This window comes from Toxotes jaculatrix, chromosome 13 (genome assembly GCF_017976425.1).
Source record: "Toxotes jaculatrix isolate fToxJac2 chromosome 13, fToxJac2.pri, whole genome shotgun sequence".
NCBI classification, from domain to species: domain Eukaryota; kingdom Metazoa; phylum Chordata; class Actinopteri; family Toxotidae; genus Toxotes; species Toxotes jaculatrix.
In genome coordinates, this window is record NC_054406.1 from 12,641,124 (window position 1) to 12,767,723 (window position 126,600).

The following is a 126,600-nucleotide window of genomic DNA, read 5'->3' on the forward strand; positions in this document are numbered from 1 at the left end:
TTTTTCTTCCATTAAAACTTAAAAAAAAATTATGCCATAATAATTTAAAGGAGATGAGTGAGGTTGCTTTAACAGATATCCAATTTTGAGCACATACAGGAAAAAAAACTCAAATAATAAGGCATCAGTCTCATAGAATATGAAGCTGTATTTATCCAAATTGAATAATTTCCTCAAGAATTCATTATGTGGATAAATATGATTTAAAATTCTGAAACCAGTATCTTCAGCTTGTGGCGTTTTAACCAAAACGAACCAATGAACAGAACTCGCAGTTACACGTCTTTCCACAAGATGGCGGCCTGTGACAGAACAGTTAACTGCCCGCTGCCAGATTTCTCAACGTCACTTCCTCCTTCTCCTTGTCCTTGGCATCCTCGCCGTTCAGGATAAACACATGGCTAAGCTGAGTAAAGAGACCAAACAGCGGCTGCAGCAGCTTTTCCAGTGCGGCCAGTTTGTCATCCGATGGGGTTTTATCCCAACCGTGCTGTACCTCGGTCAGTATCCGAAAATTAGCGGTGGGGCATACAGGAGACATGCCTAGCTAACGTTAGCCAGTTAGCTTAGCTCATTAGGGTTCTGCTACAAGCTAACATTACAGTGTTTCTTGGGGAGGAGGGACAGGGTTTAGTTGTAGTGAAACGTAGGTTTCCAGTCCCAGTTTTGCTTTATAGGCACGGAGAAATGATGGAGTGCGTGATGATGATGATGATGAATAGGCGTAAAAACAGAAGTCATATACTGTTTTTGCTTGAGTGGGATGTTTAATCGCTGCAGTAAATCCCCCTTAACTGGTGATTACATAAGATCTTCATCAAGAATAAAAGTATGTGAGAGAGGAGACAGATCTGTGATCGGTTCTGAACGATCCCCTCTATGTTGGATCCAGGATTGTGTCGCTTCCCATCTGCTTTGATCAGAAAGTGCTGAAAACTGTTGACTAAAGCACAAAAAAAGTCCCGTGCTTATGTATTTTAGTGCCACGTTTTTTAGCGGGCTGTGGTTTGGAGTAGTGTTGGGGTGGGGGGATTAAGACTTTTGCATGGCTGTGGTTTTGATAAAAAAGGGGGAAGTTGAGACTTATGCATTTCCGACCTCACAGTCAGTGGAGTTGCCGACTGAAAGTGCATCTTCTCTGACTTCAGCATATTGGAAACACCAACAATGATGTCAGATTTCCTCTCCCCATTGCTATTTTTCCCTACAGGCATTACTTAAAGGTAGATTTTTCCTGTACTGAAAATGTGTTGTTTTCGTGTTACCACCATCTGAATAAAACTTAATATTTCAGTCAGTCATAATATATAAGTCAGTCAACTATCAGACTCTACATGCAGAATATGAATGAAATAGTGTTGCAACACTTAGTCAGTAAAATGATTATTAGTACATTTTAAGAGTAGGTTAATCAAAACAATACTGCACTTCTATAGGGTTCAGTTTTTCTACTGTGAGGATGTGAATATTTTTGCTTTCTTACATTAAAGTGAACACCACTGTGTTGTCAGTTCAAGTAGAACTGGCATATTATATAATTTGTGCAGATTGGAAGTGTTAGAATCCTTTTCCGGCAATTTACATTTGCAAAGACGACAAATTGCTTCATTTAGGTTCTTCGGCTTGCCGGTTGAATCCGAAGTTCACACACAGCCCATGTACCTGTGCAAATATATTGGCAATACCCGGTTTTTGGGCTGACGATGGCCAGTTGGAAAGTTTGAACATACCGTCCGACCTTACTAGGAATTCCTCTGATCTTTCTTAAGAATGCGTTGCACCACAGTTGACTCCGTTTGTGACCTATAAGTGAAGCTAAAAAAAACTATTGGGGAAATGAATGTTTTCCTTTTTCCGTGTGTGTGAGAGTGTGTGTGAGGCTGAGGTTGAGAAAGTGAGTCAAATGTGCTGCTCACTACATTTGAGTTGTAATCTAAAGGACAGTTTCACCGCATTCCACAAAAGTGAAATCCACCGAGCTGTAACCCATGATACATTCTTTTGGATGGACTAGCCTGTTGACCGTTTTCACTTTGTTACATTTCTATGTGCTTGCCTAAAATGATAACCAGTATCCTTCAACTCTTGTTTATGGTTTTCATTTACAGGTTTCAAACGTGGAGCAGATCCCGGAATGCCTGAACCCACAGTCTTAAGGTAAGGACAGAGTGGTGTGATGATTTGTGCTTCCTGTCAAATCATGTATTTGATTTCCAAAGCAGTGTACAGAATGGTGTGAAATGCGACGCTAAGTGTAAGTTTTGCAGTTACGCGCCACACAGACAAATTTCTTTCAGTCGTGAAATAAGCGGGCAAATCGTCAACTACAGGTACAAGTCATTTTAATAACTGACAAAAAAGGGAAATCTGTTGAGACTGCACTTCCTTGGGTCTCCATATCGTATATCGGATGAGCGGTTATCCATAAAATCAAAATGACAGGAAAACAGTTAGAGATTCTTCCATTTATAGTTTCGGACTGTTTATTATTATTGTTTAGTTTACACAGGAAACGCAGTCATTCACAAGCTACTTTTCGACTTTACAGCTGGAACAGTTCCCAATGCAAAATAACAACCCAAAAAACCCCTATAAGAAATTAAAACAAATAATAACAAATATAAAATATCTCAGATATAAAGCTAGAAAAAAAAACATAGATACCCAGTTAAAGTGAGAGAGGGCAGCCTCACTAACCATGACCTTAGGCTGCTCTTGCCTAAATACATTTGCTGTGAGTATTGTAATACCGTCAACAACAGGATCAACCCGTTGCAATCCTGATAATGGTGTGAATGTCTTTCTTCTGCCTAGAACAACACTTTCTATTAATTAAGAATTTATTATAATTTATCTTCTAAATGTTTCTGACACCAGTAAATCCTTAGCAGCCATTTATTTAGACGTTTAGCCATTTGTCGTACACATGCTAAGTGAGAGGAATTAAATACTTAATGTTCTCAAACATGGATGTCACTGACAGGAAGAGATCATGATATATGATCCTATGTGGTTTAGTACCTTATCGGATGTGTCCGTGTGTGTTTAATGTACACCACATTAAACCCCTTCAGATGTGCCATTTTGTTTTCAAGGGGATTTCTTTGATTAGTGCTGGTGTATTGTTAAAGAACATAAAAAAATAATAATAAAAAAATAAAGATGACCAACTTTCCAGGACGTTGTGGGCTTTGTAACTGCGCTGTGGAATTTCAGGAGTCTGCTTGAATGTTCATTTATTTTATTCTTTACTCTAGTTTGCTATGGGGCTGAGAAACATCCCCTCCCTCTCTTGGAGACCATGTGACCCACCCGTCTGTTGGAATTCTGGGAAATGGACATTATTTTTCACTTTCCTCTCCACCAATCATACTGTCCAGCATCTGAGGAGTAAAGATCGAATGTGATCTGTGGCCATGTTGTGTATGGTTGTGTTATACAGTTAAATTATGAAGAGTGTTGGCAACAGAGATGGAAGATGCTTGGATTAACAAACAGGAATCAAGACTGTATCCCTGAAAATACGTTGTACTGACCATCAGTTAGTGTTTTGTTTATGAATATGAGACACAGATGTTTGGGTATATCATTTGTTCCATGTTTTTCCTCTTTTTATTTGTAATTTAAAATTTCTGAAAATAAATCCTCAACAAAATGTCACTCCAACGAAATCTCTGAGTTTGTTGTCAGAAAAAAAAAAAAAAAGTTGTGTTAGAAAATACGTTGCACTCCTGAAATGTGTTATCAGTGTTGGAATGAAGAAACCTGCAGATTTTTTTTTTTTTTTTAATTTATCATTTCTATGCGTGTACAGAATATTCCTTCAAGTTACTCACTGGTAGCCTTTGTTCAAAACACGGCTTATTGCATTGTAATTGTGTGAACAGAGGGATGAGTTTACACATGAAAATAAATAGTTAACAGTCATATAGGTAACATAAATGACAAAAACAGATGATACAATAATTTTTTCAATTATTAAAAAAATACTACCAACATTTCTTCTCGAGATTCTCGAAATTGTATTTTCAGTGCAAGCATCCCACAGCCATGGATTTTTCCTGGAACTAATAAATAACACTTTTCACCATAAATATGTTAAATAAGTAATGCAATAGTGGTTGATTCAAGCTTTCATACGCATGATATTAAACATACAGGCAGTAGATTGCTATAGAGCCACTGTACCTACAGTTTGTGCAGAAACAGCAGCCACTTGATTCCCCCTTAAGAAAAACAGTTCTGGGAGAGCGTTAACACCACCCAGTTTCCCTGAGATATTCTTTCATAACTTATTTAAAAAAAATCACTTTCATCTGTGTAATAATTGGTGATATGAATGAGTGGGTGCAACGATCTTGCTGGCCACATTTCTCCTGCTCTGCTCTCTTTTAGCAATTTCCACTTTGCTATCGCGAAGGAAGTGGTGGAGCTGGCGCAGGATTTGATGTGCAGTCATCTTTCTGTGGTAAGCGTCGGGGTTGTCGAGCTCCTTCAGCAGCTGCTCCTCCTGGCTGCTGTCTAGGGGCTTGACCAGCTCACGGTTCCTCATCTGTGGGGCAGAAGCCACAGTGGTAATACATATGAGTGAGCAGTGTGTGACGGATCTAGATACTTCATCTGCCACTTGCAGTTTAGCAGAGATGATGAAAAAGTCAGCCCGATCAAAAGAAATGACATACAGACAGGTTCAATGCTAACACAATGCATTAACTCATTATTTTTAGGGTTTTTTTTTATCCCTTCAGTGTTCAGCCACAAAGACAAGTATGCAGCACATTAGACCCACCTTTCCTTTGATGAGTTCCATCAGACTCCCACTGTGATGTCTGACTACTGAGAGGATTGAACTGTTGGGGTACTCCTTCTCCACATACTTTAGAAGAACCATGTAGGTGTACAGGCCTTCAGCCAGCCTGTGGAGACAAGCCTCCTGGAGAGGGGAGAGAAAATCACAGTCAGCGCTCAGATGAACCACATCACCTGTTTGTTTTACCAATGTAACAGAGTCAAAGAGGAAGAGGCCTCCTACCTTGCTGAAGTTGGACTTAGGGCATTTTGATGGAGGTGAGGGGACTTTGTAGTTGTCAAGAAATCTATACTTCATTACATTTTGGAATTCACCTTCAAACTGATGGGTGATAAAAGAAAAACGATGGAGGTCAGGAGTGTAGCTTAACATGACTCAGTAAAACTGGACACAGACATTACTCATCTAAGCAACTCAACGAATGAATGAATAAATCAATAAATAAATACCACAGTTCAGAGAAATTCCTGGAGGATGAAGCACTTACCTCTTGCTGGTGGCGTACAGTCATGCCAAGCATCAACCGCCAAACCTCAGAGTTGCTCAGCAGTTCACCCTCAGATGTCCCCTCACGTGACTCCTCGCCTGAGGTGTCACCTGCTTCACTGTTATTGAGCTCATTTTCAACTGGAGCTCCGAGAGCGCACAGCAGCATCGCTGCAGAGAGCAAGTAGGCATCTGTGCGGAGAGGAAGAGCAGGAATATCTGAACTACCAGAAAGAGGAAGAAACGCAGGAAACGTGGGTACCGCAGGCAGCAAATCACTTACTGAGTTTAGAGGGCATGTTGCGCTGCCGGGGAAGCACTTGCTGAGTTTCCACTGATGCTGAGGGCTGTCAGGGGCCAGAAGGAGTTGTTCGTCTTTGCGATGGGCCGTCATTTTATATTCTTTGGGCCGGGGGTATTGGGAAATTCCTAGGAATTAATAGGCGGGAATTAATAGTATGTGTCAAGCATCCGGTCTGGCATATATGTGTGGTTGATGGTGATTTTAAAGATGATGATGAGGAGTGTTCATCTTCAAAATGACCCACGAGAGCAGGAATTCAACCTCATGTATAAATTGCTTTTATTCCTTTTTCACTTGTTGAAAATCAAAGGATAGAAGGATATATATATTTTTATATATATATATATATATATATACACACACACATACATATACATATACGTGTCATTTTTAAATTATTGTAACAATAACAAAACACGTTTTTCACACGCACACGTCAGCAATCATATCATTCAGAAAAAAACCCTATGATATTTTCAGGGCAGCAATTTAAAGGGAAAATCCACTCAAAACCATATATTTGCATAGCAGTATCCCAACGGCGTGTGAGGGTAAAATCAGTGTAGATTGATGAGTAACGAGAAGTCAAAATTAAGGTGGATTTTTAATTTTACTAACAAATTGGGGGATTAGTTGCATGTCCCAGTCAATTTTCTGGAGTATTTCCTTAATAGTTTCTTCCCCAATATTAGTAACCCTTATTGTTAGTATTATTATTCAGATAATGACATCTTAGAAACATGTCAAACATAAATATGTAAACATATATGTATACACATGTAATTGTTGCTTATTTCTTGTCTCCTGCAATCAGTGACTTTCTTGTTGTTTCTTCACCGTGATGGTCTCTGTCATGTTCCTGTTCCAATATTAGTCATGATACTAGACTTTCCCATGTGTGAGCCTCATAGAGTTAATGAAAGAATGTTAGTTCTTTTAAAACTGTCTTCCTGAACCACGCAGCCTAGAAGATCATATCTTAATTATGAATTATGTGAATGTTAGTCAACAAATTCGATCACCAGATAATATTGGCCAGGACCATGTCAGCAGGTGGTTGGGGTTTAATGACACGACTTAAAAAATGGCTCTAATTCTTAGTGGTGTAAAGCAACTAAGTCCATTTGCTTTATTCTTCTACTTCTACTAAATTAGGATTTTTACACACACCTCATAATTAAAGATTAAAGCCGTGTTTCCCAACCAGTTTGGCTTGTGAGCTGTTTCAAAACAGCCCCCCCCCCCAAAAAAAAGAAATTATGTCAGTTACCAAGTAAAGAGGAACTTTTTTTTTCATTAAGACTCATCAAGGAGTCATGCGTCAGGGTGGAGTAAACATCATTTGGATACTGTACATGTGGAGACATAAAGTGCTGAGTTATAGGTTCAGAAGTGCTGTCTTGTGCCAAAAAATGATGAAATAATGTTGCAGGACATTTTCCTGTTATGTCTCAAGACAGCTAAACATTGATTCTGATGGCTTGATGATGATGATGATGATGATGCCAGAGAAGCTTGATTACTACAGCACATACTGAAGCAAGAGGATAACTTGGTTTGTCTGTACACTTACACTTTTAGTTTAAATGCTTAATAATTCACATTTCGAGTCAGCTTGTGATCCTTATTTACATCAAATAACATTTGCATGCATTTTTACACTGTACCCGGTGCTTTTCAAAGAGCAGTGATAAGGGCTGTGTCTAAAACTTAATCTTTAAAATCAACATTCCAGGACACTTTTTAATGGACATCTGCTTTCTAATTATTCTGACAGCATTTGAGTTTATGTTAATATAAAACTGTGTTCAGAATTTGTTGTTCTACATTTCGTTTTTGTATCTAGTATTTGTATTTGTTCAAAGGGTGACAGTGTTGGTCTTTTGCTTGAGTGGCCCTGAAATATCTCAGCAGCTTTTGAATGGATTGTCATGAAATTTTGTACATCCATAGTCCCCAGAGTATGAATAATCATAATCATAACTTCAGGCAATGCTGAGCTGCAGGTGGTTTTGCCTTCCCCACTCAGCAAAGTTGTCTACCAGGCTACTCTATTCTGTTTCCTGTTGTCAGCTGATAAACCCCACAATTGCAGAGTTTTCGGAGGACAGGCGGTATGACTCTGACTTGTAGTAGAAACCAGAAGTGCACAGGGTGAACGGGATGCAAAAGACAAAGGTCCCCTGAGAGGCCCCTGTGTTGCTTGTCACTGTCTCTGACACACAGTTCCCCAGTCTGACAAAGTGAGGCCTGCTGGTGAGGTTGTCAGTAATCCAAGTCCCGAGCGGAGTGTCCACCTGTCAAAGCTTATTACCCATCAGTAGAGGCTGAAGGCACTTGAGAAATCATAAAATTTGCAAGGTGGCCAGTAAAGTTTGGACCAGGTGTGAGATGAAGGACTGGCTCCTTATAAAGCCTGTGAGGTTTTTCATTTAGGATGTTAGATATGTGTTTTGACTTCGTTACTCCAGAATATTAAGACTTTGTCTGTAAAAGAGCAAAAATGGGATTTGACTTTTGTTTTGTGGTCTTCAGGAGTTCAACTTCTATCATTAAAAAAAAATACATATATAGATAATAAATATAAATATAAATATAAATAAAATAATATATATTCTACTGTATGTCATCATTCTGTGAAACTTGGCTGAGATGTGAACTAAAATATGACCCTAATGTGGATATGAGCTTTGTGCTTCACATTACTGAAATGCCACTAACAAAGTTTGTTTTTTCTTCTTTCTTCTCCCATTTATTATCTGACAACCCTTCAGATTGAGAATATCTTTTGAATAGAATGAAAGGGAAGAGGTGAGAATCACAGGGTTCATCTCAATCACCAGCTTCAGATACATCATTTCCATTTTCGTTAAGATATCAAAGAAAAGTCACCTTTTGCAACCATCTTTTAGAAATATTTTCACGACATTATTTCTTCTTCAACTACCTTGATTCCATTCAATTCACCATTGCAAGGTATGTCATCATTAGTGTTTCACTCCACAGACTGTGAGACTCATCTTAATCATTCCAGCATCTTTCCTTTTAATTCCCCAGCTACTATTTATATATATAACTTTCCCTCTGTTTGTCGGCAATACTCACGGGGAATCAATTTGAGAACTCCAGACTTGGGCCAAAAAAAAAAAAAAACAAAAAAAACTATCAGCTGCATACTAGCTTATGCTGGATCTGCTCTGTTGAAGATGTTGTAAGAATGGGTTTGCATTCTCTTTTAATCAAGAAGTGTTTTTGGTACTTTCAGTGGACAGTTTCAGACTTCAGAATAGCTCATGGGTGGCGTCTGAGGTGAGTGGGAAGTGCCGATCCTGGACATTCTCCTTCCCCACTGAGGAGCTCAAGACACGTTTTTCACACACAGAATTTTTTGTTAGCTTGACGTGAACGTTTTGGGCTAATGTGTTTATTCCACTTCTGAGCCTTTGGTGCACTGAGATGCACTCATGTATTTGGTTTACGTGTGATCATCATATTTGGTTTTCTTGTTTGGGAAGAACGTCTGGTGAGCTGGCTGACTCTCATTTCTGCTTTTTTCTTTTCTTTTTTTTTTTTTTGTACCACTGACAATTTATTTTCTACCATAAAAGTCCACAGTATACACTCTCCATCTGCCACAAACACTCTCTTCTATTGAAAATAACTCAATATATATTTAATATAAATAAAACATTTATTATGTCTAAGCATTGAATGAACACTTACAGTCTAAAGCAACTTTGTACAATATTGTGGCTTCTCAGTACATGGCAAAGGAATTTGTCTAAGATGTGTATGCATGTAAAGTTTGCACTTAACTTCTCTACTTTGTTACTTTGCATTTTAAAAGACAAAACATTTGCAACAGTAAGCAGCCTGGAGTGAAGCCACATTATAAATTACTGCATGTTTTTCCTCCGAGTGCTGCTCTAAAGAAACAGTTCTTTGTTTACTCCTTTCAAATTTACTACATTTTGTAGATTTAAATTTAACTTTAGTCCAACAGACGTCTTAGCCATAATGTTTTCCAAACTCTTTTGCAAACTGAAACAAACTTTTTCTTGCGTGTGAAATTGCATTAACAGAACATCGAATCACTAAACACAGCAATATAGAAGATTACTTTCAAAATTCATTCTGGACTTTGGAAGCAGTTTGATGGTGCATTTAGTAGCTGTTGAAGCTTTTGATCACATCACATGATCTTAATGAGAAGATGAAATTCCATGTAGCATTAAGATAAGATGGTTGGCCTGGTGGGTCAGCACTGTGACTCATAACAAAAAGGCCAGATATTGTCTAAATCAGCTTTAGTGACATAGTTTGGGGTCAAATTGTCATCCAGAGTGTAGGAGCTATCCTAATGCTGTGTAACAAACAATACAATGACTTTAACAAGCCAAGTGATTTTACGCTAATGGAAAAAGTAGACAGACCCGAGATGGCAACATGTGAAGGCCAGTAATCTCTTTCAAGCATCTTTACAAACATCTTTACAATGGAGGACACACTCTAAACACTCTACAGTAAGACGTACGAGTGTAAAAAAGACATCCTCAAAACGTCAGCTTAGTGAAACCTAAAATGTCAGAGGTTTTGATAAGGTTGCTCAATTTCCTCTTTCCCTCACTTTCTGCAGTAGAAAAAGTTGGTACCAGGGTCAAAGAGCTGAAGTCCAGATAGCCTCCCTGCTGAAACAATCATGACTGACATTACAACTCATATGAGTAAAAACATTACAGCGTAATAGCTCATATGTCAAAGCATTGCTTTTACCTCATTCAGTTTACTGATGGGAGGGAGGTTTAATGCTAACTACACCCTCAGAAACATTATTCAGCATATTTGTCGCAGTTCATCATCTCATCGTTGGCCTCCCTCCAGGCTTCCTCTTGCTCTACAGTTTTTGGTTGTGTTCCCCTTATGCTTCTGCTTAAGTTCTTATTACTAAAAAAAGGGAAGGAATTATATATTTTTGTGGTTTAACTCTCTACTTTTACTTCAGGGGTTTGTGTGTTTGCATGTGCATATACCTAAAGTAATCACATAGCTTCCCTTGGTTTTTTTATTCACTTGCATCACTTAAGAGATAATATTGACTTTAGTTTTCTATTGCCTGGTGAAAGGTGGCAGGAAGGAAAGGATAGGCTTCATCAAACTTGGTCTTTCCCTACAACCTTCAATCTATCTGTCGACAACCCCATCTTAATTACATCCTGGAAAAAGTCTAGTGAGCTTAGTATCTAAATTAGTTAGATCCTCTTTTTAGCTTTCATTATCAATGAAACTCAGATTCATGGGAAATCAGAATCAGTTTTGTCCTTACAAGTTTAATATAAATCTATCTTTGGATTTAGATTAAACTTGTGAAAGCTCATAACAGTGTTAGGACCCTTTCCATTCTTTCTATTTGTCAGACTAAGGCTGTGTAGAATCTCATGACTAATTTACTGACTTTGTATATGAAAAAGCAATAGATTTGTCTGTCTATGTTCATGTTTTGTGTATATGCAGTTTAAGATACAGTTGTATATGGGAAACATTAAGTCACATTGGTAAACAAAGCATCTGTGAGATGATGTAGTAGAACACACATGACATTTAGACATGTGGAGCTGGGGATCAAACTCCAAAACTACAACCAATAGCCTACCTACCCTAACAACAGAATTAGGGCCTTCTTATTCTATTAACCACATCATACAATGGGACATACACGTCATAGTGTCATTATGTCATATACAAAAACATGTAATACTAAGCTACCAGAAATTTTTTTTAATAAAATATGTGTGAAATAATCCTTGAAAACAATTATGCAAATATAATTACATATCAGTAAGGGTTCAGTGATTTTCTAGAAGTTTAGTTGAGAAACCATTTATAGTAATAACCAGATGGGAATGTCTGTTTTTGGCTAATGCAGCGACCCTGACAAAATCTGAGAAAACAAGGTACTTCACCATTTTCATGCAAAAATCATGAAATTCCCATATTACCATAAAGCAGTACTGCTCATTAATGCAATTTCAGCTGTCTAATACAACCAGAGAAATGAAAAGGATAGATACAGCAGAATAAATACTTAAATAAAAAATCTTGTTTGTTAGATCAGTCAGTTGCTTCACATTAAACAGTATGTCATGTAACTGCCCATCCCTATGCAAAAGAAATACATATTAGATAATAAATACGGTTCTTTGTGAGGCCTTTGGGGGTGTGTGAGTTAAAATAGGCTTTACCCTTAGTTCTTTATTACTTAAAATTTCCCTATAAATTTGCAAACCTCGAGTGATCGAAACCAATTTATATGCTCTCACTGTGGGACTTTTGAACTCCCTCAGGCTCGGGTTACCCACATTGCCTGGCTTGTAGTCCAGCTTTGATTAGACTTGGCCAGATGTAGAAATATCTCTTTCTCTCTCTATATATATATATAGAAGTAGCAGATGTGATAGACTGAAAGTTCATGTGCCTTTTTATGATACCTTTGGATAAATAGTACATTGGGTCTGCAGTACAAAAATGACATTGTGTAATCAACTGGAAATGTAAACATATAGATTATACACAGTATAATATATGGCTCTCAGTCATAAGTGTGAACAGATTTATTTGTATCCTGTGATTGAATGGGGTCAGGACTCTTGTGAAATGAAAATCACGTGCAATCATTCAAAAGTATTCTAGTGTAGTAGTACATTTTCACATACTGTTTTGTGCTTGAATGTTGAGCTGGAGGATTAAATCCTGAAATCTGCAGTTCAACGGGGTTGCTGCTAGATGGCAGTCACACTGCAGCCACGATGAGAGGTTTGCTCAGACTTCTCTGGCAGGGTGACATCCTGAGGCAACAGTATGGAAGGGACTGTTCAGTACAGCAATAATAAATGTCTCACATTGAACAGAAATTGCTTGAGGGCCTCTGTGGACATGGAAATGTGTGTGTGTGGACTTGTGTTTGAGCTTATGGGTACAGAGTACAAGTCTGACTTCAGTGTGCAATTTGTATGGATTACTGTGTATAATGTGAACTATTTATCTAATGGCTTTTTAATTGTCTCAGCTGGAATGTGAGCATTGGCCTGAAGTCTATTAAGAAGTTGTACTAGTTTAGTAGAAAAAGTTTTAGACTCCTTTCCACCTCCAATGCAAGCTCATATGATCTCTTACTTGCACACATAATGTTCATGCCAGTGTTTTGAAGCCGAAAGTCGACCCTATATGCAGGGTGAGTCAAACGAGACAAAAAGCTCCCTGAAGCTGTACTTAGGCACAGCAGTGCTTTGAGCTAAATGCTAAAATCAGCATGCTGACAGTGACAGTGCCAACGCGGTGATGATCAGGTGGTATAATGCTCGAAATGATTGCACCAGATGAAAAGCTAGGCTATCACAAAAATTACTATAATTCATCCAGGGGGGATATGAATGCCCCCTTCACATTTCATGGCAATCCATGCAATCACTGTTGAGATATTTTAGTCTGGACCAAAGTGGTGGACCAGTTGATCAATGGACATTGCTGTCCGTGGAGCCATGGCTTCAGCATGGCTAAAGAAGAAGTTACATAATGCCTGTCATGCACTAAGTGACAGTGCAGTTACCTAAAAGTGTGTAGAACACTTCCTCTACTGTCATATTGTGTTTAATCTCTATTTCAATATGGCAGTCCTCTCCTCAGTCTTCCCATCCCTTCTGATTCTGCTCTCAGTCTCTCATTTCCTGTCTCTTTATTGCTGCCCTGCTGATTTCTCTCCCCTTTCCCATAGCTCCTGTCATCCTTAACTCTCTCCACTCCTCCTCCTCATCCTCCCCTTCTACTTTGTGGCTTTCTCCCGGGCTGCCCTGTTCTTGCCTCCTCTCCTCTCTTCCCTTCCTCTGGCACTTCTTCTTCCATGGACGAGGAGGGTCCATATGAGACGAGAGGAATTGTATCTCGGCTCAGTTCGCCACAGGCGCTCTTCAATATTTAATCAAGAGTGCATTTGTTTGAAGAGGGCTCTGAATATGTGTGCAAGTGAGTGATAAAGAGAAATGTCTGACCACTGTGTGTGTGCGTGTGTGTGTGGATACTTTATTTGTATGCAGGAGAGAGGCAGAAAAGAAAAAAGACAGAAGTGTGTATGTTTGTGTGTGTGGTGACAGTTTTGGGATGAAAGGCTTTCTCCAGTCCTATATGGTAATTGGTTTACTATCTCTCTCTCTCTCTCCTTGCTTTGGCCCTCTCGCTCTTTCTTTCCCCATCTCCTCCTACACTCTGCTTCCTTTCTCCCTATAATCCATCCTTTTCCCTGTGCACCATCATGTAACTGTGCTGCACTGTATAGTACTGTATATGCATTACTATGTGTGGCTCATTCATTCAAAAGCTGTACTATCAGGTTTGTTTGATTTTGCTGCGTGTGCATATGTGGCTGCGTGTGCATGTATCAGCTGCTGGTCTCAGTGGTCCCTGGGGATAACAGAGCAGCATATTTCATCATCCTCCAGACTCGGCACAAGAAATCCCTACGTTCCTTTCTCTTCTTTTGCCTCTTCAGCAATTCAGTTAAACACTGAGGGTTTAACTTACGTCCTCCTTTCACTGTGAGGCGGCTGCTTGTGCTCAATGCAAAACTTGCTACCTTTTTTTCTGTAGAGTATTTGAAGTTATGAGTTGTGCGCTACATGCTAACTTCTCAGCTGTCTGTTGGGAAAACATGCTGATTATCATATGTCTTCGCAGGCTTGTCCAGTGCGACACGTGCATGAGCACTGTAGGACACTCCTTGGTAGGAATTATGATAAATTGTCCGACTTTGGTAGATCAGAGGGATCTCTGGCAGTGTTGCTCTCGACTGTAATATCTTCTCCTCACAGCTGACCGCAGCTATTTCACAATTTCTACTTCAGCATTGTCCACCAAATCTCAGAGGGCAGCGATCTGAACGACGATCTGAAAAAGGACTGATGGCCTCGGGCTCCCAGTAATTGTGTTTAGCTCTCAGTTAGCATTTTTGCAGTTTATAGCACCCATGAGGCCCCAGATGGGGTGTTTTATGCTTCTTTGTAGATCACAAACTGAAAACCTTTCACTCAAAACAAGCATTCTTTATCATTTCCACAGAGTAATAGTTAAACTAATGGACATCAGGCTGCTTTGCATTTTTGACTATATGTTTCGCAACATGTCAGGCTCTCCACACAAAGAATTCATTCAGTGGCCATGTAGGGTGTCACTCCTGTGTACAACCTCAATATTAAGACTTATAAAGATTAGCTGTGTTAAATCCCAAGTAAAACCAATACTTTTACTTGATACTAAAATTTTCAGTTTCTTACTACTAGCGATGGGGTCCTACATGACGACTCTACTTTCTGCAACAGTTTAAACAGTTTTCGTTATTTCACATGAGAGTTTTCTGTGTTTCGGTGCTTGCACAAACTTTTCTCTGTGGTTTCTGGTGGATGGAGCTCAGTAAAAAGGAAAAAGATGCATTTCTATCCACCAATCAGAATTTGTTTTTGTACGTTACCATCAAGCTCGGTGGTGTGGTGGTTAATACTGGGCTCTTGGTTTGAATCTGCTGGGGCTTTTTCCGTGTGAAGTTTGCATGTTCTCGCCGTACTGCCGTGGGTTCCCTGTGGGTACCCACAGATTAGACATGCAGATTGGGGCATAGATTGGGGACTCTAAATAGTAAGTGTGTGTAGGTGTGAATGTGAGCTTGAATGGTTGTTTGTCTCTATAAATCAGCCCTGTGTCAGCCCCGCCTCTTGCTCAAAATTCCCTGGGATTAGCTTCAGCGGCCCCCTTGAGCCTTACTTCACTGTGTTCCAATAGCTAATACAGTAACACCATATAGAAGCTGCATCTGAAATCCTGTTCTTTTCTTACTGTGAAACATTTGCTATAAATATTGATTTAATAAAAAATCTAAAGCCCAATAAACTATTGTTAGCCTTGGTTAAATGGTAAGTATCATGTCAACTGTCACGCAGCCATCTGAGTCTGGCAGCTCAAACAGAGAACAAGTCAACAGCAACAGCTTTATTGTGCTGACTGAAACAAAGTGATCACAGGCAGTTAAAGTGGCTTTTGAGAATAAAACTTTAATGCATCTTTACCTTGATCATGTAGGGACTTTCAGATTTTGTTAGTGTGACAACCTAAGTATGGAGAACAACACAGAGAGTGGAAAAGTAAGTCTTAATTGTGTGTCTGTGTTTGTCGCTGTTCTTTCCTCTCACTGGAGTCAGGACTCAGATCCCAACTTGGCTTTAATGTGCGAACGAATGAAAAGCTACGGCAAGCTTTCGTTCAAAATAAATTAAAGAGGTTTTTCTTGATATATGCGCATGTGTGTTATTCAGATGTCAAGCTGTATGTCTACTGGTCCATTACCTCGGACAGCGATGCTGTTGGTATAATCTTAGTCCCTGAAAGGGGCCAATTATCCCAGATCACAAGTCCTATCAGAAAAGCAGGCTCGACATCTGAGTTATACAACTGAACCCACTGCACTCAAGCTGAACTCTGCTTGGCTTTATGTCATCTAGAGTATCACGCTCAGATCTTCTTGGAGCTACCAAATTCAAATTAATTCTCTTTCATATCATACTCATTTGAATTCTTTAATCAAATTTAATGCATTTTTACCAACTTCCTAAGTGGGGCTGTGCCCTGTTTTCAAGACACAGACTGGATTTCTTCTCATCTCATGACTTCTTGGCCGCTCATAAAGCCGCAAAGATGGAACAGAATGAAAAAGAATGGTTTTCATTTTTGCGCTGCAACTAAAAAAAAGTGCCACAGAATTTAGTCCTTTGTATTGTAGTGACAGAGTTGCGCACATCTTCTTTTTTTTTGTCGGATTCAGATTCAAAATGAGAAAGGTTTTGTTGTTCATCAAAATGTGATGGAAAATCTGTCTTTGATACTTGAAAATGCATAAATAAATAATCTGTTGGTGATGTTCATGTTTGTTTTTTAACACAGCATATAAAAAAATATTACCAATGAGGAAAAAATTGTGACTAGTGGTATACTCACGATTGCAGAAAAACAGCTGCGTAATGTGATATGATGCAATGACTGTGCTTGGATGTCAGCAGTGCGTGTGGTGGGCCGGGCGTGTACCAAAAGTTCAAAGTTGTTGAACTATGACCTGAACTGTCCTGACATTTGTGAGTACAGTCACTTGATGCTGATCACTGCTTGAGTGAAAGATGGATGAAACGCTAATTATTTGTGCTTCTGAATTTTCAGAACTGTACAAAAACAAGTTGCCCTGACAGAACTACACACACAAAAAGATATTTATTATGATAGTGATCTACTGCTTTTGGCACTGTAGCTAAGCTGGCGTCGTTTCTTACAGAACCACAAGGAGGTCCAGAGCGGTAAATACTGTGCCGACCTCTGCCCTTGTTTTACCTCTGTAATGTGCATTGTGACATTTTACAGTTCAAAAATAAAAATTGTCAGTGCTCTCTGGTGGACAAACTATGTAATAGCACCATGTTCTTGTATTTCTAAGAAGCTAATATTGGCTGGCCAATTTATTGTTGGACTCCACATGAAAAGGAACACACTGGAGTTTGTTCAAACCTACACCATCACCAACCTGTTACGCAAACACACAGAGGAAGATTTTAAAATGATGACTCCTCGTATTAAGACAATTTTTAGAGAGTGGGAACCACAGGAGATTGACACTGTGTCTCATCTCCAACAACCCCCAGCCTGGCAGGGTTGAAGACCCTCTCATGTTTCAGCTCACCTGCCTCCTGCCTCAGGTGCAACTGGAACGTATAAGTTCCTGGCTCCACAGCATTGGCACACAATGCCAGGACAAAACACAGCTTGGAATTGGAAAAATAGGTTTCTAAAATGTACCCCCCCCCCAACACACACACGCACACACACTGTGACTGCTCTTTGTTTACCTATGGAAATTTGAGCCAGGTAATGTGGTGACGTAGCCGTACCGAGTGCCTCCTGCCTGTCTCTTTCCTCCCTTCCCCCATAGACTATTATCCTTAGTATTGTATTAAATTCACAACTTGTGGCGAATGTAAACATTAACCTGACACCGTCATGTTTGCTGCACCGGTACAGCACAGAAAATTTGGTGGTTTTAAATGTACCTCGCGCCATTCCTTTGTCAGACTGGTCAGAGAATGAAAGATGGAAGTGATGCAATGTTTCTATGCACCTGTGACCCACACGCATACACACACATCAACCTGGTAGTATTGAGGAGTAGGTCGCGCGAGCCATTGGGTGGAGCAGCAGCGTCGCGTGCTGCGGAATACATTGAGTAGGTCGTTAACGCAGCGCGCGGTTTGGTTGCAGATGCAGGTCGCTGAGTGTGAGCGCGAGGCGGGGGGAAATGGCGAACGGGCGCGGGCGGCGGTGCGCCTTGTGAGGATACAGTAGACACCGGGAGCGGAGGCAGGCGGCAGCTCGAGGACAGACGGGAGAAGGAGAAGAACCATGGAGGACTCGGAGCCCGCAGAGGACGGCTTGCTCGCGGGCTTGCGGTGGAACCGGAGCGCACGGGACCAGGCTCAGCTCAAACACAAAATCCGGGATCTGCCGGGGCTACTCAAGCACGGGCTGCACCTGCGGAAGAAGAGCGTGAGTATATCGGACCGACCGCTGACTGACTGTCCGTCCTTCCGTGTTTGATGTCTGATGAACCTTAGCAACGGTTTTATCTTTTCAGCCATCAGTTTTTCGCGACACCGCTCTGAGGCTGTTTCGTAACCCCGTCACGACTCAGGTGTTTCCATTATGTTACAAGCATTACTGTCGCAGAGGCTGTGCGTGCGTGTGTATGTGTGTGTGTGTGTGTGTGTGTGTGTGTGCGCATACTACATCCATAATAACAAGAACTGCTGTTGGACACCATACCTTCACACTCCGGTAGTCAAGGCAACACCACCCCCCAACACACAGGTTACACACGCATCTATTTACATACACCTAGTAACACACACAATCTGTAATAATACACAAAATATTTGTGCATCTACAGAATGAACGATTATTTTTTTGGATTTGTCTGTCACTTTTCAATTAATTGATAAAAAAATATTAGGAAAATGTGCATCCTAAGCTCTTCAGATGCCTTGTTTTTTTCCTGCCAATAGTCATAGTCATTTGTTATTTAAAATGATATAAAACAGAAAAGCAGCAAATCGTCACATTTGGGAACTGATGATTTTGCCTGCTAAATTACTGGAATGATAAATCAATTAGAAAAATTGTTCCTTTTTAATTCATTGTTGATTGACTAAATATAACAGCTCTGCTCTGTAGTAAATATGAAAATCTCTCTCATGTCTCATATTGCAACATTCCCAATCCTAATGGGGCAAATTTGTAGAAATCTATCTCATGGGTTTTCTGGTTCTTTTCCATGGTGATTGGTCAACTAAGCAGTAAATGTGTGTGACTCAGTGTGCCCTGATGTGGAACAAACACACCTGACAAGCCAAATAGGAGTGTCAGCTCCGCTCATCTTCATCATCGGTGGCAGCCAGGACAGAACGTGTCCCCGATTCCCTCTGTGGGGATCACAGACAGAGTGCCAAGACTTCCAGTCCGGCTGCTGCCAAATGTACTAAAAATATGCAGCATTTGTAGTGTAAAGCCACTTTGGAACAAGGAGATGAACAGTTTATGTCATGTTGCATCGTGTTACTTCAAGCAATGTTTAATGACCTGCAGATTGAGGTCACTTTGTATTCCTGTCACCTGTCTGAACACTGTGATATGAGTTAAATCCTTCCATGGAAACACGGCAGGGAAAGAAAATCCTACAACTCATTTCAAAAGAAAATATATAAATAGGACAGTCCACACAAAAATATTGTGGTGAAGCCATAGAGAGTGATGAGTGATTGGATTATGTTTCTAGCGAGTATTACAGCTGCGTCAAAATGGTCACATCAGGAGCTGGATCATGTTTAAGAAAGCAGACTGTGTCCCATTTTTTTTGTGTGTGTTATGTCTCCTTTGTTTTTGCTCATTGCCTGTGATTGAGCTTAAAGGAAGCGAAGAAGGGGATACTGACAAATTAATAAAAAAAGTTTTCATTCTCCTCTCTTCACCTAATTTAGAGCATGTGTTCTTGTGTGGGTGAGTGTGATGAGGCATGGGTAAGTAGTGTAAAGGTATGGCTGTTCTGTGCAGACTGGTTTTCTCTAGACACTGGCAGTTGGCTATGCTTCACCTGGTGCACACACACTGACACACACACACATACACAAGCGTTTTTTCACAGATACATTTTCCAAAAAGATGTTAGCAAGGAAGTACCAGAGACTCAACATGCACTAAAACACTGTCGCTGAAAAACAAATACTGACTTGATCTCGAATCACTGCACTGAAACAGCATCTGTTAGCGCTCTTCCTGCACACATCCCTTCTGCTTTCTCTGACTCTTGCAGCAACTTCAATCCTGTAAAAATGCAAAACGTCTGACATAAGCAGTTTCTCACATTACCTCACGCTTCTTTAATGATTGCCGACAGCTTATGAAATAAATAGGAATTGTTGCATTGCCCAGAGCCATGTGTCGCCTTTGGTTATAGCAGCCTCACCTTGGTGAATCCTGTCTTACATTATTCTCTGCTGTGACTTGCTCTGGTATTCAATTATTAGTCCTTGATTGGCCGCAATATGACAGGAGCGGAGAGATTTGTTTAGAAGAGCACTTGAATTAGTTTCCAACTTTTACAACATTTGAAAGGGTGCGTTGTACAGAAGGGACAACAAGGAAAGCCTGGATGGTTTTCTTCTGTCCTCGTCTCGAGAGTCAACTACAGCTCAGTCAGGTGTCAGATTTGAGATCCACTTATTGGTCTAACAAAGTCACTTGGCAGCACATTTGTGCAGAGGGCATTACGAGTTGCTTTTTTTTTAACATGCTGTCAGAGGAAAACGGGTATTACGGGTAGTATTTATTTTATGTTGTTATGTTTTTTGCAATTGTGACCCTCATGCCAGTTTTCTGCAACCGGTTTCACTGTGGACTGTTAGTTTTGGTTGGATTTTGTTGCTGATACCAAAACAGAGGAAGACCTAGTGTGTGCATCAGCGAGAGACATGAAATTTTCTTCAAAGATAATATTGCCAACAGTAATCAGAACACAGTTAACATAACAGTGTTTCTTAATGGCCCATGATGTCTTCATGTAAAATTTATTGTTATAATAATTGCAGAGGTTAATAAGTGTAGAGACTTGACCCAAACACACTGCATGTAAATGTTCAGTTTGCTGCTCAAAACACATCTTTTAGGCTTTAAAATGAGATTGTTACAATCGTAATGTAAGCTTTCAGACTTTACTGTCATGGTCTTAGAGGAAAGTTGATGGTATTCCTCCGAATATGGTTTAATTTCTGCATTATACATGCAGCAAAACAGTGGCTTGTGATGTGTTTTAATGTCTGCCAGCAGTATTTCACATCCATGGCTGCATTTTACATTGTGATAAAAAAGATGAAAAGGCAAGTGAGGGCTGTAGAGAGACTCAAACATATTCAGACTCACTGCCCATAAAAATTTACACACGCTACGACTACAACCACTGCATTTGACTAAGAGCTTTGAAAGGATTAGCACAGTAAGAAATACGCTGATTTTACCACTGAACTTTATTCACAACTTTAGTGTATATTTTATACTTTCTGGTATACGCTTCGAAAATATATACCATAATGCACAGAATTAATAACTGCTGACAATATGTGAGAGAGAACGACGGAGCAAAGCAAAAAACATACACAAGGCAAACATACATGTGGAATATACCATGAATATGCTGTGTCTGAAACGAAATATGAAGCTCGATGGGCTTTTTTTTTTTCCCTTTGTTGATGTGCCACCTTTTTCCACGTTTGAACTGATTTGATTTTTGAAATTGAGCACCCAATTCAAAGGTACATTTGTTTCCCTTTTTGGGGATACAAATGGAATACATTGGGACATTTATGCCCATAAAACTTCAGCAACCTAAAACGATCCTCATTATTATCAAGACCAGAAAGATGCTATGTAGAGAAGCCTGTCCAAACACTGCATGTCTTTTTTTTTAACTATCAACAGTCCAAATACCAAGAAGCTGGATGACTAGATAATTCCTGAAATTAGTGTGGTATCAGTAAACATAGACGCTGATCGTAGGTGTTGGGAAGCCAAAGGTCATGTGTGCTGGCAGATAGGCGTGAGTTGACAGGTGGGTTTCTTAACTGCTTCGCTCTGTGTGCGTTTGCCTGTTTGTGTTTGTGTCCAAAGAGCTGTAGCTGCTTTGATGTCTCCATTTTGACGACCTAGTATGACGGATCTGTCGAGGAGTGAACAGGAAGCTTAGTGTGAATGTGAAGCGTGTGTGTGAGTGAGTGTGTGAGGGGGCTTGCCAAGCATACCGTGCTACAGCTCTTCACTGTGCTCAGCAATCTAATCTGAGAGTAATCCATTTCTTGCAGATAATGGCCTCGCTCTCTCCTCCTCTCTCTCTCTGTATACACACTTTGAAGTCATCACACAGATAAGCGTGTCGGCATGTGCTCTCTCTTTATAGCTCTCGTTCCTCCTCTTCTCTTTCCCTCTCTTCTATCACTCTCTTCTGGCCTCTGGTGCACTGACAGCAAGGGGCTGTACACGATGTGATGGAGAATGGTGGATGGATGGATGGAGTGCGTGCTGTGGGACTCACAGGGACGTGGCCAGCGGACATCTCTCTCGTCGTGTGATACAGCATGAATGAAGCACCTCCAGTGCTAGTGTGTCTGGACTGTGTTTGCGAGAAGAGATGATGGTGGAGAAACAAAGAGCCCTCCAGAGATCTGTGCACACCAGACAGGGAGACAAAGAGATGGAGAGATAAGATACAGTGGCCGAGAGAAAAGAGAAGAAGAGGGAGCGAGACAGAGATACAACGAGTCAGAAACTATTTAGTCTGTGTGCTCCACTGGCTGGTGTGCTCTACTTAACCCCCAGTCCAAACACTGCATGTCTTCACACACAAACACAGAGAAAAGTCTCGTCTTTACTGATATCTAGGAGTACGTATAGACTGAGTGGGTGTTTTCCACAGGCAGAGACTGCTCCTGAAAATGTTTGATTGTGTATGGGGAAAAACTGCTTTTGGAATTTCTGTCAGCTCCAACGTTCTCTGTGGTCAGTATTAGGGCTACAACTAATGATTGGTTTCATACGAGAGTGGTTTTCATCATCTTCTCTAATTCTTGGTGAAAAGCACATTTCCTAAATGTTGAGCTGTTCCTTTAATGAAGAGTAGGTGGGCTGTGATAGTCACTCGTTTTGAGTAAGGCGTGTGTGCTATTGCGTAAGCTCTCTTGCATGTGTGTGTGCGTGTGTGTGTGTGACATCCCAGACAGTATCATCACTCTAATGAGGATCACACACTCTGCTCTGTATCTCTCTAATCATCCCTCTATTTCACTTTCTTGCAACTCAAAGCCACAGCCGAGCATCTCTCTCCTTCTCTGTCTTTGTCTTCACAATTACAATTAAAATGATGTCTCTCACCACCTCATCACATCGCCTTTCATATATTCATAGACTGTTGTGAATTGCTCGGCCTCCCTCTCTTCTTTTCTTCTCTCGGTTCCTAACTCATTTATATTTCTTCATCTACATCCATCTTCCATAGTTGCTTAGGTGCTTTTCATTTGCTCCATCATTTGATCTCGCTGTGTCTCCCTATTCGTCATCATCTGGTGGGTTGTAATCGTCAGCAGGCGAGAGGCGAAGGGCCGTGGTGGTTGCTAGCGCGGGCTCAGATTTCTGTGAAGGTTTCCAGAGGGAATCAAACCCACAACTGTCAGTGATCCAGCTTCACCGGCTGAGCTCACGGGCCAGTTGCACTGCTATTGCAGGAGGTTCTCATCTGTCGGTTTTTAATGTACTTTGACGAGGTGATCGTCATCCTAATACGACTCTACAGTTTGGATTTTTATCCAAACTGCACTACTATGGTGTCTTCAAAGCAGATAGCAGTATCCTCACTCTTAATACCTGGCAATGATGCTGTGGTGTTGAGACTGAGTACGAATACAGAGAACTGCTTATAAAAACTACAAACTATATTCACCCCCTTGGAGTATTATGTATTATGTTAGGCATTTAACCTAAAACCCATTTAACCTAAAATCAGTTGATATATCTTGATTACACACACGTGATGACTTGGCTGTACCATTTACATGTGTTAGTTTAAAAGGAGTGAAGTATTAATGCAAATAGTAAATTTGTGCTTTAGATTTGTTTTTAATTTAGATACATTTGTAGAGATGTTTTCATTTAACATCAGAGTTTTTTTCCTGTTAATCAGTGTCAAGATGCCTCAGTTCAAACCACAGGGATTTAGTGTCGTAAAACAAAACATGAAAGCGTTTCAGGGAGGTAAATACTTTTATAGGCACTGTAAAGTTTCCCTGTGGTGGTTCGAAGGTAACAGATGAAGCTATTTCTTAAAGCTGTTTCTAAAGTCTGTACAAAATTAATGTTGCAAGAGTGAATACTGGCCATACAGTGTATTAGCAGTGGAAATCTTATAAGACCAATACATGGTCCTCTATGTATGTACGTTTTTCTTCATCAAATACTGTTTGATAAACCACAGGGAGTCATAAAACCTGTCTAGTGAGATCTAAGTTCAGAGCAGCCAATGCACTGTATTACACTGCATTGAAATACTAAAACAGATGTCTCCATGTAATGCCATTTCCGCTTCACATCTAGCACTTACTATCATTTTCAATCTGTTTTATGATGAGTGTGTCACCACAGTGTCAACACTGTCATCTAGCTCCTCTGGCACCACAATAATCCATAAAGCTTAAGAGCTTATTTCCTGATAGGGGAAGTCGAGGTAAAGTGGATCCACCCAGGGCAAAGGCTGCAACATGATGGCATGATGGTAGTAACCATGAAGAGATTTATCATGGTCTCACTTTAATGTCGTGACAGTTTTCCTGTTGGAATGATTAATGTCATAGCACTTTGGGGCCGACAAAAGTATTTTTTATTGTTTTATTAATGTGTCATTTGGCACTGGCCTCCTATTGAAATGTGCTTCTGTGAGTATGTGTTCTGTGTTAAACCATTTAGGTCAGATAATCATCACACTCTTTACACTTTTTTCTTGATCATAAAAATGATTAGCCACATTCTTTGACTTTTGCGAAAGCACATCAGAGTAACGTAAATTACTGCACATAAAAGCACTAAATAAAACCACAAGGTGTGAATGAGCAAAGTGTGAATGAGCAGTGGTTGTTATCCGAGTTGGTTTAAACAAAACCTGACTAATGGTTTTGGAATGGTAAAACTGGTCTTTCTCATTTCAGTCTTGTTTGTTCAGTGTATTTACTGTGTGTGTGTTTCATTGTGTGTTGGCTCTGACGGCTTGTGTGTATTTTGTTTCAACAGCAATCACCTGACACTATCCCTGGACCGAGCACTGGACCTACAGTACACAAGGTAAGGAAATATGTACACACACACACACAGACACAGAGGTGATGTCATCCCTTTAGTTTTGCTGTGAGACGAAAGTGTGTTTGTTTAACCTCAATACAGGTGATATCAGTGGTGATATTACCTTGGACTTTTTCCAAGTTAGTTTCACCGCCTACACAGATATAGAGGCCTTAATTTGTTATGCAGAACTATGCTGCAGTTTGGCAAATACTTCATATACTGTACTGCACTCCAAAAACTGCCTCAGGGCTTAAATATCTCACATGACCATAATTTTCTTTCAACACTGAAAACATTAACTGAAAAAAAAAAAACTTGAAAAAAAATGAAAGAAAAGAAATCAACATATGAAGCTTACATGCTGTATATTTTTGTGCCCATGCTGTTATCCTTATGCCAAATAAAATCTTTGTGTCTGCTTGGTTTTTTTGTCCCTGAGCACTGTCATATTTTCTGTTAGTTGTGTTTCAACATTTCTTTCCTCAGCAGACATGGGTATACCTAACAGTGATGTGGTACCCAGAGCAGTATGACGCTGGTAAATACTCCTGGCCCATGAGGGGGAGGTGCCTGCTTACATAAAAAGAGCTTTAAACTTGATTCTTGCTAAGCCAGTTTAAATCCCCCAACTTCAGTGTTTGTTCCATGAGAATAGTCTTAAAAATTATTTACTAATAACTGACCGAACCCACACTCTGAAAACCTGACCAATTAATAAAGAATGGAGATCGGTTTAAATGTTGGTGACAATGAGAGTTAGTGGTAATTTTCCACCTCTTTTCTCTTGAACTTTATCAACTACTTCAAAATCAAACATGATTCTGCAACTGCATGACAGATTTATTCAGAAACCTGTTTCAATACATAAAACTTGACGTGACATTTTGCAGAACTTTTTAGGACAGCTTGAAAATTTGAAGCAAAACACGTTTCAGCTGATGTAGGGCTGTAAATCATTTGTCGTTGTTTATTCAAAGTCTCATCCAATTGTCTGTCAAGTAATTTTGTTTTATTAGCAACAACAAACATCCATAACTGAAGAAAATGCCTGTCAAGGCTCGATATGAAGTCTGAGGGCTGGTTGTGAGAGCCGGATTGAATCCAGGCTCTCTGTTTGAAGGTCATTGATGGCTTCATCTTGCTGCTCCACAAAGGATCAGTAATTCTGCTTTGTGGTCTGAAACCTCCTTTGAGCTCCAGACGCACAGGTGGAATTAAAATTGTGTGCCTGTCAAAAATTGCAGTGCACATAGACAACAGTATTCTGGTTAGGATAATAACTGACCACTACCTTAACGCGCCTTCATGTACTTTGTTGAGTTTTTCTAGTAAAGAAACATGTTGAATGGATTTCCTTCTTCCTAAAACATTTGGAAAGCTCATTTTTATTTTAAATAATTTGAAACCTTACATTTATGTTTCTATCACCTAACAGTATTCTTGATTTTTACTGGCACATTTCTGCATTTTTTTTGGCAAATTATGACACAAAATGTTGATTAGGAATAGCATAAAACCACCTGCATGTATGCTTATTGTGTCAGCTGTGAGATTCAAACAAAATGGGGACACACTCTCTGAGACGTTCCGTAGTCCTGTTGATGGTCAAAACGTAATGTGAATGGAGTCTCATCAGTCATTAAGTGGACTCTGCTTTGTACCGTGTAAAGCGGAATATGAATGGAACACAACAAGCAGCCCATGTAAACAGCTTAATTGAAATCCGGTCTTATTTACGACAGGGTCAATAGCAGGATTATTGCAGAGCATGTAGACACAGTCAATGTTTCATTCCTCAGGGGGAGAGAAATCGAGCTGTCCTTGTGAGTCGGTCAATGACAGTCGCATGTAGCCACACTAGCTCTCTGCAGTCTTATATTCATATCTCAAACAATATTGAGATAAGATTTTTGTCATTATAGTTGTATGGATTCTTTTTTTTGTGTGTTCAGGCTAAAGATTAATTTTGATGTGTTTCCTTGTGTGTGTGTGTGTCAGTCTTGTTCCCAGAGTTTTCCATGTGCTGGTCGGGCTGTGAGGAATGCCTTTCTCTCTCATGGACCATACCCAGCTAAAGACAAGATACACCTGGCCAGAATCATACGGTACACTTGTCTCTGTGTTTGTGTGTCTGGCTGTGTGTGCCGGGCTGAATCGATGTGTCCGGTGAAGCATATACACACAACTCACCAGTCATTGTTGAGCCCCTTCCTGATTGGCTGCTCAAGCTGTTTATGCAGTAACACGGACAAAGTGTGACGTAGACATTATATAGCCGAGCACAAGATGGTCCAGGAATACATGTGCTCTCCCAGCGCACACACTGTACCGTACGTACAGATGCATGCAAAACCCATGTGAACATCTGGACAAAAATAAAAATAGATGCTCTTAACTGCCATTGCACATACACCCACACACACATACACAAGTAGTTTATCCTGAGGGAAAGCAGACGGAAAATATTCAGTGTTTCAGAGGAAAAGGCTTACAGAGAACTAATGAATAATCAATGGATATTGATTAAATAAAAAAGACAAGCTTTGTGCCAGGGGAAGAAGTGTGCGTGTGTGTGCATGTGGATCATAACACTGTGTGACTGAATTTGAAAATGTTGAGAATTTGTGTGTGTGTGTGTGTATTTTAACAGGCGTAGCTATGTGGGCGTGGAGCTGGTGCAGTGGCTGTGCGAACAGTGTGTGTACGTGCGCTGTCGGACCACTGCTGTGCGTGTCTGGCAGGTGCTGCTGGAGCTGGGAGTCCTGCTGTCTGGTAAAAGCGCAACCACACACGCACTCACGTACACACAGTCACACAAATATGCCCCAGGGTTGGACTCTGCTTCAAAATTTATAGTCACCTTGCAGCGACATCAGCAAAAAACCAACACATTTCTGAAGAGACAAGCGGTGAACCTGTTCACCAGGTAGTTGCCAGCTGAACAGAGAGATGAATTCTCTGCCTCGTTCACCTCCTCAGCACATGAACCTGATTTTATTTGAGATCTTGTCTAGTAAAGATATTGACGTTACCTTTCAGAGATCAACTTTCCACACGGTAAGAATGCACTGAGAGTGGGCTTCAGTGCACAGTGTATCCAAACCCTCCTCAAACCATCTCAGAAATTATTCTGCCCTAAACATCCTCATTCATTATTTACCAGAGACCATGTTAACAAGATTTCACGACATGCTAATCCTCCTGAGAAACTTAATTTATTAATTTTAATATGAGAACACTGACAGTGCCTACATATGATACATGCTTCTCTATTCAGAGGAGCAGATGGAAAAAAAGGAAACTGTTACAGCGCTCATCTTTGTAATATTCAAAGGTGGTTTCTTTAAAACTGCTCAGATGCAGTTCATTGGTCTGCCTAATCCAAAATAACTGATACAAAGACTTCATCCAGGTGTTTTTGTGGCCACTGTTGTCTCTGCTCTTTCTCTAGAACTAAGAAGTGCTCAGTATAAACTATAAATATTCACTTTAAATAGCTTCTTTTTGTCAGCGTTTATTGTAACAACTCCCATTTACTTCCAGGTATTGACTCCCATTAATGATTTTCAATTCTGAAATTAAAAAATGCCACATTCTTCATTGGTTTGGTCAATTGCAGTGCAATATTTACACTGTGCCTATTCATTGTGAATCAGGAATAATCAATCGTACATTAAGTCTGTTCATCCCAACTACCAACAATACAATACAGACATCCTTTGCTTTTTTTTAAATTCTGTTTCTTATTCTGACTGTCACTTACTGATTATGATGCAGGATAAGAAAATTTACATAGTGTCTGATACAGAGTAAGATAGAGTAAGCTAGTTCTTGTTGCATTTTATTTTGGTGTGTTTGTTTATATGTTCGTCTTTTCTTCCTCCAGTGGACCAGCGGGTGGTGTTTTCCGACTCAAACTCTTACTACCAGTTCAGCTTTGAGGAGTGTGACTCCGCCTCCTGTGAGTTTCGCTCCAATGAGGGGGAGTGGCCAGAGGCTGTCAGGCTCCTCCTACAACTCGCCCCGTATGTCCAGTTTCGCTCTGGAGGCGGGGCCAACAGCCCGTAAGTGTCCAAAAAAATCGGATTAGTTAGTTATGATGAGATGGATGGATGGATGGATGGGTGGATGGATGAGTGGATGGATGGGCAGTAGGGCTGCTGCTTTTTCAAAAAAGTTCAATTAAAGTAAAGAACACATAATTAGTTTGAGTTAAACAAAACTTAGATTTCAGTCAGAGAACTTATGTCAAGGAAGTCACTGTTTACATCAAATGGTTATACAGTTAGTTTTGACAGAAAAGCCTCTGCTGTTTGTTGCAGAAATTTGTTCATAGTTGATGGTGAATCTGACTCAGTTGTGATGTGCGGGATGATCTCCACTGACCTGAAGTGGAAGCTCATTGCTGTGGTAAAATATCAGAGTTGAAGTGACAGGCTTCCAGTTTGGATTTGTGATTGAGGTAATCTATCTGTCTGATGATTTACTGTGAAGAGCAACTAAGTTTGATTTGGGCGAAGTGTTTGGCACTCCTGCAAGTATATTCCTGTCCTTGCAACATTCTCATACACACACACACACACAGACACACACCAATGTCTTCTTCAAATCTCAGTGAGAAAGCTAATCTCTATTCAGTGTTTTAAATCCTCAATCTGCTTATGTGAGAGAGACATTCATGTGCAGGCTCGCACACCTCCACATCCACAGAAGAAATACACTCATACACAAAAACCTACATATGATGGGATCGCTTATATGCACAAGATGGGCTCTGAAACACGCTTGCACACACTTAACACACATACACATGTAGGGTGGTGTCAGCCAGAGTTCCAGTTCCCTGCTTTGGTGCTCTTGTGTGTGGGATTCCTGCTGAGGCTGCTACTGAACTCAATCTGTCACTCAGAGGAAAAGAGAGAGTGTGAGACGGGTGGGGGCGGTGGCGGCGGCGAGGTAACGAAAAATAGAGTATATATGGAGAGTGAAGGAACAAGAGCACACGTCGACACATTCATCTGTGTGTCAACTTCAAAGGGTGTATTTACAGACACCAGGGAGAGCACGACAGCAAGGGAATTGAATGTCATACATACTAATATATATCTCATGTATCATAATGCACATACTTCTTTGGTCTCTATCAGTTACTTTATATACATTATAGTGGATGACGTGCACACTCAGAGGAACTCACAGTGCTTCTACGGGATGCCAGGGTGCAGAGGAATAGGTGGAAGAGATGGGGGTCATTGGCATTTTAGCCAGCAAGCTTGTGTTAGCACATTTCAAACAGATTTTAGTAGAGGACTTTTTTTTTTTTTTTTTTTTTTTAAATCCAAGGTTGGTTTTACCAGTCATCCTGAAAAAAAAAAAACATAACAGAATTTACATGACAAAGGGGTCTGCGTACATTTATCACGTAGTGTTTGTCTCATATGAAGGGATGTATATATACCTGCCATCCTACAAATTCATATAGATGTAATTTATACGTAAACTGTATTGACCCAAATGTTTTGTAGGTTTTTGCTTTAAACTACATCTGCAAAAGTGCAGCTGCTTTACTTTTGCAGATGAGACACAGATAAGATTTTGTATTCAACATTCTCACTCTGTCTGCCACTTTGACCCTGCTGCTGTCTGTGTCTCTCCTCGACTGTCGTGCCTTTGCTCTGCAGGCATCCTCTCAGTCTCTGTCTCTCTCTGTCTCACGCCCTCCCTTCCTGTGTCTCGTTGCCATTTTCTCGCTCTCGTTGGCGTAAAGGAGAATAGTTGTAGCTGTGAGGGAAAACACCTGATATAACTCCACCGCCTGCCTCCAAGAGACTCAGTGATGCTTTACCTAACACAGGGATCCATTAATGTTGATTCTTTTTTTTAACTGTAAAAATGAGCCAGAATTACCAGCAGGCTCATAAAGAGCAGGAATTTAAATAAAATCCATCAATTTGTAAATTTGTAAAAAATGATATCAAATAATAGCTAGGCTAATAAAATGTAGCAACGTAAATAAAATAATCCAAATCAGTACTTTCTAAAATATGCCAAATATGGTGTATCTGTTCTGATCAGATTACTTCTTATCTTATATTTGAGCTATTACAATATTTAATGAAATCCAATCAGCAGATACCTTATCTGATAGGAGCAGGTTTTTGTATCCTGGACTTATCTTTATAGTGCCAGTGCATGCATCAGACATTCTCAGCCTGCGTTACCAAGTTTGTAATTACAGAAGTACTTTATGTTAGAAGGTGCTGCACCAAGATTTTAAATGCAGCAAGATGTAACCGATGCTCACGCTCCCCATGAATTATGGCTCCCCATTTCTTCCCGCAGGTTAATCTAATGAGGCCAGCATTAAACTGATACTGATAACTTAATACGTGTAATAGAGCAACATTACCTAATTATTAAACTCCCTTCTTGTGATTGCTGCTTTAGTGAAGTTGAATGAACGACATGTTACTAATTAAATGGGTTACCTCTGTATCATGCTGTCTCATGCGTCGAAGTTGTTTTTTAGTTTGTGTCGTTCAGTTCCTGTAAACACTGCCAGTGTGTCTCACAGGGGTTTGCGCGTCTGAACAATAATATTAGCTACCAGGCACGGAGTGGTTATTGAAATTTATTAGATTAGATTGTTCGTCGTGCATTGCAGTGCTTGGCAGGAAAAGAATGTTGATTTTTGGAAATACATTAAATAAGAGTCTCATTGTTTCAAGATGGTTTCATACTTCAGCTTCATGCATCACAACACCTTGAATGAATTCAGAAAGTGTACTCGGGCAGTTGTTAATTTACCTGAGTGAGTCAACTATTAATGTTTTACAAAAAAAAAAAAAAACACGTCACTCTTCCTCGCTCTCTGTCTCCATCTGAATTCAGTTTGCTTTCCCTTTAATGAGCTAATGAGCTTTATTGGCAAGAGAGTCTGATTCTTTCTCCTCCACTTTGCCTCACATAACCATGAAGGCAAAACTTGCACATATCATGCTTTTTGGAAGAGCTGTGCAAGGAGCAGACATTAAAGTTTAACCATGAGAAGATATGACCACAATTGTTTCATGTCATGTCACGTTTAAACTGATCATAGACAAGTTAATGTTTAGATATGAATACCACCACATCTAGAGGGCTAAACTGTACGCACTGGTATCTGTACTCAGTAATCCAAAACAAATAGCCCTGCAACAAACACGCTTTAGGCTTTGTGGGGCCATGATTTAAACTGAATATTAGGCATTTTTACCTTGTAATGTGAAACAGCAGCCTTAACTACAGAGCAACAAAGACAAATCTTCTGGCAGGACCATTACTGTATATTACAGTATTATGTATGTACAGTATTTTGTCCACTGCCTGCATAACAAGAGATTATATAATTACTTTGATAATGCTTTACTGTTTAACAGTGGTAGAAAACTGAGGAAAATCTAAAAATACAACAACTTAATGCACATGCTCTGTGTACTCTCTGATGTCCCTCTTTTTGTTCCCACATTTTACTGTATACTAAACACATTACATCATCTGTATATATACTTTATTGTTTGGTGTAGCTGGAGGTAGCATTATTCAACAACAGTTGCCAGTTTTCCTTCCTTTGAAATACAGTGCTCTTTGCATATCATTGTGCTGTGAGGAGCAGAGTTGCCAGGAGCTAAAATATGACACCGTAGCTTGGGAGGAGAAAAGACGCTTGCTTTGCATGGCGCTCTGGTCCTAGATGATCTATTGTCCTGTGTAGTTAAAAAGAAAAGTACAAAAAGCCAAACAGACTCGGCAGAGTGCTACAGGAACATTTTGGCTTGAGAGTACAACCAAATCTTTTTTTTTTTTTGCATCCTCCTCCACCTCCACAAATCGCACTGTCAACACTGTGGCACAAGCTTTTAATTCCGTATTAGTTTGGCAGCATTCAGATCACAACCACATGTTCTTATGCAGTAGGCAGACAAAATTATGTGGATGAATTTCTAAGGTGAAAAATTGGTTGACATGTTCACAATAAGAATTGGGAAGGTTTTTGGATCAGGATCTATTCTGGTAAGTCACGAAACATCACAGAGCATGACTATACCTTGTGGCATTTGTCTTCGACGTCTGAAAAGGGAGGTGGTGCCAGCACCAATCACACTAATCCTCTATCAATACTGCTCCGCGCTGCTTAATGATTGGTGACACACCTCCTACTGTGCCTCTCTTCCAGCTCTGGTACATTCAGGCTCATGATGAGTCACCAAATTACCAAATGAATACTGGCTAAAAAAAAAAAACCCAAAAACTTAATGACTCTGAGAAGAATAAATTTAGCATGATGACTCAGAATAGACTTTGTAGTCTTCATGATCCACTAATGGACTCTTACTTTTGTTGAAAAACAAAAAGCATTACCAAAATCCCCAGTGTCCCTGTCCCACAAGTTTTGAGCATCAGTCATGTTATTTTAATAGAACGGGGAGGCAAGTCAGTTTCACCATAAATACTGAAAGGAGAGCACAACCACCAAACTGTTTTATTGAGACAGTAAAAATATGGTATTTTCACACTTCTTTAAGGCATCTGTTGGTCTACCTGCCTCCGTCTCTCTCTCTGTCTCTGTCAGAGCCAATAGCTGAAGTGTCAGGCTGAGGGCTATATGTTATCACCATCTCTCCCGCTTCGCCATCTATCATTCCTTTATCAGATTATAGTGCGTACGCACACACACATGCAGACACACGCTCACGTACACACACACACATACACGCTCACATACAGGGGCACATCTTCTTTCCTCTGCAACTATTACAAGTGCCACTGGGATCTGTTGATAACATCCAAATTATATGCAAATTGGTCCGTGTGTGCGCGCATGCTCGAGACAGGGAGGGAGAGATAGAATGTGTGTGTGTTTGTTCTGTATGGCGGCGGGGGGGGGGGGGGGCAGTGAGTCAGTGTGTGGGAGAGACCAATCCAAACAGTGGTTTTGTAAGAGAACATATTAGATGAGGGGCCCTCGGGTGCAGTCTGCTGCTGTTGAAGACAAACTCTGCAACCTTGTATTATTGCTGTGGGAATAAAGCTGAGTTTACCCCAAAACAACCACCTGTTTATACAGCACACACACACACACACGCACACACACACAAATACATATACATACACGTATGCATTGACAGATGCATTCTGGCTTGAAAAAAAATCCTCGACACGGGTAACACGTCTGTATACATTCAGAACACATGTGCACACAGCCTCCACATCGGCACACACACACACAGTCTCACTAACATCAATAGATGGGTGTGTCTGGGAGCTATTTTAAATGAAACCACATGAAAGAGAGCAGTTGAGCTCTGAGAGATGCTCAATACAAAGACACGAGTGCAGTGAAGAGTTAGAAAGACCGATGGGAAGAAAAAAAAACAGACGCGCAACCAAAAAATACAAGATATTCACATATATATAGTCATTTTCTGTATGTTAATCATGTTTACAGCTGCAAATCAAGATTACTTTCTCTATCAATAAACCTATATTTTTTTTCAAAGAATATATGTCAGAAAAAAACTTGTTACAAACCCAAAGTGACGTCTTTAATTTGTTTATTTCGTATGACCAACAATCCAAAACCCCAAACTATTCACTTTTAGAATAAATTAAATTAGAAGAACGCAACAAATCTTCACAGCTTGAGACACTGGAGCCAGACAGTGTTTGTCGTTTGTGGCTTGATAAATGGCCCAGGTGGATAGAGTTAATATAAGGTTGATTAATTTGACTAATGCCAATTTGGCATAATTAATTTGGTATAATTAAGATGTTTTGGCGCAGGATTCAACAAAAATGGTCTAGTTCTATCTACACTTGCATAGTCCATGTTAAATTCATGTTAGCAGTCAGATTTGCCTTACTGGAGGAACCAGTGAGCAAACATTGGGAAACCACTGCTAAATCCCTCCTGTTTGGATTTAATATGGATATAATACTGTGTACTACACATACTACACATCCAGCTCAAAAGCAAATGTGTTTGTAGACTGTAAGGCTTCTCTTGGCAAACCAGGGGGCAGTGTAGAGAGGACCAGAGCTCTTCATGAAACTTATTTTCTGTACACAGTTTTAGGTCAGAATTATGCACTTGTTATTTGCAAATAAAGCTTAGTATGTATGTGTGTCCCTGTGTTTGTGTGTGTGTCTCCAAGGTCAGAGGAGGATTCTGAAGGCAACAGGGACATTTGCAGTGAGATTCTCCAGATGAAAGCTCTCGAGAGGCTCACATCTACGGTCAGTGTGTGCATGTGAATCTGAGAATTGGCAAATATGGTTGCATGAGAACCGGTTGTTTTACTTTATCATGTATATATATTTTTGGTTGTTATGTTTTGTAATGATACCATCCACTTTTTCTCCAACAGGTACAAAGTGAGTTGGCGGCTGCTCTCGCCCGAAAGACTCGCAAAGCTTGTAAGTATACATTTGGCAAGAATGTGTGCACAAAGACAATGTTACATAATGACAGCGAAGAACTGTGAGTTTAACTCGATTCTGTTTGACGACTGGTTGTAGTATCAGAGCAGGACTCTGAGACGACGGAGACGAGCCAACAGGAGCCTCGCACGCCCAGTGAGGAGAGCAGCCCGGTAATATACACACACACACACACACACACACACACACACACACACACACACAGAAACACATACTTTTCACACCCTCCTACACTCACACATATAAAGCTTATAGTTTTGGTGTAATACCAAGTGTAACGTAGTCTTGTCTGTAGCTGTTATGGCAGGAAGATTTGGATCACCTCTCTTCATACCCAGCACGAACAAAAAGTAAAGGTCAAATGCAGAGTTATTTTTATTTCTAACCAACAGCAGCTTTGTAGAGGTGTGGTACACCTTTGAAGTGATGCTGAAATACACACAGAGTGTTAGAGTTGTTAGAGCTGGGACCAAGCTGAATATGACCAGTACTGGCCATACTGAAATACAACCACAGATCAGCTTTGGACATAAATGATGACACAGTAAATGGCTTGTTCTGACTTCCTTGCTCTCTTTTAAAGGTCACTGAGTGCAAGATGTATGTGTCGTGTGTGTGTTCGTGTGTGTGCCTCCATGAGGTGGCTGAAGACAGAAAATGGGGTCAGAACAGAGTGCAGAGGGACGCCTGCTTGCTCTCTGGTCCCATCGCTGTACAGTGGAAACCTCTTTTTCTCCATCAATTATTCATCCTCTGATTACACCAGAGAGATTAAGAGAGAGCAGGCGGGCAGAAAAAAAGAGCATCTTTTAAACACAGTTACACATACAGCACTTTAGATCAGTGGTTCACATGTTTTTGGTTCGTGACCCCTTAATTCAAAGAAGTGGCTTCTTCCGACCTCCCGTCACAGGTTGCATTTCTCTATTACTTTCAGAGTGTGACTGAAGAGTGATTTTTTTTTCCCCTTTCATATTGTAGTTGAATAATTTCAGAGCCCTGAAGTGGTGAAACTGAAATATTTTTACAAGAAAAAGTCAATGATGAGAGAAAAGTCTTTAAAAAATGAAGGCTTGCTGTTTGCTGTTTCTTTTTTTTTGTTTGTTTCCAACTCCAGTTCTCATTTTGTGACGCTGTATGTCCACCAGATTCGGCTCGATTGCATTCGTGTTGCGCTCTGCCACTGTCACAGGACCAGCTGTTCTTTAAAGACATTTATAATATTGTTTTGAGTCATTTTCTCAACATTTGTTGTGTGTTTTATGAGCTGCAGACATGTTAAAAGTATTTAGATGTGGTAACAGACCTTGTGGCTGCACTTTAATATGACAACCTTTCGTCGCCTCTTTCTTTATGATGGCTCCTTTTAAATGTCAGTATAGGCGATCTCATTGCACAGCTGTTGTCAGTAAGCCCTTATTTGTTTTTTAATTTTTTGACTTTATCGCGACCATAAAATGTTGATTTTTATCTGCAGCTCAGCAGCTTGGTAAAGACTGCTAATTAACATCGTAGGTTGTTCATGAGCCAAGATCAAATTTCATACTAGTTCTGTTGTTTGACAACAACAACAACAACAACAAAAATGGTAGATGAGAACAACTATGGTGTGAATTTGAGACAGCACGAGAAGGAGGTTTAACAGCCTAGAGTATCATTCCCTCCCTCCCTCCCTTATTTCTCTTTTTTTCTCACCAACTACAAACTGCTGTATATGTGTTAAGACTAAATTAATTTAATTGCCACTAAATATAATAATTTCTGTATATTTACAAGTGAATTTCATGCTTTAGAGACAGGCTATTCTGGCAAATATAGACGCAAGTGTGTAAAGATGGCAGAGCAGAGAAAAAAGCCACATATGCCCCAGAGTGAGGTGCTCAGGACATGAAGGTTGTGGAAGTTGCTACACGAGCTTCGCAACACAGCTGGATTCAGTGCACACTGTTTGTTGGACTGATCCTGCGATCCTTGTGGGAAATGTAGATTGTGGTGGTTACATGAGTGTAGTTTGCATATCGAGAAGGAGGGCGATAAACCACACACATTCACCTGCTACCTACATACTTTCCTTAGTGGTCGTTGATGTACAGAGTAGACCGTTTTTTTTATGGCTTCAAAAACAACACAGATGTTCTGCTAATTCAGCTCCACAGCAGATGAACTAGACTGGAGTCTGATTTAGTTTCAGTTATCCATTAGCTCACTGAAAGTTTTAGCTTCTCATGGATCTCAAGCACCAAAGACAAAAGACAAAATAAGGATACACTGGGAGAGAGAAGGAGATAGACGGAGACAGCCACACAATACAAACACACACAGCCCACACACACAGGTTTATCTTCTGTGTGTAGGACAGGAAGCTGAGAACAGGTTAACAGGAAGCAACAAGGGACATGGGACTATTTCTCTGATATAATGTCTGCTTCTGTGTGTACGTGGCTATTCCACCAGATAAGAGCCGTCACTGGGGGGGGGGGTAAACAAAATGAAGCATGGGAGTATGCCATCGTGTTCTGCGTGCATGCGTGTGTGTGTGTTACCCTCTACCCTAGAGCATGGCACCGTGGGATAGTTGAGCTCACAGGAAGGGTTACTCAGCTCTCAGCCAAATGAAATACCCCTCTCTCTCTCTCTCTTCCAAGGAAAATAAACAGACCAGGCTACCCGCCACTGGTGATAACCATCATACTGGCAGCACCCAAGGGAGTGTGCACACACACACACACAGTCATGTTTTCTGTCGTCAAGCCTGTCCGAGGACAGAGCCATTAGTTTCTCCAGTGTCCCGCAGCTCTTTTAATGAAATATAGTCTCTGTCTCTTGCTGTTTCTCTTCGCTTTCTCTGTGTGTCTTTAGGTCTTAGTGTCTGCTCCTTTGTGCGTCTCTTTTTTTTTTAAAGTTATCACTGGTATATATTCATTTTTATGCACTTTTATCTACTTCAGTTGGGCTACTAAGATGGTTAACGCATTTCGATGTCCCGACAATAGAGGGGAGGAGACAGACACACACCCCCCAAACACACACACTCTCTTCCCACACAGGCACACACTCCCGCCCACTCATACTACTAATCACACACACTCACTCTTTCTCTGCCAGATCCTCTGACACAGAGCAGTCAGACTGAGACAAAGAGAGAAGTGCAACAGATAAAGGGAATTACAGACTGTAATAGAGAGAATAAGAGAGAACAAGAATTGGAGAGGGAACAGGATAGACCCTGGATTACCATTTCTCCTCATTCTCCTCACATGGACATAAAGGGGCAACTGAAAACTTGTCATTGCATGCTTCTGGATTATGCCCACACTGATTTCACTCTCCTGTGGACAAGATCACTGAACTTTGTTGACCTCCATTCCACAAGCAGACTTTGAGTGTTTCCACCATGTCTTGGGACTGTGGCTTGAGATACGTCTTCATGCCTCCTGTGTTGCAGCTGGGCGGGGTGTGTGCGTTACGGGACGGCGGCGGCAGTGGTGGCGGAGGCGGAGGCGGAGGGATGGGGACTGTATGCGGCCGTGAAGATCTGACCAGCCGGCTGGGGCTGGAGGCCGTTCAGCGGCTGGCCAAGGACGGCTGTCGGCTGCTGCAGAACCACAACTACCGGCTGCCTGACAGGAACCAGCCTGTGAGTAGAGAGTGTGACAGTGAAACTGATGTTTTAAAATGTCATTAATATCATACAGCAGGGATGTGACACATGCTGTTGTTATGTGAATGTAATCTGCCAGGTGAGTTGTGGCTCTATGGTTTGCATGAGTAGAGAGTAATGGACGTCATCATGTGGTAAATGTTGTCATTATTGTCGTCACTTTTAAGCGCACGCACACTTCAGGTCTGAGTTACACACAGCTTGGTCTCTGGGGTCTTGTGAGTAAATTCTCATCTCGGTTTGTGCTGCTGTCCATCTAAAGGACTGACACACTTATACACACTTTTATAGCATGCCTGCTCACTTTTGTGCATCTTCTACATGAGTACATGAGGGCACATCTGCACGCTGACACGCATGCACCCACACAGACAGACACGCAGGCTACACTTATTGATGCAGACGTACAGATCTTTGCTTCGTTCAGATCACTTTAGATTAAACAGCTACCAGTTCTCTTGCTTGTCTAATGTGGTTGTTAATAATGGCTTAGTGCAATGTGATCTCATACTCTTTTTACAGTCTGTCAAGTACTGTTTGTGTGTCTGTGTGCACTTGTGTGTGCGAATCTGCTGGCTAGAGCTTATAATCATGTGTGGAAGCTTTTGTGTGTATGTTCATGCACTGCTGGCGCTGTGGCAGGCTGAGTCAGTGTGTGCACATAATGAGCAGGGTGTTAGCGAAGCGTTGTACTGTATAATCCCGCTCTACAGTACACCTGAGGGCAGGAAATGAAGCAAACGCAGTCTGATTTCACCCTACATCACAATGCGTGTGCTTGTGAAGTCTATCGCATATCTCATCAGCTTGGTGAGTTTGACTTAAGCCCAGCCTTGGGGATTTTCCAGTGTGCATATGATTTTACTTCCAATCCTTACATGCAATTAGAACTATATGAAACTACAGAGAAATATCAGTGCAGTGTTGTTAAAGCAGGGATGCAGCCGAGAGAGAAACTAGACTCCTACCTACACAATTTATAGGGAAACATGTAGCTCACTTTTAGCTTGACTAAAATCTCTCTCTCTATATATATATATTTTTCTAAGCTTTTTGATCAGTGAATTTACATTTTATTTATTCCTAAATAATTATAGTTAATGCATAAACATCTCAATTTATTCATGTTCTTTATTTCGCCTTTTTAAAAAAGCACTTGCAACATCAGCAAATTATTCTTACAGAGGCATACAGCACCAAAACTTTTTTTTTTTTGATGATTCTTCAAATACCTTAAATTAAGAGCATGATGTTTCCAAACATAAATCTGTTGGCTGGCTTGTGGGTTAATGTGTATAAAATTACACATTAGAAATTTGGTTTTCTTTGGTTTATATATAGAAATAATCGAGCTTTAAAGAGGCCTGGCACAACAAGATAAAAATGATTGATGTGACACAGAGTGAGGAAACAATGCCTTCTTTTACTTAAAATCTACTTAAAGACAGATTTGTGGGAAACACTGTGAACAATGTTGATGAAATAGTGTTAAAAGGGTAATGATGAAACGCCCAGGTTGTTCAAAGGTCCCTCAGACTGCACTCACATGTCCACTCTGTTGCTTGGGTTAAAGTAAACAGGAAGTGTGATATTTCTCAGGTCAAACAAAATAGGACCTAACATTAAATCAAGCTTCTTTTCTTTTCTTTTGTTTTTTTTTTTTTTGATAGAAGCATCAGTAGCTCATGCACACATATAGATCTATGATCTTTTCTGAAACTGTGCATGCTTTTCAGTTTATTTCAGCTCATTGTCCATCTTAGACTGCATCATGTAGCAGAAACCACTCTCTTTTTACTGGGTTGTCATGGTGATTATTTTTTCTTTTAGTTTCCTTTTTTTTCCAGGAGCACTGACAAGTGCTGACAAACCAGTGTGGGCAGTTTCCATAGTGATATAACTCATATGTGCATAGAGTGCATCTCTGCCTTCTAGACACTCCAGACTTGCATTTGTCATTTGATTCTTTTCCTTATTTGATTCAGCCATCAGAGTTTACCAGAGGTCAACCCGCACAAGGGATTATACAAAGTCACAGCGTGCATGATGACACACACATACACACAGCTTGGATTTTTTAGCATCATGTTACGTTCTAATATAGTTAGAAATTACACTATGTGTGTTTGTTTATGCATGTATAGTTGCACGTGTGTGTGTGTGTGTGTGTGTGTGTGCAGCTGACCTAAAAGCATTGTATTTTCATATTCTTATCCATTATTTCCAGGAATCAGGCTCAGAGCTATCACAACACTGATATGGCTTGGTCACTATCAGTACAGACACCAACACACAGACACACACACACACACACACACACACACTTCTACACACACAGGAACAGGAAGGGAACAGAGAGTGCTTCCTTTAGGCTTTCCATGAGGCCCACCTTTCCTCTGAACAATGTCATATTGAGTGTGTGTGTGTGAGAGAGAGAGAGAGAAAAAGAAAAAAGGACAAACAGACTCAGTGAGGGACAGATATGGAGGGGATAAATGAGCCTTGTGACGACTGATCTTGTAAGAGGTTGAATTTCGGCTCCATCCTTCCTTTCTCATTTTGTGTGCACATGTTGAACTCTTTGAATTTGTGTGTCTGTGTGCGTGAGAGTTGTGTATGCAGTTTGTGACCCTGTGAGGGGCACAGCAAGTGCATGTCCCCTGCTCTCTATTTTCTGTTTCCATATCCAAACCTCTAGGGCATAAAATCTGACCATTCGTAGAGAGAGAAAGAGAGAAACTTGGCTCGAATATGATGAAGAGAGGAAAGAGAAAAGGTGTTTCCAGAACTGTAAAGAGGAGACTGTGCGGAGGGAAGGGTGGAGAAGAAGAGGGTGGAAGTACAGATGGTTGAATTGAAGGAAGGAATAGGGAGGAATGGAAGAAGAGAGACTGACACACCTGTTAACTGTGAACAAGTATCTTTTATCATTTTCTTTTTTGTTGATAGAGAAAGTCAAATTCTGTCTCTCTAAACTTCAAAGAAATGTCCTATCCAGCTCCAACGCATATCCAGCTTGTCATAGTTGTGCGACCATTACAGAGTGTGTTACATAATTGTCAGTGTCATGTATTTGTTTTCTCAGTCACTTCCTGTATTTCTCACTTTTCCCCACACTCCTCCGTGTCTCTGGTGTTCTGTCCCGGTCTCCTGCCTTTCATCTTGCTTTCTTTTCTTGCTCCCTGTCTCTCTTTTTCGGTGTTGCATAACTTTCTGACCCCCCTCCTTTCTGCAGCGCTCGAGTGCCTACTTTGTATATTTTTCCCTTTCGTGTCTTGCATTCTTTCTCAGGCTATATTAGTGTTGTACTTGGGAACTGCTGTTTGCATTTGAATCATTGGAGATTATTTGTGTGTGTGTTTGTGTGTAAATGCATGTGCATGTGCCATAGTTACACATACGTAGTGACAGTGTTGCAAGTTTTACTTTTGATCTTGAGTGCGTGTATGTGTTATAACACTGCCTTCCTCCATTCTTGGCTCAGACTTGTTTTTCTTGGCATCCATGCAAAGAGAGCGACTGTGTTATTGGAAAGATCAACAGTTTGCCACTTTATCAGGAGCGCAACACAACATTTTACTCTCCTTTGTTTTTACAGTAGTTATAATTGGTTACATAATATGTGTTTTTCTTTTTTCACTGTGTTTCTGGGGCAATTTTCCTTTCTTAGATAGTCATTGGTGTTGAGAGATAGGAACATTCAGTAGAGATAAAGAGAGGAGACTTGCGATAAAATATCCTGGTTTGTATTTGAACCCTGAATGATGTGGTCTGATGGCACGCCCCCCTTTGAACCACTTAGCCACCAAACTTGTTATCTTGACATCACATCTGGGCCCCTGGGTGTGGTCTGTGTGCCGGCCTAAAATATAATTTATGGCGTGCTGTTTCAGATCTCTCTACATCAGCTGTCACTGCCTTATTTATCAGCTGTACACATCTTTGTGCTGCTGATCCTTGTGGACGTTTAATTTCAGCATGTTACATAATGAACTGGCACTGGTAACTACACATTGTACACAGGTGAGCTCACTTTGAAGAACTTGTAGTGTTTGTATATGGTTGAATAAGTTATTGATAAATAATATCAGAATTGAGAAGTAAACTGATCTAAAATGGCAGCATGAGGCACTGACATATTAAAATTATAAGAAGCTCCAGTCAGTTAAAGTGAGTCCTAAACAAGATATTGTGCTGCTGTGAAGTGTGAACACCCCCACTCATGTTACTTCGTGTACTCAGCCAAGATTGAGGCTCCACTAACAGGAAACAAGCCAGTGCATTTTGTTTTTTTAACCTGCAGCATGACCTACCTACAGTTAGTCATTATGAGGTGTCAAAATGAATTAAAATATTCGGTGTTGTCATTGCAAGTGTTATACCATCAGTACCATAGCCCTGATGTAGACGCGGTGAACACACAGTGAACATAGTTTTATTTATGTATCTAAAAATCAAAAAGTTTCCTCATGGTGCTTTACAGTCTGCATACAGCATACAACACCTTCAGATGCTCGATTCACATAAGGAAAACTGTCTTCCAAAAAACTCCTCAAATCACAGTTGTAAAGTACTTTAACTTTATTTTAAATGATTTTTACTTCATTTAAATATCATAGATATGGATTTGTTAATCAGAAGTTAATGAGCCCAAATGTGCTTGGCAGAATTATAAATAAAAAGATACAAAATTAAAATCTTATTGTATTTAATGAAGGATGAAAATGCATGACACGCACACAGTGTGAGACACACACACCAGTGCACCTGAGGGGAAGGATCTTGTGACCGCTGAACATCTGTATCGTACTCCTGTTGAATATGAGTCATCAGGGCATGTCCACACACACACACGCAAAGACACGCACGCACACACAGCACTTTGGGCATATTGTTTTGTCTGACCCAAGTCAGATCCCACCTGCTGTCTCTCAGGATCAGACAGCTCCTTTCATCAGACGATCACAAAGACAGAAAGAGTTTGTGTGTGCTTCTTCATGTCTACCTGTCTATTGATTTGTTTTTGTGTGTAATAAAGGTATCTGTGACTCCATTAACAGTGCTCTGTGTTAAGGCTCCACTGTGTCTGCAGTAAAAATCACGTCATGTGATCACAGTTATTGATTGGTGCACCGTTGGCACTTCGTATGAACCTTAGCACCCTTTCTCCACTTTTTTTTCCCAAGCCTCAGCTGATTTTTTTTCACTGAAATAAAACCCATTACCACTGAAATATTATTATGTATTGTGGCATCTAAATACATAGATGCCACAATACATAATATGTGTGTGTGTGTGTGTGTGTGTGTGTGTGTGTGTGTGTGTGTGTGTGTGTGTGTGTATTAAAGCAAGAAAGTGCAACAGAAAGACAGCCCTGCTCAGAGAGCTGTCTGTGTCAGTTGTGATTGCCGCTCAGTCCCTCTGGCTGCGACAGAGACTGCAGCGAGCAGCTGGAGGAGAGACGTTGCTTCTTTATCTCTCCTCCTGCTCCTGTCCTCTGCCTTTGATCTCCCGCTCTCTTCTCGTTTTTCTCTCCTTTCCTCAGGCTGTTTCTTATTGTGCTCCTTTGTCCATCTGGAGCTCTGTTCCCATTGCACTGCCACTGCAGGTGTGTGTGTGTGTCTGTGTGTGTGTGCCAGAGTCACAGATCAAGTTCATTTTTGGAGCAGGAGATCATTTCAAGTGTCAGCCCACAATCCTAGTTGTCCCCTTTTTATGGATTATACAATACCCTTTCTTTTAAAGGCAGGAAATACAATACTTCCTGCTATTTGTTCCTGCATATGTGGATTGATGTGAGGGTGTGTGCGCTACATTTACCTATGAGTAGGAGAAATGATTTAATCTTAAGTGAAAGGGTCTGGACTATAGAGCCCAACTGTTACTGGATTTCTGATAGAAAGATAATGGTATTTAATAATTTTAAAAATCTGACAATATTTGTTTTTTTTTTTTCAATAATGATCCCTTAAATTTGTTTAATAAAGAGTTCTGAAAGAGGTAGTAAGTATTGAGCAAGACATTTTACAGTTGAAAAATAAAGCTGTCAATATCTGGTGGACAAAAATGTATTGGCAGCACAGTTTGTAATTTACCTCAGATGTATCTCTGGCATTTCTGTGCTAAGTGTTAAGTTCTCATTACTTACTGGACATTATATACAATACACAGATATCAGTATATCTTTAAATAAGCTTCAGTGGGCCTATAATTTTCATCCTGGCTGATGTGTCGCCTTCCAAGAGTTTTGTCCTTGCCTCACTTTATGACATGTTGTCTCACTGAGTTTTTCCCTCTCTCTTTCTCTCTCAGGAGGCAGTGGGGAGGGTTTGTCTGAAGGAGAGAGGACGGGACGTGTTGGTGTTGCAGAGAGTGGCATCATCAGTGACGTCGCCATCGGACAGGCCCTCACCCACATCATCAGGGGGCGGGTCCAGAGAGGAGGATTGTGACAAGAGGTCAGTCCCTCCTCCTATATAATAAGAGTCTTCCAGACCAACAGTAGCAACAAAAGCATAATCATAGTACTCCTCCCTCTCTTTTTTCAGTTTTTAACTTTGGGTTCTCAGGTTGCAACCACAGACTATTGCACATACCTGCAAAACAAAACATCAGTACGGCTGTCAGCACTGCAAGCTTGCGCGTTTGTGTACGCACGCGTTTGTGTGTGTGTGTGTGTGTGTGTTTGTGTGTGTGTGTGTGTGTGTGTGTGTAAGATAATGTATGCTTTAGCTTCTGGAGCAGAGCAGGAACAAGAGAATGGCTTTTTTGTTTTCAGCTGAAAGGGAAACAAAGATGACACCAAGACTGGTTTACTTCCTTCCACAAATCAGTGTATGCATTTAGGATCATATGCATGTGTATGTGTGTGTAAGTGAATTTCCTCAAAGTGATTCCTTTATGCAATGTCTGTCTCTGTGTATTTAAGTCAGTATGTGCCAAGACCTAAGGCACAATGCAGGGAGTGTCAGTGACAGGCAGGTTAAGTGGGTGTGTGTGTGTGTGAGTGCGCGTGTGTGTGTATGTGTATGCGTGTGTATACAGTGCTCACCACGAGTAGCAATCAGTTCCCTCCGAGTGCTACTGTGGGAGCTGTCACAGAGAGAGTTTTAATCTCTGGAGCTCTTAGCTGACAGGAGCAGACGGAAAGGCAGTTTACCCCTCAGGAGAGCACCTTTCCCAGGAACACAAAGCTTAAATGAAGGCTGATTCTCCGGAAGTGTTTGGATATGAAGATGACCACTGAGCTAGCTACACTTGCAGTAGCAGAGGAGGATATAGATGATGAGGATGATGAGGACGATGACGATGAGGAGGAGGAAGATAGTAATCACAATGAAAATACCAGCAGTTCAGAAATCTGTGCATTTGATGTTCCCCATTTCCGCTACATTGATGACGACGATGTGGACGAGAATAAGGAGGAAGAAAGGGAGGGAGGATGGATGGGTGGAAGTGGTCGTGCTTGGGTTTCATACTCTAGTGAGGAAGATTGGCATGACTCTGCATCTTACAGGTATGTGGTGGTGTCAGGAACGCCGCTCAAGATCTTAGAGCACCTGCTCAGTGACCTGCGGTTGGACGACCAAAGAGGGGCGCCGGAGAGCAGGGAGAGCGGTAAGTTTGGTGCACACTGTGTACAGAGACACATCTATGACAGAGCATCCATACACATAATGTGGCTGTATGTCGATAAAAAGAAACCGAAAGGATTTGAATTAGAGTAAAACTAAAGTTAGAGAAACAGTTTGTCCTATAAATACAGAAGCTGAGTTGTTTACATCTGCTGTTTGACCAAAGGTATTTTGAGAACTAAGCACCACATCTTTCTCTCACTCCATGTGGTTTCATTTTTAGTGCCACACGACAAGTTACAACACAACCCAGCCTGTACCTTTCTCTTTTGTCTTCCTCAAAGTAGATTCAAACCCGGGAGGTATGCACTTCCCCTCGATTGTAGTGTGTGTGTGTGTGTGTGTGTGTGTGTGTGTGTGTATATGCCTGTGGGTGCATGAGTGAGTCAGCCCTCATACCAGATCCAGGTGCGTGCGCACTCATTCGTCCATGTCATTACCTGTAAATATGAGGAACATTCAAGAGGTTAAATGCTCTAATGAGTTTGTGAAATGATTCCCTCAGGGGGCTGTAGGCATTTCTGCTGAAGACAATCTTCAGGTGGCTGTTAAGCAGTGCTAGCACTACTGTAAAGTTTTACCTCAGGAAACGTTTTGTCATTTGTTTGTTATCAGCTTAGTGAAAACATAGACCACACTTGAAGTACAATTTGAACATAATCAGTTAATAATTTAGTATGTAAGGTGTTAGGAAGAAGTTAAAAAGAAGTGGAAAAACCGACAAGGTTACATGTTTGAATATTGTGGTTTGTCTGACCGACAAGTCCCACAGGTATTCTGTTTACCATCAGCAGAGAAAGGCAGGGGATGTCCCCATTTCAAGGTGCTCACCACAAACCACAGTGTTCCCACTTAGATTACAATGTACTGACAACAGTATGTGCCCTTTTTGTCTTAAAATATTTCTTATGTAAGATAATAATTCCTGCGCAGATTAAAAGAAAAATGCATGTTAGTGTAAGTGCAAGCCAACCTCCTATCATAGTTAATGGATCTTATTTTCCTATAATTAAATTCATTATCGTCATGCAGCCCTGGTCTAGTAAAATTATACTTCCTAATTCATCCAGGGACATCTGGGTCTCAACCTGTATTTTATAAAACCATGCTCTCGCCTGTCTGCACTGCTTTAAGACAAGGCGTCTTTATGTATCAATTCCTCAGCACCACCAGTTCCCAGCAGTCCACAGGGAGCCATCTCACTGAATTGCAGGAAGCAAACGAAGAAAGAGGGAGAGACGAATGTAGGAGAGAGAGAGGGAGAACTGAGATGGTCTTTGTGGAGGAAGACCGTCTGATATTTATTCACTGAAAAGAGAAAAGATGCACTTTTTTAAGGTTTTTTTTTTTTTAGAGGGAAAGGCAGAAGCACAGATGCAAATCAACATTGTATGTGCGTGTTTGGCTGTCTTTGTCTCTGTGTTTGTGTGTCTATCTTTCGGTCTGTGTGCACTGAATAAGCATGAGGGTGTGCGTGTGTGTGTGTGTAGGCCCTCTGGGGTGGTGTTGAGCATCAGTGTGCTGTTTTAGCGGGCTTAGCTGTGCGGCATGTTGAACAGGCTCGAACACGCTTCCACAGAGAGAGAGCGATTACCCGAACCACCCCTCCCCACGCAAACACATAAGAACACACAACAAAAAACACAGCAGCAGATTACTGCGATTAGTTCAGCACACACACATTTTCTCTCTTTTTCCTTTCTCTCTCGCAAGAGATAAACTCCCCAAGGTCAGAACTGAATGAGTTATTCATCAGGGTGCTGTGTGCGTTTTGGTGTGTGTATGTCTGTGTGTATTGGTGTGTCTATGAGTGTATGTGTTTGACTTTGTGTGTGCCAGCGGGCAAACGCAGAGGGCATATGTTGAAGATGAAAATGGATATTTATCATCACAGAGAGCTGAGAGAGGGCGAGCGTAGGAGGAGAGTAGTAGTGGGGGGAAATGTAACCGATGAGAAGGAGAAAATGAAAAACGGGGGTGTAGTGTGTGTGTGTGTGTGTGTCTGGAGGTGGGGGTGCACTAAAATGTTTTGGGGCTGAGAAATTGAGAGGGAAACAGAAAACAGGGAAAAGGCTGATAGCTGGTCAAGGAAGAGCTCCACATCCACAGACTGAAGAGAAAAGAGCTCAGAAAGGAGAAGATGACAGGAAAGTAAGTCAGCTGGGTTTTGAAAAAGTGATAAGCTTAGTCAGACCTGCCTAAAAATATTTCTCGAGAAAAGTTGTGTTTTTATTTCTAAAGAGAAGACACTTGTTAAAATATTAATGTCGCGGCCTCTGCTCAGTCTTCTATAATTGATTTCTTTGCTCTCTGCCTGACGGAGCCATATTTGGGTCACACATTTTCCCAGGGAAAGAGTTTGACACCACACACACACACGCACACACACACACACACACACCACTACTCCCCTCACACCACCAACAATGGTTCATTACCCATCTGCCACGAGGGCTGTTTATATTCGGTTCCTACCCATTGAACACCTGCTGAGTCTCACACACACACACATAGGCTCTTGTTATCTCACTTGCACATTAGCTTGCTCTGATGAATTTCTTTAGTTTTTGAAGTTGTTATGAATATGGGAGGAAGAAAAACCTGTACCTCTTGGCAGTGATATAAATGTTTGCTTCGCTGTTTCTGTGTAATATAAAATATTCTCGACAAATCATCATCTATTAAAACCTCGTGGGGGTGTGTTTGGAAGAGATTTTAATTAGCAGCAAACTCATGCTGTGCAACTAAACTTTGGTCAAATCTGCAGAACTGTATTGTCTTCAAGGGGAGAACCCACAGTCTCCATAGATGCTAAACCTTTCGTGGTGTCACCTTTGATGTGGTGAACATGTCAGGAAAATGTTTTACACATACAACAGACACAGGACAACTTTGTGCATACCTGACATTTGTCTTAGGTGATCGGGTCTCACGTCCCTGCTCTATGTGGAAATAAATACATGCATACATCATTTCTGCTTGCAAAGACCAAATATGTTGTTGTTTTTAACCAGCGGGAGGCAGCAGTACACTTCCCGTGCCTAGCCTGCTGGAAATTGAAAGAAGAAATCGAAGTAACACAGACTGGGTCTATTCCTTGGCAGGTTCCTGGCAAACCAAATCGACAGGGTGTTTGATGCCTTTGCAATACATCTCTATGGGCGTTTCAAAATTTTCAGATGCCGGGAATAAAGCCAGCTTATGCTATTTGAGAATGTGAATCAGCACGTACCTACCTCAGTCCGGCCTAAACGTATCTTGGGTGCATATGTACCTGTGCTTTAGCCAAAAATCAAAATACTGAGCTGAAAGATACTAAAATACTCTGGCATTCATGGAGGGAGATTTCATGGTCACATGATAATTCTCTGTGGGTCCATCGCTATGAGTGACCACATTACACGCAGTCATTTTATCTATCATGTACAAAATTATTGATTAATGCAGCTTTAAAGCTGTTAATGTGTTTAAGTGTATTTGTTATGCTTTGTAATGTCCATTCATTCAAAAACTGACTGAAATCAGAGTTGAAGTTAGGAACAAAGGCAGAAACTAAAAGATAATTTGGTGTGTTTCCTGCGTTTCAGAAATGCTGCTGGATGACTTCCTGTTGACCTATCTGGTGTTCATGTCCACTCATGACCTCTGTCAGGCTCTTTTGGGACAATATCCTTACTGGCAAACACATGCACAAACATAATCACGCTCATATCCTCTCAGCCTCCGTACTGTCCTTCGTTGTCTCCTTGACTGGTCTCACCTATAGCAGCGCCCGCTGCAGGGGCCAGGAGGAGGGCAAGGACGCCCTCTTCAGGAAACGTAAAGTACTGCAGCTGGTGTCGCACTGGAGCAGGCTTTACAAGGACTTCCTCAAGGATGAGGAGCACGTCAGGAGCTTCATGAAGGTACGGCACTACTCACCTACACTACATCACAGTCTGATTTTGTTTTTTTATCTCTCTTCAAAGATTTTAACCAGTTTGATCCTCTGTTGTCATATGTGTCAAAAAAAAGAACATGAGAAGTCTCGTTTATCTTCATTTGTCTCTCTGTCTTGTTCTAAAATGGGGTTGTCCTTCCTCAAGTTTTGCACCACAGGACATCTGAGCTGCAGTGTGTGTGTTTGTGTGTACCCTGATCTTCTTGTTAGCTGCATCTCCTGTTTTACTGAACTGCATTTCAGCACACAGGGGGAGCCTTGGTGATGTTTTTGTCTCATCCCTCTGACAAAGGAGCAAACTCATAAGAAAGGAAAAAAATACAGGCACTTTCATGATGTATCATATGAGGAACAATGGGGTATAATCACAATATGTGGCTTTATGTTTTTCTTTTAGAGTATTTATTAGTAAATAATAATAAATAAAATAATCAAAAAGTGAAGTATTCTACTGCTGGTCACACATACGAAACACGGTACCCACACACTATCGTTATTGAAAACACACATACTGATTCTCAGTGTCACATCAGTTGCACTTCTCACTACAAATGCTGCTCGTGTCTGCTGCGCTCCCGTTATATTTTCACATGGTCGCCGGATTAGATTTGAATGCCTGTGACAATACTGTCATACATACAGACACACGCTCACACAACCTGATCACACATGTACACATCCACACGCTTACCCTCAACAGCCGCATATACTCACCAATCACTTGTCCCACCATAACCTGACAGCTCCATTGCTCAGCGCTGGGTTGCCATGGAAACCAAAGTGCGAGGGTTGGCATGGGTATAATCTCATATGGAGTGCGTAACCCAGGTGATAGTTGCCTAGTAACAGAGGAACGAGAGGGGAATTGGGATGGGAGGCTATGGTGGGTCAATGACAGCGATAAGCAGGTGGAAATGTGTGTGTGCGCGCCTGTGTGTGTGTGTAGTTGTTACTGTTTCTTCCTCCTGAGCTTTCATGTTATGTACGAATGCTCCACCATTGCACACACACTGACACACACAGACACGACAGAGCCTAGTCACCCTTTTAAGTACAAGGTAGGCTACAGAATTTGTCTGATGCTGTTTTAATGTGATCTACCTATGCAGCATAATTGATGTTACTCAGTAAATGAGCTGCACAGACTGGAATGTTAATACTATACAGTGTATACAGAGGCAAGAAAAAGTATGTGAACCCTTGGATTTAATAACTGATTGAACCTTCCTTTGGCAGCAGTAACCTCAAACAAACTCTTCTGTTAGCTGCAGATTAGACCTGTACAACGTTCAAAAGGATTTTTGGACCATTCTTCTTTTGGAGCCAGTGTAGAATGATGGTTAGAGTGGCTGTTCCTGGGGAACAGTAGAGCCAAAATCTGTGAACAGCCAAAGACCAAGGCATTCAAATGTTATTCCTGCAGCCAGTTGCCAGACAAATATTTTATTTTATTTTCCATCAAGTATTAACATGAAACTGTGGGTGCAACGTCATGGATCTTGGTTTTCTTTTCTGTCTGTCGGTCAGACCCTGTACAGGTGTGTTTTAGAAGATCTTTATGAGTTCCCCACACTGGAGAAAGATCTGAAGGAGTTCCAGAAACTGCTGCGTCGCAGACAGTAAGTGGGTTTGTCTCTGCACAGAGCCTTTGTTCTCTCTTTTTTTCCCCCATGCCTTCCCGCATCCCTCCTCACTGTTGTGCTTGTTTCTTATAGCACTGTGGATGACTGCCCTCCAAACCAAAAGGTAAGCCAAAGAAGGGGCATATGCCAATTCTGAGTAACAATTCCAGTCCTTAAATTAGTCATTTGTGCCAATAGCATACCATGAATTTAGTCAAGTATGTGAAAAAGTAAAATATTTACAACCATACAGTAAACTGTGCTTTACATTGTGAAATAGGCCACTTTAGTCCATAGAGGTTCAACAGTAATAATTAAATCTGAGCTGTATAGGAGCTGATACAGATGCTGTCAGTGCCTCATAATATATTCAGTGTATAAGTATGAACAGTATTATGCATCTTCATGTCCCTTCTGCTCGCTTTCTCCCTCTCTCTCTGTCAGAGTAAACAAATGTATCAGCAGCTGAGTTTGAAGGAAAACTGTTTGCAACTCCGAAGTCCTCAGATTGAGACTAGAGAGGGTGAGCAACAGACACAAACACATGCGCACAACACAAACCGCAATGCACTGCCCAGGACTGTACACAATTATACATAATGACAGTCTGTGAGTTTTAATTTCAATGTGCACATGCAAATTGCTTAAATACAGCATGTTTGGTTTATTTGTCTGTTTGGGTACTTGACAAAAATGAACTCGAGTCTCTCTCTGTAAATACTTTATGATTTTACAGTATTTCATTAGTTTTGTTTTAGCCACTTACTGTGAACATTTTCAATGTATTTCTCAGTAATTTGTTGCGTGTACGTGAGCACCGACTCCTACCTGAGTGTCCACACACACCCGTCACTAGAGGCCCATGAGCTGCTAAGGATTGTGGGTCTGAAGATGGACAGAGCAGAGGAAGACATGGTGCTTGCTGTGGTTTCAAACACTGGAGGTACACGCACAAACGCACAAAGAAATGCATGCACACAACGTAGTCAACACATTAACAAAACTATTAAACTCCCTTAAGAATGCAATTTTTCTCCACCAGTGGTTCCCACCCTTTTGTGTCTGAAGTACTCCCTCATCTGCTCAACCTGTCATGTTCCAAATATGTTCTTGTGAATGGATTATTAACTGGGTGTTGTTTAATTTGTAACTTAATGTTAAGGCTTTAATTACATAAAAGTCAATGCTATTATTCTAACTATGTTTTTAATACAGCTGAATAGTCAGTGTTTGGGTTGGTTTGGTCAGGTTTGCATTTGTAGTTTGCATTTGTGGCAGGAGCTGGATCTTTCAACTGTTCATTGATTAGATTTAACCAAGCTAACTATTTTAACAAGTTATCTTTTAGCTGTAGCTGTTAACCATTTCTATATTACCTTTAGCCATTTCAAATAATACATTTATATCTCTTCTAACCAGTTATGTAATACTTTCTAACTTCTTTCTAACTTCCTAACTTTCTTTCATCTGTTTATTCATAATTTTGACCCTATTTCCTACTTTAGCTATCTATTTTTACCATTTATTTTTTTAAATCAAATAGTAATGTCCATTTTTTTTTCATCTCTCTCTCTCTCTCTCTCTCTCTCTCTCTCTCTCTCTCTCTCTCTCTCTCTCTCTCTCCCCTTTCCTTTATATTGTCGTCTCTGCAGAGCGGAGAGTGTTACAGCCCAGTGACTGTGTGTATTCAGAGTCTCTGACCCCGCAGGCAAAGCTTGTGGCCTGTCGCAGGGATCTCACTGAGATCTTGGTATGTAAATGCACTGTTGTGTTTGTGCTTCTGTCATTCTGTAACATCCAATCCTTCCTTGAGTTTCACACGCACTGATAGGGGCTAAAGGCGCAGCTTGCAGGTTTAACTCAAACCGTGACCTCTCAAAGATTATCTGAGAATGATTATCTGGGCATTTGCTGCCTCTGATATTGTTGTTTGCCTCGGTATCATCTTCTGGCTAAATCAGGCATGAAAATGAATATGCTAATTCCCCAACTGACATATTTTCACAGTGATACGATGAGTCATGCATTATAAGCAAACTAGAGAGACTCAGGCCAGGTGATTGTTATTAACTTTGACTCAGTAGGAGAGAAAAGGTGTGAGCCACAATTATTTTGTTGCCCAACCGTGACGGCAGGATGGGAAAGTGCTGTATCAGGGCGAAGTGTTGGTCCGTAATGGCATGTTTTTCAAAGTGGAGCGTCAGTTGTGAATCCTTAAATAATTTTGCTCCATTGGACATTTTAACAAACCACGCTTTTAGAGATATTAGTTTCTTGCTGGATATCTATATTTAGCAGCCTGTCATTAACAAACCAGTAGATTCTTTAAGTTAGACCAACTTAAAAGAATTGACCGTCCAAGTAGTGCTCTGGTAGGCATGTAATATTTACCTTTATTTTGCTGAGTCAACGTCAGTTGTCAGGCTCATAAATGCAGAATTGTAGTTAATATGCTGACCTATCAGCAGAGCTGGACACAACAATTGTGTTGTAAGAATCAATACTCCCCTCTGAGCTTTCAGTCTTGCTTGTGTTATATTGTTTCTGTTGAATGATGGATTGTTTCTGAATTCTCCACCAGTCCCACTGTTCTGTAGCTTATTATGAAAGTGAGATATTGTCGCTATTGTTTATCATATTTTGGAGATAGACAGTACATGTGTGTATGTACAGTATGTACTGTATTTTTGAGCTTCCATGATACAAAGATGACCAGCTTCCTCCTGTGCACTAACCTAGCTTCTTTTTTTGTGTGTATTCTTAGCCTCCTTTAACGGACAGTGCTGAGCTAAGCAGGAGGCCGGTGAAGCTCTTAGGCATCAACACCTGGGACGTGGCAGCTTCTCTCACACACCTGGACTGGAGCCTCTTCAAATCCATCCACGAGGTAGACACTCACACACACACAAATGTGTGCATGTGGTGTGTACACATACAGTAGTTTATAATAAATTCATATTCATGACAGAGATTGCTGGAACATACGCATTAAAGATGCAAATGCTCTACAAGTCTTAGTGGATCACGAGTACAGAAAGTCTTCTTGCAGCTGAGAGGCTGTCAGGAAGAGCTGGTGTGAAAATGGATTCTTATTCTTAAATGTGAGCATTTTTGGTTTTATATGATTATCAATGAATTGTATGTTGGTTTGGACTGTCTTTGTACAATTGGTTGGACAACATGAGCAATACCAAGATGTCACATTGGCCTCTGGAAAATTATGACTGGCATTAAATATTTGTGAGGTAAGGGAGTAGATATTTTGGGAGAAGTTCTTCTGAAAAGCTTGATGTCTTTCACTCACACTCTTTCCTCCTTCCACATGCAGCAAGAGCTGGTGTACTACACCCTCAGCCGTGCTCCTGGTACCGGCCACACGGCGGCGCTCTCAGTGCTGCTCCAGCGCTGCAACGAGGTCCAGCAGTGGGTCATGTCCGAGGTACTCATGTGCGTGTCTCTCAACAAGAGAGTGCAGCTGCTGAAGAAGTTCATCAAGATCGCTGCTCAGTAAGAACTCGCACACACACTCAAACGTACACAAATACTAGTGTGTTTATCAAGTGCATCAAGATTTCTCTGCATTTTGATCATGTTTCTCACATTTTTGTGCTCTTGTAGCTGTAAAGCCCAAAGAAATCTGAATTCTGCATTTGCCATCATCATGGGTCTCAACACAGCAGCTGTCAGCCGACTCAACCAAACGTGGGAGGTAAGTGTGAGTCTGTGTGTGTGTGTTGTTGTATTTAGTGTATCTACACAGATACTTTCTGTTTTTAATTCAAGTTCTGACCAAACTTCCTTTCAGAAATGTCCAGGGAAGTTCAAGAAGCTTTTCTCAGAGTTGGAGCTCATCACGGTGAGATTTAGTGAACAGAGACAGAGATGTGTGCAGAGTGTGAAACGTTCCTCTCTTGATCTTGAAATCTCGCCTCCTTTTCCCTTCCTTTTGTTTTTTTACTCTATTTTCTCTCTTCCTCCGTCTTTCTCAAGGATCCCTCTCTGAACCACAAAGCCTACAGAGAAGCCTTCAAGAGGATGAAACCTCCCAAGATCCCTTTCATGCCTCTTCTCCTGAAAGGTATCATCTTCAACCCTTATACACACACACACGCACGCGCACACACATCAATCCTTGATTGTTTCTTTTTTGGTGAATGAAACCTAAATACACTCATCCACTGCTCTTAGATATCACCTTCATCCACGAGGGAAATAAGACGTTCCATGACAACCTGGTCAACTTTGAGAAGCTGGTGAGTTGAGTCAGTTCTGTAACATTTGGTGTCTGAGTTTGTTTCCAACTGTTTGAATGTGACCTTTCAGGAATTTTACCCTGTTTAAACATTGCTTAAACTGTAATCTAGTAACTACATGCATAACAAGATGAGATGCATCAGCAGATTGATTGATTAATTGATCAGTCACATGAATGGCAAATGGGACGTAAATGCAGTAATTGCCTCCCATTCACTCTGACACATCAATGGCAGTGAGCTACCATGCAAAGTGCTGGCCTGACCACTGGGGGAAATTTAAGTTTCAGTGTGTTCCCCATGGACACTTAGACATGACAAGGTGGCGATCAGAGGACGACCTCCTGGGTTATTTATTGCTATGGTGCAGTATCTGCCCTAAAATATAAGATCTTGATGATATGGTGTCACATGTCTTCTCCTAAACCAACAGCATATGATCGCAGATACAGTGAGAATGATTCGTCACTGCCAAAGCGACCAACCAGGTGAGTGTTCTTGTTTCTGGGTGAATTTAATTGGTGCAAATAATCTTACTATCACAAATGATAAGATAGGCTTAGTTAGAGACCATGGTTCTTTAGGTTTATTGTTTCCCCTCTGTGAGTGTTTCTGTATGTTGAATTTGAGTGTTAAGGAATCTAACGCCATCTGCAGTTGAGTCAGTGTCCTGCACCTGTGCCGAAATCTGTTGCCTCTCCCTCTCATTTTTCTGTTACAGTTTCCAAGCAACCATTTCCAGACAGTCTTTTATTTTCTTTTTATGGCCATAATAGAGTCTGTGTTTGTACAAAATGTGTGCGAATGTGTGTGTTCTTGAGTCCTGCAGAAAACTCTTCTGCGTGACTAATGCATGTTGCATTTTGTGTCTGTCTCTTAGGCAACGAGGTAATCGGGGTCGACAGTGCGGAGGTGAGAACGAGTGTTAACTACCTGCACATTATCGACAATCAGCAGACTCTTTTCGAACTGTCACACAAACTGGAGCCACGCGCTTAAACACGCACACACACGCACACACGTACACTCATAGACCCACACACAAACACACTGGACGCAGCGCAATGGAAATGTTAGCACTGTGCGGCATGGAGGACGCTTTGTACAGCAAAATGTCACACACTCACTCGTACACTGCGACAAAATCACACTACCAGCAGTAGCGCCAAGAGGACAATAAGGTGCCATGTGTTTTGACAAAACCCACAAAGACACGGAGCTGCACTCTGCCTGTTCTCTAAAGGCTTTATAACACTGAACATGTGCTTATAAAGGATTTCTGAACTCCACACACGCTCTGTGAACTGTCTACAGGAAGAAATTCTGCACAGCAAGACAGAGATTTGCCAAACTGAGACAGAGAGTAAAGAAGGCTGTAATTACTTTGTACAGTATCTATTGGACTGAATATGCCCTTTGTTTTTGTTCTCGTGATGAGCTTTTGGTTATTTATGAGCCTGTTCATCAGGCGGAATGTTTCTTTAATTCTGTCAAAGTCCCCCCCACCCGGAGGTCAATAAGGACTCGACAGCCTTGTTATCATTTCAGTTACAAACACGAAAACGTCTGTAGAGGAGTTAGATGTGATTTTAACCTGAAGGCCAAAATCTGCCCCATCCATATGGTCTCATATTATTTCATCTGCCTCGTGACGTGATGCAGGATACACGCTATACTTATGTAGAGCTTATAATGTGGAGCTTTTTTTGGGGTTATTGTGCCGTATAATGTAACATAAGCAGCAGCCAGTACTGAAGCAGTGCAATACTTTATCATACCTACACCTTTTTACCTTTCTCACTGAGGCTGTCTGTCTGTTAACTTTAAAAAAAAACGGCCTCAGTGACAAAAGGTGCAGCATTAACAGTTTATTGTACCTGGCGTGTGAAGGAAGCATTGCGAGAGGTTTTCACCGACTGACTGTGAGGTTTGGTTCCAGAGTTCGGTAACTGTTGATGAGTAGTGAGCAGTTATTGCTTCTTCTATTCACTTTAAAGTCCTGGTTGACTTTTAGCCAAACGCTCCTCGTGCTCTCTTCTCTATGATGTTTTTCTATGAATAGATAATGATTATTTTACATTGTATATAACATGGACCTATACATTTTTTTGTGCCAAATGTCACGTTGAGTCCTGCAGCATAGATGTACTGTAGAGGTCTTGGTTAGTTTAGGAGGGATTTCTTTATTTTTTTTTCTTCTTTTTTTAAATCGCAGAATGTTTGATTTCCTTGAATGAGCCTTGGTCTGGTCCTTGATCATGTAAGGCAGATCTGACTCCTCGCAGAGATGCTTTCTGACATTATGATGACTGATTTCAGGGTGTGTGTGTGTGTGTGTGTGTGTGTGTATGTATGTATGATGGTATCCCGCTCGTCCTGGGTTGCTATGGAAACAGTCCCATCATAATTTTTTTTTCCCCTTTTCTTTTTAATCCTTGAGTTATAGATAAGTCAAAGCACTGCACCACAGAAATAGCTTTATTCCACAAAATCATGTTCATGAGGAGATTTTGACATTGATGATTTGTTCATACTGACTGAAAAGATCACTTCATTCACAAGTGGTCCTGTGTAAACTGTCTGTGAAAACCAACACAGGGTGTGGACAGAATAATGGAAGCACAAGGACATAGACTTCCTCCACTGTAGTATGACTGTCTGGTGGGATTTTTACAGCTTTGGTTCTTCCATTAATTATTTATTACTTTAACTTTTGTCCCTTGTAATTTTGACCCAACTACATGTTGACAAGTAAAATGATCCTATCTGAATCCCATCAGTTCAAGTCCGGCAACATATTCCTCTTGACACAGCTGTGAAATTTGAAAAGCATCTATTTGTTGTTCAGATCCATAAGTAACCATCCCATCTTATGAGTAGAATTATGACTGACTCACTCTGTAGTCATCAGAAAAGAAATGCAGCATGGGTTGAAAGGAATCTTTCCGAAATTATAACTGATGATAATACGCACAAATTAAGACAAGAAACACATCCTTTAGAACCAGGAGCAGTCTTTATGTCCGGCAGAACCTTATTAGTGATTGTATTATTTTGTCCTTGCCCTGTATCTGTCCATGCATTTACTTCAGTGGTACATTTCTGCTGAGTAGGAGGAACCATCCAAGGGTGAAATTCCTAAATGTTATGTAGTGATGCATGTCTTGCATTATTTAGATAGTTACAAAGCATGGGCGGTAAAGTGCAATACAGTAGAAATGTTGTTGCCACAAGTGTTCATCATCATTTCAACACTAAGCCTTTCAGAGCACAGAGCTGATTTCTCTTGCAGAACACAATGATTCAGCTAGACGAAAGAAAACCTGAATTTCCCCAAACTTTGTGCCAAAAGCATCTTTGGTTCACTACAAGAAGGAATTAAAAGGTGATCTCGAGATGAAGGCTCACTTTACACTCAGTTTTTGTGTTACGGGTCCTTGGTCATTGTCTGTGCATTAAAAACTCTTTCAAAGACAGAGACTGTCACCAACACTTTCTGCAGATGCTGTGATACTGAATGTGGAGCCAGTTACAGTCGCCCAAACTGATTCAAACTGATAGATTATTAGAGCCATGTTATCATTTGATAATATGGGGATATAAAATCTAAATAAATACTAAATAAGCGTGTTGTCCAGTAAGTTTTCTACTACATATTTTTTTCTCTGGAAATGTCTTTAAAATTAGTGATAACTTCGATAGAAACAAGTATGGGTACTAAAACAGCAGCATAACTGGAGAAAAGTGATTAAGTCAACAAACTGACTGTCCATTACACAGCTATATTTACCTAAATTTGGCTAACATTACCCAAGATTAGCTATCGGTCACATTAGACCAAGTAAGGCTGTAGCTGTAAAACTCCTGACTGTACTGGACTGAGCAAAAATGGGTTTTATTATGATTTCAGCTTTTGTTTTGTAAAAGGAACACTGTTATTTCTTCTCTTCAAAGTTACATAGTCACATTTTAAAGATGCTTTTTGTGAAACAAAGTCAGTGATTCTTCGACTGCTGGAGCTGATAAATCAGAGCCGTGGTCTGTTCATATTCAGTGTCATAGAAAGGCCTTGTGGTCGTCATTTTTACTATTAACCTGTACATGACACACACATGCACAGACACACCTCTGCTCACTGTGTCCAAAGAGCAGAATAATTGTGCTACATTAGTTATTTATTGTAATATATTGTTTATTTATGTATTTCAGAGGTGACAAAATGTCTCAGTTTATGTGCCATGTTCAGAGGTTCAACAAGGTGGAAGTGCACGGGTTAGAAGAAAAGATGTTTGTGGTTTGAAGCTGCAAAGCTGGAATGTAATAGTACTTGTTGTTATGTTTTGTGGCCACTTGAGGGCAGCAGAAGAGCAAGTCAGTGTGATGATGCTCGCCTCTTTCCTCTGGTGTCAAAATGCTTAAATGGAAGGAAAGTGTTTTAACGGCCATTGTCAAAACTGTGTAAAGTTGCGTTTTATAAAACGATGTTGTTTAAATTCTGTTGCATGTTATAACAAAAAAACCCCCCACAAAGTTCACAATGCAAGAGAGGACACATTGAAGGCTTTGTACTATTGTAATATTGTTGATGTGTAAATATATGCCTACGTTGGTATGTTGTTATTATTTATCTGTTGTAAATGGGAAAAAAAGTCAACCACAAAGCAATACGTCTCCCCTCGTGTCCCCTCAGCCTTCAGACAGCTGAAGCCACACGTCTTTTCTAAAGCTGCGTTTTACTATGTCAAAATTTTACTGAAAATGAATAAATTATAGGTTTTATGTGACATGTCCAGGTGAGCCGGTGTTTTGTTTTTTTTTTTTGTTTTATTTTCTGGTTACCAGATACAGTGTAACTGTGTACAACTGAAAGTGTTTGCCCAGTGCTTTTGACCAATGATACCGCAGCAACAGTTCAAACACGTTCTCTGACGCATATAAAAGAACATTTGGAAAGACAACCTTCAAAATGTTTATGACAAAGTTGACCAAGAGTATCGCATTGGGGTCATTCACTTTTTCCTTGTGATAAATTCAAAGAGACACAGTAGGCTATAGGAAATTCCATAGATAAAACAGAACCATACTAAACCCAGTAGATCCTTTTTGGTGACTGAGTATTACTGACAGCTGTCGGTCAGTGTATTGTAAAGCAGATTGGTACAATTTCAAAATACAATATTAGCTTTCGAAAATAAAATGTGTACTATTTAACCGGATCCATGAAAAACAGTAACAGTGAGAAGCTCAGTGCGAAAATAAAAAGAAACGATAACAGCTTGTTATCATTGTGTTTATGATGATCTTTAGGACCTTTGTAATAAATTCAAAGAGATATGGAGCAGGATATTGCATAGACAACGCAGACTGTATTGAAAGGTTTACAGCCATGTCCACAGAACAGCTATCAGAAACTGATTAACCTGTATCATATAGATACTATCACAGTATGAAACAAAACAGGCCTGAGTTATATATCACAACATTAAGCATTTTATGGTGCACTAAAAAGTTTTATAATGATTTACAAAAACAAACACTAGAGCACTCCTTGAGTTCAGCAGCTGTTAATGAATAGTTAACAGATATTGCTTCTCTTGAATTTCCTTGTTTTAATTTCTAAATCCTGGATAATTTTTAGCCAAACATTTGACCAATGATATCACACCTTCAAACACCCCCTTTGAAGCATATATAAAAAAGCGGCCTTACAGTTGTCTCTGCAATATTCTTGAGAACATCTAACAGTGCAGAAAACCTCCAACCAAGACTTCGACCCTGTGTCATTCTCCAGAGACTTAGACAGACACTCTGTCACCAACATGATCTGGTTCCTCTTCTTGTTTGGTCTGGCTCTCGGCCCTGTTTCTCCTTCAGAGGAACGTGAGATGAAGTTACAGCGTGGAAACTGTCCCATGTTCTGGTTCAGCTTCAACGGCCGCTGCTATAAGTACATCGCCACACGTATGTCGTGGGCAGATGCAGAGCTCCACTGTGTGTCAGAGCGAGCCAACCTGGTGTCTATCCACAGTCTGGATGAACAGAATTTCGTCAAATCCCTGATCAAGAGCTTTGACCCCGCTCAGGGATTCACCTGGATCGGACTCAGTGACACCCAGAAAGAAGGAAGATGGATGTGGTCTGACGGCTGTGCTGTGAAGTTTACCTCTTGGAACTCGGGCGAGCCAAACGATGATCTTGGAAATGAAGACTGTGCACACAAGAACTTTGGCACTCATCTGAAATGGAATGACAAACCATGTTCTGATTCTTATTCCTTTGTTTGTGCATCTCGCATAATGTGTCCTTAGCAACAGACAGTTATGTTCGAATCAACCTGGTGACTGTCCACCTGTTGCTCTGTAGAAACACATTAGGTCTTAAAAATACAAATGTACAAGTTAATGTTTCTGTATAGAAGCCATTTCACTAGTCTTTTCATGAGTGTCGGGCATTCGTAATTCCAGTGGTCAGTGAAAGGGAACATTTTCTAAATCTTTTGAGATCCTCTAAGGTATTTGTGGTTTGAAGCGGCAATGCTATAAAAGTACTTGTTATGATTTGTGGCTACTTGAGGGCAGCAGGAGAGCAAGTCAGTGTGATGGTGCGCCTCTGTTTTATGTAAATACAGTATGTACTGTAAATGTATACAGGTGTTCTTATTTGTCTGTTGTAAATTTAAAGAAAAATTCAACTGCAGAGAAATGTGTTGATGATTCAACTATGTGAAAGTTTTACTGAAAATGAATAAATTACAGGTTTTAGGTGACTTACCCAAATGAGTTGATGTGTTTTTTTTCCTGGCTTGTGTTTAGATACTGTATGGTTGTGTACAGAAAGTGTTTGCTAAGTGTTATTCACCAAATATTATTGACTGAGTGTCCTTTCAACTACACAGTTCCTACAAGATTCTTGATAACATCCAAAAGTGAGTAAAGGTAAGCTCTAACCAGTACTTCAGCCCCTTGTCATATATATATGTGTGTGTGTGTCTATGTGTGTGTATGTATCAAATATTATAAACCATATAAAATATAATATGTGTGATGGTTCTCTACCTGCCAAATCAACGCCTTTGCACTGGAACCAGATGATTGTAAACATGAGTTCACATGTGTGTTTACAGCTTGTGCTGTGACACGGGCCATGAACAGAGCAAAGTCTGATTCTTGACTTCAAAAGGAACACTGTGATTATGTTTCCCAGCAGGATGTGCTGCCTTTGGGTGCTTCCTGCAGGGTCAGGTGTGGGTCTGTGGGTGGATACAAAATCTAGGCCTAACAAATCAGTAGGGAGTGATGTGCCAAGTCACACGCTATCCAGTCACCTATCCTTTGCACACTATCGCTGTCAGGACTATAGTTAAGGCAAGTCCTCAAGCAACTAAACATCAAGCACTGCCAAGCATCTGCTTATCTCACACAAAGCCAAAGAGATCTACAATGATTTTACAAGCACATTGCACATAAATAGACAGCATTGGTGTGACCACTGCTCTGACACACATCAGTTTAGTGAGGGTGACCAAGTTCTTGCTTTGTTGCAGATTGTGGGGTCACCATCTCAAGCAACGTTTGTTGGGTCATTTACTGCGGTGTATCAGCTGTCCAAAGAGCTTCTTGTCTAAACCTTGTTAAAACCAAATCCTGTGCATGCTATATCAGGTCGTGTCTGAACTCGCAGCGTCTTCTTCCTGAGAAGCATGTTCTGCTTTGGCTGCTTGTACAGTGGTGAGGGCAGCACCTGGTTGGGGGTCGATGTGACAGCGCCTGGTGAATCTTCACTGCTTGGTCACTTGAAAAACTTTGAGTCACTTCAAAATTTAGATATTATGTTGGCTCACGTGTGTGGAAAAGCATAGTGAGTCAGCTAAGCTAATAGGGGGTGGAGCTGAGACCTTGTCACCTGAGTAGGCCGGGCTCATAAGTCTATAAATCAGACCTATCAACTGACATTATTCTTTGTGATTTGTGTTTCACTCCCACACTCTGCGACCGACATAGACATTGTCTACACTACTGACCTGAACACAGGCGTAACTTATGTGTCTTTCATTAAAACATTATGAATTATTTAAGAACTATGTGAGGTCTCCTTCCTTTCTCATACACTTTTGTGCCTGGTTATGACTGTGGCCACTCGAGGGCGGCAGAAGAGCAAGTCACTGTGATGGTGGTCATCTCTTTCCTCTGGTGTCAAATGCTTTAATGGAGGGAAAACCAGCAGGAGGCAGTAGTTAGTGTTTTATTGGACATTGTCATGACTGTGTAAAGTCGTTTTCTTAAAAGCAATATTTTATTTAAATTGTGTTTACATGTTAAAAAAAACAAAGTTCATAATGCAAGAGAGGACACATTGAAGGCTTTCCATTATTGTGATATTTTTGCTGTCGTGTCCCCTCAGCCTTCAGACAGCTGAAGCCACAAATGGAAGTTTTTGCCAAGTCCATTTGACCAATGATAGCAAGCCAACAACACAGACGCCCTCTCAAAAGCATGTAAAAAGAAAGCAACCTGTCAACTGTCTTTCAAGGTCTGTTTCAGGTTCAGGTTCATGTTCCCACACATCTATAAACCAACACATCAACCCTTCGTCCTGCTCGTGTGACAGAGAGATTCCATCATGATCTTGTTCCTCTTCTTGCTTGGTCTGACTCTGGGCACTGTGCCTCCTTCAGCTGCCCAAAACACAAATTTATATCGTGGAAACTGTCCCGTGTCCTGGGTCAGCTTCAACAACCGCTGCTACAAGTACTTCAACACCCGCATGACCTGGGCTGATGCAGAACATCACTGTGTGACACAGAAAGCCAACCTGGTGTCTGTCCACAGTCTCGATGAGCAGATTTTCATCAAATTCCTGGTCATGAACTTCGAATCTGCTGGGACAAACATCTGGTTAGGACTCAGTGACATCCACAAAGAAGGTCGATGGATGTGGTCTGACGGGTCTGCAGTCAACTTTGTCTTTTGGAGTACAGGAGAGCCAAACGATGCTGGAGGAGATGAAGATTGTGTGCACCACATCGTGGGTACAGATTTGAAATGGAATGACATTACGTGTTCTCAAACATTGAGTTTTGTTTGTACATCTAGGCCAGTTTGTCCTTAGCAACTGAGAAGGTTGTGTCTGATTAAACTCAGTGACTTTCCATCTGTTTCTCTGTAGTAATGCATTAAACCTGCATGGTAAAGATACAACTATGCAAATGTATTTACCAAAGCCGTTTGTTTTCACCTTTGTTTTCATGAATGCCAGACAAATGAATGAGAAGGTGCAGGTTGCTTATTAACACGGTGTCTGCCAATGAGAAAGCTTCTGGCTAGCTTGCGAGTGCTGACATGTTTACAGCGATGAGCATGAACTGGTGCGGAGGCAATGTTGCATGATTCGTTCATTGCCAGTGGGTCCTCACCATGATACAGTTTAATGTTGAGGGTTACCGGATTACAGTCGAGCATCCCCCAGAACCCAATCTCTCTTCGTCAACCAATGTAATCATTTGCAGAAAACACACAAACTTGGTAACACTGTGCGCTAAAATGCCAAGATTATTTGAGATCAGTAAAAATTGGATGGGACAACTCAGCAGCACACTGGTAGGGGCAGTCACTTTACAATGCATAAGTCAATTCTTAAATTTAACTTCTAAGTTCTAAGTTACAGAAGGTTCACATGAACAGTGTGAACCTGTAACTTTCTGAATAAACAGCATCACATCATGTGCAACTTCCTCAGCTCAGGTCCCTGTGAGAAAAATGACAGGCGTGACATTGCAGTGAAACAACCACAGTTCCAGCCTACAACACTTGACATTGCTCTTAGTTAAGTGTACAGGGTGAAACCACACCACCGACCGTTTCATCTTGAAAGACTGATTGTGGACTTAAAGCCAAAGAGTTTGTAGTGCCCGTGGTGAGGAAGACAGAACAGTTTTTGCAATGTGTGAATAGCTTCATCTGTCTGATCTCAGCTGATTATTCCAGCTGGCATGAACTGCATGGAAAATTGGTAAGCTCTCTCTACCATGTGCTCTGTGTAAGTGTGTGTGTATGTGTGCGCGTGCGTGTGTGGGGAGGGGAGGGGAGGTATGATCACTGCTAGTTTAGACCCAGGGTGCACCGATATGGTTTCCTGATGCTGTTAACCCCTATCATTTTGCAGTCACCCTGACACAGGCTTCTGACAACTAAACAACAGTGGAGGATGAAGTAGAAATGAGGGAAGTGAGACAAACAGAACAGACAGGCTTGGTGTGATGCAGGTGCTGTGTAATTATCAATCTGACAGAGTGCTCAACGAGTGGAAATCATTAAACTGATACAATAGACATTAAGTAGGAGGGTAGTCAGGCTTTTAGAAATAATGAGCCCATAGCCCAAGTCCCTCCTCCGGTCATTTTAGCTATATTGTCTGTATATTTTCATTTTATCTTTTGATAGGTCTAAATGGCCTAAATGCTCCCAAAGTTCAAAGCCCTCTGCTCAGTGCCAGGAATACAGTTCTGCTTCTATTCTATTATAAGTACTGCACTGAAAAGCTGACTAAAGCAAAATTATAAGTATCATCAGCAAAATGTAGAGTCATAGGTATTTATTATGCTGCTTAAGGAGCCATGGCAGTGTTTATTTTGTTATATTATATTTAGTTATATTTACATTGTTATGTGTTAATTAAATTATCATTTCTGATTTTATTATTGCACAAGCAGCACTTCCCTATGGCCTCTGAATATTTGTGTTGGGCATTTTTTTTAATGTCATAGACAAAATAATGAATTAGATTCACTGATAATGACAACATTGCTAATTGTAGCCCTAACTATTTTATGTTGCTGCAGAAAACATTGTGTTTTATAAACTGATCACATGTAAAATCTTAATCTGCAATGTAACTGTAAAGTATAATGAATGTAGTGAAGTAAAAAGTATAACATTTACTTCTAAAATGTAGTGGAGTAATAGTAGGCACTGTGTTTTAGTGCTGGAGAAAGTCTGTTAATGATACACATTTGTGTCTACAACACAATGGCAGGCATACACAAGCAACACAACAGAAAGGCAACTTCACCATAGTATAACAAGGGCAGGTTCTCTGGCGCTCTGGGGTAACCACGCCCATGTCCAGCTTTCGCGCGCAGGGATGGACTGCACCATTATGAACACAGGGGGAATCAGAAGAGAGACAACTCCTAAACATAAAGAAAATTCCCTTTACCAAAAAATGCAAGTGAATGGAGGCTTTTTTATTATAAACGATCGCTATCAGAATCTCAAAATCACAACTATTGGCATTAATTACAAGTTTACACTTATTCTCACCAACGTTAAAACCCCTGCTTTTGCAATCACCGAACCTTTCTAGCGGTTAATTTTTAAATCCACCTCTATTCATTGGTTCTCATGCTTTAAGACAAAAGTTTGTGTCGGACCGAAATTTGCCGCAAAACGGAATTAAAATGACCCTCACATCCAAGGTAAGCGGCAGAGCAGTGAGTTTAAATGTAGCTGTCTTTTCCTCATCGGTTTTTTGTGGCGAAGAAAAGTCACGATGAGTCCAAATGAAGACCATTGTTAACAGCTAACGTTGCTGGCTTGGCCGACCTAAATTTCCTCCATTGTAAAGACACATTCATAACTGTCTTTTCCGAATAAGGTTATTATTTTAGTCTGTAGCCAGTTCGGTGTGGTAACGTAGACATCCCGTTACAACCTTATGTCCTGAACACTATTTGCGAAACTTGTCTTACGTCTTTGTTTTGGCCTGGTTAACCAGCTAGCTGGAAGAGCAGTAAGATGGTGCTCAAAGCAAAAGGGTGCAGGGTCAGTGTTTTGTCAAGGGGATGGATAGGTAGGCACAAACTGTGTCGTCCTGCTCTTGGTAGGTCAGAGGTCAACACCCCCTGAGGCTGCAGGGGATGGTGCAACAGATATCAACTAGTTAGACACACCGGGTCCTTTTTAACAGCTAAAAACAAAAAACATACTTAACTATATTAGCTTGATGTGTCGTGACTTTTCTTAATAAAATGAGAATTGGTTATTAAGGTGATTTTGAACTGAAGACGTGTTTATAAATGCTGCTACAGAAGATTGTTCATTGGTTTATTTCAGACTACTGCTGTGAAATCTGGTCAAATACACTTGATTTTAAATGGTCTATATCTGTGATGGTGTGTACAGTACGTTTTTACACAACAAAACCCTGTCCAGATCCCAAATAAATATTTATATACATAACATATATATGTACATATGTATACCCAACACCACAATTTTTCCTGTTTTTATTGTAACGTGAGCAGTTCAATTCCAGTGAATAACCTTAAATGGTATAAAGGTAAGTGGTAAACTGCCCAAGGTAAAACAATAGTGCAGAGGTTTCTTTTCTGTGGTAATGAAAGTAAATGAAACTTTGAAATCTAGTGCAAACAATTATTACAGGTGTCCCAGCATTTGTTGATGATTTACAAACCCTCTGTCTGTATAAAGGCAGCGTTGGAACAAACTCTTACTACACCCTTTGATGCTTTATTAGGATAATACTGTCCTGCAGGAAGTAGTCCTGTATATTTCTATCAGAATGGTGAAAAAGACAAGTAACAAAGGAAGACAGACTGGCTGGTCAGGGGTTCACCCTACAGCAAGATAATGACTCAGAAGAAAAGGCTTCACATGATGAAGACCAGCACAGTCCCCAGACTTAAACCCCATGATGCAGGCTTGGGATGAACTGGACAGAAGGTGAAAGCAAAGCAACCTGGAAGTACAACACACGTGGGAACTTCTGCAGCAGCAGTTTCTGTGTTTCTGAGCACCATTTGATTTCCATTGTAGCAAGAACATTACGAGTGTGTTCACCTGCTGAATGGATCAAAAGTTTAGTTCAGCAAGAAGATTTCATGATTCCTTGTTTTTAAAATCTCCAGTTGTTTAATTGGTCAATGGTTTTACTTCAGAAACACTGATATTGAATTATATCAATTTAAATAAAAGCTGGAACAATTGAAGTCTTCTAAAACTTTTGACCATTAGCGTATATTCACAGCCCATATAAAATAAAACTTGACATATTTGCTTTTGTTCGTATCCTTTTATGTAATTTCTTTATTATCCAAACAATTAGGTAGTTTAGTAAAACCAGTGTATTTTCGTTTTGCACTTCACTGTGTTTCAAATGGCCCTGCCCTGCCATAGCTGAAAAGTTGCACAGGATGCACGGAGTCCTTGGGGTTAGTTTGGTATCTGTCAGTGTAAACTCTGTAGCTGTTGGGGTCTGCGCAGTGACACAGCTGGGCTAAGTTCATTGCTCCACTCAGTTTTTGCTTAGCCATGGTGTCCACCGATGGAATGGTGCTCCCTCTGGTGTAAAGTGTGAAAGTTGGTCTAACAAATGATCGTGTGGCTTATCTTTTTTTTTTCTTTTTTTAACTATAGCAGGTCTGGTATTGTCTTGGTCTGTCACTTTGATATCTTCAGTTGTACACAGGATTGTAAATACACATTCCAAAGAAAACAATGTTTTCAGTAATAATACCTAAATGTTTATCAGTTGAATTCACACTTCAAGTTCTGTGTTGTGATGATAACACAGGACTACTCACGGAAGATGTCATTAATTCCACCAAACCTTGTTTAAGCGTGATTCCTGATATGTCTGCCAACAGGCTCCACGTTTCAAATCCAAGTTCATCACCGCTGAGCTGGCTCGTCTATTCACCCAGTCAGACAGTGAGGAGGAGTTCGAAGGTTTTAGTGAGGATGAGGACGAAGAGGACAGAGGATGTTGCAACAAACGGCTGAAGACCAAGGTATTGAAACGTTTATTGTTGGCTGTGTGATTTGATGGAAATGTGTGATATTGCAGCCAAAGCACTGTATGATTTATCTCTCTGTTTTTTCCAGATGGATTCAGAAGAAGACAGCGATGTGGACACAGGCTTCTACTCTGATGGCGAGGAGGCTTCCCCACCAAAGAGAAGGAGTCTTTTAGTAGCCCTGAGGTGTGTTTACAGGACTGTAAGATACTAAGAGGGAATAAAGCCTCCTATTGTTGTTTCATGACATCTGTGTTGGTTCTCCAATGACTGAACAGTGGTCTTATTTTAATCTTGCTTCTTAGGTTTCCTATGAAAAGACTGTCTACTCCCAAACAGGAACCACAGGATAAAAATGTCAAGGAGCCTGTCAAAGAAACACCTCTTTCACAGAGAGCCCGAAGAAGGCAGAGGATGAAGCAGATGCAGGACAAAGAAGAAGAGGAGGAGGAACAGGAGCAGGAACAGGAGGAGGACAAAGAGGAGGTTCTGTCTCAGAGTCTAAGAAAACGAGACAAGAACATTCAGGAAAACAAGGCCATGGTAATGAACCCTTACAACCTTTTGTGTTTTCTCCATATTGTCACAAACTGTAATCTATATATTTAAATTATACCAGTCCCTCACATTTCAGAGTCCTTTGACTCAGGTCTTCTCTGTTGTTGTCTTTCAGCTGGCTAAGCTGTTTGCTGATCTGTCCACCATGGCGGACCTGACTCTGCCTGCCACTCCTCAGGTGAGTAAACACACCAGCACCAGGTTTTCATGAACATGTAACAGAAAAAGGAGCATTCATTCCAGTGGAAATTAACCATTAATAAAAGATTTTAATCACAACTAATATTATATTCATTTGATAGACTGTAAGAAGTAAACAGATATGTTTTATGTTTTATGTCTTGTTTTACTTTGTACAGACTAATTTTTTTTTTTATTGTTGTGATTATGAAACACTGTCTTTGTTTCATATTGGCAGAAGAAGAAGAAGCAGGCGGCAGAGAAGGCAACGCCACGGAAACGCAAGTTTGAACCAGAGATGGGGTCAGAAAGAAGGAACCCATCCCGTAAGGCTCGTCCTCCTGAGAACTTTGCAGTGGAGGAAAAGAGCGAGCCAGTCACCCACAGAAGCCCCAGGACTATAGATGTCAGGAGACTGGTGGAAGTATGACATGCAACACACCCTTTTTAGCCAGGCGTTATTTAATTTTGGAAGATCTTCAGTTAAGTACTTTATACACTGAAGATACACAATTACAGTCTGCAGTTGGTTATCCAGTCAAGTTTCATCTTAGTCATCAGTAAAATCTTGAAAAAACAAATGATTTTTTAGGAGAAAGTGCAGTTATGATTTTATGTATTAAAAACCAATAAAATCTTATTGGCTACATAGCAATGTCCTGTTTACAGTGGGGCAAAAAAGTTTTTAGTCAGCCACAGATTGTGCAAGTTCTCCCGCTTAAAATGATGACAGAGGTCTGTAATTTTCATCATAGGTACACTTCAACTGTGAGAGACAGAATGTGGGAAAAAATCCAGGAAATCACATTGTAGGATTTTTAAAGAATTTATTTATAAATTCCTGTGTAAAATAAGTATTTGGTCACCTACAAACAAGCAAGATTTCTGGCTCTCACAAACCTGTGAATTCTTCTTTAAGAAGAAGTATAAAAGACACCTGACCACAGTCTCAAGCAGTCAGACTCCAAACTCTAACATGGCCAAGACCAAAGAGCTGTCGAAGGACACCAGGAACAAAATTGTAGACCTGCACACGGCTGGGAAGAGTGAATCTACAATAGGCAAGCAGCTTGGAGTGAATAAATCAACTGTGGGAGCAATTATTAGAAAATGGAAGACATACAAGGTCATTGATAATCTCCCTCGATCTGGCGCTCCACGCAAGATCTCATCCCGTGGGGTCAAAGTGATCATGAGAACGGTGAGCAAGAATCCCAGAACTACACGGGGGGGACCTGGTGAATGACCTGCAGAGAGCTGGGACCAAAGCAACAAAGGTTACCATCAGTAACATACTACGCCGACAGGGAATCAAATCCTGCAGTGCCAGACGTGTCCCCCTGCTTAAGCCAGCACATGTCCAGGCACGCCTAAAGTTTGCCCGTGACCATGTGGGTGATCCAGAGGAGGACTGGGAGAATGTCATGTGGTCAGATGAGACCAAAATAGAAATTTTTGGTAAAAACTCAACTCGTTATGTTTGGAGGAAGAAGAATGCTGAGTTGCATCCCAAGATCACCATACCCACTGTGAAGCATGGGGGTGGAAACATCATGCTTTGGGGCTGTTTTTCTGCAGAGGGGACAGGATGATAGAGATGTGTTGAAAAAATCGATTTTCCGATTCTGAATCGATTCTCATTTTATTTTCTAAAGATCGATTCGTTCGTGCAAATATCGATTTTTTAAAATACATTCCCCCCTGGTGAACTTTAACCCCACTAGTCCCGTCATCCAATTCACGCATGCGCATGTGGTGTGAAGCTATCCAAACAGTGAACACAGGGTCGGATCGTAAACGCAACATTAGCCAAGCATTGGCTTTGAAAACGCCAGAAAGGGTCAAAGCTTCTGTCTGGCACCATTTTGGGTTCAAAAACGACAAGGACAGAGATACGCAAGGACAGAGATATTTGCAAGGAATGCCAAATGGAAGTGAAGTATTGTGGAAATACAACCAACCTCAGGAACCACCTAGCCTCGCAAGCCGGTCTCAAACGACCGAGGAAAGCTTGGGAAAGTGAGGCACATTGCAAAGTTCTTTTATCGCAGTACAACAGCCACCCGCATCTTCAAAGAAAAACAGAAGCTGTTGCAGCTGAAAGCACACAGGCTCACAATTGATGTCGTGACCCGGTAGAACAGTGCGCTCGAGATGTTAGAACGCTTTCTGGAGCAGCAACCTGATATATCTGCCGCTCTACTCTCACCCGAAGTCCGCAGAAATGAAAAGGAGCTGTGCAGCTTGAAAAAGGAAGACATAACAGATGCAGAAGATGTGGTCAGAGCTCTGAAGCCAATGAAGACAGCTACTCAGGTCATGTCAGAAGAAAAGTCCCCAACAGTTTACATGTTCGCACTTTAAAGGCAATTGAATGTCATACACTTAGAGCCCTGGATCTGCTGGATCTGGTAATTCTGCCCCACAGCATTGTTTTTGGCATTAATATGTTGCATAACTGCACAGTCATGTAATTCAGATAACAGCTTGTTTTAACATTGTTTTAAAAAGCTTTACAGTGACCCAGAGCCTGACCCCAGAGCAAGCACTTAAGGCGACAGTGGCAAGGAAAAACTCCCTTTTAAAAGGAAGAAACCTTGAGCAGAACCTGGCTCATATGGGGGACCCTCCTGCCGATGGCCGGGCTGGGTGAAAGAAGGAAGATAGGACAGCTGGGAATGGAGGAGAGGAGGAGGAGGAGTGTTATTAAAAACATTAAAAAATGTTTTTAATAACACCCGAATCAAGATCGAATCGAATTGAATTGTGATAATCGATTCTGAATCTTGAGAATCGGAATCGAATCGATACCCAGCCCTACAGGATGACTGATCCGTGTTAAGGAAAGAATGAATGGGGCCATGTATCGTGAGATTTTGAGCAAAAACCTCCTTCCATCAGCGAGAGCATTGAAGATGAGACATGGCTAGGACTTCCAGCATGACAGTGATCCCAAACACACCGCCCGGGGAACGAAGGAATGGCTCCGTAAGAAGCATTTCAAGGTCCTGGAGTGGCCTAGCCAGTCTCCAGACCGCAACCCAACAGAAAATCTGTGGAGGGAGTTGAACGCCCGTGTTGCCCAGCGACAGCCCCAAAACATCACTGCTCTAGAGGAGATCTGCATGGAAGAATGGGCCAAAATACCAGCTACAGTGTGTGCAAACCTGGTGAAGACCTACAGGAAACGTTTGACCTCTGTCATTGTCAACAAAGGTTATGTTACAAAGTATTGAGTTGAACTTTTGTTATTGACCAAATACTTATTTTACGCAGGAATTTATAAATAAATAGATTTTTTTCCACATTCTGTCTCTCACAGTTGAAGTGGACCTATGATGAAAATTACAGACCTCTGTCATCATTTTAAGCGGGAGAACTTCCACAATCGGTGGCTGACTAAATACTTTTTTGCCCCACTGTATGTCCTCTCAGTTGTACCTTTAATCTGGCTGTTGTGATTGGGCAGGTGGACGAGGAACATGCCAGTGAGAAAAGGAAAAAGAGAAAGAGCCAAAGTTCGAGGAGGAGCCAGTATGTGGTGAAGTCAGTCGACGAAATCACCAGAGAAGACCTGGACAACATAGCGTATCGAAGCAAAGACAAGATCTGGGACAAAGAGAATGTGAGTCACTTCAGGCCTTTACCTGTTTTGCACTGTCAGCACTGTACTGACAGATTTGCATTGCAGGGATCAGGGTTTGTACATTTCCTCACTGTGTGTGTGTCTTTGTTTTTTTCCTCTAGGGCAGCTCATGTCACCAGTGCAGACAGAAGACTCTGGACACAAAGACAGTGTGTCGCAGTGGTTTCTGTGTGGGGGCCAAAGGTCAGTTTTGTGGGCCGTGCTTGAAGAATCGCTATGGGGAGGACGTGCGCACTGTACTTCTTGACCCGGTCAGTTCTCATACACACGTGTTAAAAATTTCATCTTCCATTTCTTGCACCGTGGGTTTGGTAAACTTTAGATGAAGGGTGGTCCTCTGAGACCGAAAAGACACCAGACACAGAAAAAAAACCCATTTTGAAACCTGAAATGACTGAATTTTGATATCCTGAAGCATTATTAGTTAATTAGTGAAATTTGTCTCCTTGCATGTGATAGTCTTATTTATTCTTTTTTTTTTACACTACTCACAATAAGTTAGGGATATTGTGAGAGACTCAGTAGATGTCATACATACAGTGTTTGTTTCACTTCAGAGATTTTTGGGATAGAGAGGCCATTGTATTGGGGTGATAGACACACCTCATTTTGTGTTTTCCACATAATGGTCTCACTGTGTACAGTGTGCCTTACATATTGGGGCCAATACCAGTACTGCGACGACACGACGATACGATGACCAGTACCTAAGGACCTGTGCACTCAGACATCCTTATGCAACTGCCACACAGCTGCAGGCCTGTTTACGAGATGTGAGGGGCACTCGGGTTTCCAGACAAACCATTCCCAACCGACTCCACCACTTTGGCTTGAATGCCAGACGACCGTTGCAGGTGACCCCACGGACACAAAGACACCGCCGTGAACGTTGGCAGTTGGCACAAGATCATGTGACCTGGACAATGCAGCAGTGGTCTACCGTCCTGTTCACTGATGAGTGTCGGGTCACCTTGCACAGAAATGATGGTCGTCAGCGTTGCTGGAGAAGGCGAGGTGAGCGATACGCCGAGGTCAACATGGTCCCCGGGGTTTGCTTTGGCGAAGGAGGTGCAACAGTTAAGGCAGGTGTCACCAGTCAGCGCAAAACAGATTTGGTTATTGTAGATGGCTCAGTCACTGCATGTTCTTACCTCAGAGACATCATAGAACCCATCATCATCCCCCAGTTCCGCCAGCACACCCCCAACTTTCTGTCCATGGATGATCATGCTCCACCACATCGTGCCAGAATTGTCACAGCTCGACTTCAGGAAGTCAGAGTGCCTCATATGGTATGGCCAGCAATGTCCCCTGACCTGAACCCCATAGAGCACATCTGGGACCAGCTGAAGCAGAGACTGGATGATCGTACCCCACCCCCATGTGACCTGGCAGGACTGCGTGTAGCACTTGTGGAAGAGCGGAACGCATTGCCTCAGAACAACATCATGAGGCTAGTGAGGAGCATGAGACGTCGCTGTCAAGCTATCATTGCGGCAAATGGTGGAAACACCCGATGCTGACATTTTTGTTATTTGGGGCTATCCTTATTATTGTCTAATTTTTTTGGGTAACAAATATTAAACTAATGAAAATGGTGTTCTTATTTCATTAAAATTCAGACCAAATAGGAAAAGCACTCATGTAAATAACAATATCCCTAACTTATTGTGAGTCGTGTAATTTGTCTCTTTGCAAAAAAGCTATTGTAGGAGACAAAAGCACATCGCTGAAAACACACAGCAAAGAGCACCACCCACAGATACTTAATAATTGGAAAGCCCAATAAAATAATACTGTGTCCAAGCCTGAACAAGTCATTCTATGTTATCTATGAAGAGATAGTGTTGTTTTTCCAGTGTGTTTTCATTATTATACATTGTTTACTGCTTACACAGAGTATCATGTTAGCTTGTGTTTGAGAACAGCTGAAATCAGGTTAATGTTTGCCTGTAGGTTGAGTGAATTATTTTATTTGGTGCAGAAACAAGAGTCGTTTTCTTGTTTTCACAGCTGGGGCTATATTTGATATATTTTTATATTGTATATTGTTTAAATTGTGTTGTTGTCTTTTTGCAGTTGGTTATTTCTCTTTGGTAGAGAAGCCTGTGTTTATTTGTTTTGGGAGCTGTTTTAAGGTCAAAGTACTGGTGACACTGTGGAGAAATCATCACAGGGAAATGCAGTGCAAAGCACCAAATCAGTGTCCATTTCTCAGCAAAAATCCTACCTAAATGAGGAAAACTGTCACAGATGTAACTGAACTTAGAGCAAGAACATGCTTGGTTACCTGCATTAAATTTGGCTCTTGTCTTTACAGACGTGGTCCTGTCCCATTTGCCGCGGGATGTGTAACTGCAGTCTGTGTCGCAAGAAGGAGGGCCGCTGTGCTACCGGGATCCTGGTGGGATTGGCTCGCTACAACGGCCACGACAATGTCCACGAGTATCTGAAGAGGTAGGTCACCTCATTCACTTGGATTGGTGCATGTCCTCCTCCTCCTCTCCTCCATTCCCAGCTGTCCTATCTTCCTTCTTTCACCCAGCCCGGCCATCGGCAGGAGGGTCCCCCATATGAGCCAGGTTCTGCTCAAGGGTTCTTCCTTTTAAAAGGGAGTTTTTCCTTGCCACTGTCGCCTTAAGTGCTTGCTCTGGGGTCAGGCTCTGGGTCTCTGTAAAGCACTTTGAAACAGTTTTGATTGTGGAAGGCGCTATATAAATAAAATTGAATTGAATTGAAAATTGATGGAAACTCCCTGAAACAAAAGTTGGAAAAAATTACAGACGGATCAAGCATGACAGTAATCATTAGTTGTAGCCCTGTTGAGAAGTAGTCTGACCACTATGGCTTGGTTTTTTCCCTCCATCTACAGTATTCAGAAGGAGCTGCAGTAAAGTCCAGAATGTTGACCAGCGAGGAGAACCTGCTCGTACAGCTGGTACCTGGAGAAGGTTCGGGTGCTGCACAGTACTGTAGAACATGCACATCTTTAGGTATAGGTCAACCTTATATCTAACTAGAGAAACAAAAGCAAAAAAATATGTTTTTTTTTCTTTGTCACCTTAAGATAAGGCACATACACTGTTAATATGTTTTATATAACCTGATTTAAGCCTGCATAAGATGCAGGAATGTTTTTATCGTTTTAAAGCCAGTACTCAGTTTTGAGTTGTATGATTGTTTTGAGTGTTGTTGACTAAAACAAACGCAAGTGGTTCATCTCTGTGTTACGGATGCAAACGGAGCCTTTTATACCAACTACTTTTCTAAAAGTGGTACAGCTTTCTTGTCGGTCCACTGTAAATTTGAATAAAGAATGGCATTTGCTAGATGATTTGCCATGTTTTTAAATGATATCCATGCAGGCTTTTTTTCTGTTGAATGCTTGTTTCAGAACTAACAGATGTGTCTTTTAAGGAGGAGTTAGCTGCGTGTGTGTGTGTGTGTGTGTAGCTGCTGTGTACCTGGTGTCATTTCCCAAAGGTGTGTGGGGTCAGGTCCAGGTCAACTGTTGGCTCCTGAGGTGACCAGGAAAGCAGTCAGCTGATTTCGTATAATGACCAGGTACCTCAGGGTCACAGCCCCGTCACAAGTCAACCCGAGGTAACCGAGGGACCATTGTCATGAAATGTATGTAAGAAATACAAAGGTATGTTACAGCTGTCTAATTACTTCATTTACTGTTAGTGTCAGTAGTGTCATACAGTGCACACTCAAGATCAGTGTGAGTTTATGTACACATTAATGTGATCATCAAATGGAATCAAAACCTTGTTCTGACACTTTGAGAGTTTGTTACATTTAACTCCTTTTTTTTACCCTCAAAACACCTGAGGGTGCAGAGAGAGGCTGTAGATTTAGGTGTTTTTGAAGTGCTTCAAAGGAGTGAGATGTCAAAGATATGTGCTTGAGCTGCCTTACTGCATGATGCTTTTTGAAACTGGACAGTCAGAGCGACCTGCCAGTGAACTCTCTCTCCCTCAAGTTACGCTTTGGTTGCAGCTGTGTTACACCTGGGGTGTTTTGTAGTTCATGTTTTCTGAAGTAGACAGTTTAAGTTAAGTGGCCCATTATCCCCTCACACAAACAACAATCAGTCAAAGCAGGCGTGTTTTTTTGAGTGGGAATAGATTGTCCTGTAACTGAATGGTCACAGGTTTCGATCCTCGTAGCATCAATTTAGAGTCCATCAACAGCAGAAATGGCATCCGGGAGCAGTAATTGTTCCCAAAGGAAGCGCAGATACAGCAGATACTCCATCATCGCTGCTGTCACAACACAGCTGAGAGATTACCCAGCTATAAGGAGGTGGGAGGAGTTACAGAAAGTGTGTGTGTGTGTGTGTGTGTGTGTGTGTGTGTGTGTGTGTGTGTGTGTGTGTGTGTGTGTGTGTGTGTGTGTGTGTGTGTGTGTGTACCATGTATATACATTGTTATGGCTCTTGTTTCATTGTGATTGTATTTTCTACTTCCATCTGGTCAATACACACAAATACCAGTGCATCAGAGAGGAATTTAAGACAGTTTTAATCACTTTATTGTCAAGTGTTATGCAGGCAAAGCATTTTTTTTTCTGTTTGAAGTTGTCCTTTTTTTTTTCTTTTTTTATCGACATAACACGTTTGTACAAACCAGTTTTAAAAATATCAATAAACTGAAGCCTTTGAGGCTAACCTGGCAAAAAACCCATTATCAAATGTCATGGAGACAAACAAACATCTTTAGAAAAAGATTTACAAATGAGATGTCACTACAAAATATCAAAGAAAAAAAAGTTGGTTGTCACACAAAATATTACCAAAAACATCTAAATTTGTTTGGTATCAACCTTTTCAACTTTAAACAATAGTAACTTTTTTTTTTTTTGCTTTCTTCTTCTTTTGTTATTTATTTTTCTCCAAAAACATGTTATGGCGCAAAGAGAAGAAGAAATGAACAGCAATGGTCAGACGTAGAAAAAAAAACAGAAGCACAAAGATTAAAGAAGAGAGAGAAGCAGCACTACAGCAAAAAACTGAAACATGCTGTACACAACCTCAGAATCAACGCACACAAATACAAGTCCAGCAAAAGGCAAATATTACAAATTAAGGATAAATAATAAATTAGCCATACACAGTGGGGTCCTGTGTGTTAACATACTGGGGGAGGGGACTTTCCAAAACAATCGATAAATTCTATAAAATAAAAGTATCTTTTAATTTAAAAATTATGTACGCACTGAACTAACACGGAGCAACACCACCAGAAAACATCTCAAATATCCACATAGCTAAATAGCCCATCCCACGCCCACCCACAGCTCTGATCACCGCCTCACTTTCACTTCTCTGTGCTGCAGTCCGCTCTCCACGTCACCCCCCTGACCCCCCCCCATGCAGGAGAGCTCCCATCTTTCTCCGTCCACCTCACTCTGAGGTTCCCTCTGTACAACAGCTTGTGTTAAGGCAATTGTGGTACATCGGTCACATAGCAGGGTTAGAGGCGGACGGGGAGGGGGGGGGGTCCTGACCAGAGCACAGAAAGCAAAACGCAAAAAAACGTCACGGTGACAGTGCAGCCATCCGACAAAAGCGTTGTCGCCTCTTTGTGGTATCTGCAAAGTAACTGGCTTTGTTCAGATGATGGCACTGTCTTCAGATGTTTTCCCTAATCTTAGAGCGAACTGGCTTGTTTTTATGAACAGAGAAAACTTCCCCTGACAATGTAAACATGGTTTCACTAGGATTGTCATTATAGTATTGCTTTCACTACACAAACAAAGTTGTAGAAAGCTAGATTGTTTTTCCTCTATAGAAACCTTTTTTTTCTAATGGCCACTGCACCTCATTAGGAATGCATTATTTATAAATCTTTTTATATGTGCTTTTTTCTACTCTTTTTTTTTTTTTTTAGAATCATCCCCTCTCTTCTTCAATAACAGTTTATCCGTTTAACTGGTCTCGAAGGAATCAACACCTGAATCTGATCCGAGGACTAAACCTGAACCATGAATAAATCTCAAATTAGGTAGATCCTCTCCATGACAGCAAGGGAATACAAACGCACCCTCATTCATACACACACACACACACGCATGTGCACACACACCATCCCAAGACTGTCCCTGCTGTGTCACTGCTCTGCAACAGTCCTGTACCATGATTGACCCTCAGCACTGTCTGACAGGTATGAAACAGGAACACAACTTTGTGCATAGAGTTAGATTCTGTTGCGATTAGGAAAATGTCTCTTGATATATGATGGTTTTAGATTCAGCAGGTCCCCCTGTCTTGTGCTAATCTAGACATCACTTACATTCCTTTCCCCACCGCGCATGGAATTATTATAGATTTATTATTATAAAAGCCAAACTAATATTTTATATGTTTAGGCTAATTTTTTGTTATTATATGTTAGTTTTTTTTTTTGGATTGTAAAGTTTATATTTTTCGGTTTCTGTTCATCACATGATCCCGTCTCTCTTTTGAGTCCCTTTTCATGAGAGAACAACATTTTTAAAATTATGTAAAATGAAAAAGTACAAAAAGAAAAGAGAAAGTAGCCACCCTTACAGTCCCTGCAAAGACTCCCAAAAAAACAGGAAGTCAGCCTTCTGCAAAGAATCAGCAGTCAGTCGCCTATTCAAACTCCTCCTCTTCCTCTTCCTCTTCTTCCAGGTGATTAGAGGTGGTGGGTGTAGCGGGCTCAGAGTCACGTGAGAGGGTCGCCACAGCGACAATCTGAGGGGAGGCACCCAGGCCTTCGGGGGTGTCTTCCTCCATGTCATCAGTGGTGATGATTGCCACGGCGGCTCCGCCCTTCTTGTTCTGGTGGGTCTTGATGTGCTTGGACAGGTGGTCGCTGCGCATGAAACGTTTGGAGCATTCAGGACACTCAAAACGCTTCTCTCCTAGAGGGGAAAAGACAAATGATTAGATCATTATGTCAGTCGAATGATCATTATTCGACTGACAGAAAAGTAACTGGCAACTATTCTGACAAGCAATTAATTGTTTCCATCATTTTTCAAGCAAAAAAAATGTGGGAAAAAAAGCCAAACATTCTGTAGTTCCAGCCTTTCAAATGAGAGCATCTGTTGCCCTTCCTTGCCATATAGGGGCGACCCAGGGTGACCCACAGCAGAAGTCTACGCCCCTGTACCTGTGTGCGTTCTCCGGTGTCTCTGCAGCTCATCGCTCCTGGTGAACCTCTTGCCACAAAAGATCCAGTTACAGACAAACGGCCTCTCGCCGGTGTGCCAGCGCAGGTGGGCCCTCAGGTGGGACGTCTTGCCGTACACCTTACCACAGCCTTCCATGTGGCAAATGTGCTGTTTCTTTTTGGTGGGGTCCCCGCTGTTCCTACAACATACAGTCGGGTTAGGGGGGGGTGGGGGTGGGGTGTGTGTGTGTGCTAAAACAAATGGAATGACAGTATAATCTTTAATTGAAACATTTAAAAAAATTAATCATATTTTTTGGTTACAAAGAAGTTATTTACACACCAAATGCTAAATTATGCTAAAATGTAAATGTACATTAAACTGTCTCTGTTTCAATACACAGGTCTACTGCAAAGCTGAATACATTTGTACAGTGTCTGAATGTTCTCAGTGTATGTTTTGGGTGCTAGTTCCTCATTACAGTGTGAAGCGTGGGGTGGTGCGAGGTCAAAACTCTCACTTTAGGACACAAGCTGCACTGTGTTCTGTCCATCTGTCAAACCTGCTGTTCCATTATGATCGATGTGATTTCCCCATACATGTCCCCAAAACCAGTGGTTTCCTAAATGATTAGATATGTAACCCCAGTTTTTCCCGCTGCACCAATGCATAATGTGTTTTCTAATGTGTCCATACCTCCCCTCTCCATCCCTGCAGTTTGGACAAGAGCAGGCGACACGTCGAAGCCTCTTGCTGGGCGGTCCCTCCTGGTCCGAAGAACTTTGTACGGAGCCCAGCTGGTCTGGACTCATCGATGAGCCTGATGCCACGTTGCCAACAGCGACTGTCACGGGAGACGACTGAACTTTGACCCCATCCTGACCCTGTGGTTGACCTGAAAGGTGATTGTACATGACAGAATGTGTAAACATGTTGGTCTAAAAAACAGCTGTAGCGTCTGTGGGCTAGTCTTAAGAAAATACAGTATAGAAAGCTGAAAGCGTGAGATCCAAAACAGTCTTGATTACAGTGGATGACAGTAATACGTACTGGTATAGTTCAGCTCTGAGTGGTAAATGTAGGAAGCAGTGTACAACAAAACTGAAGGTGGGAAAGTTGGAACGGGAAACTTCGTGTCAGACTTCATGTTTTTCCGATAACTAATAATGCTGCCTCAGCACAACCATACTGCTCTAACTTATTTTAATGAATGGATCAGTTATGGATTAGTCACAACACATTCACACAGTTAGTCTGTGGGTCCTTACCCTGTAGACCAGTAATAGTGAGGGGAACACCCTGCACCTGGACCCCAGCAGTGCCCAGCCCTGCGATGCTGACCGTCTGTACTCCAGACCCCGGGTTGATCTGGGCTGCACTCAGCGTTAAGGGAGCTCCACTCAGGGAGACCAGCCCTCCACTCCCCACCGTCGTCCCACCAGCCACCGGGGCCAGTGTCAGCTGCTGTGGCACAGCTGTCCCCAGGCCGCCCTGCAGGGAGACTCCACCAGGCAGTTGCAGTGTCTGCCAGGTGATCTGCCCAGATGGGGACAGGGTTGGGGTGCGAATAAGGACCTGGGCTGGGTTCTGGAAGGCCTGAATGGGCTGGAGGGTTTGTCCAGGGGCAAGCTGGAGGGTTTGAATGTGCTGAGGCTGCTGCTGGCCCTGGGCCTGACCCTGACTCTGAGCCTGGGGCTGCAGCTGGATCTGCTGCACCAACTGGTGCCCCACTTGGCCCACGATCACCTGTTGGATGGTTCCTGCTGTATCTGTCTGGTTCTGCAGTCCGTTGGCCTGGTTCTGGATTTGAGAGTCCGCCTCACTGGTCTGCACTTGGGTGTCAGCTGGTCCACCCTCTGATCCCGCAGAAACCACTTGCGCCCCATCAGACACACTGTCACCTTCTGCTACAGCTGTTGTCGAGCCAGTTGATGCTGTGGGAGGAGCCGCCCCAGAGACTGCTGTTGTCACCAGCTGGTTGCCATTGGCAACAGAGAATGTGCCATCTGCTGATTGGATAAGCTGCACAGCCCCGCCCCCTCCGACATTATTAATCACAGGCAGAGCCAGGGTCATGCCGCCAAGGTTTATGGGTACTGTGGTCATAACAGGAGTCTGGGAGCCCTGAAGAGTCTGAAGAGTCTGCAGAGTCTGCAGCTGCAAAGACTGTGCAGGGCGGATCTGCAGTGGGACCGTCTGATTGGCTGTACTTGTCAGAATGGCCTGCTGGTTGGCTGGCTGGAGGATGGCCTGGGTCTGGCCTGGGCTCGGGGTCTGGATGAGCTGGACCTGTTCCGGAAGAGCCCCAATGGAGGCCGTCTGAGCTGGACTGATGTGGATCTGCTGTCCATCTGCAGTCTGCAGGTGAGGGATGACCTGATACTGTACCCCGCCCCCAGCATTGGGCAGGTTCTGAACCTGGATGATCTGGAACTGCTGCTGCTGCTGCTGGTTGGCTGCAACACTGTTTGTCCCACCTACTGCCTTCACCTGCCCAACAAGAAAGGAGCAGTGATACAGTTAAGAGGACAAATTTTGACAGACAACAAAATATTTACTCAGACCCACTAAGTCCCCCGCCTCCTTCACCTTGCGTCCGCCAGGTGAGCTGTCATTAGCCAAGGTGGTGGCCACCGTCACTGCAACAGGCTGATTGGCGTTCTCCTTGGCCATAGTAGGAGCCGCTGTAATGATCTGCCAGCCGTTCCCCGTGAACTGAGCTGGGACCAGTTCCAGCTGCTGGGGCACCAGGGCCTGACCCCCGGCTGTGTCCACCACTATCTGACCCTGGAGCTGACCTGCCTGCAGCTGGATCTGACCGGCCTGGACCTGGATCTGCTGGGCTCCTGTCTGGGACTGGGCCCCCTCCACTCCCCCCTGCCCTCCGATCTTACTGCAGGTGGCTGCTAGCAGAGCCAACGGAGAGGGCTGAGAGGAATCCTGGAGCACACAGGGTAGGAAAGAGGGCGGAGGAGGGATGGAAAGGAGGGACAGAGAGAGGAACAGTTAAACAGGAGTGACAAGGGAAGGAGGGAAAAGAGGCAAGTGTTTGAGACAGACGGAAACACACAGAGAGCTCATATACTGTACATACACAGTACAACATGTAAGTTAAAAAAAAGCCAAAAGGAAGGACTGGGCAAGTATCACTATGCACACTCGCACAATGAACAGTTTGAAACGATGAAGAAAAAGAGTAAAAGAGCGAGGGGTGGGGAAAACATGATGCAGAAAAAAGAAGCACAAAAAGCTGAGCGAAAAAGAGAGAACTGTCAGTGGAAGTGGGCGGTATTACAGGAAGTGAGTGGGTGGGCGTGTGAGAACCACATTTCTCTTTTCTCAGAACACTAGAAGAAAATGCCGCCTTCTCTCTCTCTCTCTCCTCCCTTTCAAAGGAACTAGGTCGCAGGCAAATTTTTAATGCTATACATCTCTCAACAGTGCAGGGAAACAGCCTAATATCTGTATCAACTACAAAAGCGTGGGAAATAACACAGCAACAATGCTTGTCATACACATTTGACAACAAAAGATGCACTTAAGAATAACTGCCTGGCTGAAAATTATCTTTAAAAATAAACAAGCTCTAAAAAGCAGCTAAAAATAGACATTTCACAGTTGTAGAGCCACATACCAACGCTGTAGGTCTTTAAAATAAATCCATATGCAGAATTAAATCATTTTGGCCCTAATTCAAACAGACAGTTCAGAAGTACAGTGACTGAAATGTGACAGCCATGCAAGCCTATTCATGAGGCTCTGGGTTGGCTCTCAGCAGGGCTGCACAGAAGCAGGAAGTTGAATTCACCAGAGAAACGCCCCCAGAGGTGTCTGTCTGGCTGGCTGGGAGGGGAGGGAGAACATTTTTGGCCTACAGGCAAGGCAAAAGTAATGAACTATAATAAACTCTTATTTCGTTCTTATACCTGCGATCCAGAACTTTTCCCCTTTTTAGATGCTTTCCCGCCTTCAGTTCCAGATGATTCCTTCTTCGAGTCTGTGAAAAGACAGTGGAAATATTATAATATCATCACATGAGTATTTCTGCTTGGTACAAAGTCTCAGGATAAGCAGGCACTATGACAGACACCATGTACTGTGAATGATAATCTGATCATAATGTAGATATAGCACAACAAAGGTGATCAATAAAGGCAGAGGGGAAACCAGTAACCTCATCATCAATATCAGAAGGGCTCTGAGCCTCATATCTATCTAACGGAGGAAGAGAGGTAGAGAGGGGTGGAGATGGGGGGAGGGTACCTACCACTCATAACGCATTAATATACCGAGAGGGAGAGGGTGTAGTTCACGGTAGAAGGCCGGCCGGGTACAGAGGCGGAGGACGGCCTATATGTTCGGCGCTGGGCCGTGGCGGATCTGCCCGTTTGACGAAACCACCCACCGGCCAGGAAGGGCGGTGCCAAGCGCAGGCACAATCAAGCAGCCCCAAATAACAGAAATAACGGAGAACACAGTGACCGTCCTCGGCCCGTCGGCCCCCTCGCAGCCCCGTCGTATGCCTCTTTTACCGGATAGACAGACCATAAACGAGCAAATTGGCGCTTGTCAGAATGATATCCACAGAGAAGTTGGCAGTGTGTGACCGTAGAGGCCCACCCACTTCCATTTAAGCATCAGGACAACACCCTCTCCGCTGCTCCTGCCTGTCGCCGCCGTTTCTCTCGCCGCACGACGCGGGGACGCCTCGTCGCCGTCCGTCGTGCACCGAAGACAAACCGTCACCAGTGTTAGTATTTTACGCGTATTCCCCTTTTTTTCGTGCACAATTGGTTTTTTTTAAGGGGGAGATACGGGGAGATAGCTGTGGCTTTTGTGGGCGGACGCGCTCCTCCCACATATTCAGATTGGACGACAGGGCTCGGCGTGCGAGGGTCGAGATGGGAGTTGTATTTTGGTGAGGCCTCGCCTTCTCGAACTGGATTGGGCGACCGGGACTACAAGTCCCATGATGCTCCGGTGTGTCGGTCTCGGTCGGAGCGGCTGTGTTGGTAGTCATGTTGGTGTGAGAGCGAGAGGGAAGGGCGGTGACTTCTGTATTGTGGGGGGTTGGGCGAACGGGAAAGGGAGGCGTGTGTGTGTTAGTTTCCACTGTGGTGTCACAGGATGACAGTCCTGGTTAAAAGAAGACAAAGCAGTGGAACAGAAGTATCATGTATTTTTAAATGGTAGAAAACAGTACCTTATCAGAGTACTTAGAGAATTCATTAATCGGGTATTTGATTAATAGTTTCACATATTTTTCAAACATAAATTCTAAAAAAAATGCTGTTTTGAACCTCTCAGATATGAGGTTAAATATACTTTGTAGACATGGAAAATTGTTGTGGGATTAGAGCTTAAACTACTTGTTAATTACTTAGTGAACGGAAATTTAACCAGCAACAATTCTGATAATTCATCAGTTATTTAAGTCATTGTTTTAAGAGAAAATCCCCCAAAACTCGCTGGTTCCAGCTGTTCAAATGTACATATTGCTGGTTTTCTTGTAGTAAACTGAATACATTTGGGTTCTGGAGGTTTGGTTGAAAAAAACAAGCCATTTGAATTTGTCAGCTCAGGTTTTAGGATATTTGTTAATTTTTGGCTATTTTTCACTGTTTTCTGACATTTTAAAGTCTAAACAGTTAACTGATTAATGGAAATTACCAAATTTTGATGTTCCACAGATTAATCTGTAATTAATATATTCACATAAATACAAGTATCCCAGCCTTTTTATCTATAATTCAGACGTACTTGATGTGTATAGAATCTAAAACACATTCTGTTCAATACATGCATTTGGACAGGGTTCAGGCAACGGAGCAACGGAGAACATAATTGAATAAAAAAAAAAAAAAAAAAAAAGAAGCTATTTGTTGCTGTGGCAGTAGTCACACAGAAGTTTCCTGCTTGTGTAACAGTCTGGAACAGAAGTCATGTCTCCCACCCACACGCCAAAACCTCTTTCAATCTCCCAGAGGGAAGTTATGTGTTAAATTCATCCCGGCAAACAGAGCTACATGTTGGATGTAGAGTAGCAGGCCTGTATAGTACCAGGCAGGGGGCTCTGCTCCATAGTTTGAAGAAGATAGTCTTCTTCATAGAGACCCATCCTGAGTCAGGAGTGACTTTAGCCAAGTGGAGTCACAGCCCCGGTTCACCGAGCAGAAAACATCATTAGCAGGCAGGCGGCCAACTGAGGATATGCCCCTGGCACACAAGGGAAATATTTAGGCTTCTAGGCAGTCAACTAAGGCAATAGTGTCTCACTAAGATTCACCCTGTGACATTAACAGCTAGGATGGTATTTAAAGTTTTTCAGCTCTGATATGTAACCTTTGTGTAACCTCAAAATATGTAAAATGAGAAAGTTCAGTGCCAAATGTGTGATTATAGCATTTTGAGCCTCATTAATATTCAACATGGATCTTTATATTGATAGAAATGATTGGATTTTAACATGTATGGATTTTTTTTTTTTTTTTTTTTTGCCTTATTGATGAGTGTTATCATGCTGAGACATTTCTTATCAAGACTTCATGAGTTTAAAATTGGACTTTTCCTCGTCCGAGGCCTAAAAGGAAAAAAGGAAACAACTGTACTGAACGTGGCTGCTACTACAGGCCTGATAGGCTTTCTGCTTGTGTGGCTTCTGTCTTTCTTTTTGTTCATGGCTACACTAGTAGCGTGTTTTCACAGCTAAATTACACACACACACACCTGTGGTGGCCCAGAAACATACATATACGCACACATGCACTGTAATTACTGCGGAAGCCAAGTGGCTTGTTCCCGCCCCCTGGGCCGCTCGGCAGGACGTTGCTAGGCAACGAGGTCTGGTCTGAAGAAGGGGTGTTGTCTGTGTGTGTGAGTATGTATGGTGGTGGTGATGGAAGGGGGTGTGGTAGAGTGAAGGCTGTGGTCTGTTATAGATCACTGAACCATGCATAGGAATCTTTTTTTTTTCATTGATTTCCAATATACAGTGATATTATACTGTATTTTGTAGGAAATAGTTTATTCAGAACAGCATTAGCCCTCAATAAAGTTGAATTCAACCTGTGGTGGTCACATTGGTAAGTAAGTCTTTGAGGGACCTTAGACATTTTAAGATCAGTTTAGGACCTGCAAAAGCTGAAAAAAACATAAGTAGCTAATAAATAAACATTTCTACAATATGAAGGAAGTAAAAATGACTGTAATACGTGTTTTCCAGCTGCAACCACAAGATGGTGCCATATACCAGATGGGGCTTCAGGGTTACAACCATTAACTGTGTTCTATTTCCTGCACCTTTCTCAGTGACAGTATTCAGATCTATTGCTTAAGTAGCAATACCCCAATAAAAATACTCAGACTATTCAAAGTAGAGCCATTTTATTATTTGTTTCATATTATTAGATCATAGGATTATTGTTATTACTAATGCATCAACATGCAAGCAACAAGGTGGAGCTGATTTTTTGCTCCTACATATATGTTGTCAGGTAGTTAAATCTACAACAATACATCATATTTTGTAAACTCATCAGGTTTCTTTCTGAAATGTAGTTAAGTATAAAGTAACATAAATGAAAATACTAAACTGCAAGTTTCTGAAAATTGTACATGAGTACAGTATAGTTCTTGTGCTGCTGTACTTGAATGTCATGTGTCCAAACTGCTTCCATTCATTCAAAGTTATACAAGCAAGCACAAAACAACAACCACAGCTTAGTGTGGAAACAAATCTGCATCTGCAAGTCAGAATTTGACAATGTGCAAGAATAGATAAGCGCAGAAAATGTTTTGACATGAAATTAAGCCAGAATTGTCAGTGTTTTAGATGTGTAGTGTTACTGTGTCTCTAGATTTTAGCAAGCAGTGGGAATTACTTGCTATCTTTAAAGCAGCACATTCCCAGTTTTGGCAGTTTGTATCTATTTCATTTGAACTCCAACAGAGAGCAAGAGAGCAGAGCAAAGTGCCTTGGGTTTGACTGTGAAAGTGCCCTGATACCTTTCAAGTGCCCAGAATCAGCTGAAATTCAGCTGCAGGAAAATATTAGAGCAAATTTCAAACTGAATATGGAAATTAACTCATGCATCTAGTTTTTTTTTTTTTTTTTTTAATGATGAGTGATGAAAGCTGAAATATGATTTTTGTTAACAAAAAAATTAGCCAAAATCAATGTGAAAAAACAAAACAAAAAAACTAAACAGTTGTCAGAGTACATTTCCAGACATCTGCTTTGTACTTCTGACGTAAAGCTGACCCTCTGAATGACAGAGCATCACATCAGACAGCTCTGATGGATTTGATTTGTAGCTTGGAGGTGACTGCATTGTCCACCTCACTTCTACATGTCTCATGATTACAAAACATGAGGGTGTGTGCACAGTAATGTAAGCTTTACTGTGTACAGGATATCTATACATGTGCATGTGTGCATGTGTGAGTCAGTGCATTCTTGCGTGCAGTTGTTTTTTTTGCGTAATATGCCCAAATTTTCTGAACACAAGTATGCGTAGGCGTGCATTTGTCACACGCGAGCTCGGCGTCAAGATGTCTCTCTTTCCTAAAGGTTAGGTTGTAAAGACAAAGAGATTTATGACTTGTACCATTTGTGTGTGTGTGTGTGTGTGTGTGTGTGTGTGTGTGTGTGTGTGTGTGTGTGTGTGTGTGTGTGTGTGTGTGTGTGTGTACAAGTGATAACAGACATTTTTCACATGAGTCTGCACTAACAAGCTACAAGCTGTGATGATAGGCAGATGGATAATAAGACACATATTCATAGATAGTCAGTGTGTACTCACCCTTTTCTACCTGTAAATGTGAATGACAGCAGGTGATGTCACTGCTCTACTATGTCTCATCATAACTTCCTAGTGTCGAGCATTACACCACAGACACACACAGAATGTTGGCTAATAGAGCAGCTATAGCTGTAGGTGCACTACTTCAATCTTTTTTCTACTGTCTCATAAATCTAAGTGTGTATGATCATGGTAACCATGAGGAGATGCAGCCTTTATGTTTTATATTCTTGGAAACATGACACATCATATTACACTGAAGTGGACTTGCATGAAGTTCTGTTGAAGTTGGCAGCGTTACACTTTAATGATAGTTCAGTGATTGATGCTTTGTGGTGTCTGGATTAAGTGGAAAACAACCGGTGCGTCTCAGTGTTTCAGTGGGCATGATGCCAGTTCAGGGTGTGGGTGGGACATGTGTCTAACCTACAACGAGAACAACATTTGGTCAAGGTGATTTTTTTTTTCTCTGTGGCTGGATGACATATCTTTTTCTTTTTCTGAGCACACATGCTACAGTATGATTTCACAGTGTATCACTTGCTTTTACTTTGGAAAGTCATCTGACGAGTGACAGTTTTAACACAGTGGTTTCCAAGCTTTTTGGTCTGTGATACTTTAGAAGGAAGCAGTGTCTACTTGAGTCACGTTTCATTTCCCGCATGTATCTTAATCTTTTTTCATAAACAAAGAGATTTCATTGTCTGGTAATCAGTAATCATCAGAAAGTGTGCCTGTTCAGTGATCAGTACGATCCATTAAAGCTTAAAAAAATCTGTTGATTAACCAACACTTGAATATATTAACTTAGTTTGGGGAAGACTGTGACATGCTGTCAATATTTTCTGATAATTTGTAGACCAGGCTATGAATCTGTCAAGAAAGTTGTTTGTTGTTTGTTACTACTTAAGACTGAGCATCGCAGCAAATCTTATATCACTGCCATACAAGTTATAATTGATTGTGAAATGCTGACAACCAGCAGATAATGTCTTTGGATTGAATGTATAGGTCACTTGAACTTATGTCTGTATCCTTCCCCCACTTTTCACTAGTGTCCGTACAAACACATAAAGGACTGCAGTTCAAATTCTCACAGTTTACTGCTCCGTCTACAACTCTTTGTTCTAACAACAGTGAGGCCGAGAGCTTAACGTAATTACAAGTCCTGCGACTCAGAGGACACCTTCAAAGACGGAGCCTGAATGACCAGAATGTGCAGAATGTGTATGTTGGCGACAATCGTGTGTATTTACTAGGTGCTCTCAAACTACTGTAGACATGCCTCCATTCATCTGTGCCGCTGTATGTGTGTGTGTGTGTGGTCATACAGCAGGTCAGGTACCTTCACTCTATGGTCCTCACACATGCACAAGTGACACTGGAGACATTACAGACACACCAAGAGAGGAGGAATAAGTCAACCTGCGGTCAGCCTCTAGAACTATTTGACCCCAGAGGTTCATAGGTCACAACAAAGAGCTCCTGAGGACAGGAGATGAGATGCTCAAAGATGTAACATCATTATGGTAGAGATAGGAACAAAACCTTGAACTGAGAGTGAACTCTGAGTTGAACTGTGACCCCGCAAACCATGCGTTATGCTCAAGTTTTAAATGTAATTGAGGATATATAATGATTGATTCTGTTGTTGGCAAATGAGGCAGTAAAACGCTTATTTACACGTAGATTCATGATTAACAGAGGAGGTTGCAAAAACTAATTTCCATCAGTCAGCTGCACTCTGCAAGAAAAACAAGAGTCCTAGTGATGTATTTTATGGTTCAAGACACTGAAACCTTCCCTTTGTTTGTGAGAGGCGGCTGTGCACACGAGTTATTGAGAAATGTACTGAAAACGAAATGTGCTCTCCATTATCTCAGTTGTTTCACCGCTGCAGCTTCACAGCACCGAATGCAGCTGAACTCAAAGATGCAGAATTAAGCAGAATTGAAAGACTATTAAAGAGGACGGGACCCATGCTGTGCTTTCAGACAGTGAGCAAGCATGTGTTTAAACAGTCTCTTTGAAGCTAAATGTGAAATGATTAAGTCTGCTTAGAAGTCTGTGTGGCTCTTCAGTGTGTGTTTGTGTGTGCGTGCATGGACCTCTTTGAAGATGGTACTCTTGTATGAGTTCAGGAAGACCTTTACAGCAGCGCTAAGTGGAGGGTGCAGCACGCCATAAAGATCCAAGATAAGTGTGCAAATGTGTGTGTCTGTGAGTGTGTGTGTGTATGTGTGTGTAGTTCAGTGCAGGACCTGACATGACTTGCGGGCCTGGTAGAGCTGACGCCAGCCACTTGTTTCTGACTGTCTGTGTATGTCCTGAATGACAGCCCAGAGGCAGTGCATGTGTGTGTGTGGTTAGGTGGGAAAAGAAACGTTTCATGTTTGACGGGAACCATCAATAAAACAGCAACCGTGAAATCACCTCGAAACCACCTGAAACTGGTCCGAGAAAGTGTTTAGGAATGTGCGCAAGAGAGCGTGTGTGAGAGAGTGCACAAAAGAGAGTGGAGGAGAGCAGAGGATGTGCACTGACCTGTGTTCTTTTCTCTCATCTGTTTTGCGCCTCCGTCCACCCAGCCCTGATTGATGACCATTAAGAGCAGAATTTGTGTGTGTGTACAGAGATGGTTAGTGTGTAAATATGTGATTAGCATCAGTATGAGAGTAAATGTACAGATGATCGGATTGATTTATGCTCATGTTAGAAGCCGCAGACATTTTCAGCCAAATCTGGGGGTGTTTTGCATTTCTTTGTGGAATAAATTAACAAGTTGTTGCATGGCTATTAGCATAAAAAAGCAAGCAGCTTTTTTCCAGTCAATTTAACATCAAGCCACCTCTCAATGCTTCTCTTAACCCTCTCTTTTCTTCTGCTCCCTCAGCCCCTGAATTTTATGGCAGGCATTGTAGCAGGGGGGGACACACAATGAGTGAGAGGAGCACTAGTTAACCAGGAATATAGCATGAGTTGTGTGCGTGTGTTTGTACGTATGTGTGTGTGTGCACATGGATGTGCATGCCTGAGTGTTATTGCATGGAGTTGTGTTGAAAAGGTCTTTAGCACATATAGAATACATCAAGGTAACCTTATATGCAGACACACACCAAATTTTAAAAAAGCATATAACTAGAAAATGTCTGAAAGCTTTTTAAGTTCATGAGCCTTTGAAATACATTAAAATGTATTAAATTCTTGATTATTTACTGACATTTTGTAAAAGATAACAAGATAAGACAAACTTTATTAATCCCACGTACATATACCTAAGTGCTTGGAAGTGCTTCAACTTCTACTGCAACTCAAGCACTTAAGAGTGTTAATTGAGCACTGAAAGGAGTTGAAGTGTTAGTGATGAAATGGCTGATATGGCAGAAAGGTATGCTAATGAAGTGAAAGCGCTAAAAACACGGTCACTGTTACTCTTGAACTGTTTATTTGAAAATGACTGTGAAAAGAAATTTAAGCACTGAAAGCAGTTGAAGTTTAAGCTGTGAGGGTAGTTTATTTTAGTTGAAGTGGAAGCTCTGCAGATAATTGTGTTAATTGTAGGTTAAAGGTTGGCACTGACAGCAACTGGTACAGTTCAACTGACAGTAGTCGAACTGTCAGTTGAAAAGTAAAAACAACAGCTGCAGGGATTTCCGGAGGTCTGTTTTCTCCATTTACATTTCTGTGGATAGAGGACAAATGTCTGGGATTTTTTGCTGGAATCTCAAATCTCTCTAACAGAGGTGATGAATAAGATGTTATTGTTGAAAACAGGCCATTATCATTGTCATTGTCATAATAGGCAAAATATTTGAATAGGTTCCTCCTCCTTGGGATTAAGATCAGGATTAGGATCAGGATTGGTCCCAATTAGGGTTAGAGTCAGAGTCAGGATCAAGTTTAGTTAAAGGTACACTGTTTTACTTTGTGATTGCTTTAGGATTATGGGTTAAGATTAGAGTTAGGCACAGGATCAGATGTGGTTCAAGGTACACTGTGATTTTGTGATTGCTTTAGGATTACGGATTAGGGTCAGGAGAAGATTTGGTTCAAAGGAAAGTTAGGGAGTGTGCAAAGAGTTTTCACAATCATATCGGTCCGTGTTCTTTTCCGTATGGCCAGGGGAAGGTTTAGGGGTTAGTCAGTGCAGAAATGATGGTGAGACCAGGCTGCCATGGCTGGTTGTCATCCAGGTACAGACAGGAGAAGACACCCCACATACAGACCCTCTGGTGGGGATGGGGGTATCTACTCTCTACTTGCTTCAGACAGACAGATGAACTGCAGGCCAATGAGACACATAAGCACACATACGCCTCAAAGATGACCTAGACCCCCCACACTGAGGTAGCCGTGATCAAGTGCATCAAGTTCATCCATCAAGACTGAAAGTGAAAAATGACGTCTGGAAGTGTATGATTATGCTCCCGGGCTTCTACACATCAATCAGCGGACACTGCACACAGGCACACATTCGACCACACATTAAACACAGAGAAGATGCAGAACTTGAAAAATGAACAAGAGTAAATTAATCTCCTTGTCTGAGAAGTGCGCGCCTGTGTGTGTGTTGGTGAAGAGCAGAAAGAGGGATGAACAGTGTTATTGGTGAAGAGAACAGAGATCACGGTCAGAGCAGGATTTAATCAAGGAAAGAGAGTGAGAGAGGGAGAGTCGTGAGGTGGTTGATACTGAGGAACATGACCAGCTTCAGCTGAGCAAAAAAAATCTTAATGAAGCTTAAAAGAATGTTTAGAGAAATTGAAACGTGTGTGAAGTGTAGAAGCATCAGCCTTCCTGTTTTTATGTCTTCATCCCCTGCTACTCATCTTCTTCTCTCCCTCTCATCATCCTTCCTCACTGGTGTGGGAAACATGGCGCTATAGTGTGTTATTCAGAAACGGTGATGTGTGTGTGCGTGTGTGTTGGATGTGTCTCAGTTTGTGTGTCAGAGCCAGCTGTGGAAAATAAACCTTAATAGCAGACTTTAAATGCTGCACCAGCTCTTCCTTAGCATGTTAACCATTATAGCAGTTGCCAAATGCTATATAAAAAGTGAACTTGCGTAATGGGTCTTCTGTTTATCTAGGCAGTGTAGAAGAAGCCATATAGGTTCAAAGAAGAGCCCCTTTTTTCTCAAGTGAAACAGAACTGAAGAATTAACTTTCAAAGTAAGATGTCCTTTTTGATTCTCATTCCATATTAGTATTAGCATCAGTTATTGGTAACTTTAGGATGGCTTGTTTCGTTGGTAAAATTCAGATGAGAGGATGGATACCACTTTTGTATTTCTCTTCAAATCAAGACTACAGCTAGCAGTTAGCTTAGCGTAAAGACGGGAGATGGGGAAAACAGCTGGCTGGCTTGATATATATCTCATTTGTTGAATCTGTACAAAAATTGAAGGTTAAAAATTACAGTTTGTACTTTTACAGGGGTTTTGTTGTTGGCATGTTTTTTGCCCAGGCACAGTCGCTTTCTGGTAGTCCCTGCTAGTTGCCTGGCAACCTGACAATGATGACAAAACTTAAAAGTCTCATAAGACATTTTTACATAACACAGGATGAGCTGTAAAGGAAGATAACAGTGTGTATGGCCCCTAATTAAATAATAATGATAGATAACTGATGGTAAAACACTAAGAACTCAGGCAGGAGGAGCAAGGTTTGAAGGAGGAAGAGAAGGGAAATGAATGTAAGTCTGAAAACCAACCTGTCACCACTCATAACGTGAAAAATGAAATTACGGGGCTGACAGAGTGAATGTCCCAGTGACAGGAGGTGAGGAATCCAGCAAGTGAAAGTAGAATATTCCTCACATCAGTTGTGGTTTTATTAGAAGACAAAACAAGACACAGTCAAAGAGGCAACTATGCTAAGTAAACAGGGCACAGCATGAGGATGGATGGATAAAAGCAATTGATCTGCAATCAGCACACATGATGCTTCCTTTGAAATGTCTGAGACAGAGCCACCTCACAAACGTCAACAGCATTTGAAGTAATCAATGAAGGCTACTCCTTCAGAAGCATCTCATTAATATCTTGGCAGACAAAACGGCTCCTCGACATAAATCAGCAACTTTATTGTAAGTAGTTAACGGAGACAAGACGAAAGTTGATGGAGGAGCAGAGAAACTCATAACGCAAGCAGCTTCGGTGAAGATGCTTGTTAAAAAGATACCACTTTGCAGCACAATGTGTGTGTGTGTGTGTGTGTGTGTGAGAGAGAGAGAGAGAGAGAGAGAGAGAGAGGCACGGGGAGTGCAGAATGAGAGCTTTTCATCCTCTCCAGTTACTAATCACAGTCTCATTCTCTCTCACCCTGCATAATTCTCCCCCTCGCCTTTATAAATCTTTCTTCTCACCCCACCTCTTCCTCTCTTTCTGAGGGCAGAGACAGCAGATGTGTTGGCAGGTTAAATGACCTCTGTGATGTATGACTTAACAAACCACAGGCATCCATCAACCCTAAGTGTGTGTGTGTGTGTGTGTGTGTGTGTGTGTGTGTGTGTGTGTGTGTGTGTGTGTGTGTGTGTGTGTGTGTGTGTGTGTGTGTGTGTGTGTGTGGAACAAAGAGAGAAAGAGATGCTACTCATAAAGAGCAATTTCAATTCACCTTCAGCCCAAACTTGTGCCTCACCAACACACAGCAGAGGTCTCTCCCCTCCTCACCCATGAATCAATCCTCCTCCACCTCTTTTCCCCGCATTTCATGAATGAGTGTGTCTGCTGGCGTATATGTAGATGTGCTGTATACATGAATGTGAATGAAGCGCTTCTACAGTGTAATTACATTGGCCAGGATTCCCTCTGTCTGCTGCATAGATAGACTGACGAGATGCCCTTTCTGACCCTTGCATGTGTGTGTGTGTGTGTGAGAGGGGGAGATGCACAAAAATGAGGTGACCCTCCACAGGTTTAGGGCTCCGCTGGCTGAAAAATATGCATCTGCATGCAACAACATAAGATAGAAACCACTTGTGTTCCGCTTTGCTTTGCTGTTTCCTGCACGTTTATGTTTACGTTTGAGATGTCTATCTTTAATTTGATAAGACAACTGTAACAGACAACAAAAGAGGCAGAGGAAGTTAATTTATATTAACATGACAAAAAGAGGTGTTTCAGTTCTTATTGATCCTTTATAGTGAGTGCAAACGAAAAGGGATCTTGTAAATCGTGTATGTGAATGCTTCCATCACAGCAACCTGAAAACTTTTTTCCTGACTCTACTGCCACAGTCGTCCATCAGCAGCCATCTGCTGACAGACGGCGGACGTGCCCTCTCCATGCAGTAATTACAGGAAGCCAAGGAGGAGCTGCTCCAGGCACATCCTGGCACACAGCTCACCTGGATGACTTTTTTCCCCTCTCCTGTAAAACAAGTTCAGTGTGTACTGGGGATGAGTTTAGAGGGCATCAAAGACGAATTGAGTCAGTCAGTCAGAGTGACTCTGTTGTTGTTTTTTTTATACTCAGGATGGATTTTATGATTTCTAAAGTTTTGTATCAGTCTGCAACATATGTTAAAAACAGTTAATAGCACAAACAGACAGAAAAGGTAGTGTTTTTATGGTTTACAGACAGCCTTCAAGTTCTCCTTCTCAAGTGATTTTGGGTGGAGTATCAGTCTAAAGCAACCAAAAATTACAAGGGTAAAGATCAAGGTTCCCTGCCATCAGTCCATCAAATGAATGGACGCATGGCTTTTTTTTCTGTTCAGGGAAATCAACATGTGGAACTTTTTACCCACAGAATTTAAAATGAAATAGTTTTCAAATAGGGATGAGTTGTGTTTTGTGAATAGTTTGTATCTTGTGCCATTTTGTATGAATGTTCTTGCTCTGAGCTTTGTGTTTTGTGCTGTTTCACGTGCATTTGATTGTTGAGTTTTATGTATTTCAAAGGCCCATTTAGAGACGGGCATTGCAAACTAGCATGGGCTATAAAGGCTGTGATATCTGGCATTGGTTCATGTGAAATGCATAAATGAAAGAAATGAATGGTTTTTTTTTTTTTTCAGTCATTTGCGAAGTAGATCACTACTGAAGTTCAGGCAGTGTCAAGCTAATAAGAAGAGGTAAGTTTAACTTGCACACAAACACACCAAAGAACTGCACCAGATCTGGAACCTATTTTCTTTTTTTTTTTTTTCTTTTTCACAAATTGATTGGCTAACCCCCTGCATGTAATGAATATTTTTTGTGTCATGTTTAGCAGCCTGTCTTTTGACTCTGTAATTCTCCCACTAATTGTCTCAGCAGGGCTGCTGACCAAGATGGCTGCCCTGCCCTCTGGATCACTTTGACTATGCTCTACCAACAAAAGAGGAGATGAGGAAAACAGCAAGGAGAAATAAAATACTTCACCGCCCCACTCCCAGAGAAGTGCCAGATCTTTATTTCACTCTTTTCTTTCCACTTTTTCTGTCTCAGTGCCCACAAAGTGATTGGAAAGCACACGACAATCTTTTTTTGTTGACGTTCGATGGCGCGTAATAATGTGGTCATTATCATCGCTAAAGGAACAGGTTGGGGCTCAGACAGGGTTTCACTGGGGGCCTTTAAGGCACACACACACATATAAACACACACACACACACACTTTCAGTGTGGGAAAAGAATGCTTCTAAAAGAGGGACAGCTGTTTGGGTGGCTCGTGAGGATGGCGATCAGGTTAAAGGGATGATGGCCTACTGTAAACTCCACCTGTGCATTTGGCCATGCCTGAGGCTGTAGGGAAAAACGGAGGCCAGTGTGGGAGCCTGTGATTTTGTCCGGTCCTATACCTTGCTTTTGCCACTAAAAATAATGAAAGGTAATGTAGATTAATGCACATGGCCTACACACACGTCCTCATCTTTATGAATTTTGAAAAATACCTCCTAAAACATTTTTAAACAATAGGCTGTGAAATTCAAGCTCTCTGATGGAGTGAGCTGTTTGTCTTTGCACAGCATCACCAAAATTAATCTTGCGCACTATCAATCACGTGGTGTAAACGGTGGGTTGGTTGGTGTGTGTGAGAGAGAGGGGGGTTTGAGTGGATGAGGAATGTGATTAACTTTTCTGTCTGTGTGTGTCTAGCTGACTTCATTCCAGCTGCTCATAGAACAAGAGAGAGATGAAGAAAGGACAGGGAAGCAGTTAATACCAAACAAATGAAGGGAATTGATTAAATCTTGCTGTTTTATTAAATTTGAAATTCAAATGAAATGCTCCCTCTGTGGTTTTGCTCATAGGCCATATTAAGATCATTCTAGGTCCTTTCCAGAGAGTTTGTTATCATATTGGCTAACCATCCATAATTTAAAAACAGGATTACTCCTTCACATTCAGGTTATAAAAGTTTTTCCTCACAGTTCATATAGTCTGAGCTTGGCTGTGTATTTAATTGTTTTACAAAACTGAGAAAAGCACAGGAAGAGGTGTTTTTTTTTTAAAGACAACATTTGTTTTCAGTTGAATGAGATGGAATTGCAGAGGCAGTGGTGGTGTCCTCCCTTTCCTCCCCCAAGGCTGACTGGATACGCCCCAGGGACAGGATGGGACGGACCGGGCCAGCCTCTCATTCATCAGCCTCTCCCTTCGCACAGCTTCACAACGTCAGTAAAAAAAAACAACGGGCTGTATAGCGGAAACAAAGCCTTTCTGTCTGACACATCAGAAATGTTTAGGGACCTCTACCTAAAAAAAAAACACTCATTTGTCTAAAACAGTCTATGATCTAAAACTGCCCACAGCAAGACGTCCCTCTATCTGGAAGGTGTTGTTGTTATTTGAGTTTTCAAATGTTATCCGTTTGTTGGTGAAATTGTTGGTGTCATATTTTAACAGAAGTTTAAATAAATTATTTTGTTTTATTTTACCACATACCTCAAAGACTCAGTGACCTGGGTCTTTGAGGTCCCCTGGGGCTTTTGTACAGTCTGCTTTCCCTGGTTCATAATGGAGCCTTGTGGCCTTTGAGCTCTGCAAATAAGTAAATAAATAGTGGTAAAACCTCAAACCTTAACAAGTAAATAATTGATAGTTGCTTATTAAAAATGATGAAAGAATGAATACTGCTTAGCCTCATAACTGTTTGAATGGCAGAGAGAAAACAATTCAGTTGGAAGTATGGACAGTAAGTCGATTTTTCTGATATACCAGCACTGCTTTAGTCACTGAATTTATTTCCTTTAACTTCATATTGTCTCCTGCTTGTTGCAGTTTGGAGTCTTGCCCCTCGCGAGACTTCACTTTTACACTTTACGACGGAACAAGTGTTCAGAGCTGGCACCTGATTGGTCCTCAGGCTCTCAGCGGCACTTCAAAGCCACGAAGAAGCTACAACTACAAGAGGAGTCGAGGAGGAAACACACACTCCTCATCGACAGTCAACGCGGACACACACAGACACACGCGCGCGCGCACACACACACACACGTACACATCTCCGCCAAACAAACCATGGCTGCTACGCTGCTAGGGGTAAGTTTACATGTTTTTTTGTTTGTTTGTTTTTTGGTTAATCTAAGAAACTGCTAAAATGTCCTTACAGGATTCACTGGGTCGCAGTTAACTAAATACTCACCTCCTTTAGTGTCGTTGTAATAACAATAACACTCCTATAATAATACAGTAATAAACCGGCAATATCAGTTTTTCTGCCATGGTCTACATAATAGATTCTTTATTAATCCGATAGCAGCTAGTTAGTTTTCTTACCTCTGTTGTTTTCTCTGATCCTGTCAGAGTTTGTGAATGCTGATACAGGTCGTAGAACAGGCTTGTGGTTTAAATGAAAGGAAGATGCATAGCTGAGCATATTATTTTTAAAACACATCGCTAATGGGGCCAAAGTGTGGTGCCATCAATAGGCTTATCCATTCAAATTTTATTCATAATATATAAAAGTTTATCCGCTGCAGTGTTGCTGCTGTTAGTGGACAAAACACTTGGATACGCTCCTACACGGTCTATGCTTGATTCAAGTAGAGGCGCACAGATTGTAAAACTTAAACCTTATTAATTTACATGACTTGGATTTAATCTTTGAGGTCCAGAGTTTTCCGCAGTTTGTGAGTAACGCACTAGATTTATAGGATATTATTGTGCGTATTTACGCACACCATATTTAGCACCGACTCCAGACTGACACGCAAGTCTGCATGTCTATGTGTGCCCCACAGGAGGAGCCCCGGCTGGGCAGCACCCCGCTGGCCATGCTGGCCGCCACCTGCAGCAGGATCGGTGAGCCCAGCCCCTCGTGCTCCCCTGCTCTTTCCGATGGAGCGCCGGGACTCGTCAAGGGCTTTCACCCTTGGAGGGGCGGCGCCCCGGGCACCAGCGGTTTGGGTGTCTGCCTCACCTCGCTCGGGCTTCCTTCTGGGACCTCCAGGGGTAGCGGCACCGGACTGTCAGAGACGTCCAGCGCTTTCTCGGTGACCACTGCCAACTCTCCTTTTGGAAACGATTTTTCGATGTACCAGACCGACAACAACGTTTCCGAACCTACACACGCACAGCGGTCTGTGTTTCTAACCAAATTCCCCTCCTCAGTGGAAGGCATTGCTGGGATATATCCGAGGATGCATCCCTATGAGTCATGGTTCAAACCCGTGGGGGAAGTCGGTAACGGGTCTTCTTCTTGGTGGGACATGGGCACCAACTGGGTGGACGCACAGACTCCGACCGGGTTACCCTCTCCTCTGAGCGGCTACAGCACTGACTACAGCTCCGCATTCAGCCCCGGTGCTTCACAGCACCTGCTCCCCGCCACACAGCACCTGTTTGACGGCTTCAGGCCACCTGTCCCGGCTCCCTACTCAGAGTCTACGACGACGGGGGCACCTGCGCTGACAGGAACCCCCGGCGTCTCTCTGCCCGCATCTTCCCGCACCTCTTCACGGCGTTACTCCGGAAGAGCCACGTGTGACTGCCCGAACTGCCAGGAGGCGGAAAGCCTCGGGCAAGGGGGCACGAGCCCGCGTCGGAGAGGCTTGCACAACTGTCACATCCCGGGTTGTGGTAAAGTCTACGGCAAGACCTCTCACCTGAAGGCTCACCTGCGCTGGCACACCGGGGAGAGGCCGTTTGTGTGCAACTGGCTCTTCTGCGGGAAACGCTTCACGCGCTCCGACGAGCTTCAGCGGCATTTGCGCACGCACACCGGGGAGAAGCGATTCGAGTGCTCGATTTGCCACAAACGGTTCATGCGCTCCGACCACCTCAGCAAGCACGTGAGGACGCACAGCTCGGAGGGCGCAGAGGATGGCGGGGAGCCGGGACTAGGTAAGGGGAACAGCGACACGGAGAACAGCCTCTCCGGTAGCCCGAGCCAGTCACCCGGGCAGCACGCGCGCGAGACTGTTCAAACCACCGAGGGACAGAGGGCGGTGGAATAATATGCGAAGCTAAATATGAACAAAGCAACACGTGGACGTTTGATAACACGGTACCAGCCTGTATGGAGCGTGATTTCCTGGACACTTCAAAACTGAAATGGCACTTTATCATGAACTTCAGCTGTGGATGAACACGGTGTCCTTACCTCAAATATGTTATTTGTAGCCTTCTTTTAAAAAAATAAATTTTTACTCTACAGTTTATCGAACTTGTGATATTTGATATGCGCCTTATCTTTTCTACAAAATCCAATTCTGTTTTTTTCTTGAAATCATCTCAGTATCTTCTCTTTGAGGTTATGCCATCACTGTTACGGGTTATCTAAAAATATATTTCGTTGAAAGAAATTGTTCTAATTGATCTCTGCTTGTTAGTCATGATTCTAATTGGCACCAATCAAACAGGACAATTTTGGTACATCTTTCGTTTCTCATTGGGCCTGCGAGGCATATGATTTAGTCAGGATTTAGTTTATTTTTGTACAGAGATAGAACTTTTCTATCAGACACCAAGTTTACGTATTCATCCTTTTTTGATGAGCTGTTAGGATTTGATTAAATTATTTTTGGTGTAGGCCTGGACAGTAGTACAGACATCAAATCTAGTAATTTAGGGCTTGAAGTAATAATTCTGTTGAGTTGATGTGTAATAGCAGGCTTGTAAAAATTAACTTTGCCTGACAAGGGTAAATTATTTTAGTCCTGCGCTGGTGATGAAGAATGATATCAGGATTATTTACCACTGCAAATGTGCTTACTCACTGTTATAATAACAGCAGAGCTGCCAATTGCTGCAAATGTTTACAGTGATTAGTAACACTTCCCTCAGTTGCTTTATTGTGCATCTCCACCTAGTGTTCACTTTATACATTTACCTTTTTTTTTTGTTGGTCACACCTTACTCTTTTGTACATTTTGTTGCAACACAAAATATATTAAAAAATCTGTGCAAGACCTAAACAAAACATAAAATTGAAGTGAACTGAAAATATTGATACTAAATTAATTTAAAATTCAAACTGCAAACCTGTTGGTGTAGAGAAGCTAGAACTCAAGAAATGATTTTTAAAAAATCTTGCACATTTTTATTGTGATGAAATCTTTCATGCTACACGACTAGTCACATTAACTGACAGAAAATCTACAAAGAAAAGTGCTGCTGTTACTCCAAACTGAGTGCCTGGTAAGATGAGATGATTATTACCTTATTGCTGAATTATTCTTATGGTTAGATCACTCTCCATAAATACAACAGTACTTGTACCTGTTACTCAAGTAGCCTTGTCATAAAATAGTACAATGAACATATCAGAGTAAAAGAAAAAAATAAAATAAAATCACAATAAATAATCATTAGTGTTCCTGACTTACAGAAAAATAGAGCAGCTATTGCTGTAAACATTGCGTTAAATTAAAAAAAAAAAAAGAAGAAAGAAATAGGATTGGGCAAGCAAAAGTATCACATGATGCCATGCAACTGGCAATTCAAGATCCAGAGGATCTAGTGCATGAGGAGTGTGAGGAGTCCACCTCCAGGCTCACTACCTTTGGAGTTGATTTGTACCTTAGCCCAGGAGTTGGTCTCCGAATCTAAACATATCAGTTTATCTACAGTTCTGGATAGCAACGGCTCTGGGATGATCAGCAGATACATGCACACACAGTTCAGTCTCTGTTATCGAGGTCACATGTTCAGGCATTTGATGATACTGTCGCCATTAATTATCAGTATGTCTGTATTTCAGTCCATTGTTATTCCAGTGTTGTGGTTTTGTTACATTAGCTTCAAATGCACTTAGATGCCCTCTAATGCCCGATGTATAGCAAACAAACCATTGAAGACCCACTGTTACAGCTCTCTTGCCTCCCCACAGTTGACCCACAGTTTTCAGTAGTATAATGCAAAACAATTGATCTAGTGCAAGTCTAACCAGATTATAACAGCTGTCAATCATATGAAACTATATTCTCACTCATTGTGATAGAACAATGCTAATTTTCAACGCAGTTGATCGAATAATGAAAACAAAAATGCAGCAAAAGTAACATTTAAAAAAACACTACCAGATGAGATACGCCACAACTAACTGAAAATCTAATCAAAACTAAAAGGTAAAAAGGAATACCGAGTCACTGCTGTGTTTTGTGAATTAAATCCCAAGACAATACAATGAGGTCAGTGATGTGTACACAGTATCACTTTGAGAGATAATTTCATGACTCATGTCAGCCACAAGGGGTCAGGCTAAGACAGGCAGACAGTACAGTTGGAGCACTGGCGTGTCACCCAGTCATGTGACCCGAAAATATGTAGTGTTTTCACTATAAAATTATAAATAGAAAGCCTAGATAGAGCATAAGTGCATCTACCTGCACCACACACACACATACACATACACACTCACATACTCGCCCACACACACACGCGTGTCCATAAGTTAGAGCAGTAATTGCTGCATGGCTAAAAAGCGAGGAATGATCACCCTTTACCCTGTAGAAGAAGCAGCCTTGCTACACAAGAGGAAGAGTTTGGGGGAGTTGTGCTCTTTGTTTCATCTTGATTTCCAGGATACTGGCCTCATCAGTCTCACAGTCTATGAGAGTTTGGGCAGTTCGTTTTACAAATGCGATTCCATGGAGGTTTCGTAGTTTTGTTTACCATTATCAGTCTCCACATTTAGCTGGTTGAAGTTTTGTGAAGGTGACGAGACATAAAAGAAGCCTTTAGTCTGTCTCTCCTTCTATATGTCTCTAGTGATTTCCTTCTGACCGTGACCTCTGACCTCTGCCTTATACTGCCAGGGGTCACCATGGGGCATCTTGGGAACCTGAATGTGCATCTCCATGAGGCAGTCAGGTGGATGGTCCCTCCTGTAGGTAACTGTCTTCTCATTGGTTGTAGGAATGTATGACAGGTCCTGAAGGATGACAGAGATACGCTGTCAGTAATATCCAAACACACACAGACACAGTCAGGCTAAAATACGATACCCAATTTAGTGTTGCATTTCTATAAATGTGGGAGACTCTTGAGACATCACAGTCGATACAGCAGCGGCGGAGCTATCCTAACCTTTTAGTCCACAAAGATTTAATCCAGCACTTCCCATAATGCAGCTAAATAGCATGTTTTCATAATGCTGCATTCATGTTATATGGATGGATGGCAGAAATGGAAAAGGTTTCCATATTTGCAACTTGTGAATATTCACGTCATCTGAAAAATTCAAGCTGGCTGTATGATTACAGAGTTTGTCATGCAGGGCTAAAAATACATGCTGTGACATTATCGAAACTACAGATTATGTTTTCTGTTCAAAATTTGTTGCCAAGAGCAGGATTACGCAATTGATAAAGTTCCTCCAGAGCCACAGAGGATGTTGCACAACAGTTTTCATGGGCTGTGTAGTTGCCCAGATGACTAGTAAATTGAATTTGACATAAAATCCGTGCATTGCCCCTTTATATTAGTTGGCTCTCATAAATGCTTGACCTAAGAAGTGCATGATAACCATTTGTTACATTATGTAATCCTTGAGGAAGTAGGTACAGCTTTTCAACATTTGCAAAACTCCCAGATAATGTAAAACATGCACCACATTTGGTGACCAGTCTATAATCTGTGGTGTCATGAAGATGATCAGCAGTGAATGGTGAACAATAAATGAGGGGTTTCCAAACATTTAGGAGCAATGCAAACCAGTTCAGGCATACATTTCTCTGGAAGGCTCCCCCTTTTCCATCTTTTCCTTCTTCTCAAAGGTGCTGTACATCATTGTAAGCTCACAAATCTGGACGCTGTACGTGGGGAGCTGGGAGTTCAGAGGAAATGTAAAATACAGCTGTACCTCTCACAGCAGTCTCAAATTTCTCACTCCTGGTTCTAGTGGACAGTTCATATGAAAGTGGTGATAGACAAGTTTTAAAAGTTAATTGCACATTGTAATGGCCATAGAATAACGACTCCATCTGTGTTTAGAATGGTTTCCTATAAGCCTGTCCTGGGAAAATGAAGGGGTCCCTGAAGGACCAGGAAGACTCCAGGGAGACTTTAGCTTCCCCTAAATTAAAACCCTGCAGTGCTGATGTCCTCTTCCAGCATACTTGACTTTTGAAAACTAACCTTTCCAGGACAGTGATAAGCTCCATCCTCAGCGGCACCACCTGGTGACCAGCCTTTCTTCTGTAGCAGCAGCCGGGACATAGCAACCACCACCAGCCCGCACAGTACCGTCAGAGCACACACGCTGAGGAATGTTCCTATCAGCCGGCTACTGCTGGCACACTCTGTGGACACAAATAAACCCACACATTTGAGGTTTTACTAGGACATTGTCAGTAGGTCGTATGGAATCTGAACACACAAATACACACTAAAACGTGCAAAGGAAATGTAATATCATTGCAGTTGCAGCAATTTCCCATGAACCCTCACTGACATAATGCGTTCCTTGGCCTTTAACATTAACCTCACAAACCACATGCCTAACCCCTAAATCCAATCCTAACATAAATCTTAAAACCAAGTTTTAATCCTCAAACAGTCTGTCTGAAGACAGTGAAGGACAGACCAAACTGTCCTCAGTTTCTAAAAATATCCACTCAAGGTCTAAAACTTAAATTGGTCCTCACAAAGGGGACATACATGAGCAGAAGTGGTAGAGGAAGTGTTCAGATCCTTTACTTAGGTAAAAGTACTAATACACTGATGTTATTGATGTTGCTATACATGACATAATTCAATTGTTAACAGTGATGCAGCAATGCAATAAACTGTGATAATTCAGACACCTGAAAAGTGACGAGGGACCTCCACTATCCCACAGTTTTGGTTTTTGTAAGGGTTTATAAGACAACAAGGTCGGGAGCCACCAATTTAATCTTTATCTTTAAGTAATTTTATTTTAAAAGCATATTATGTTCCACACAAACACACGCACACAAACGCATACAGTTTGGTCAGTGGTGCCGTACTGAATAGTTAGCAAGCTGTGTATCTGCTGGGGAGCATGTGCGGATGACGGTCTCATCGCTCAATACAAAGAGCTCAAAGACTGCTCTGACATTTTGTAACAGGGTTACCATAGAGACCTGGCTCCTGCTGCACCCAGGAGGGGTGGGTGTGAGCAGGAAGAGAGTGTCCCGTTGGGGGTTGTGGGGATCGGGGGAGATAAGGGGAGGGCGGTCACACAATGAGCACTGCTGTTCCAAAAATTGGGAAGGCGGGGATGAACTGTAACACTTGGACGTGTAATTGTGTGTGTGTGTGTGTGTGTGTGTGTGTGTGTTTGTGTGTGTGCGTGTGCGTGTAACCCAGGGCATGTGTGAACTTGTGGGTTTTAAATTGTGTGTATGAGTGCGCGTGTATGGCTGTGAAAATCAAGAAAAGTGAGCTGGGAACTGAGGGGAAATGTAAAATACAGCTGTCACACTGACAGCAGACTTGCTGACTCAAATACACCAGGGTGCAGTAGTGCAGCAATGGTAGCAACGGAAGTGACCTTGAATGAAGGCGTGTGTGTGTGTGTGTGTATCTATGTATGTATGTATGTATTGACATTATACCTGGTCTTGTGCTAATGTGAAGCTGGGTCTGTCCAGACTGTGAGCTGGTTTGAAAGGGATAGCGACAGCCATCATTACTGATGTACAAACACTGAATCCACAGCTCCCCTGCTTGACCTAAAAATGGAGAGATGGTAGAGAGACAGAGAGACAGAGAGAGGGAGAAAGAACGAGAGAGACAGTTGAAGTGAGATGTTATTCAGTCCAGATGAACTCCAAGCCCTAGTGACAATCTTAAGACAGAAGCTCAACCGGTATTTGTTTCTAACCTAAAAGCTGCACTAATGAATATTTTATGCTACTGTAATAATGGATCAAATCACTATGTGTAATGTAAAGGTCTTCACATGGCAGAAGACAGAGACAAAATCAAAGACTAGCTGGTGAACATACAGGAGCCTTTAGTTTCTAAAGAGTCAGGTATATTTCTTTATAAGGTGAAACAGAATGTGCAGTGTTTGCAGCTTGTTGTTGAAGTTACTCTTTAGGTTCTTAGTTAAATAGTAAATGAGAAGCTTTTCTATAAACGTGAAGCTCAGATGGAGCAAGTGAACTTCAGCTCTCCTCAGTCCCTCCTGAGTTGTGCTCAGCGGAGACTCTATTGGCTAAACTGCCTTTACCTGATACATCGTCCATGTAGCCCACTAATGGTGCACAGGTGCTGTTGCAGTGTCCCGCCTCTTTTTGTGTGAGACCGTGAGACAGGTGGCAGTTCACACACTTCCTGGAAGAAAGAGAACACTGTGTAAGCTTGAACCACAAAAAGTTCTGTAAGAGCTCCCATCATGCTTTGTGGTAGCGAACAGGAACAGACAAGTACCAGTGTGATTGGCAGGTGCTTTGGCAGGCAGGACATCTGTCACAGACGTCTCCAGAGTATCGGGGGTCATCGCACACACACTTGCCACACACACATCTTCCCCGCCCACTGCATAACAAGCCACTGGCTGATTGGCAGGTTGCTTTGGACACGGGACAACCGCAGCTCTCACCTGTCCAGCCATCCTCACACACACATTCGCCTGATACACACACACCATGTCCTGAGAGGGACAGATAGGACAAGAGGAAAACTGTTACAGAGGTGAACTAAAATCTGTTGATTGTATACATTTTGCATCAAAAAGTGTGGCCCCCTTACCCCCACACAGGAGTCCCCCTTCATATGAGCAGGAGAAGTCGTCTCTCTCGCAGTATTTCCCGTATATTTTTCCGAGCCTGCTCTGTTCACACACACATCTCCCGCACTCACACACCCCCCGACCACTGCAGTCCACATCAGAACCGTTGGCTCTGCATTTCCAGTCTGAATCTCTGCTTGAGTCGTTAATCAGTCCATGATCTGGCCTCTGCTCCTGAATGGCACCGCCTTGGGTCCCTGTGCATGGCGATTGGCTATCATCATGACAGCGCCTTGTTGGTCCACAACTACAGCGACATTTGGAGTGAATCCTAATGACAGTGGATTCGTTGTAACCCACAGGGCGAACCATTACTCGTACATCTTCATCTTCACCATCATTAAGACAAGAGCGCAGGCCAATGGTGATGTTGAAGTAAACCTGCATGGGAAGACAAAGAAATTAATAGCAGCTACTGAGTGACTCGTATGTGATATTAATGTAGGTTTATTTAGTTGGTCCACCTCTAAAATAAGATGGTGAACAGGATAAACATACCTGCTAATCATCAGCATGTTAGCATTGTCATTGTGAGGATGCTTTTGTTAGCATTTAGCTCAAAGAACCACTGTGCCTAAGTACGGTCCTGCAGAGTCGCCAGCATGGCTGTGGACTCTTAGTCTTGCTAGTGGATAAATAGATTTCTTTGACAATATTACAGGTAAATATAAGACTGTATTAACCCAGTCCTGACATACAGTAAAAATAAAATTGTTGCAGATAAAATACGTGATAAGCTTGAAAACCTATTCCCATTGTTGTAATTGTAATTGTTGCAAAGGTGAAAAGAGTGAAAGATCTTCATGTAGAGCAAGACAAGCTAAAAAAAAAAAACATACCAACAGATTAATGTTGTATTTAACAACCTTTTTTTCTCAAGAGTCTGCTGTTGCTTCAGAGGTCCTAAAATAGTTCCAGGAGACTGAAGCAGAGAATAAAAATGTATTTTCCCCCATGAAACTCCTTGTGTAAATCAAAAACAAATTACATTTAATGAGTTACATCCCACTGCATAATTATGACAATTGCTGATAAGGTTAAATAGTTGGATAAGAAACTGTATTATAACTTGACTTGAATAATTATCCTGTTGATGTAATGTTTATCTAGAAAAGGTGCCTTTGAATCAACAATCTTTTGCTTTTGCTTGATTTTTATCACCTTTCTGGAAAGGGTGGGTGCTTTGCCTAATTTACTTTAATCCATCCGTGGATTAAACAGCTGAACCTGACTCACTTTTGCACAATGGAATAACTATAGAGCAGTGATTAAGCAGTTTTGTGTTCCCTAAAGGTTAAGAGTCACCAAAGATTAAGGAGGAGAGGATTCTCATAGGCAGTTTAGGGAGTGAGCAGAAAGAAAATTTCCAAATGTAGTTAAATTGCCCCAGTTAGTACCAAATAAGATCCTGTGTAGTCCACAGAAGTATCAAAAAAAAAAAAGAAGTTATGTAAGACCTTTCTATTGGTAGATAAATGAATTGGGTATGACAGCAGTGGATGTCCAACAACCTATTTCTCACTATAAATGTCCTGTTTGTTTGCATAAATACTCCAATGTTAGACAAGGTAGGAATTTTAGGATGAAAAGGTCATGAAATCACATGGAAATGTTTTCCTGTTAAATACAGGCTATAATCCGCTCAACACGGATTATTTACCAAATCTTTTCTGTCACGTAAAGCTCTCAGTGATGTCTGTGCGTGTTTTTGTGTGTCAGCGTAATCCAATCCAACCAATAAATGCCCCCTAACATCTCTGGGATCTTATTTCAAAGATTCCTTTAGAAATCTGTCTCCTTCTCATCGAGCATCTGCGCGTGTTTGTGTGTTTACCGTTTGGTTGGGCTGCACCCCTGAGCAGCTCTGGTCCTTAGCAGTGGACCCGTCAGGACAGAGAGGAGATACAGACACCCAGTACCTGTTGACTGCCTTGTCCTCCACTGACACCGACACCGCCACCTCCGACAGCAATCTCTGAGGCAAGCGAGGGTGGAAAAAGCAACATCAAATTTACTACCTGATACCAAGAAATTCTTTAGAGGCAACGTACTATGCTGGTTGCAAGAGAATGTAGGTTAAGCGGAAAGAACAGAGACAATTTAAAATTTTAATGAGCATAATCTGCGAGAGTGAGAAGAAATTAAGCAAGAAGGAGAAAGAGTAACAGAAAGGGAGAACTATGATTAATCAAAGTTGTCACATGTCCCCCAGAAAGACTTCATTGTCATCCTTTCTTTCTTCCTAACATACAGGGGGGGTGTATGGGAACATAGAGGTGGGGCTAAAAATAGCATCTTTGTATTCATCCATGATTAGGACACATGGTTTCTGTGGGGATCTGATAGCTATTATAATGCTAGCTACTGTTCGGGCTCTGCTGCTGCTGTGAGTGTGTGTGTGTGTGCGTGGCTGTGCACTCGGCTCTGTGGATTCGGCAGATTCTCAAAGCGAACAATGGAGCGCTGTGCCTGAGGCAAGACTAAAGCCTAGACTGCTGCCAACTGAACAAACGCCTAGTCTCACACACACCCTAACCCACACACCGAGTGCTTTACCCCTCCTTAACCTCCTGTTCTCATCATCTGTTTTTCCGTATCATTAGGCCTTCAGCAGCCGAAAACATTTCCCATCAATCCTCTGTTTTCCCAACTTCAGAATTTTAATAAGTTTAAGATGCGCCACAAGTGCCTTTATCATTCAAACCTAAATTCCCTGGATACGTGCAGTATACAGTGAGCTGTGGGCACTGTCAGAAATATACTGCAGCATCACTGATTCACAGGCCTTTTCTTGCAAACAGGAATGTGCTGTTGGTCTGTCTGCATGATCAAACAAGGCCAAAAGAAAACCGAGTTCATGTTGACTCAACAGATCAGCGGACTAGTGCTTCAAAAACTTTTGAACCCGGATTGCGTGGGCTCATGAATTCAGCTCCTGCTGTGCTCCTCCGAAGTTTTACTTGCTGTCCCCTTCTTTCTCTTTGTTGCCTTAAGGACTGATAATATACTGTGGGAGAACAAAGTGATCTGAAAGTGAAAAAGACGTGATTCTCTAAAGCTGCAGAGGAGGTGCACTGTTCTGTACCTTGTATGCATCCACCACCAGTTCTATTAGGTTTGGAGCCTGGAAGAGCCCTAACTTTCCCAGGTGGGAACCAGGTAGCAAGCGCACCAACTCCTAGAGGAGAACAGAGAGATGAAGGTAAACAAATACTTTGATGCTTTTAAATTAAGTCTGCCTAACACTGTTGGAAAAAAAAATGTGATTTCTACTAACATTACACTAGCACCACAAGTGCTAGATATGTCAATACCAATACCAATGCCATTCATATTGATCCTGAAGGAGAGGAGTGAAAGTGCAGACCAGCTGTCAGCCAGGCAGTTTTTTACTGCTAGTAGTGAAACCTTGCTTTCCTCAAATGTATGTGTGGTGATGTACAGCATATTTTCCATGTTACAAACATAGGTATGTGTTGTTAAGTTCACATTTGGGAGAGATTACCTCGTACCACTGGTACTGCTGCTTCTCCACAGCAAAGATAGAGTAGATATGGTTCTCAAGCAGCTTATCAGACAACTGACCCACGCTAGGATGGTCCTGAGAAAGAGAAACCAACAAAATGAGTCACACATCTTTTCTGTTTTCCCCTAGAAGTACCACACCAAGTTAAAAAAAAAAGGCTGTTCATGGTCTATAGTTATTTTGATCTATCATCTTTAAGTGCTGTTATTGGTGTGGAGCACCATCAGATCCAAAGTCTACAAAACTCATTTCACCTCCAGCCAATGTAGAAATGCACACAGTCCATGTTATTGTGAGCTTTAAGGTGTACTGTATGCCAGCAAATAAACACACAACTTTGTGTGTCTACATTACACATTTCTGCCCCTCGGTGCAGCTTTTCTGGCCCTGGTTTCTCAACCCCTACTCTTCCTCCCCTCACCATCCTGGTGCTGCCTGTGTAGACACTGTTCTCCAGGTGACACAGGCCGTCGTGCGGTGTGACAATCCCTGCCAGCCGGCTGTCCAGGGCGAGATGAGATGGTTGGTCGGTCATGAGGAGCAACAGACGCTTGGCCTCTGGTCGCCAACCCACCGCCCTCTAAGAAGAGAGACAGGTGTCATATTTAAAAATCTAACTTTTATTTTAATTGAACCAGACACCACCACAGATACACGTCTCTTTTCCAATTTAGGAGAAGAGTTTTACAAATCACGTCATTTTCATTCCCTCACATCACTCATCAGCTACACTCATACAGGCTGATGTGGAAAATACTGTTTGTGCATGCTTCATACATTAGAGGCTTATACATGTGGTAAGAAACTGCAAATTCAAACATGTTACTCATCTGAACTCCATTAGTTTCCTTGGTGATCAGCTCTTTCTGTAATGCCAATTAGAAGAAAAGCAGCAGATATTCCTCCATCAGCCACACAGTCTCCCTCTTTATGTCTGTGACTCGTCATAGGCACTGTGAGAAAAATGGGTCTGTGTGTGCACGTGTGTGTATTTAAGGAAACCCAGTGAGCTTATTCAGTAAGTAGGCCTGACATAATGGAGGGTCTATTTCTAGACTCATGCCCACCATAGTGTTCCCCTGCAGGCTGGTTACTCAGCCGCCCCCCTGCAGGGTGTGACTCACAGCCCTCCTGCAGCCATAGTATAAGCAACTGTGACTGTGTGTGTGTGCGTCTTCCATACCCCAGTAATGGTGTCATTAAATAGTGGGATTCCAGTGGCACTATCCAATGCTGAGTCAGGCTGCCACCATTCTCCCAGAATAAATGTCTCTTACCCGCATGCATGCTTACCACCAAATTTGGGCTTAACTTAAACTTTTCTGAACATATTCATCAATCTCAGGGGAACTGAGCTGTGTTTATCTCATAATGTTTTGGTAACTCCCTTTCTCTTTGTCTCACACAGCCGGACTTCCCAGCATCTGTAGGCTACACACACACACCTGGCAGACAGCAGCTTGCAGCATAGCATCCAGCCCTCCCTCAGGTGTGTCCATGTTCCCGGAGATGCGCTGGCGTTTGATCACACGCGTGAACTCGCTCATATTTCCCGTCATGCTAAGGACGTGGTGGAAGCCGTGGGCTGGACGACAGCGGATCTCATAATCACTGGTGAGAGGCAGAGGCAATTCAAAACCAAAAAAAGATTTTAATTGCAACATTCAGGAATGCAGAGCTCCAAAACAACCACAAGAATAAACAAATGCCAAAAGTCTGTCTGTTGTTTCAGTCTCCCAGCGCAGCTCGTCATCATAACAACGCTGCCCCAAACAAATAATGAGTCTCTCCCTGAGTCACACAAAATTAGGAGCAACTAATGGGAGCAGCTTGCTTGGATGAAAGAGGATGTTAGCTGAGGTACATTACAAGGTAGGATTTGAAGGTAGGCTAAAGATCGACCCAATTCATAGCAAGAACATTAACAAAATGAGCTCCCACTGTTTTTTTCAGCAATCAATAAGCCAACTTACAAATTCTGCGTTTTACCTGCAGGGGTTGTTGATCTTGGAGGGATGGACATTGATGTATGGGGAGACAGGTTTGTCCACAAACGAGCCAAAACCCAGCCAAAGGTCCGAGGAGTGCTCTGTCATTCGTAGGGACAGGGCTACGCCTACTGTCTTCAGCTGGACCACAGACATCAAGCAGAGGCAGGTGAGCTTGTTCTCTGATGTTTCCACAGTTTATTCCATGTCAAATGTAAAGTGGTCATCTCATACGCACCAATGATCTAATACTAAGCCATTATCTGTGTTTAGAGGTACAGGTTCTTTAAACTACACACTTTTTCCTTAAGAAAAGTGAAAGTGAAACGCTTCCGCGCTAACTCACTGAAAGGAACATTGACAGCTTTTAACACCTACATGATCCAGGTTTTCCTGCATAGAAGCTGACACATCCACCAGGTAGTACAGATCCACAGGGTAACGCTCCAGTTGCTTCACAGCCACTATGAAGCTGGCCTCTGAACCTAGGAACACACACACACACACACACACACACACACACACACATATATATATAATATATAACATAAAAACAGTTAACTTTAACTTTTACCTCTTCAGCTTTAAGAAAATGTGGTGCAAACAAGAGATCCAGTCATCTGTCTGTCATCTACCTGCTCTGAGAGTGATACTGATGTCTTGTGGGGACACTTGTGTGCTGCTGAGGGTAGCGTTGACCTCCACCTTGACCTCTGACTGCTCCATGAACTCTGGCTCACAGCCTTTTCTGAGCAGGTTCACTGGCAGGCCGCAGCGCTGGCCCGGCCACAACCCATCCTGAAAGTCCTAGAGGTCACACAAGGTCACAAGGGGAAACAGCAAACTTCTTTTAATATATTTCATCTGCAGTCACTAACTAGAGACAGAACAAAATAACAGGCAGACAGGTGTAAAGATAATACACATAAGCCTTCTCTTATGATGTTATCACTGTGATCGTGTCTCAGGAATAAGAACTAGTGACACAAACAAGTAGGTCAAGTTAAATGCCACGTTGTCCTACTTATTCCCATTTGTCAGAGGCACTGACGCTGAGAAATATGTGACCATAATGAATGTAAATTGTATTCTGTCACATCTCTTCTGTGTTTTGCATCTTTAATCTTTCCATTTGTACAACGATCATATCTTGTTGAGCCGCTGCTGAAAGCAGGGCAGACCAGAAGATTTCTAGGTCAGAAGAATAAGTTTCCTGCTTCCCTGTGCTCCTGTTCCAGTAAGGCATGTATTCTTTCACCCACTGGTTTTATGTTGTGATCTTTGGTCTTTGTAAAGTATGGAGCTTTGAGCCTCTGAGAAAACAGTGCAAATCGAAACTGGTTTCACAATCGCTCACCCTGGTTTCATTATTCATTTCTGTCATCGTCATGATGTTCGTATTGATTTACGATGACAAGAGAACCATTGTAGTTTTAATATGTGATGCTGAAGTTACTCATTAGCTGACAATATCAGGAAGATTTGTCCTGTTTGTGTTTACTCATTCATGTCCAGATGTCCTGCTTTCTGTTTCTGATCCCCGAGGAAAGGAAAGTTAAATCTAAGTCGGAGATCTGACGGATAGAGAATAGATTTGATAGTCCACTTGGGTTTTTCTTACCTATTACAGTGTATAATTTGATCAGCACTGTGCTGAATGAATCTTGACATGCTGTAAATAACCTCTCCACTACCTAAGTGGAGAGGCTATCTCCAGCTGGCGCAAGAACATAGTACAAAAGTGTCATGCTTTGCAGCTTTAGAATGGATTATCGACCTTTGGTACTTCAGTCTGTGAGAAACACACAAGTATAGCGACTAAAAAAGTAGAAGTAGACCACTGAAAGTGCATATTCACAGTGTGTCACAGGCCTGATTAGAATGAGTCCATTTAAACAGCGTGACATGACAAGATCACACAGATAACGGCTACAATAGGGCAATTAATGGAATTAAAAACAGAAATAGCACATGAGAAAGGAGCAAACAGTCTACAGTAAGAGCTCAAAACGCAGCGGAATACGTGACCACAGCCTGAACCTGAAAGCTAGGCAGAATTTATGGCTGTCCCTGTGGCTATAATTTGTCCTGTAACAGCTCTCTGAACATTAGAAAAGTTTCACAGTGACTTCTCGGGACTTTCCTTACACAGTTTGCCTCTTTAGCTGGCATTATATGAAAGTGTCAGGATGTGAACGTGCATTTTGATAAGCTCTGTACGAGCTGAGTTTAAAATGCATGGCTCTGTGAGGTTGTGTGCGTGTCTGTCTGTCTGTGTAGGAGGTTAGAAAGGTGGTGTTTGAATGCTTTTGCGCACCAGTGAGCACGGCTCCACTCAATGATGTCGAATAAGGTTAGGGTTCACAGAATGGGAAACCACCTTAAGTCTGTAAACACACTGTGTGTGTATGTGTGTGTGTGTGTGCACTTGTAAGAGAGAGAGAGAGAGAGAGAGAGAGAGAGAGAGAGAGAGTGCATGTGTTACGATTGGGCTTAGACACTTTACAGTTTCTCAAGGCTGGTTCAGGATGGGCTCTTTACGAGCCAGACTGACACCCAGAAAGCAAAGGCAGATACAGACAAAGGCGCACACACATATACAAACACAGGTCACAGGGCAGACCACTAAGCTCTAACATACACATTACATTCACATCTGTGGACAGCATCAGAGCTTTGGTGTGTGTCATCTGAGGAATGCTGCTGAATGCCTGCCACGTTCCCTTTTTTTCTTCCGCTCCGCAACACACACACTTTTATACACGTCCCTACCTCCTTGAAGCACCAGGCACACTGTGGTCCACGTCTGAGACACTCTGTACAAGTAGTGATACCAGGAGACCAACACACACTGTCACCTGCAGACGGAGGGAGAAGCAGAAAGAGGCAGTGAAAGGAAAATGAGACAGACAGCGAAAGACGAAGGAGAAACGGGATGATGAGAAGAGAGGAGAAGACAAAAGAGAGGAAAGAATCTGTGATTAGCATATGAAAGGATATGTGTGTCAACACTTATTAGCCATGCAGCTGGGGCCCCTGCAGAGTTTTAGACATCTCATACACACTTTTGATGATCGAAGCACCACTTAGCATCTCATATGAGGCTATTCAGTACGTATCAGCCAGTCCTGTAGTGGATGAACGGCTGTGAGTGTGGGAGCAGGTGCTTAAGTTGTTGGACTTGTGCAATAGATCCTTTCCCACACCCACACACACACACTCATGCATGCACACGGAGGACATCTAATCATGAGTCAATCAGGCCACACTGCATGCAAACAAATGTGCTAATGGACTGACACTAATAAATCAGTCATGTCGCAAGATACTTTTATGCATCGTTAGCAGAAAAACAAATTATGATGTAGACAATGAAAATTTTAGGAGGTGACAAAAGGCACAAAATTGACCTCAGGCTTAAGGTTGTGGGATGAATGACTCACTCAAATGATTTATCTGTTGAAATCCAGTTTTCCAGAACCATTTCAGTGAGCTACAGGACTGGAATGTAGGACAGAGAAAGGCTGCAGGTCCTAGCATCACTAACAGCCCACTAACAGCCCACTAACAAGCCACTCTGACCCAATTAGCACTCCTGGCCTCTGGCAAAACTCAGAATAGGTGAAGCATTTAAGGTCTAATTATAACTGATCAATACATGCCAAACAAGAGGCTTATGTGGAATAGATTGTTCTAGTGGGTGATTAGGTTGTGGGTTTAGAGATTTTCCTTCAAGAATGATTTGTAGTTTGTTTCTGTTAAATGAGAAACAATTTCTAAGCCTGACTCCTTTGTTCAAAGGCTCACAGTCTCCCTAAAACATGTGACATTGAAGTATAATCCTAAAATGCTCTTAAAGAGGCCTCCTTAGAAAAAAAAAACTAAGTCTTTGTAAAAGATGTAATAAGGAGTCCTTTACATGAAGCGTTTTGGGGAAAACCTCGACCTCCCGCAGAGAGCACAGATGCTGCGGGATGGGGGGCTGATGTTGCGCAGCGATGGTTTGACATGATAAGAGATGCAGGCTAATTGCTGGGATATGATGTAATTGGTCCTAATGAGGCTCCACTCACCGGCTTCTGCGCAGACAAGGACCACCACGCAGCAGAGAAGGAGACACAGAGGGACGCTGCCGTATGTGCGGAGCCAGGAAGTCATATTATCCTATCCACACCGGGAGGGCGACCGGAGCGAAGCAGCGAGGAGGCACAGGAGCAGTGGCAGTACAGCTACTGGAGATGAACCGGAGGAGACCGGGTACCGTGCGTCCGCCGGCGTACGAACAATAGCCGGGAGTGCCGGACCGAGCCGCGGGGCATTGTCGTTCACCCAATAACCTTCTTAATCCCGGAGAGGTATTCACATCCCCGGGTCAAATCAGCTTACAAGCGCGCTCCCCCGTGGACCAGGAGAGGAGGTGAAGCAATCGGTAGAGTGCGGTGTCAACAGCGGCTGCGGCGCATGTCCCTCCATCTATCTGTTTCCATCCAGCCGCAGGTGTGCGACGCGTCTTGGGTGCTTCTTTTACCGACCTCGTCTCACAATTGATGGTGAAGTCTCATCCCGGGACAGAGCAGAGCTGAGTTACACCCACGAGTACCAGCCGGCGCCACGTTCAGCCGGTGCGCACCGACATGCTGACACTATAAAGCACGGTGACTGTGTTTTAACCGCTGTACTGACTCAGGAAAAAAGATACCATGGCAACGACGTTGTATCAGAGAGCGAGTGTGAGTTGAAGAGGGAGAGAGGGAGGGAAGAGAGACAAATAAGGAGAGAGAGAGAGGAAGAGAGACATGAAGTGCTTACTACAAGGGGTTGTGGTGGGGTGCATTCCAAGTGAACCATGGCCCTGAATTGAACACTGATGTTTATATTGCTTCTTCAGGGAGCCCTTTAACAGCACTGAGGACTCCTGTGTTTGGGGACCCAAACTCTGTGCAGATGGATGGAGGAGGGGAGTGGGGGTCAATAAAACCACAGCTCTTGTAGAGGGGTTCACAAGCTGGTGCTAAAGGAGGAGGGGGATTTGGGTCCATTGTGCACAGATTCCAATGACATGGAGTAACCTCGCCTCACCGGCTGCTCCGCTGAGCAGGAGCCAAAGACTTACTAAACAACTCAACATTTTAAGCTGGAGGAAAACAGAGGCAAGCAAGGACAAAAGACACAATAGTCTGCCATCTTTGGCATGATCGGATGCTTGTCTCCAGTAGAGGTCTACCAGATAAAAAAGATGTGTTTTGCTTGGCACATAGCCTAAACACTGATTGTTGAGTGTGCCAACAGTTAGTTGAAGCAATGCACAGCGGTAAGCTCACCCAGCACACACACTCACATAAGTCCCTTATCTACTCTGTTTGACCCCCATCCGTCGCTCAGGAGCCTGGAGCCAGGCCAGCTACGCCTCTCCTCTCATTCATTCACATAATTTGTCAAAGGGGAATTTTGTGCCCCCTTAGCAGTCACTCTCAATTATGGTAATGATGCAAACACACACCACACTGTTTCCTAAGTGTGTGAAACATCTCTGAAATCCAGATTCCACAGAGTCTCGCTACCCAGGCCAAGTCTCTCCTGTCTGGGCAGAGGAAAGGGTAGTAGTTGGGGGGGGTCTGGAGGACAAAATATGGATCTGTTCCCCGCTGAGCAAACTTGATAATGGACCCCAGTGTAAACATTTCCTTGTCCCTGTCAATACTGGTCAGCATCAGCATCTTAATGACAGTTGTCATACTCGTAAAGCTGACACGAACCACTCCTCCCCCACCTTTCTAACCTCCGTGCCCTCGACCCTCTTTCTCTTACTCTTCCCATGGTATGTTTGTGTTAGCAGTCTGCTGGGCTTTCCATCACGCTGGTCTGGTCTCATCACTTTCCAACCACACACACACACACACACACACACACACACACACACACACACACACACACACACACACACACACACACACACACACACACACACACACACAACCGTAGTTCATGTCCACTTCGGAACTGTCACTCCCCCTCAAACACCTGCCCAACTGTCTTTCCAAACCACTGTTCAGAGTTCACTCATCTCACTCATTTTCTCCCACTCTCTCCTTTCAGTCACTAATTGTATGGCTAAGCTTATGTGAAGACAAAGTAGTGGTCAAAGGTGAGATGGGACCCAAATGGGGGATTCCCATGAAAAGACCCAAACCAACCACCACAACTGCACATAGTAGTGATTCAGGGAAAAAAAACATTTGGAGAAATCTGGTATGGGGAAATTTTTCCTTCCTGTGGCTGAATGTCACAGTCTGTGTCACATAGTGTAGGTTGAACCCAAACAATCGCACATTTATAAAACATTTAACATTTGCTGTCCTCAAGGAATGCAATTCCTTGTTATTCAGTTATAAACACAGCAATATGAATTCCCCTATCACACTGCATAGGTCAGCATTTGGCATTTAGTGAACTGAATTTCCCCTTATCAGAGTATTATCACCAGCCTACACCTATCTGACAACAATTATACATACAGTACATTTACATACCCACACAGATTGTTTTCAAATCAAGTGGAGCTGAATCTCAAATTTCCGCTTATGTCAAAACTGCGCATCACAAAAATCGAGAATGAGGCAGTAGTGATTTATATTTGTCTTCTTCTATTTTTAAATCTCAGACAGACGCATTTCATTTTGAGAGAATATGAGAGTCTAAATATAGAACAGAGGAACAGTCTGTGTTCCTGTTTTTGCGCGTGAGTATTTGTGTATTTCTAACGATGTAGCCAAAGAGTCCCCTCGGTGGAAACTCAACGTAGAACTGAAAATTTTGAGCTGATAGTAAGAAACCCTTGTCAGTCACATTATCTGGCCTGAGCCCTCGTGGCTTTATTGTTACACTTCACTATTTTGAATGTCACAATGGGAACCATCTGCAAGTTGTTTTGTGAACTAGATGTCACTTGTTTCACCACAGGAGTGAATAGCGAAGTGGTAGTCGGCTTTTGATCCTCATTTTACAAATAAAATACGTGTGAGGACTGTACGTTGGCCTACTTTTTTAATTTCAAAGCATTTCAAAGACCAAAACCAACAAAGCTTTAGTCCAATTTTCAGTGTATTCCAAATTCTGAGGCTCTCAGCCCCCAGTCCATTTGTTACAGATAAACGATACATACAATGGTACATTTTTTAGGACTGGTGTCCACTTGTAACTCACTGGCTACTCCACAAGCCTCATGTTGCAGGTATGACCTCCTTACATTCAGCTCTGGGTTTCATGCCTTGGTTGGAGAAATCGACAACAGTGGAATTTCTCAGCACAAGTTGGATTCGTGCTGCTTACTTTAAATTCATGTCGAGTTGCTGAGCTGTTTGTTTGTCTTTTGGGAAATAAATGTGCATCTGTTCTTCATGAATAATGCATTTGTTGACCCTCAGTGCAGAACGGTGGGTCTCCAGAAAAAACATAAATGCGGAGAACAAATGTACAAAATACTATGATTTGCTGCTTTAGCAAAGAAGTTCTGAAGATCAAATGAGTGTAACTACATAGGAAATGAAAGCACTAATTACTACCAGATTTGCTGATTATATGAATCTACTGATTCACCTTAAGTCATTGCCTATTTGACTGCAGTCTGAAAATCTATATTCACTGTAAATCACACTGATGAAGAAAAAATGCAGCTGATGCCAAAAGTTGTAAGACCACTGGATACTGAGTCCGGTCTCCTCTTTCAGTGTTGAATCTAGCAGAATTTATTTAATGAAAAGCATTAAATCTTTAAAGCAGCAGTAGTGAGGGCAGGGGAACAATAACAAATTTTCCCCTACAGTATTCTCTTGAAGCAGTAGCTCTAAATACCTACACAATGCGTCAGAGATACTTTGATAAAATCATAACAAAAACCCCGGGTTGTTTCTTTTACTAGTGGTGTTGTTTGCACAAGTTTCCATCACTTACTACTGTAGAAACATCAATTTCATTTCAAAGTTCTCCCTTCAAAGAACATTATTTGGTGTATGGCAACATTCATTTCTGTTTGAACTGAGATGTACAGTCTAAGGGTGGGAATAAACAGCATCAGATATTTCCTTTGAGGTTTCATGGTTGGAATGATGGCATGTAGTTAGATTTCAGAAAACATCCTTTGGCTACGTCCTGCCCACTACCAAGGAAATCCCGTGGTTCTTACCATGGCAATACTGACATTTACATTGACCATCAGTGGACTTGTGGTCAATGCGTACATGCACAGACGCATGAAGACACCTACGGTTCGGTCAACCACCGGCATGACTGTCAGCACACAACAGCTACTTCAAGACCACAGTGACCCATGTTTTTTTGTTCCTTGTTGCCTCACAGTCCTGAGTACATTCATGTTCAGTAAGTGATTATGAAGCTAACTCTCCAGAATGACTTACTTCTTTTTATGATGTGATAAAATGAATAAGAAAACTCAGAAATTCTGACATGGTTCCCTGTTGCTTTTGTGTATTATCCTGGGCTGGATGTACAGATGGCTTTCTGTTGGATTTTGACACATTTTAGGTCTAAAACTTCTCTGAAATTTGACTTTCAATACAGCAAAGACAGGGCCAGTGCAGCTCAGGTAGAATTTGGATGTTAATTTATGACCCTGAGAATAGTGGTTTGACAAAATAATCTTCAATCAAGATTATAAACCTTTTTCAATGGCTTTCCAAAAAAATCTCACAACCAATCAGTGGATGGGGTTTGCTCAGAAGATCCAGCCAGAGTTTTCAAGTTAGAAGTAATCTGCTCTTAACTCTCAACGTCTTAAGCTCTCTACAGACGCACCCTGAGCCTGAGAAAGATCAAGCAGGACATTAAAGGCTGTGAGACGCAGCTCAGGAAACAGACTTGACTTTATTGCTTTGGTCCGCTTGTAGTGAAATCAAGAAAAATATGAGACATTCAACTCAAAGAGACTCAAAATACAATAAATAAATAAATAAATTCAAAGACGATCAGGCTGGTGATGTTCTATATTTTTGTTGTTATCAACAAATCCCAAAAAAAGACCCAAATCAACAAGGTGTCTGTCTGTCTCTCCGTATGTTCTGGTTTCCATTTCCTGTTTATGACTCTGACCCCCCAAACTCTTTTGTTTATACTGAGGATGTAAGTCTTTATGAACAGATCATCATAGTAATTACTTCATTATTACATGAATACTCAGTACTCATAGGTCAGATCACACCTATTTTCCAACTCGGCTTTCATTTTTGATCTGAACGACATACCTGTAAAGTTTGGTGACTGTATCTTGGATGGTTGTGCTATTGCGGTGACAAACTCTGACCACAGACAGACAGACAGAGACAGAGACAGACAGACATGTAAACACCTGAAAATGGGTTCAAAACATCCTCTGTCGTAGTTCCTGCTACAGTAGGTGTGTGGAGGACTACATTTTGCCATGATGACACACATACGCACACACAGAGAGACTCACAAGGTGAAAACAATACCAGCCATGACATCATTGCTGGTATTGTTATATGTATTTTCATTTCTAAAAAAAAAAAAAAAAAAGAAGAAGTCTGTATAATTTTCTACAACAGCTGCACGCTGTGGATTTTCTGAGAACTATTTTCAGCTTTGGTGCACGAGTGACAACAAGTCCTCTAACGAGAACAACCATACCCTCTGGGGTGACCCATAGGAGCACCTCACGAAATAGTACCCCTATGGTGGCAGCTCTACCGGGCCCTTGTTGTCATGGTTACACACACAGTTGTGGAACCATCGTGGTCAAAAGAAACAATCTTGACTATTGGTTTCAAACAGGAAATGAAAATTTTGTCGATCTTTATACAACATCACCTGACTTTCTTCTTTACTCTCTAAATAATTACTACCACCGAGCTATATCATCCTTTGACAATACAGACAGTACTTATTAGTAGGTATAATTAACAGTTTGGCCTTTTCATTGGATTGTTGACAACAAGAAAAGTATAGAACACCACCAAACTTATTGCTTAACAATTTTCCATGTACAAAGGTAACATGCAAAGTCAAAAAAATAACAAACTCTCCCTTTAAACAATGGTTTTCTTTATCCTTTCAGTGAAGCCGAGATGGATGAACACCTGTGATCCTCTGGGCACATCTACACACTAATTTGTTCCTGAAAATGTGAAAGTGCAACAACATCGTGTTTGGACCACTTGGTTACGTATTCGAGTCATCATGCCCTTTTCCACTCACCAGGGAGTCTTGGAGAGTCCCTGATTTTCTCACCCACATCCTGGGTGCCAGCAGCTGTGCACATTGTAACTGTAATTTTATCAAGGCCAACAGAGCTGCTCTCCGGCTCTGTGCCAGCCTCACCATGAGAAAGAAAGGGGAGGGAGGGAGGGAGACAGAGTTGGGGGAAGCAGGGAGGGAGAGAGGTCATTTCTATCAAGGACTTTCAGCCACAGTATCTATATTCAGGGGAATAACACATTTTGAACCACAGGGTTGTAAGTGAAATACCATCCTGTGGTTTAGTTTGCAGTCCAGGCCACACACACATACATACACACACCCACACTCACTAGCAGTTCCTCTGAATCTCCACCCAGGTTGGATTTCCCTGACACAACTGAGCCTCTGTGTGATGTGAAGTGACCTCGCACTCACATGGAAATTGACTCCCGACTTCCAGGTAAAACACCCACTATCTCATTGGGTCCAGCAAAAGCTGCACTTTAGCATTGAAGATGACTAATGTTGTCTCAATGTTGCTGTTGTGTTTATTTCCCTGCCAGGGTTAGAGAGTCACAGGCTGTATTCCTAGGATGTACCATACTTGCAGATTAGCCATACAGCATGGAGTAATTTAGATAGTAGCACAATTGGGCAGGAAGTGTAAAAAAAAATCCTCTCCCATTCAAATGGTTATTTGAATTATTTAAAGGTCCAGAAAAGAGCTTTATAACTCATTGGCTAACGTTTCTACTGTTTATGGATGACCCCACATTTCTTGTCAGGCAAAGGTCAGGGCAAAGAGTCTAATCACCATGATGCAGGCAGTGGTAGATAGCTCATGTTCTAACTTAGAGTCAACAGTTTGACCTTCAACAGGGGAGACAAAGACAAACACTTGGCGAGAAGTGA

The 126,600-nt window shown here is 41.9% G+C and overlaps 8 protein-coding genes across 9 annotated transcripts; 5 read left to right on the plus strand and 3 right to left on the minus strand.

Moving 5' to 3' along the window:
- The first annotated feature begins 360 nt into the window (after positions 1-360).
- Positions 361-3,660, plus strand: tomm7 (translocase of outer mitochondrial membrane 7 homolog (yeast)). Its single transcript, XM_041054274.1, has 3 exons — positions 361-500; positions 2,109-2,157; positions 3,258-3,660. The coding sequence occupies exons 1-3, from the start codon at positions 398-400 to the stop codon at positions 3,271-3,273; spliced, it is 168 nt and encodes a 55-aa protein (XP_040910208.1). The 5' UTR covers positions 361-397; the 3' UTR covers positions 3,274-3,660.
- Positions 3,661-3,814: 154 nt separating this feature from the next.
- Positions 3,815-5,643, minus strand: il6 (interleukin 6 (interferon, beta 2)). The gene is made up of 5 exons (XM_041054273.1): positions 5,580-5,643; positions 5,298-5,488; positions 5,033-5,131; positions 4,790-4,933; positions 3,815-4,552 (listed from the first exon to the last, which is right to left on the minus strand). The coding sequence occupies exons 1-5, from the start codon at positions 5,593-5,595 to the stop codon at positions 4,313-4,315; spliced, it is 690 nt and encodes a 229-aa protein (XP_040910207.1). The 5' UTR covers positions 5,596-5,643; the 3' UTR covers positions 3,815-4,312.
- A 12,235-nt stretch (positions 5,644-17,878) lies between these two features.
- rapgef5a (Rap guanine nucleotide exchange factor (GEF) 5a) lies at positions 17,879-61,476 on the plus strand. Its single transcript, XM_041052890.1, has 26 exons — positions 17,879-18,221; positions 25,053-25,103; positions 27,102-27,208; positions 27,754-27,875; positions 28,990-29,167; positions 35,297-35,378; positions 35,510-35,558; positions 35,661-35,734; positions 39,028-39,219; positions 45,556-45,701; positions 46,760-46,860; positions 50,465-50,543; positions 50,638-50,782; positions 52,345-52,436; positions 52,533-52,563; positions 52,884-52,962; positions 53,233-53,382; positions 54,092-54,189; positions 55,204-55,326; positions 55,768-55,946; positions 56,058-56,148; positions 56,245-56,295; positions 56,430-56,517; positions 56,628-56,692; positions 57,126-57,180; positions 57,573-61,476. Exons 1-26 carry the CDS (start codon positions 18,078-18,080, stop codon positions 57,689-57,691), a joined length of 2,691 nt encoding a protein of 896 aa, XP_040908824.1. The 5' UTR covers positions 17,879-18,077; the 3' UTR covers positions 57,692-61,476.
- Positions 61,477-62,278: 802 nt separating this feature from the next.
- Positions 62,279-65,911, plus strand: LOC121192183 (C-type mannose receptor 2-like). The gene is made up of 3 exons (XM_041053762.1): positions 62,279-62,999; positions 65,093-65,186; positions 65,300-65,911. Exons 1-3 carry the CDS (start codon positions 62,512-62,514, stop codon positions 65,798-65,800), a joined length of 1,083 nt encoding a protein of 360 aa, XP_040909696.1. The 5' UTR covers positions 62,279-62,511; the 3' UTR covers positions 65,801-65,911.
- Positions 65,912-68,030: 2,119 nt separating this feature from the next.
- cdca7b (cell division cycle associated 7b) lies at positions 68,031-79,413 on the plus strand. 2 transcript variants are annotated; one of them, XR_005895133.1, is made up of 11 exons: positions 68,031-68,165; positions 70,356-70,499; positions 70,594-70,691; positions 70,811-71,048; positions 71,179-71,241; positions 71,482-71,667; positions 74,713-74,868; positions 74,991-75,140; positions 77,210-77,346; positions 77,762-78,577; positions 78,608-79,413. XR_005895133.1 is itself a non-coding variant. In XM_041053126.1 (10 exons), the coding sequence occupies exons 1-10, from the start codon at positions 68,148-68,150 to the stop codon at positions 77,781-77,783; spliced, it is 1,212 nt and encodes a 403-aa protein (XP_040909060.1). In that variant the 5' UTR covers positions 68,031-68,147; the 3' UTR covers positions 77,784-79,413. The 2 variants fall into 2 exon arrangements, 1 of the variants encoding a protein (XP_040909060.1); XM_041053126.1 differs by having other exon boundaries at positions 77,762-79,413.
- A 1,777-nt stretch (positions 79,414-81,190) lies between these two features.
- Positions 81,191-86,855, minus strand: sp4 (sp4 transcription factor). The gene is made up of 7 exons (XM_041053125.1): positions 86,300-86,855; positions 85,959-86,029; positions 84,622-84,972; positions 83,301-84,522; positions 82,729-82,927; positions 82,032-82,231; positions 81,191-81,780 (listed from the first exon to the last, which is right to left on the minus strand). Exons 1-7 carry the CDS (start codon positions 86,304-86,306, stop codon positions 81,509-81,511), a joined length of 2,322 nt encoding a protein of 773 aa, XP_040909059.1. The 5' UTR covers positions 86,307-86,855; the 3' UTR covers positions 81,191-81,508.
- Positions 86,856-101,263: 14,408 nt separating this feature from the next.
- On the plus strand, positions 101,264-103,270 carry sp8a (sp8 transcription factor a). Its single transcript, XM_041053658.1, has 2 exons — positions 101,264-101,303; positions 102,005-103,270. Exons 1-2 carry the CDS (start codon positions 101,283-101,285, stop codon positions 103,217-103,219), a joined length of 1,236 nt encoding a protein of 411 aa, XP_040909592.1. The 5' UTR covers positions 101,264-101,282; the 3' UTR covers positions 103,220-103,270.
- A 967-nt stretch (positions 103,271-104,237) lies between these two features.
- itgb8 (integrin, beta 8) lies at positions 104,238-120,172 on the minus strand. The gene is made up of 16 exons (XM_041054269.1): positions 119,553-120,172; positions 118,252-118,337; positions 116,115-116,286; positions 115,858-115,964; positions 115,481-115,620; positions 114,937-115,102; positions 113,913-114,071; positions 113,471-113,566; positions 113,051-113,143; positions 111,800-111,940; positions 109,926-110,346; positions 109,605-109,827; positions 109,405-109,508; positions 108,785-108,901; positions 107,343-107,506; positions 104,238-106,137 (listed from the first exon to the last, which is right to left on the minus strand). Exons 1-16 carry the CDS (start codon positions 119,635-119,637, stop codon positions 105,961-105,963), a joined length of 2,451 nt encoding a protein of 816 aa, XP_040910203.1. The 5' UTR covers positions 119,638-120,172; the 3' UTR covers positions 104,238-105,960.
- Between the last annotated feature and the right edge of the window lie 6,428 nt (positions 120,173-126,600).

Bases quoted from the DNA above. Each gene is read 5' to 3' on its own strand.
- tomm7 (XM_041054274.1), top strand. From the start codon at position 398: ATGGCTAAGCTGAGTAAAGAGACCAAACAGCGGCTGCAGCAGCTTTTC. The intron at 501-2,108 runs GTCAGTATCCGA...TTTCATTTACAG, and splicing joins CCCAACCGTGCTGTACCTCG to GTTTCAAACGTGGAGCAGAT.
- il6 (XM_041054273.1), bottom strand. The intron at 4,934-5,032 runs GTAGGAGGCCTC...TCCCCTCTCCAG, and splicing joins CTAAGTCCAACTTCAGCAAG to GAGGCTTGTCTCCACAGGCT. The intron at 4,553-4,789 runs GTGGGTCTAATG...TCTGCCCCACAG, and splicing joins TGGAACTCATCAAAGGAAAG to ATGAGGAACCGTGAGCTGGT.
- rapgef5a (XM_041052890.1), top strand. From the start codon at position 18,078: ATGGAGGACTCGGAGCCCGCAGAGGACGGCTTGCTCGCGGGCTTGCGG. The intron at 52,437-52,532 runs GTAAGTGGGTTT...TGTTTCTTATAG, and splicing joins AAACTGCTGCGTCGCAGACA to CACTGTGGATGACTGCCCTC. The intron at 53,383-54,091 runs GTACACGCACAA...TCGTCTCTGCAG, and splicing joins TGTGGTTTCAAACACTGGAG to AGCGGAGAGTGTTACAGCCC.
- LOC121192183 (XM_041053762.1), top strand. From the start codon at position 62,512: ATGATCTGGTTCCTCTTCTTGTTTGGTCTGGCTCTCGGCCCTGTTTCT. The intron at 63,000-65,092 runs GCAACAGACAGT...GTGTCCCCTCAG, and splicing joins TCTCGCATAATGTGTCCTTA to CCTTCAGACAGCTGAAGCCA. The intron at 65,187-65,299 runs GTAAAAAGAAAG...CTCGTGTGACAG, and splicing joins AGACGCCCTCTCAAAAGCAT to AGAGATTCCATCATGATCTT.
- cdca7b (XM_041053126.1), top strand. The intron at 71,049-71,178 runs GTAATGAACCCT...GTTGTCTTTCAG, and splicing joins TTCAGGAAAACAAGGCCATG to CTGGCTAAGCTGTTTGCTGA. The intron at 77,347-77,761 runs GTAGGTCACCTC...CTCCATCTACAG, and splicing joins GTCCACGAGTATCTGAAGAG to TATTCAGAAGGAGCTGCAGT.
- sp4 (XM_041053125.1), bottom strand. The intron at 84,973-85,958 runs GTATAAGAACGA...TGTGTGCTCCAG, and splicing joins GGAAAAGTTCTGGATCGCAG to GATTCCTCTCAGCCCTCTCC. The intron at 84,523-84,621 runs GTGAAGGAGGCG...CTTGTTGGGCAG, and splicing joins GCTCACCTGGCGGACGCAAG to GTGAAGGCAGTAGGTGGGAC.
- sp8a (XM_041053658.1), top strand. From the start codon at position 101,283: ATGGCTGCTACGCTGCTAGGG. The intron at 101,304-102,004 runs GTAAGTTTACAT...TGTGCCCCACAG, and splicing joins TGGCTGCTACGCTGCTAGGG to GAGGAGCCCCGGCTGGGCAG.
- itgb8 (XM_041054269.1), bottom strand. From the start codon at position 119,637: ATGACTTCCTGGCTCCGCACATACGGCAGCGTCCCTCTGTGTCTCCTT. The intron at 113,567-113,912 runs GTGAGGGGAGGA...TCTCTTTCTCAG, and splicing joins ACACAGGCAGCACCAGGATG to GACCATCCTAGCGTGGGTCA. The intron at 111,941-113,050 runs GTACAGAACAGT...CGCTTGCCTCAG, and splicing joins TGGTGGTGGATGCATACAAG to AGATTGCTGTCGGAGGTGGC.